The following is a 144,179-nucleotide window of genomic DNA, read 5'->3' on the forward strand; positions in this document are numbered from 1 at the left end:
TGTAAAATGTGAACTTCTTGTCATCGACCAGCTGTTCGCACCAAGACCACTCTGCTGTCCCCTGCCAATGCAGAGTTCTGGTCGAAGTGGAACATTTCCGCAAACCACCATCAATGAGCCCCTCTACGGATCCAGCCTGCAGCAGTTTGAACTCAGGCAAGGTTTTCTTTCTCTTCACTTCTCTTAGATGTTTTGGGTAAGTGAGTAAACCACCAGCCACACTGAAAAACATCTTTGCTGCTGTACAGCATGGCTACAGAACCAACAGGCGAGACCTATTGGCTTTGCAAGTGCTTGTTTTTCTTGTTCATTATTTCAGCCCACTGAAGTGACCTAGTCTACTTATAACAGCATCTGAAAGACCTAAATTAAAAAAACAATTATAAATGTAGTCCAGGAATACCATACAAACTTACTCCCAAAGAAGGTTTCACTACCAAATCTTGTTTGTTGTTATATAGCCCATGAATCTAACATAATATAATAGATGGGGTTCTGCAATCTCTGTATAAATGACCAGCTATAATTTCTTTTTAATCAACGACTTGTGATGCTCCTGGTCACTGATTATACAGAAAAGATGTCACAACTCAACTTAATATAGTTTAGTTACAACGTCACAATGCCTGCTGCCAGACAAGCAGTGAGGTGAATGGCAGGTCAGGTCATGGAGCATAATTAAAGCAGCTGTTTAAGGCATGGAAAATGAAACTTTGCTTTTCTTTCTCCTGCTCTGTTTTTCTAGCTTACAGTGACAAGAACAGGTTCATTTTGTGCACTCCGTACATAATTATAGAAAGGTTAGAATCCTGCTGCAAGTTGCTACATATTTTGAGCTATTGCAGCTTTTTTTTAAAGTGACATGTATTGAACTGATTCAAATATGTTTATGTAACAAACATCTATTTTTGATGTGTTTAATCTTGAATTAGAGGTTCTATTTTTATCCTCATGTTTGTAAACATGCCCTCACTTTTATATGAGAACGGTGCGCACCAAGGGCCTTATTTATTTAGTATTTGTGTCACTTTCACACCATGGAAAGAGGTGCAAGCATGACACAACTACTAAATGTGATTTATCAAGCCACGCAAGGCCACCTCGCATGGCTGAGTGGCTTGATAAATTCAGAGTAATGCAATGCAGTTCAAATCAGTGTGTTGTGGTACTCTGCCCCAGGGAGGCATTCCATGGGTTGTGTGTGGGACTTCACAATGTATTTGACACACTGCAGATTTATCATAAGTGGTAGACCTGGGAATGTGACAAAACTGCTACACCTCCCCAGGTGAACACATAACGAGGAGAAATGTGATTATTTATCCTAATTTTTTCCTCGTTCTTTGTGTGCTGAGGAAAATGCCTCTGTGAATAGTTTTTATGCTGATAGGTGCTTCTTCCTGCATAAAAACACTCCTGCTCACAACACAGGCACCCTTGTACTATGGTGCAAGGTTACCTGCCTCAGAGCTGGACATCATATTGTGTGCCAGCGCTGAGAACAGGCAGAAATGCACCGCATTATTTGAATATAGAACATTCCTGTCCTTTCACTGTCACGCAAGGTGGCTTGTTGTGCTCTGCTATAGTGACCATTTCATAAATAGGCCAATAAGGATTTAAGTCATTTGTGGTGCTGGAATGATCAGCTATTATTTAGGATGAAGTACCCCCTACTATAAATGATAGGGATATTGCAAGTCACCTAGGAGTTCCATAACCTTATAATGGAACTCGGCCTTTCGCCATGTTACTCTATATGGCTATGGATTTCCTCTGGGACTTACAGTATCCTTATAGTGTACAGCAGGGGGGGAGCAGTGGCATAACAAAACTTAAGTGCCCCCCCTTGCAAAGTACATGCAAAGGACATGGAGGGCCCCCCTCCCCACCCAGTCAGATGCTCTCAGGGCAGGTGCCCATCACCTGTGCACAGTGTACTGTGCTGAGGGGGCTCCTGGAGCTCAGGGCCACCTCGCACCGTGGGGACTACAGGGGCTATTGTTACACCAGTGGGGGAGGGTTACGTGATTCCTCATATAATAAACCACTTCCCAGTAAAAATAAATTCTTACAATATAGGGCAAGTAGTATGTGTAATACTCTCCTAAACTAAGATATGTTTGTTTCCCCTTTTTTTGGCTGTATTTTTTTGATGTTGCTTGAATCTGGGGTCCTTATCATGCAAGTTAAACTCTTCCTGCTTTAGTGATGTGCATGTGCTATGGACAAGGCCACAGGAATACTATAATTTTGAGACAGTGACATTTTCCGTATAATTATAGATTTTCTGCATTTGCCACATAATAAATCATCTGCTACATATTCTGCAGCTTTTTGCAAAAAAAAATTGATTCTAACTGAAATGCATCGAAATTATTATTAAAACATGATAGCAGATGTCATGCAATGGAAGGCTCTTGAGAAAGTTTGAATGGTTACCTTTCTGTTGCTTCTTGCTGTATTTGAGTGTCATAGTGGATGTAATGAGGTGGAATCTTTGCTCACTTAGAGTTAACATGGTTAAAAATTTCAAAATCATTTGGTAACACTCTTACTAATTGTGCCACTTTATGCCACATAACCAGCCATTTCTTGGTCCATAAATTTAGTCACCCCTTTTTCATAATTTTGTCCTCCCCTCCCACCTAATTTCAGTGGTCCAGCCTGTAGTGCAAAACAGCCCAGATAATTGTCTGGCCTGCTATGAGATGTGGAATGGGTAGTCTTAGCAGATTTACCAGGCACTTTCCAAAGGACCCCAATGTATTGCTACAGATTAGTAGCTGCCGCAGCATCCTGTGTATTCCATATTTAAAGTTCTTACATGTTGAACATGTATTAAATGCAGTAAAGCGATGTGCAAGTGTTTTTAAAAAAAGTAAACCTCTTTGGCACCCCGATTTATACTTGCCTCTTTGTTCTGCTAGTGAATCACACGCTATTCCCGCATGTAACATTTCATATGGGTGAATGTATGTCTGTGCCTAGTGTTTATAGAAATCTGCAACTTTTAAGTAATGAGGTTTCTTGTGGTAGAAGTGACTGCGCATCTATGCCCACTTCATTGCTACCAGCACTTGTGGCATGAGCCACTCATTGCTCATACTTCTGCTCTCAATTTAAATGGCATTTCAGGGGGTCATTACGAGTTTGGCTGGCTGAATCATCGGACCGCCAAACTCCTGATGAGGAGACCGCCACTGTGCTGGAGCTCTCCCTACCAGCCACCACACAGCTTTCCCACTGGATTGAAGGGTGGGAACCAAGGTTCCCACCCATCAGCCCAGGGGGAAAGGTGCAGCAGCATTGGTCCCAGCTCATAATTGAGCCAGCAGCAATGCTGCGCATGCAGGGTGCACTAGCATCCCTGAAATGAGTACAGTCTGCAGGGCATGGGCAGTGCAGGGTCCCCCCGTGGCCCTGTTCTCCTGTTCTCTGCGAGTCTTTTCATGGTGGTCAGACTGTCATGAAAAGGCTGGTAGAGAACAAGGTTATAATCAGCAGGGCAGTGCTGACTTCATTGCTGCGCTGGCTGTTCACAACCAAGACTGCCATCATCCCGTCAGGATCAGACATCCAGGGTCGTAATGTGGTGGTCAGACTGCCACAGCCACAGTGGAAGTCTTGAGACCACCAGACTCACACTCAGGCCCTACATCTTTTAACACAGAACAGAAATATTGTATTTAAAAATGAATTATATTTCATGTTTATAATTTAGAAAAAATGTCAGCTTGTTCTGATGGGGATTCAAAACCTGAATTTTTAAATCTACGTCTGACTTCTAACATGCAGAGCCATTGGTTTTACACTTTTCTTTTGCCACGTTTATGTTTATTGTAAAATATTGCCACTCTTTTCTGGCTGTCGCCTACACAAGTATCCCAACATGGAAGAAAGAAATGTGGCTGGCCACCCACAAAGGAAACTGCTGTGAAACCATTAATGCTCACTGGTTCACAGAATTGTGGCACTTTCATATTTAAACATTTAACTTGCACTTAATTGAACCTCAGGGGTCATACAGCTGTTCCACTCCTGTCCCCTAAAAAAAGGTGAATTTAAATAGACGTTCTGCCCCAACATAAGAAAAAAACAAGCATTTACAAATCCAAAAGGTCAGGCTTGTAAGATGTACTCTTTTACTTTTTCATTGTAAGTTGTTGGGTCTGAAAATTCCTTCTTATGGTAATAGGCATACACCCTGCACTAAGTGCTCTAACTGTAGTAATGTCTGGATACCTAATTCTGATTTTGTTTTCATTTGCAAGCATGAATCATGGTTGTGTGCCATGACATAGCCTTGTTTTCACAGATAGTGGTGAAAGGCTGCTGCCATTAACAGAAAATAAGCAGGTGTGGGTAAGTCTGAATTGGCCAAGTCTGCCCCAGGGGAACTTGCTTGCTAGATAGCGCTGTGGCTCTGGAACACTTTTGGCTTTACCACAGCATTGTGAGGAAAACTCCATTTGCTGGGGGGATGTTTTGAAGATATCTGCTGTGCCATTCCGGTCAGTTCCTATCTATAGCAGAGGTGGGTGACCCCGTATGTCAGAGGGGTTCTATCAGAACAAACAAGAAGTGCAACCTGACCAGGACCATCTATGGAGGTAGCGAGGCCCTCATGCATACATTGTGCCACTTTGAAACCCTCTGTGATACATTATGCCTGTGCCAGGCATATTGTATGTAAATGGGGCATTCCCCTGTTAGGGGGGCCGAAACAAATGGTGCAAAGAAATCTAAGAGATTTCTTTGCTTCATTTTTTTACTGCACAGAGCAGGTGTTAAAAGGAGGCTCCCACTGGTTTCAATGGGCCTTTGGGTACTTTGCAGGATTAGCATCAGAATTTTTGATGCTGATCCTACAAAGCATCGAACAAGCGTCACAAATTCACGCGAGTTCCCTCACTACCACCATGGTGTGCTGTATACTAAACATGGTGCACACATTGTGGCGCTAGGGGGCGCTAAAAGGTGCAAAAATCTGCTCCCACAGTCTATCAAAGGTGTTAGTGCAGAAGACCGGAGCACCAGTGGATCATTTTTAGCACATTTTTATTGATTTTCATAACCATCTTCTCGATCAACATTACAGTTATAATGATGCAGCAAAGGTTTCTATTTAGGTGCATTATTATGGTAAAATGTTTCAAGGCAGCTTCATGCCACTGTGCATGTGACACAGTGGAACCTAAACAATCATGAGCAACTAATATCAATGAATGATACTGACTGACACAGTATGGATATTAAAAGCTGCATAGTGACATATTACAAAAGAAACGGTGCGCTGCATGACCTTGAGGGTAAATTCTTTATGTTCAGGTTCACTGTGTGGTAATACGTGTAAAGTGTACTGCATATGAGTGGCACTAAATGAACACCTTTTCCAGCTACTACATGAGCAACCTTCCTGTACTACCTCTTTATACGTAGCATCTTTTAGCAATCAAGTAAAGAATTCATAGACACAGGCAGTATGTTCGTTCATGTCCATATACTTCCCATATCATACCTGACAAACTCCCTCCCGTTTTTTTCTCCCTGCTATGACCTGCGCTTCGGATAGAGCCCATTTTTTAAAGGTGCTTGACAAGGTCTTCAGATTCGTGGACGTTGCTGCCTTCCAAGACATGGCTATCCTGCACTTGAACGTTATCCGTACTTGATCAATAAATTTACACATGTTCTTGTCACCCACTGAGAATGTCATCCACTCCAAGTGGCAGAATTCTGGTGTTGGCGTAAGATTTCATTTTGTGATCTAGGATATATGTGCATCATCTCACCCCATGGTTCCTGTAACACTGGACATTTCCAAAACAATGTGGTGAAAACTGGAATTCTGTTGGCACATATGGAAAGTAGCCCCCTTTGCATGTGATGTAAATGCCGTTTTGTGAGGTATGTCTGGTGTAAACAGATACATTGGGTAAAGCCAAACCTGGGCTGTTTTTACATATTCTCCTGGCCCACCCATATTTTTGCCTGAGATATTCACACCCATATCCCACTCCCACTTAAGTTTAACACCTAGGTGGTCTTTGCAACCCTGGCGGTCGGTGTTAAAGCGGCGGTAAGACAGCCAACAGGCCGGCGGTAATAAAATTGCAATTACGATGTGGCGGAAACCGCCAACACAGACAGCCACTTTAACACTCCGACCGCCACAGCGGTACAAACAAACTACGCAGCAGTCACTGCCAACAGACAGGCGGAGGACAATGTACCGCCCACACTATTATGACAGGCCAATCCGCCACCTTTTCTGGGGCGGATTCAACACAGATAAAAACACAGCGGAAACAGGAATTTCGAAGGGAAACCGCTCACCTCTACACACCCCACGAGGAACGAGGACACCATGGACCCGGAACTCCAAATTCTTCCTGCGATAGTCTTCCTGCTCCTCTACCAGGAGCACGAACGCCGACGGTGAGTACTGCGCCTACAACACAGGGGAGGGGGGAGGCAAAAAAACAGGCACATACACACACAGCACCCCCACCCCACCCACTACAAGACACACAAAAGCATATCAATACATCACAGTTACACCCCTCAAATCCCCGGGAATGCAAAGACAATAGAAAATTAGTGTAACCATTGTAATTTATTAAAAAACAAGTAGGCAGAAATATATATATACACCATGTACAAAATATATACCAAGCATACTAGTCCAGGTAGTGCACTAAGCAAGTCCGTGGAACACTGGGACCACACGGTATGGGCGAGGCCCACACAAGATCCCCGACCATGACGGAGAGAACACTGCAGGGGCATCAGATACCAATAAAACAGGGACCTCAGGGGGATGGAGAGGGGGGCACCCCAGCCGCTAGAGTGCAGGACGCCAAATCCACGAGGGGGTCACATGCCCACTGTTCCATCCTGGGGAGTGCAAAGCCACAGTCTCTCAAGTCTCACAAGTGGGTGGGTTGCACACTGTTCCATCCTGGGAAGTGCAAAGCCACAGTCTCTCAAGTCTCTACAGTGTGTGGGTTGCCCACTGTTCCATCCTGGGGAGTGCAAAGCCACAGTCTCTCAAGTCTCTACAGTGGGTGGCTTGCCCATTGTTCCATCCTGGGGAGTGCAAAGCCACAGTCTCTCAAGTCTCTACAGTGGGTGGCTTGCCCACTGTTCAATCCTGGGGAGTGCAAAGCCACAATCTCACAAGTGGATGACAGTCTCCACTGGTTCTGGAGGGGGCATGGTGCCCAGAGTGCTTCATCCTGTTAAGGACAGAGGTAGTGGATGACAGTCTCCACTGGTTCTGGAGGGGGCATGGTGCCCAGAGTGCTTCATCCTGTTAAGGACAGAGGTGGTTGGATGACAGTCCTGGTCAGCGGTGCTTGAGATGGCGATCTCCATTGCAGGGTCTCAGCTGCTGGCGGTCCTTCATGGCCTAGCGGGGCTGGTGCTGGCGGTCCTTCATGGCCCAGCGGGGCTAGTGCTGGCGGTCCTTCATGGCCCAGCGGGCCTTTTGCTGGTGGTCCTTCATGGCCCAGCGAGCCTTTTGCTGGCGGTCATTCATGGGCCAGCGGGCCTTTTGCTGGCGGTCCTCCATGGCCCAGCGGCCTTTTGCTGGCGGTCCTTCATGGCCCAGCGGGCCTTTTGCTGGCGGTCCTTCATGGCCCAGCGGGCCTTTTGCTGGTGGTCCTTCATGGCCCAGCGGGGCTGGTGCTGGCGGTGGCCTCCTGGGCAGCTGGGCTGGTGCTGGAGGTGGCCTCCTGGGCAGCTGGGCTGGTGCTGGCGGTGGCCTCCTGGGCAGCTGGGCTGGTGCTGGCCTGCTGGGCAGCTGGGCTGATCCTGGCGGTGGCCTCCTGGGCAGCTGGGCTGATGCTCGCGGTGGCCTCCTGGGCAGCTGGGCTGGTGCTGGCTATGGCATCCTGGGCAGCTGGGCTGGTGCTGGTGGTGGCCTCCTGGCCAGCTGGGCTGGTGCTGGCGGTGGCCTCCTGGGCAGCTGGGCTGATGGTGGTCTTCTCCGCTGTGCTGCCCTTCCCAGACTTGCCGGGTTTCTTGTGTCCCTTCCCCACCTTGGAAGGTGTCACAGCTGACTCCACACTCCCAACGGGACCCCTGGGAGCAGCTTTGGTGGCTGGAGTCTTCCCCCTCTCCCGCCGGGCACTGGCCAACTTCTGATGCTTCACAGGTGGGGGACTGTCTGTGCTGTGGCTCCTTGCCACACTGGCTGCCCTGGTGGCCGGTGCACTCCAGATTCCGGTGACTACAGGCACCACTGGTCCCGGAGATGTTGTGGCTGAGGTGCTAGTTCGGGACCTATGAGACGGACAGGGTGGGGGAGGTGTGGGAAAGAGGTCAAGGTTGGACAGGAAAAGTTTTTTGGGACACACTGGGACGGGTAGCTGGAGGGGGTTTGGGAGTGGAGGAAGGGGTGGTGATTGTAGGAGGTGTACGTTTGGTGACTTTGGGTGAAGGTGCATGCGCTGGAGGCTGTTGTGAGGTGGATGACTGTTGGGTGGGTGTGTGCCTGCGTTTGTGTATCTTGGAAGGGGGCGTCACAGACACACTGGGAGAGGACACAGGGGACGTGTGAATGGTAGTGGGGGTGGTGACTGCACGTGAGCGGGGTGTGGTGGTGGGTGTGCTGGAGAGGGACGTAGTGGCTGTAGAGGTAGTGCATGCAGGTGTGAGTGTAGACGAGACTGGGAGGGAGGAGGGAGGCGAGGAGGAGGGGGACACAGTGGAGGCAGTGGATGTTGGTGTGTCTGCATGTGTGTGATGCTTGCGTGAGTGCCTGTGGGATGTGCGGTGCTTATGTTTGCCTGAGCTTTCCTTGGGTGTTGAGGTGTGTGCATGTTGGTCTGTAGGTGTGCTTGGGATAGGCTGAGGTACAGGGGATTGGGTCGGGGTGGAGGAAGTTGGAGGGGGGGGGCTAGAGACGGGGACAATGGCTGCCATCAGTGCTGAGGCCAGAGTCTGAAAAGATCGCTGAAGGGCCGCCTGACCAGAATGAATGCCCTCCAGGAATGCATTAGTTTGTTGCAACTGCCTCTCTACACCCTGGATGGCATTCAAAATGGTAGACTGCCCAACATTGAGGGACCTGAGGAGGTCAATGGCCTCCTCACTGAGGGCAGCAGGGGTGACTGGGGCAGGGCCTGAGGTGCCTGGGGCGAAGGTGATGCCCACCCTCCTGGGTGAGAGGGCACGGGGCAAAGGCTGAGGGGCTGCTGGGAGGGTGGTGCTGGTTGGGGGTGGCGGGTGTACCTGTAGATGCAGGGGGCACAGATGTTGCTGCAACCACAAGGGAGCTCCCATCAGAGGACGAGTCTGTGTCGCTGGTCTCAGCTCCTGTTCCCGCTGGGGAGCTCCCCTCGCCCTCCGTCCCACTGGTGAATTCAGACTCCGTAGTGTCACCCTCCAGGGCCATGTGGGATGCAGCTCCCTCGTGCTCCGGTGCCACTGCTCCTCCGCCTGATGATGCTAATGGCACATATGGAAAGTAGCCCCCTTTGCATGTGATGTAAATGCCGTTTTGTGAGGTATGTCTGGTGTAAACAGATACATTGGGTAAAGCCAAACCTGGGCTGTTTTTACATATTCTCCTGGCCCACCCATATTTTTGCCTGAGATATTCACACCCATATCCCACTCCCACTTAAGTTTAACACCTAGGTGGTCTTTGCAACCCTGGCGGTCGGTGTTAAAGCGGCGGTAAGACAGCCAACAGGCCGGCGGTAATAAAATTGCAATTACGATGTGGCGGAAACCGCCAACACAGACAGCCACTTTAACACTCCGACCGCCACAGCGGTACAAACAAACTACGCAGCAGTCACTGCCAACAGACAGGCGGAGGACAATGTACCGCCCACACTATTATGACAGGCCAATCCGCCACCTTTTCTGGGGCGGATTCAACACAGATAAAAACACAGCGGAAACAGGAATTTCGAAGGGAAACCGCTCACCTCTACACACCCAACGAGGAACGAGGACACCATGGACCCGGAACTCCAAATTCTTCCTGCGATAGTCTTCCTGCTCCTCTACCAGGAGCACGAACGCCGACGGTGAGTACTGCGCCTACAACACAGGGGATGGGGGAGGCAAAAAAACAGGGACATACACACACAGCACCCCCACCCCACCCACTACAAGACACACAAAAGCATATCAACACATCACAGTTACACCCCTCAAATCCCCGGGAATGCAAAGACAATAGAAAATTAGTGTAACCATTGTAATATATTAAAAAACAAGTAGGCAGAAATATATATATACACCATGTACAAAATATATACCAAGCATACTAGTCCAGGTAGTGCACTAAGCAAGTCCGTGGAACACTGGGACCACACGGTATGGGCGAGGCCCACACAAGATCCCCGACCATGACGGAGAGAACACTGCAGGGGCATCAGATACCAATAAAACAGGGACCTCAGGGGGATGGAGAGGGGGGCACCCCAGCCGCTAGAGTGCAGGACGCCAAATCCACGAGGGGGTCACATGCCCACTGTTCCATCCTGGGGAGTGCAAAGCCACAGTCTCTCAAGTCTCACAAGTGGGTGGGTTGCCCACTGTTCCATCCTGGGAAGTGCAAAGCCACAGTCTCTCAAGTCTCTACAGTGGGTGGGTTGCCCACTGTTCCATCCTGGGGAGTGCAAAGCCACAGTCTCTCAAGTCTCTACAGTGGGTGGCTTGCCCATTGTTCCATCCTGGGGAGTGCAAAGCCACAGTCTCTCAAGTCTCTACAGTGGGTGGCTTGCCCACTGTTCAATCCTGGGGAGTGCAAAGCCACAATCTCACAAGTGGATGACAGTCTCCACTGGTTCTGGAGGGGGCATGGTGCCCAGAGTGCTTCATCCTGTTAAGGACAGAGGTAGTGGATGACAGTCTCCACTGGTTCTGGAGGGGGCATGGTGCCCAGAGTGCTTCATCCTGTTAAGGACAGAGGTAGTGGATGACAGTCCTGGTCAGCGGTGCTTGAGATGGTGATCTCCATTGCAGGGTCTCAGCTGCTGGCGGTCCTTCATGGCCTAGCGGGGCTGGTGCTGGCGGTCCTTCATGGCCCAGCGGGGCTAGTGCTGGCGGTCCTTCATGGCCCAGCGGGCCTTTTGCTGGTGGTCCTTCATGGCCCAGCGAGCCTTTTGCTGGCGGTCATTCATGGGCCAGCGGGCCTTTTGCTGGCGGTCCTCCATGGCCCAGCGGCCTTTTGCTGGCGGTCCTTCATGGCCCAGCGGGCCTTTTGCTGGCGGTCCTTCATGGCCCAGCGGGCCTTTTGCTGGTGGTCCTTCATGGCCCAGCGGGGCTGGTGCTGGCGGTGGCCTCCTGGGCAGCTGGGCTGGTGCTGGAGGTGGCCTCCTGGGCAGCTGGGCTGGTGCTGGCGGTGGCCTCCTGGGCAGCTGGGCTGGTGCTGGCCTCCTGGGCAGCTGGGCTGATCCTGGCGGTGGCCTCCTGGGCAGCTGGGCTGATGCTCGCGGTGGCCTCCTGGGCAGCTGGGCTGGTGCTGGCTATGGCATCCTGGGCAGCTGGGCTGGACTGGTGGTGGCCTCCTGGCCAGCTGGGCTGGTGCTGGCGGTGGCCTCCTGGGCAGCTGGGCTGATGGTGGTCTTCTCCGCTGTGCTGCCCTTCCCAGACTTGCCGGGTTTCTTGTGTCCCTTCCCCACCTTGGAAGGTGTCACAGCTGACTCCACACTCCCAACGGGATCCCTGGGAGCAGCTTTGGTGGCTGGAGTCTTCCCCCTCTCCCGCCGGGCACTGGCCAACTTCTGATGCTTCACAGGTGGGGGACTGTCTGTGCTGTGGCTCCTTGCCACACTGGCTGCCCTGGTGGCCGGTGCACTCCAGATTCCGGTGACTACAGGCACCACTGGTCCCGGAGATGTTGTGGCTGAGGTGCTAGTTCGGGACCTATGAGACGGACAGGGTGGGGGAGGTGTGGGAAAGAGGTCAAGGTTGGACAGGAAAAGTTTTTTGGGACACACTGGGACGGGTAGCTGGAGGGGGTTTGGGAGTGGAGGAAGGGGTGGTGATTGTAGGAGGTGTACGTTTGGTGACTTTGGGTGAAGGTGCATGCGCTGGAGGCTGTTGTGAGGTGGATGACTGTTGGGTGGGTGTGTGCCTGCGTTTGTGTATCTTGGAAGGGGGCGTCACAGACACACTGGGAGAGGACACAGGGGACGTGTGAATGGTAGTGGGGGTGGTGACTGCACGTGAGCGGGGTGTGGTGGTGGGTGTGCTGGAGAGGGACGTAGAGGCTGTAGAGGTAGTGCATGCAGGTGTGAGTGTAGACGAGACTGGGAGGGAGGAGGGAGGCGAGGAGGAGGGGGACACAGTGGAGGCAGTGGATGTTGGTGTGTCTGCATGTGTGTGATGCTTGCGTGAGTGCCTGTGGGATGTGCGGTGCTTATGTTTGCCTGAGCTTTCCTTGGGTGTTGAGGTGTGTGCATGTTGGTCTGTAGGTGTGCTTGGGATAGGCTGAGGTACAGGGGATTGGGTCGGGGTGGAGGAAGTTGGAGGGGGGGGGCTAGAGACGGGGACAATGGCTGCCATCAGTGCTGAGGCCAGAGTCTGAAAAGCTCGCTGAAGGGCCGCCTGACCAGAATGAATGCCCTCCAGGAATGCATTAGTTTGTTGCAACTGCCTCTCTACACCCTGGATGGCATTCAAAATGGTAGACTGCCCAACATTGAGGGACCTGAGGAGGTCAATGGCCTCCTCACTGAGGGCAGCAGGGGTGACTGGGGCAGGGCCTGAGGTGCCTGGGGCGAAGGTGATGCCCACCCTCCTGGGTGAGAGGGCACGGGGCAAAGGCTGAGGGGCTGCTGGGAGGGTGGTGCTGGTTGGGGGTGGCAGGTGTACCTGTAGATGCAGGGGGCACAGATGTTGCTGCAACCACAAGGGAGCTCCCATCAGAGGACGAGTCTGTGTCGCTGGTCTCAGCTCCTGTTCCCGCTGGGGAGCTCCCCTCGCCCTCCGTCCCACTGGTGAATTCAGACTCCGTAGTGTCACCCTCCAGGGCCATGTGGGATGCAGCTCCCTCGTGCTCCGGTGCCACTGCTCCTCCGCCTGATGATGCTAATGCACACAAGAACAGGGAGACCACAAAAAGGGGGGGGAAGACAGAAGAAAGACATGTTGAGTGCATGCATTACCGCTACCGTTGGCGGACACGACAGACACAGAAGCCCCCTGCACTATGCCGCGCTGTTGGGCTCCACTGTTCAATCCCTGGGAAATGGCCTACTAGGCTATGGACGACATCTGCACACATAGATGACACAGGGGCATGACTAGGTGTACTTGGCACTCTACAGAGGTGGGCTGGGGTGCCACATGGCCTGCCTTACTGAGGGGCCTTGCCTACGGAACTTGCCCTGGCATAGGGAAACCCACAGCCCAGCTCCCCCACCCAGACCCCTCCACTGCGCGCAAAGTCAGCAGAATGAGAGTGTACTCACTCCCTTGTGGCTGCTGTGATGCCCTCAAGCGCCCATCCAACTCCAGGTAGGCCACCGCCAGGATCCTGATCATCAGGGGGGTCATGGTGCGACGGGCACCCCTCCCACGTTGGGAGGCCATCCCCAGCTGAGCCTCTGCCGTCTTCTTGCTCCAGCGGCGAATGTCCTCCCATCTTTTCTGGCAGTGGCTGCTCCGTCTGTGGTAGACCCCCAGGGTCCGGACGTCCTTGGTGATGGCACGCCAAATATCTTTCTTCTGTTGGGCGCTGACCTACATGAAATGTACAGGGGAAAAAGGGAAGTTATTACCAACTGCACCATCAAAGTGATTGGCCCCCATCCTTACCCTTGCCATGTGGCACATGCATGCACCGTCTTTCATGCACGCCGCACTCTCCCCCCTTCCTTCTTACATCCAGCCCTCTCCACACAGGCATAGCCCATACAACATGCTCCCTGTGTACTTACCTGTTTGTCCGGAGGACCGTAGAGTAGCGTGTACTGGGGGAGGACCCCATCCACGAGCTTCTCCAACTCCTGCGATGTGAAGGCAGGGGCCCTTTCCCCAGACACTCGAGCCATTGTCTCTTCCAGACCGAGGTCACAGCGGCACTTGCAGTGTAGGTCCTCTCCTGTCGAAGATCAGGTATCGAGTGATTGAACAGACAGAAAATGGCGGTCACGTCCGCGGCGGTGCGTACCGTCACCGCCGGCGTACATCGCCATTGGCTCCTGGGACCCATAGGGTCCAATGTTAACCAATGCAGCATTGCGCCGCGGTCTTCGACCGCCTACCGCGACGGTGTACAACGACAGCGCAGTTACCTCACATCCCATTGTCCCACTTTACAGGTCAGGCAGCCGCCATTTCCGGGGCCCACATGGCTTCATTTCCAACTGCATCACACATACCTAGGCCTAGACTCAACACACATACAGGCCACCTTTTGTGGATGATTGGTGTTCTGTGTAAGCTGTAGGTACGTACCTCTGAGTTGTTTGACTCTGTGCTCGCTGTTGTCCTTCATAGGCACCGTCCGCTGGGACATGTGAGGAGATGGCGGCATCCTCCGGTGTACCGACCGTTGGTGGACCTGTCGACAATGGAGTAGCGACATTTGCTTATCACATACAGGCTTGACTGTGCCACAATCCAGGAACTGTGTACCCAGTTGGAGCCAGACCTGATGTCAGCAAACCGCCATCCCACAGGAATCCCCCCTCAAGTGCAGGTGCTGTCAGTGCTTCATTTCCTTGCAAGTGGGTCATTTCAAACAACAGTGGCCATAGCATCAGGGATGTCCCAGCCAATGTTTTCAAACGTATCGTCCAGAGTGTTGTCCGCCCTTCTGAAACACATGCGGAGCTACATCGTTTTCCCTCAGGTGGAGGATTTGCCTACAGTGAAAGAGGATTTCTATGGCCGGGGACACATCCCCAACATCATAGGTGCCATTGATGGGACACATGTGGCTTTGGTACCCCCCCACAGGAGTGAACAGGTATACTGAAACCGGAAGAGTTATCATTCTATGAATGAACAGATGTTATGTTTGGGAAACCAGTACATCTCCCATGTGAATGCCAAGTTCCCTGGCTCAGTGCATGATGCCTACATCCTGCGGAATAGCAGCATCCCTTATGTGATGGGTCAACTCCAGAGGCACAGTGTGTGGCTATTAGGTGAGCACCTGGAAGCAAGTCAGTGGGAATGGTTGTCTGGGTCTGGGGATATCCTTCCAGGTTAGTTCGTGTCTAACAGTTGTTCCTCACCATTTGCAGGTGACTCTGGTTACCCCAAACTGTCATGGCTACTAACCCCAGTGAGGAATCCCAGGACAAGGGCAGAGGAACGCTACAATGAGGCCCATGGGTGAACTAGGAGGGTGATCGAGCGGACCTTCGGCCTCCTGAAGGCTAGGTTCAGGTGCCTCCATATGACAGGTGGATCCCTATTCTACTCACCAAAGAAGGTGTGCCAGATCATCGTGGCCTGCTGTATGCTTCATAACTTGGCTTTGCAACGACAGGTGCCTCTTCTGCAGGAGGATGGTCCAGATGGCGGTGTTGTTGCAGCTGTGGAGCCTGTGGACAGTGAAGACGAGGAAGCAAAGGAAGAAGACATGCACAACAGGGACTCAGTGATTCAGCAATATTTCCAGTGAGACACAGGTAAGAGTACAGACCTGCCTACTATATGTACTTTAACACTACTACCTCTCTACTGTGTGTCTTTTTTACCCAGTGTATGGTCACTGAGTTGTCACTTTCCCTTACGATTTCACAGATGTGGGTCCCACTGTGTGACATCTGCTTAGATTCCTCATGGACTAGAGCTGTGTGACATAGGTATGTTGACATTAAACTTGAAAGACCATTTTGTCACTGTAATTGCTAATACACTATTTCGAAATCACAGACAGACTCCAGATTGTTATGTGCTTTAAGGGTGTTTATTTAAGTGCTCCATATTGGAGGGGGTAGTGAAATGGTGAGCGGTGATGGTGGAGGAATGTCCATGGCAGAGTCCAGTCTATTAGTCTCACAGGTGCATTGCCCAAATGGGCATAGGAAGTGGAGCTGGGGCAGTTTAAGTATGGACAGGGTGATAAAGTGGGACAGTAGGATGACAATCAGGGCAGTCTAATTTCTTGGCGGGGGTCTTGGCATCGTGCTCTGTCTTTGTCCTGGATCTCAGGGACCGTTTGCGGGGTGGTTCTCTCTCTGCAGGGAGTGGGGTGCTGGTGTGCTGGTCTTGTGGCGGGGCATCCTGTCCACTAGCACCGGCGGAGGTGGTGGGCAGTTCATCGTCCATGCTAGTGTCATGGGCCCCTTGTAGTGCCACAGTGTCCCTCCTGGTGTTCACGAGTTCCTTCAGCATGCCTACGATGGTGCCCAGGGTGGAGCTGATGGTTCTGAGTTCCTCCCTGAAGCCCATATACTGTTCCTCCTGCATGCACTGGGTCTCCTGAAACTTGGCCAGTACCGTTGCCATCGTCTCCTGGGAGTGGTGGTATGCTCCCATGATGGAGGAGAGGGCCTTGTGGAGAGTGGGTTCCCTTGGCCTGTCCACCCCCTGTCACACCGCAGCCCTCCCAGTTCCCCTGTGTTCCTGGGCCTCCGTCCCCTGGACTGTGTGCCCACTACCACTGCCCCCAAGTCCCTGTTGTTTTTGGGGTGGTGGGTTATCCTGGGTTCCCTGTAGTGGTGGACACACTGCTGATTGACGTGTCCTGGGGACGGAGGTATGGGCCTGTGGGTGGGTGCTGTGCTGGTGTTTCCAGAGGGTGGAAGCTCTGTAGTGGCCTGTGACTGTGGATTGAGAACCAACTGCCCCGAGGTCCCCGATGGGCCGGGCTAGTCATCTAGATCCAGTTGGACAGAGGTGCTGCCATCACTGTGGGCCTCCTGTCCGGTGACGTTGGGTAGGGATCCTGCAGGGGTATAAAAGGATGTTTAATACATCTGTGTGTGCCATGGTGTGCAATGGGTGGGTGACCGTGTACCCCAGTGCTTGCATTCCTGTGTGCGACCTTGTGTGATGATGGTTTAGGGGGGTGTATGGGTATGTGCAGTGGGCATGCTTTAGTTTTGGGTGTCCATGCTTTGTTGTTGCATGCAGGGCTTGGTGTTAGGATGTGTGGTTTGTGATGTTGGGACATTTGTGAGGAGTTAGAGTGATGGGGTGAGGGTGAGGGTGAGGGAGGGGGTATGTGCTGGCAAGCAGGTAGGGTGGGGGATGTAATAGTTAAGATTTGCCTTACCAGAGTCCATTCCTCCACCAACTCCTGCGAGGCCCTCAGGATGCAGAATTGCCAAGACCTGCTCCTCCCATGTTGTTAGTTGTGGGGGAGGAGGTGGGGATCCTCCGCCAGTCCGCTGAACCGCAAGGTGGTGTCTTGAGACCACGGAACCCACCTTCCCCCATAGGTCGTTCACCTATTCCTGTTGTCCTCCCGATTTCTTGGATGCTGTCCCACTGCGTTGACCCTGTCCACTATTCTTCGCCATAGCTCCATCTTCCTTGCAATTGAGGTGTGCTGCACCTGTGATCCGAATAGCTATGGCTCTACCCGGACGATTTCCTCCACCATGACCCTGAGCTCCTCCTCCGAGAACCTGGGGTGTCTTTGCCGTGCCATGGGGTGGTGTGGGTGATGTGTGGGGTGGTGTGTGTGGTGATAAGTGTGCTGATATGTAGTGGGGTGTTGTGTGAGGTGCGTGGAAGTTATGAGGTGATGGTGTTGTGTGCCTGTGGATGCTAGTATTGTTGATGGTGGTGTCTCTCTCTGTGCTTCTGTCGCAATTGTGGTTGTAGGGGTATGTGGGTGATGTGGGTGTGTGTTTTATATTGTATTGGGTGTGTTGGAGTGGTGTGTGTATGTGTATCAGGTGTGTGTATTTCGAATTGTCCAATGTGGTGGTGTTTTGTACGAGTGTGTGTATTTTGAGCGCGGCGGTGTGTACCGCCAATGGAATACCACAGTTGAAAGACCACCACGTGGATTTGTGTGTCGTGATAGTGTGGGCGTATTTCTGTTGGCGTGACGGTGGAGGTTTTGTTATCTCCAGTTTATCACTGACCTTTGGTGTGGCGGACTTGTGTGGGTGTCTGACTTTTGGCAGATTCCGTGCTGTGGGTCATAATAGCTGTGGCGGTTTTCCACGGCCACGGCGGTGTGTTGGCAGTCTTCTGCACGGCGGTAAGCGGCTTTTACCGCCAATGTTGTAATGACCACCACAATGTTTTATTTGTATTCACCATTAAACCTGCTAGAAGGGTTGGGGAATGGAGAGCTTTGCTCTGTGAGCCTGCTTCATTCTATTTTTCAGATTGGGTGATTGTGAAATCAAACCCACCCTTTAGCCCAATGGCAATATCTAAATTATCATTTAATGAGAAGCAAAGTTGCATTCAGCAGATGTTCATAGGACATTGGTAATTTCTTTTTAGGGTGAATGGCTTTCTTTTTATTTGTCTAACTCTTTTCTGGTTTGTTTTGTTACTTTGGCTAAGTCCTTCTTTGGCTTCTTTAGGTAAGTAGCTGTGTTTGGCAATTTTTAAGTCATTTTTGGCCAAACGATTGTGTTACTTGAAAATATTCAAGGTCATTCTACTAGGGCAGTAGCTGCTTCATGGGCTAAGGCGAGAAAACGTTTGCTAAGCTTTGCTAAGACATGCTTACTTGGTGGGTCCATGATCTACTCCTCCTACTTTTCTTATTCATTATTGTTTGCAAATTGGCGAAGGTGCCTCTGTATCATTTGGAAGGGTGTCCTATCAGCATTGTAAATTGAATTCTGTGTCTGAATCAAATATGTTACACCTGAACCTTTGTTGGTACTTGTTATTGAGGTTGAAACTACTTGTTATTCCTCAATGAGCAAGACTGTGAAGAAACAAGGGGATGAGAAAGTTAATGTTTTAATTACTTGCTGTTAATCTTCATTACTATGAGTCTTAGCCTTTCTCTTCATAATCATGAGTTTCCTTCAATCCATATATTTATAGCCAAGTGGCACAGTGGAGTCACCTTAGTGCACAGCATCACAGGGAAAGGACAGGAGTGCACTATGTGTATCGCAATATGGTGCATTCATGTCCTTTCCCCATCACTGGCACACAGTGGTCTGCCTAGAGCCAACACAGGCACCCATGCACCATGGTGCAGTGGTGTCTTCATTGCATGTAGAAGAAAGGGGCACCTTCCTGCACTGTGTTGACCTGATCAAAAGCTGATAACAAATCTATGAAGGCTAAATATATACGCTCAGATTTAGCCTCAATATATTTCCTTATGATCAAATGTAAGTTCAGACACTGGTCCATCGTTCCCATACCCTGCCTAAACCCATACAGAAAGGTAGAAACCACCTTCTTACTTTCTAGCCAATCCATTAACCTGGCCAAAATAACCCTACCCAGAATCTTCACAGTGGAATCAATAACTGAGAATGGCCTATAACAACTTGGCTCTGATCTCTCCCCCTTTTTAAATACTGGGACAATGACCAATCATTTCCAAGAAGGAAGTGGACCTGACCTCCAGGCTGCTTTAAAAAACTCCTGCCAATATTTTAGATCAAATCCCAATGTTGGTTTGAAACAAATCAGCTGGGACTCCGTCAGGGCAAGGTGCCCTATCCTTGGACATAGCAAGGATAGCTACTCCTATCTTTGGTTCAGTGAAATATGCTTCCTCTGCCCTTTCAGGGACCTCGACTAGATTCCCACTACCCTCAGTAGATTCATACATGATGGGAAAATGCCTTACCCACCATTCTGCTTGGATGACACAGTCAGTATGCTTGTTATTTACCTCTAAAAAACGGGGCCGATTGATGATTTCCCCAAATTTGGCACTATTTCCTAGATTCCCTGGATTAGTTAAGTGATCCCACGCTTGTTCCCTGACCGCCTTTTTATGTGCTTGCACTTTGTCCTTATAATCCCTGCGGCTCTGTGTAATTTTATTAACATCTCTAGGGGCCTCTTTAAGGGCAGCATTTATACAATGGAGTGCCTTTGTGCAAGTGAAATCGAAACAGCTCTCCCACCTAGGCTCTCCAAGACTATCTTTAATCTTAAAATTGTTACTAATCGGTTTGCAGATATTTCCAAATACCTCCTTAATCCTTATCTCATTACCTGGGTCCTGCAAACAGGGCTCAAGATCAGTTGCACAGCTGGTTGTCAGAGCTTCCAGAAAAAACCCCTGTGGAACCTTTTTACATTTAAATTTTCATCCCTTCTTGGGAGGTTAGCTCCATGTTTGTCAGGCCCTTCTCGCTAGTCTCCTGACTCTTTACGGACCAATTCATAGCAGGTTATGACCGTTATAAGCCGAATTCCTGTCCTCAAATGTATACCAAAAATTGGGACAAAGGTGGTGAGAGAAATATATAATTAATCACTGTACTTGCACCCCTGCCCGTAAAAGTCGGAACCACCTGCCCAGCCGTACCCTCTTGTGTATTAACCAAATTGAACTCCATTAAAAGTTCCCTCCATCAAATGTACAAAATGAGAGCCCCTCACCAGTCCCCCGTTTAATGAGTCCTTGATGTCATAAAAGTTTAAGGGGCAAAATACATATTAAAATCCTCCATTAAGATGGCAAATATGGGGTTTTATGTTTCTTTTTAAATGTTTGCAAAGCAGAACGTAAACTAAGTAAGTGTTCAATGGGGGAGGCCTTCTCCCTTGAGTTGTAAAATTTAGTAACAATACAGAGGGGCTACCCCCAAAGCTTAGGTTCACTCCTAATATATTTTACTTTCTTACTGTAACTGGGACAAGGAACCCCACAAACTTAAAGAAATTAATAACTTTAAGCCACCTTTCGCTCTACCTACTAAGGAAGGATCGGCTGGGACAAAGTTGGAGCTATAACCATCTACGTAAAAAAGATTCTTTGTTTCCCATGTTTCCTGTATCCCCACAATATTAAAATGCCTAATTTCCCAGAGCAAGGTGTGATCTTCTCACCTGGTGCTGAGCCCTGCCACATTCCAACTACATTCTTTAAGGGCGGAAGATTGCAAGTGCTTCTCTGGTCCCAGCTGTTTTTCTGCCCTCTGTATGGGATCAATCAGCCCGACTGCAGCAGAACATGATGGCGGGGTCTGGACCATACCCCGAATATCTCTGTCATCTCCACCATATACCTCCTTAGCAAAATATTTCTCTGGCCTACATAAAGTCACTCATTACATTCCAAATCCCTCAATACCTGAAATCTATTTCTAAGCTCTAATGGGGGTTGAAAGACCTCCATCTGAGGGGGACCAGCTCTCATTCCCCGATATCACCCCTCCATCCCTATCCTTGACCTTTGTTCCCAAAAAGGGGGTAAAAGCACCCTAGTTGGAGGGTGGTGATACCTGGCCCTTTCTGTCATCCTACTAACAAATGTCTTGCAAAAAATGTGTGCCTAAAATTCAAGACAACACAATCTCCCACCCAAGAATTCTCCCCCAACCACATCCAACCCACACGTTGGCAATAATAATATTCTCACATTCACCGACCCCCCCCCCTTTGTGGAACACCAGTGCACAGCTTTGCAGATTAGTTAACATATAGACTCTTGCTCCTCACTGGGCAAAGAGGGAATGTTAGTCAAGACCACCATATAAGGAGTAGAGTCAGGAGGGAGATGGAGTCTGGAGACTACAGGGCTAGATTGGGTGTCAGTCAATAGATGTAACATTCCTTTTTCCCACCCCTGACTGCTGGGCCCACCGACCTAGTTTAAAGCCACTAGGGACTTGTTCTCACCCTGTGTGGATTTTTGGTGTATCTCACCCTGAGTAGGGCCAAAAAATAATACCATCAGCACCAGCACCAGCCTTTGTCATTGGGTGTGATCTCTCCCACAACAAGGTTTAACCCCAGCTCCAGGGTCCTTAACTGTCCCCCAGAACTCATTGAGAAGCCAATGCAAGGGAGTGCAAGTAAAGAGATTGGGGCTACAATGATCTCCCCTGCCTTTGCCAATCTGATTTACCCACCAGCTCCAACATGACTCAACACAACTCAATTTGTCTTTAATAGGGTCAAAAAGAGCCTTAATTATCAGTTCAAGGTACCTAATCAGGTCTTCTGAATCCCACATTTACAGTGGTTTGGTGACAATTAAGCTTCTCTGGCCATTTGTCCCAACCTTGCCTCTTATGTTTGGATGTCAGCTCAGGGGGAGATACACCAACTATTTCTACAGTACCCTGCAGGTCTAAGTATAAAGAGCTAATTTTATTCAGTGTGGCGGCACCCCCAAGGAGTGTTGGCTCTTCTTTTCTTCTACTGGAAGCATTTCCTATTAGGGATCTTATGCTTGTCGCACTTTCCCCCACCTCAGGCATTGTTTGTGCCAAGGATATAGTTCCCTCACCCAGACTGTCCATGGGGCCCACCAACAACCTTTGTTCTACCAGTTCCATCTCGTTTGCCACAACACCAATGGCTCTCTGCAGCATAGAGTCAATACTGGGGGTTTGCGCTTGACCACAGGACCTCACACCACCTTTCGTATGCTCATGCTGAGACTGAGTTCTGGAATAAAAGGACTTACTGAATCCACAGCTCTCACTCTCAGGATCAAAAAGTGAATGTTAGGGGGGTGGCCAAGCCCATCTTTATCCATGCACAGACAGGCAGAGATGGGCTTGCTCTTGGATTGGAATTCGCCTGGGCACGCACGTGGGCGTGTCATGTGCGCATCCCACACCACAGGCGTGGACCATTTTGCAGAACCTCCAGGGTTCAGCTGGCGTCAGTGACCTCCAGGTGCTGATGGGGGGTGGAGTCCCTCTCCTCCCCTGCTGAAAAGTAACATCACACACTGTGGGCAAGTGAAGCTGATTTTATAGCGCCTTTAGGTGCCCAGCTGGCATCAACAGCCTCCAGGGGCTGATAGGGGTTGGAGTCCTCTTCTCCACTGCTAAATGGAAACGTTCCGTGCTGTGCGTAAGTGCAGCCAATTTTACAGCGCCTCTGGGCTCTCAGCTGGCATCAGCAGCCTCCAGGGACTGATGGGGTTGAAGTCCCTCTCCTCCCTTAAATATGGTAATGTCCAGCCGACTTGGCAATAGTGGACTACGTCCTTCAGGGAGAATCGATTTACAGGAGATTTCTCTCCGCACTTTGAAAAGCTTTGTTCAGACAGTCCTCTCTTCTTCCAAACTCTTTAGGTCAGTAAGTTACTTCATCTTCAATAGCTGGAATTTCTTCAAAAGACTTTCCAGGCTCTGCTTAGCAGGATTCAATCCCACCCCCAGTGCGGACCGAAAGATACTATTAGTAAATGCTCTTTGTGAATTTACAAAGTGTAAACTTGAAAGTTTGATCTAAGTTTGAACCAAAAGTCTAAGTTCACCTTTGTGAATCGGGACCCTGGTTTGTAGGCTCGCCTTGGCTCCACGGCAGCCTCCACGTTGAAAGCTCTTCATTGGCTACCTGCGAGAAAACAATCCTTGTTCAATCTTCTCTGTCTCATTCACAATTCCTTAGTTGGCAAGGTCCCGGCATATCTATGGGTGAAGCTTACTCAGCATTGCCCTAGCAGAAATCATAGATCTAAGGACAAACTGTTGCTATGTCCCTGCCATATTTGTACTTCAAGCTCTCCTCCATATTCATTACTGTTCAGATTTTGATAGGTTAAAAAAAATCTGTAAAACCTAGCTATTTTGAATAGTCGTTTTATCTTGATTTGGTGGAGTCTCGGTATACACCTTCGGGAGTGGGTCATTTGCACTATACTAACTTTTAGTAAACTAACATAAGTAAAACGACCAATAAAAGCAATCTCAAAAGTAACACATTTACAATAGGTAACACATATATTTACAGCTTAAAATTGATGACCAACATTACATGTAGGTTGTGATGTAAACATTTACCAAATCTAGACCTTGATTAACAGTGATGTTCCACTTATTTGAGTGGGGCATTGTTCTTCAAAACAGCTGTCAGAATTTGGCAAGATTTTAAGGATTTTTTCTGAAATAAAGCTGATGCAATACGGCAGGTTTTCACATAGCATTGTCACCTTAAAAGGTGACAGTTTTGAATCAAGGTGGCATAGGTCTCTGTGACAACCTAGTGCCTTGATACAGTTCTACTGTAGTAAAATCTTTATAGAAAAGACAAAATAAAACTATGTTACCGAGCATGTGGGGGTATATCCTGTTTAAGAAGACTTATCCCACGTCAGTAATCGTTCATTCATACTTCCAAATGGCAAAACAGCATATGCACAACAAAAGCAAATAGATTTCCTCACACCATAGAATGCAACATCTGGTAATATCCATAAAGAATGGTGTGCCAATCTTCCTCCCTCTTAGAGGACAAACTAGAGACGTACTCTCATTTATTTGAAAAATGAAAAGAATCAGGGGCATATTTATACTCCGTTTGCGCCGAATTAGCGTCGTTTTTTTCGACGCAAATTCGGCGCAAAACTAACGCCATATTTATACTTTGGCGTTAGACGCGTCTAGCGCCAAAGTATGAGGAAAGAGTGTCATTTTTTTGCGTGAACGCCTTCCTTGCGTTAATGAGATGCAAGGTAGGCGTTCCCGTCTAAAAAAATGACTGCGACGCAAATGCGTCGTATTTATACTCCCGGGCAAAAATGACGCCCGGGAGTGGGCGGGGCAAAAAACCCGCATTTGCGCCGGATTTTAGCGCCTGGGTCAGGGCAGGCGTTAAGGGACCTGTGGGCTCAAAATGAGCCCACAGCTGCCCTCCCATTCCCCCAGGGACCCCCCCTGCCACCCTTGCCCACCCCAGGAGGACACCCAAGGATGGAGGGACCCACCCCAGCGACATTCAGGTAAGTTCAGGTAAGTATAATTTTTTTTTTTTTATACTTTTTTTTGGCATAGGGGGGCCTGATTTGTGCCCCCCTACATGCCTCAATGCCCAATGACCATGCCCAGGGGACATAAGTCCCCTGGGCATGGCCATTGGGCAAGGGGGCATGACTCCTGTCTTTACTAAGACAGGAGTCATGTAAATGGCGTCTGGGCGTCGTTAAAAATGGCGCAAATCGGGTGGAGGCGATTTTTTGCGTCAACCTGACTTGCACCATTTTTAAGATGCCCTAGCGCCATTTTTCCCAACGCCGGCGCTGCCTGGTGTACGTGGTTTTTTTCCACGCACACCAGGCAGCGCCGGTCTGCTTGCGCCGGCTAACGCCATTCAATTAATACGGCGACCGCATGGCGCTTCAGAATGCCGTTAGCCGGCGCAAAACTTTTTGACGCTAAACTGCGTTAGCGCAGTTTAGCGTCAAAAAGTATAAATACGGGCCTCAGTCTTTGTTTCTTTAAGGATCCCTTCATTTTAAGAAATGTCCTTCTACACTGACTCATTCCACTTTTAAGAATACAGCATATACACACTTTCTGCAATGAAAAGCTTAATTCCTCTCTGCTAGGTAAAAATCATGAACAACTTATAAGATGAAATCGTAGCAACTCATTTCTAGAGACACAGCTTATCGCCTCGGTTACTTTTCTTCCAACCGATTTTCTTTATTTCCTATCCTTCCGCACAAACCCCACTTTTTGTTCCTTTGAAAAGCTACATTTTTCCGATGCCGCATTCATATTCTGTATTAAATTTTTGCTCAAGGTAAAGTTGCCGATTTACTTTCTTACCTGATTTCATCCATTCATTTGGTAGGTTGGCAATGGGTAGAACGTATTAAGAGAAATGTAAGAACCTCGACGTGAATCTGTTACTCCGTTGGTTTTTTGCTACATTGAACACTGTTCCTGATGCAGGATGTCTAGCCCTTCAACATGCATCACTGGCAAATGTCCCCTTGACTCACAATCTTTATTATTTTGGTTACAAAAAAAGAAAGTTTTTCTTTAATGGGTGAGCAGTAGACTCAGAAAGGATCTTCTTTGGAAGTCTTAACAGATGTCAAGATAGGCTAAGAAATTAAATTCCCTTCAGCACCTGACCTGAGCAGACAATAAGGTAGCCATTTTCAAAATAGTTACACACAGCTTTAGATTTCGAGTCTAGGATTTGTCTCAGCAGGTTTCATTTTTTGAGGGCGTTGGGTGAGGCATTACACAGCAAGTGGTATATGCCCCAGTGTACTCAAAACAGCATGAACATCGAATATGTGCCATGATTCTTTTTTGAAATAGTGCCATTTTGCATTTACAAAGGAGCTTAGCAAGGAAGTACTGTTTCTAGAAGCTGGTATCGAAAGCCTTGACATGCATACCTTTGAGGACGAAGAGGTGTTCACACTGTCTTTTGTTTGTACGACTGAAAAGTCAGAGACTCCGCCTAACCATTGCAAAAAGCAAATGCAGTCACACGCATCATTTTCCCCCGTCTGGCTAAGGTTGGACAATGTAAAATAACAGCTTGGCCACATAGTTACCTTCATGCTGATTTACTGTTCTGCCAGAAAAATATTCGTGTAACGGTCCACCTTAAGGGTTGGTCTCACTCTCAGTCAAGACAAATTACACGATTCCCTTTGAGTGAATATGCATACAGAGCAGATCTTTGTTTGTGACAGAAAACCCTTTTTAAACTGTGTGGTAACGCCTTTTTAAGAGTCAGTATATTTGCATCGAATTTTAAAATGGTTTGGGGCCTCCATAACGAATCGCTATGATTTGGAATGCCTTGTAAATAGCATTTTGTTATGAGAAATCAATATTTTGCGACTTGCAAATTATTGAAAAATTGCTGACTCTTCAGTTTCGGTGGTAATGTATTTTGAAATCCGCTTTGTACATATAATAAAATGCTTGTGAGGAGTAGGAACTGGTCCAGAGGAATTTTTTGTTAAGTACATTACTGTTTCCTTTATGGGAAAGATGATTCTTTGTAAAAGAAAAATATATTTTAATAAAAGGTGATCAAATACATAGTAGTATGCTGATCCCTAGCAGCAGGCCACCAGCCCTTTGATGACCATCAGTTTGAGTGAGCCACAATTTGCAACCTGCCTCATTAATATTTCTGAGATAGATCAGATTATGACCCAACAAAACTGGAATACTGGTCACAAATTGTTACCAGGTTCTTGTGACCAGTAGTTGGTATATTAAGATCCAAAGTCTGTTTTTTTGAAGTCTTGGTGAGCTGGGTAATATTGTAAATTCTTCATGTCCCCTGGTTTCATAATCAATAGGAACACCTGTCGCCTCCACAGTGCTCAATGAGTGTCAGGAATGCATATTGTGGGGAAACCTCATGGGACCAGAGGATCGGGGAACAAGAAATAAAGGGGGGTAAGCTGTGTTTCCTGCAGTCTAAGGACCCCAGCTTGTTTGAGCCGGGCAGCACTTGACTCTGGGTTATTTGACATATTTTCATATTGCCGAATAAAAGAAAAATGTCAATGTGTTTTGGCTCAATAGTTCGTTTTGCAATGGCATCAGAATAATTTTTCATTTTTATTTGAAAGCTGTTTTTTCACATGATATCAGCAACCAACGTACACCTCATATGTTCAGTTTTCAAAAGATGTATCAGTAGGACTGTGTCCACACAAGCCTAGTACCACATGGCTAAACATTTTAGAAATCCTTGGCCACCTTAGCCTAGGTAAAAATTCCAGTGGCCATACTGTGAACCACTTGACACTTCACAAGAGACTCACCTGTAGTTTTTAACCTTTCATTTGAACTAACTTTGACTCCCATGGATTTCGAGTTTTTTTGGGAATCTGTGAATCCTATTGTTCTAAAGGGATAAGACTTACTTCTTTTTCACTGCATTTCTTTCTTGTGTTATTGTGATCGGAGATCCACAATGATGATACGTCATTCATCTCCAGCCGTCAGCAATGCTGGCTATTTCAAGTGCCAGCAGAGAAGCACTCACAAAAATCTCTATTTAGAGAAGGTTTACAAACATCAAAGCAACATATTCTCCTTCAAAAAAGAACTACATCATTATATAATCTCTTGCTAAAGCTTTGAACTCCTCCATTGTGGATGGCAAATACAAGGCTGCAATTGCTATGCAGGTTTCTGATCGGTGATCACATTATCATGTTGGAGTAACTGCAGTTCAAAACACCCCTCTTTTGTCCTTAGTCCTTGAGCCTCAGATCCCTTGACTTTCAAAACATCTGCATACATGCCAGCTCCACCTAGAAATGGTCTAATATATTTTGAGTAAAGTTTGTGAGTTTGTGAGATGACGCACTCCGTCACTTTCAGGGTCTGATTCACAAAAGTAAACTTACACGTCTGTGTATGTTTACAATTGTTTGCTATTCATAAAGCTATTTTAAGAGTAGTCTCTTTATGACTGCAGAGTCTCTGCACATAAAAAGATAGGACATCTTTTTTGTGTGTTGAGACTCTGCAGTCACAAAGATATTATTAGTAAAATAGCTTTGTGAACAGCAAACAATCATAACCTTACACAAAAGTGTAAGTTTGCCTTTGTGAATCAGGCCTTCTCTTTTCCCAAGATATAGAGATCATGGTATTTGGAGCGCTTGTGATTTTCTGGCAGTCCACAGGCAAAAGTGACATTGGGAATTCACAAACTTGATGGGAACACCACCTCTGCACTCCACACTCCAATGCCTCTAAATAGGAAGGCAGGTTCTAGCTGTTGTTTGGAGTTTTGTGTGAAAAGGCAGTATGTAAGCCTCTTCCTCAAAATGCCAAATTATGCCACTCAACGCAATTGCAGGTTAGGTGTATATTCAAAGCTAGCATAGGTTGAAAATCACTGAAAGTATTTTGTGTATTACAAAACACCCACTTATGGAATATGCAATACAAATGTCTATACCAAATTAGGGGTTGAGCAATTAGATAGCTGCTAACACAATTTATTTAAACCATTGCATGTACAATAGGATTTGTTAGTACCTCATAACTGTGAAGTGCTTTTAACAGAGTTATAGGTGATGTATTACCTAAACTACAGTAAACCTGTGTATTTGTGTCAACAATTGTACCCAGTTTTTCCTGCTATACTTTCTTGGTACAGGTAGTTATTTAGGAATATCCATACCCTTGTTCAAGCAGCCTTTTGCATGAAGATTTGTAGGAGGCTGGACTGGCTCCTTGCTCCTTTCCAGCTAAGGTGGTCATATGCAAGTTTGGACAGATCAACATTTTGGCCTGTGCCAGACATTTTTAGAAAGAGTTTAAGTGATAGAAAAAGAGAAAAAAGTTTTCAGAACTTTTAGAAAGACAGAAAAAAACTTTTTAAACTTTTAAGAAAGATTAGAGGTACTTTTCAGCACTTAGAGAAGAGTGAAAAGAGGAAGTACAAAACTTTTTGGTTAGGTGTACATACACTGAACTTGTTTTGTATATTTTTCTCTTATGAAAAGTACAATGACAAGAGTGGTAAGTAGTCTCAAAGCACTTATCCCACCGCTGCACAACCAATGTAGGAGGCTGGACTGGCTTGTAGTGAGTACCTAGGGGTACTTACACATTGCACCAGGCCCAGTTATCCCTTATTAGTGTATAGGGTGTCTAGCAGCTTAGGCTGAACTAGGAGACGAGTGAAGCTCCTACAGTACCACTAGTGTCATATGCACAATATCATAAGAAAACACAATACACAGATATACTAAAAATAAAGGTACTTTATTTTTATGACAATATGCCAAAAGTATCTCAGTGAGTACCCTCAGTATGAGGATAGCAAATATACACAAGATATATGTACGCAATACCAAAATATGCAGTAATAGTATTAGAAAACAGTGCAAACAATGTATAGTTACAATAGGATGCAATGGGGACACATAGGGATAGGGGCAACACAAACCATATACTCCAAAAGTGGAATGCGAACCACGAATGGACCCCAAACCTATGTGACCTTGTAGAGGGTCGCTGGGACTATTAGAAAATAGTAAGGGTTAGAAAAATAGCCCACCCCAAGACCCTGAAAAGTGAGTGCAAAGTGCACTAAAGTTCCCCAAAGGACATAGAAGTCGGAGATGGGCAGATGCCCAGGAAATGCCAGCTGTGGGTGCAAAGGAGCTGCTACTAGACAGTAGAAGCTTAGGTTTCTGCAGGAAAGACAAAGGCTAGAGACTTTCCCTTTGGAGGACGGATCCCTCACGCCGTGGAGAGTTGTGCAGAAGCATTTTTCCGCCGAAAGACCGCCAACAAGCCTTGCTAGCTGCAAATCGTGCGGTTAGTGTTTTTGGATGCTGCTGTGGCCCAGGAGGGACCAGGATGTCGCCAATTGCGTCAGGGGACAGAGGGGGCGTCGAGCAAGACAAGGAGCCCTCTCAGCAGCAGACAGCACCCGCAGAAGTGCCAGAAACAGGCACTACGAGGATGCATGAAACGGTGCTCACCCGAAGTCGCACAAAGGAGTCCCACGTCGCCGGAGAACAACTTAGAAGGTCGTGCAATGCAGGTTAGAGTGCCGTGGACCCAGGCTGGACTGTGCACAAAGGATTTTCACCGAAAGTGCACGGAGGCCGGAGTAGCTGCAAAAGTCGCGGTTCCCAGCAATGCAGTCTGGCGTGGGGATGCAAGGACTTACCTCCACCAAACTTGGACTGAAGAGTCACTGGACTGTGGGAGTCACTTGGACAGAGTTGCTGGATTCAAGGGACCTCGCTCGTCATGCTGAGAGGAGACCCAAGGTTCCGGTGATGCAGTTCTTTGGTGCCTGCGGTTGCAGGGGGATGATTCCGTCGACCCACAGGAGATTTCTTCGGAGCTTCTAGTGCAGAGAGGAGGCAGACTACCCCCACAGCATGCACCACCAGGAAAACAGTCGAGAAGGCGGCAGGATCAGCGTTACAGAGTTGCAGTAGTCATCTTCGCTACTATGTTGCAGTTTTGCAGGCTTCCAGCGCGGTCAGCAGTCGATTCCTTGGCAGAAGGTGAAGAGAGAGATGCAGAGGAACTCGGATGAGCTCTTGCATTCGTTATCTAAAGAATCCCCAAAGACATAGACCCTAAATAGCCAGAAAAGAGGGTTTGGCTACTTAGGAGAGAAGATAGGCTAGCAACACCTGAAGGAGCCTATCAGAAGGAGTCTCTGATGTCACCTGCTGGCACTGGCCACTCAAAGCAGTCCAGTGTGCCAGCAGCACCTCTGTTTCCAAGATGGCAGAGGTCTGGAGCACACTGGAGGAGCTCTGGGCACCTCCCAGGGGAGGTACAGGTCAGGGGAGTGGTCACTCCCCTTTCCTTTGTCCAGTTTCACGCCAGAGCAGGGCTAAGGGGTCCCTGAACCTGTGTAGACTGGCTTATGCAGAAATGGGCACCATGTGTGCCCATGAAAGCATTTCCAGAGGCTGGGGGAGGCTACTCCTCCCCTGCCTTCACACCATTTTCCAAAGGGAGAGGGTGTAACACCCTCTCTCAGAGGAAGTCCTTTGTTCTGCCATCCTGGGCCAGGCCTGGCTGGACTCCAGGAGGGCAGAAGCCTGTCTGAGGGGTTGGCAACAGCAGCAGCTGCAGTGAAACCCCGGGAAAGGCAGTTTGGCAGTACCAGGGTCTGTGCTACAGACCACTGGGATCATGGGATTGTGCCAACTATGCCAGGATGGCATAGAGGGGGCAATTCCATGGTCATAGACATATTACATGGCCATATTCGGAGTTACCATTGTGAAGCTACATATAGGTAGTGACCTATATGTAGTGCACGCGTGTAATGGTGTCCCCGCACTCACAAAGTCCGGGGAATTGGCCCTGAACAATGTGGGGGCACCTTGGCTAGTGCCAGGGTGCCCTCACACTAAGTAACTTAGCACCCAACCTTTAACAGGTAAAGGTTAGACATATAGGTGACTTATAAGTTACTTAAGTGCAGTGTAAAATGGCTGTGAAATAACGTGGACGTTATTTCACTCAGGCTGCAGTGGCAGGGCTGTGTAAGAATTGTCAGAGCTCCCTATGGGTGGCAAAAGAAATGCTGCAGCCCATAGGGATCTCCTGGAACCCCAATACCCTGGGTACCTCAGTACCATATACTAGGGAATTATAAGGGTGTTCCAGTAAGCCAATGTAAATTGGTGAAATTGGTCACTAGCCTGTTAGTGACAATTTGAAAGAAATGAGAGAGCATAACCACTGAGGTTCTGATTAGCAGAGCCTCAGTGAGACAGTTAGTCATAACACAGGTAACACATTCAGGCACACTTATGATCACTGGGACCCTGACTAGCAGGGTCCCAGTGACACATACAACTAAAACAACATATATACAGTGAAAAATGGGGGTAACATGCCAGGCAAGATGGTACTTTCCTACAAGATTCAAATAGCAGTAACAGTGAGAAGGAAATGCAATTTTTGCATTTTGGAAGCAAAGAAGAACAAACTGACTTTTAAGGGATTTACCTACATAATACAGACTAAGGTGTTAATTATTTTAGTAATGTCAATATCTAAACATAACCACTTTTTAAATAACCTTCAAACTTGTTACATTGCATAGGTGCAGTTTTACTGATTTTCGATATTAACAAAAAAAAACCTTTTCACCTGGCTATAGATATTTCTTCCTGCAGTATATGTGTTGCTCAATTAGGTATGAGGAATCGCCATCATGTTTCAGGAATGACAAATTTCATTTTTTGTTATAGTGTATTTTCTCCACAGGAAAACACTTCTCCCAAAGAAAAACCTTTGTTTACACCCACCATGATTTATGTTTATTATTTTTTTCATACAGAAGAATGTAGCTATTGTATTTTATATTTCACATCAAAATGTTTTGAAGAGACAGACGCACCTCTAAGTACTTATGTATATCTAATAAAATGTATGGATTTGAAATACACATACTATGAACTGTGGTGCAAGTGAGGGAGAATCAACAACCTAACTTCATCTATGCAAAGAGTCTGGTCAGGCCCTTCACCCAACTCCAAGTGGGCCCTCACCCCTCCACTGTGTATAGCATTCAACAATGCCCAGTGTGAGGTTAGCCACAGTATGATGTCATCAGTGATGTCATCAATGGTATAATTTGAGATGCCAACAGTGTTGTCATCAACAATGTAATTTCACAAGTCGTGAGTGATGTGAGGTCAAAACCAGTACATAATGGGGACATAAGTTATGGTTAGCTCACTGAAATATAACAGTAGAATTCCAGTATTGTTTTTGTTTTTAAACATTAGTTTTTAACTAATTTCAACACCTAATTTTAACTAGAGTAACTATAGACACTGTAAGGGGCACTAGGCTGGTTACATGTGGAAACGTGTGCACATGTGTGGGGGCTGAAAGTGAGAGACTTCAGTCATGTGCAGCCTAGTTGCTGTACATCGGTAACCCGTCTGTACCTGTTTGAAACTGCAAATTTGACATGTCTTAACCTTCCTTTTACATGTTAATAAATTATCCATGTGTAGACCGTATTGCCCATAAAGGCAGGCTGCATTGTATTTAAAAGTAGAACATGCAAAAGTTAATATTGAGTATGTTGTTACAATGAAATATTCACAAAAAGGATTTTTACTGCAGAATGGGTGGCTTCTGCTATAGGGAGCGATTCACATTTTAAATTATTATTTAGAAAATGCCACTTTTAGAAATTTGGCATTTCCCTGCTCAAAGTTTCTGGGGCCTTTCTGTGAATGGCCAGCTACCTGGACTGGTAATGGCCCTCCCATTGGGCAATGTGCATCCTGGTCAAATGGGAAACAAAGGGGCCTTGATGTATAGGGGAGTTGGCCTTCCGGACAGGATGGCTAGGAGCCATACAAAGGAATCAATCAATCAATCAATCAAAAAATTTATAGATTGCGCTACTCACCTGTGAGGGTCTCAAGGTACTGGGGAGGGGAATCAAGGGGGGGGCAGGGAGGGTCACTGTTCGAACAACCATGTCTTGAGGTTCTTTCTGAAGAGCAGGAGGTCTTTGGTTTTGCGAAGGTTGGTGGGGAGGGAGTTCCAGGTTTTGGGGGCGAGGTAGGAGAAGGACCTATCTCCTGTGGTGGTGCGTTGGATGCGGAGGACTGTGGCTAGGGTGAGGTCGGCTGATCGGAGGTTGCGTGTGGGAGTGTGGAAGTTCACTCTTTCATTGAGGTAGGTTGGGCCGGAGTTGTGGAGGGATTTGTGTGCGACACCAAGCCTGCCGCTGTCTTTGTTTCACTAGCCAGGCTGGAGCTAAACATAGAGGAACTGAAGGAACTGACCAGAACCAGTTTTATGTTTAGAAAAAGGGGTGTCCACCACCTTCAGGCTGTCACTGGTTATGAAAGTGGCATCCAAAGTATCTGGAGTGCAACAAGACCCTGTACCTGGACCAAAATGTCATCAAATACCATGGACAGCTGAAAGGCTAAAGACTCTGGCCCTCATTCTGACCTTGGCGGGCGGCGGAGGCCGCCCGCCAAAGTCCCGCCGTCAGGTTACCGTTCCGCGGTCGAAAGACCGCGGCGGTAATTCTGACTTTCCCGCTGGGCTGGCGGGCGGTCTCCTTCAGACCGCCAGCCAGCCCAGCGGGAAAGAGGCTTCCACGATGAAGCCGGCTCGGAATCGAGCCGGCGGAGTGGAAGCTGTGCGACGGGTGCAGTTGCACCCGTCGCGTATTTCACTGTCTGCGCAGCAGACAGTGAAATACATGTAGGGGCCCTCTTACGGGGGCCCCTGCAATGCCCATGCCAGTGGCATGGGCACTGCAGGGGCCCCCAGGGGCCCCGCGACCCCCCCTACTGCCATCCGGATCTCGGCGGTCCGACCGCCGGGATCTGGATGGCGGTAGGGGGGGTCAGAATCCCCGCGGCGGTGCAGCAAGCTGCGCCGCCGCGGAGGATTCAATGGGGCCGCGGTACACTGGCGGGACCCCGCCAGTGGTGCCGGTCCGACCGCGGCTTTACCGCCGCGGTCGGAATCCCCATTGAAGCACCGCCGGCTTGTCGGCGGTGCTCCCGCGGTCCTCCGCCCTGGCGGTCAAAGACCGCCAGGGTCAGAATGAGGGCCTCTGTCTGCAGCACTCCCAGGACTAGATGCGTCTCTCCATGCCCAGTGATGTTGTCTCCTTTACACTGAGAACCAGCTGAGTTAAGACCTGGAGTTCTGTGACCCAGCAGAAAGAGAGGAACACCAGGAGCCAAGCAAGCCAGAAAAGCTGGAACAGGGAGCCAGTGAACCCAGCTTCCCACAGTTTGTGCCCTTTTTGTGGCCAGGAGGCCTGTTGAAATTGTGCTTAGAGATCCAGGCCCAAAATGAGCCCAGGATCAATAAAACCCACCCAATAGGGACCAAGTTATGCACCTTTTAAGATGCCCATTTAAACATGCCTAAAGATGAATTCGGGACATAGAGGTCTGCTTCTATTTCTGGCCCACTCAGGGAGTGCCCTGGGACCTCATCCCCAAGGCCATAAATAACAAGCAATGCTTGAGAGTAGGTGGGCAGGAGAGTGCATCTGTGCAGGCAATTTCTTCCAGGTTGGGAGCTGACCAGGTTTTGTTGAAATGGGTTGAGGGACTGCGTATGTCCTAGGTGGGACCCACCCACAATAAAAACAAAATGAAGGAAAGAGAGACATGCAGAGTGAGGTACAAAGTAGTTGGAACCACTAATGAAAAATGCCCAATTCCCAGCTTTGAGCACCTCATAATGCCCTGCAGGATTTAATTTGCATTGGACATGGCCTTTGGACATGCAATCAGCCGCAGATCTGCAATGCAGTGCAGACCGACAGCAGCCTACTGCCCAGGTCTCTGTTGGGATCTCAAGGCCCTTCTTGCTGGAGTGAGTGCGGCCAATCTTCTTCACTCTCCCTCCTTTCCTGTGGACACAGACAGTGCTGAGCTGGGCCAGGAGGCCTATAACTGAGCCACATACAGAGGGCCCCCATCAGTGACTGGAGATGCTGCCAAGAGGTACGATGTGCCTGGGGGTGGGGAATATAGCCATGTGATGGTTAATGTGCGACTGCTTCTCCCCCTCTCCCTTCCTCTTCTTAAATACTATGGCAGCTCTGACTGAGGGCCTGAAGCCTGCTCTGGCACTACCCAGGCCCTCTTATATTGCATGACAGAGAGGGGGGATGCAGATTAACAGACCACGGCTCCTGCCCCCTCCTGTTTGATCATGCACTTCTTAAATCCCTCTCATTAGCCCCTGATTCATCTGGAAGGACAAGGTGCGAGACTCATAAGAGGCCATAAAGGTGCCAGGACTACTGAATGACTATGACTGGTGGTGTGTGCTCAATACCAGGAACCACAGCTAATCACAACTGCACAGGATAAAGTACTTTGGTTGTAGACAACGAACAGAGTAGCTGTAGAGCTGAGGCACATCGAGTTAGCCATACTACGTGCTTGGAAGAGGTTGTGACGCCATGTAAGGGACTGATGCCTGGAACTGCTTGTGCCCCTTTGGGGAAGAAACTAGGGGGGAGGTGTGTCCTAGAGCATATTCCACCCGGGCAATGCACACAGTTCTTAACCAAGGTAACTTCTGACCCAGCTCGTGGTTTTCGAATTTGCGTGGATTAAGAAGGCCCCCCTAGCTGCTCCTACCTTCCAGTTGGCTATTGCTTGTGCCACCCTGATTTCAATGGAGCAGGGCTTGGTGGGTACTCACATCCTACAACACCATTCAATACTCCTCACCTAGCATGACCTTGAAAGCCCTGACTCCAAGAATCAGCTTGCATCATGGGACAGAAAGGGGTCACCGGGCCTACTTGCTCCCAGGACAGACATGAAAATGATCCCGGGGCTCAGCAGCAACATTCACTTCTATTACACACATAATTGAGCCTGCCACAGACCTCAAACTGGGCAAAATCCTGGGTGCCATAGCCGAAAGTCAGCAAGATCTATGCAATAGAGTAGTAGCAGTGGAGATAGAGGTGTGGCTAGTTCTGGAAGACCAACGTAAACTAACTGAATGTTTCACCCACGCTGAGTGGGAGCTGGCATAAATGCTCCTGTCCATGAAAGAATTAATAGGACAAGCCTACTCCCTCAACAGAAAGATACAAGAATTAGAGACCCAGGCTGAGGATTCAGAGGACCATTCCAAATGCAATAATATCCACATAGTGGGTCTTCTGGAGGGAGTGGAAGATCCTGATCCTCTACAACTTTTTTGAACACTGGCTTCACAAAAAGTCACACCGGGCTACCTTTCTGCAAACTCCCTGATTGAACACGCTTATAGGGTCTCGGCATGACTCACCCAGTGGGGGCACCCCCGTGGCCTATAATGGCCAGGATTCTGAAATATAGAGATAAGGAAGCAATTCTTCAAGCAACCAGAGAGCACTCACCTCTGCAACATGAAAACGCAAAGGTCTTCATATTTCCTGATTGTACCCCATTGGTGTAACACCAGGGGTAAAATGCAGATTGCATCAGGCTGGTCTTCACTGTTTATTTCTTTTCCCTGCCAAACTAAAAATAATGGTGGGACAGCAAAGTTATCTTTTCACTGAGCCTGGCGATTCCTGTGGCTGGGTGGAACATAGATGATATGAGACCTCTGCACCTCCCTCGCCTACAACCCACACTCAGTCACCACATTCTTCCAACCAGAAGAAGCGAAATACACACACCAAGAGAAATGTGCCAACTTGCGGAGCCCCTAATACCAGAGCAGGACAAAGAAGAACAAGCACAGGCCCTAAATGTCAAGATGAACCTATGAGCTGAGTGCATATCGCCCTCAATCACGACTTCAAACAATGGAAATTCTAACCAGGCTCCCCCCACTCTACCTGAACCATGGACTCGATAATCCTGCCAGTTGTTACACCCCAGATAGCAGAAGAAATTATGTGAATGCACTGGACTCAGTATGAGGTGAATACACCCGACAGACTTACTGTAATTTAATAGTTGACAACTATGGAAACAAAATAATGCATAACTAGGCAGGTCTTGCGGTGAGGAAGAGTCAATATTTCTTGGCTTCAAGAGCCGGTCTTCAATCATGATGGTGTGGCTTCACTGGCCCCCCTCGCCTTACTCCTGGGTGTTATACATGTGTGAGCCTGCACACGTAGAAGTACCCCATTCATGGAGACTAATGTTGACTGTTTGAATGACCTTGTGTTTGATGATCACTTTGGGTGGGGGGATCCAGGTTTTTGTCACAAAATGTGGTGTGTTGTCCTATAGCCTTCATAACACTCATGCATGCCTATCAAATGTAGTGGGACTGGCGCATGTGATTCTACCCCCAGGACATAGAATTCAAGAGATATTTTTAGGATGACTAAAGTAGGAATTATCACTTGGAACATCCTTTGTATGGGCATGGTGCATAGGTGACATACAGTACAACAGTACCTTAGGAGGAGGGGTACACAAAAGCCCTACTAGAGGAGGCACATATAGCAAAGGGTGAGGAGGTCAAACTATAGTGGCGTTACTTGGAAGCACATATAGTCCCAATGTGGGACAAGAGGTTTTCTTAGCAAAACTGTCAGCTATCCTAAGCAAATGGGTGCATATGCTTTGGCTGTTAAGAGGGGCCTTCAAATATGTTTTCGACCCAAAATTAGAATCGCTCACACTCACCACTTCAGACCTCCCTGACAGTCCTGACTGCAATGCATTTGTAGCATTGGCTCCAGCACTGGTTCCTGTTGGATTGTTGGGGGTCTCTCTACCCAGACTCCAGGGAATTCTCTTATTACTCAGTTCCACATGATTTACATGTTAGGCTATATTACATACTCTGTGACCCTGACACCAGACTCCTATCAATAAGAGCAGAGTATCTACGAAAGACCTTCTCTGATCATAATTGCCTGCAGCTACAACTGAAGTGGGAAATGCCTACACCTTCAGTCCTGACATGGCAACTGTAGTCCTCTATGTTAGGGGACCCAGTGTTCCATGACACGACCGCTGAAAAACAAACCCAATGTCTGACAGTTAACTAGGGAACTTCTTCCTCAACACTGATAGATTGGGAAGCAACAAAGGTGGTAATGCGAGGGCACTGCATACGTGCAGTGGTGGGTGGGTGCATTAACTATACAGAAATACCTGTTACAGGTTAAGGAGTCACTCAGTGGTTTGGAGACAGCAGCTTTGACTGACTGAGAGAATGTACAAGCACTTACTGAAGCCCTAGAACACCCTACTCATTGAGCAATTGTGATGTGTAGATTTTTGCTCCTATCAGGTAAAAATGCACACCAAAGGGAATAAATCTGGTTGCCTCTTAGCATCGCTGCTACGTAGCGCTACCCCCATTACACCCATTACAATGATTAGGAATGCAGATGGCAGAACTGTAATGCAACAAGCAGAGATACATGATGCATTCACCAAACATTATCAAACACTATATGACCCACCTCAAGTTAACAGAAGATACGCTATAGACCATTTCCTAGGAATGGTGAATCTCCCCAAGAACTACTCCTTGAAGGGTAACAAAATGAATGCACCACTTACCATACAAGAAGTATGAGGAGCCGTTAGAGGGGCAGCAATGTGTGCAACACCAGTCCTTGATGTCTTTCCCATAGAGTTTTATAAGGCCCATAAAATACAGCTTGCTCCCAAGTTGCTAGAAATATTCCAATTCGCCCTAGATGAGGGACGTCTCCCTCCCACGATGAGGGAATAATTGCTGGTCTCTTTATTAAAGAGGGGGAGAGAATTGCTGGAACTCACCTCATACCGCTTATTGTCCATGCTACGTTCAGACTACAAGGTTCTGAGTAAGACAATTGCAAGTAGACTATGCAAACATCTACCACACTTGGTGCACAAGGATCAGAATGGGTTTGTGCTAGGATGCTCCACTACCCTAAACATTCACCAATTATACCGTGTAATGGTACTATCACGGACCCAGTGGCCCTATGCTGCCTGGTTGGTCTTGGACCTGTAGAAGGTGATTCACACAGTGAACTGGGAGTATTTATTTTCCACCATGGTCGAGGGTATCAAAGGATAGTTGCTGAGTCTTGTTCACCTCCTCTACGCTGGAGCCTATACACAATATAAAATTGATAAATGTATTTCACGTTAGTTTTTGGTGAGTAGAGCGATGAGATAGGGCTGTCCCCTTTCCTCACTTCTATTTTCCCTAGTTGTAGAAACATTAGCCCAATGACTAAGACAACAGGTACAGGCTTGGGGTAGCCCCCTTCAAAGCAAGACCCACATTAACTCTCTTTTATGCTAAAGATTTGTTAATATATTTAAAGGACTTTCAAGAGGGCCTCATTCATATTCAGACAGTGCTACAAGAATTTAAGGAAACATCAGGATTGGCAGTAAATTGGGCTAGGTCCTGCATAATATCCCTATGCCCGGACTGCCCACAGCAACTATCCATAGTAGATGCCTGCCAGATAAATTGGAAAGCTCACTCATTCGGTTACTTGTGAATAAATATATACCACAAAAAACAGGATGTTATAGATGGCAATCCCACTAGAGCAATAGCCTCTCCACTGCGTCAAAGAGCTTTCTGGAGCACAATAGCCCTAACTGTGCAAGGCAGAATTGCATTAGCAAAAATGGTGGTGTACCAAGACTTTTGTATTTCTATCATAATCCCCCAGTCCATATCCCCAAGTTCACCTTCTGAATGATACATGCTGATCTTAGTAGCTTTATTTGGAAGAAAGGAAGGAAGCGGGTGGCACTGCACTATTTCCAATTGTCCACAGAGAAGGGTAGGTTTGGAGTCCCTAATTTTGAACGGTACTATTTAGTGGCAGAATTACAGTGGCCACCTTGCTGGCTGCCAGGTCAACACATAGAGGAGCTGGGTGTTCCTGACGATACTCAAGCTTGAATGTTGATATGCTATATCTTCCTCCTGGGAGGCCAGTTACCTCAGAGAGCAAACAATCTCCTCCATATCACTTTCCTTAGGTTTTAGTGCACTATACGTATCATGCCATGTATCCCCAGGTACTCCCCAGCAATTCCATTAACCACCCTGTGAAAATGTTAGGAAGGGTGGGAATAGAGACCTGGGAGGCAGCAGGGATACACAATTTAGGGGACCTGTTCACAGGGGGCACTTTTCAGTCATATGAAAAACTCCAAGAAGGTGGTGACCTCCTGTCAGGACATTTTCTAGCGTATGGCAATCTCCAGGCAATGCTAGAGTGAACCTGGGATATCAGGGACACTGACCCTTACAACACCCATTAATACAAACACTCAACACTATGGGATGCGGAAGAAAACTAGTCACATGGCTGGTCGCACGCTGGCCTATGCTAACTGAGGCACAATGGCAACAACCAGGGACAGCTAGGAAGCAGATATGGGCAGGGATTTTACACAGAAGGATTAGGAAACAACCAAAAAAAGGAAGGGTGTCAACACAATTCATAGATTTTGCATTACTGATAGCACACTGACTTATTACAATCCATTGGAAAGCAGAGACCCTATCCGAGTTGATACACTGGTGTTAGGCGACACTCAAATGAGGTCGAGCAGAGGTGACAACACTTAGACAAGAAGAAATATGAGGCTTGAGCAAATACCTGGTTGCAGCAGGCTGGGAAGCACTTCTATCAGACCTACATATGTACTGCGAAAGTCTTCCTACATAGTGTCACTGAACTTAATAAAAGTTATGCATTGTGTCAAATCTGCCAGATCGGGCTCCTTACTCCCATACATATTGACCTCTCACAGTATACCAACACCATAGTCAGACCACCGTTAATAAAGGCTCCCTTGTTTCGCTTATATGAATGAGGGGTGGGGGTTCTCACATACCACTCAGCCAGGTTTGTGCATCCTGGTGCGGCTAAAATAGTCCACAATGCAGAACCATCCTAGACCTCCACTGACATGCTGTGGCAAGGGTGTCCAACAACAAAATATGGCTTGTAATGAAAGATAGGATGTTACCGCTGCATCTGAACTGCTAAAAATTATTTGAGGGTCGTTTATAGATTTTATTGCATTTCTACTATCTGTTACACTCCCAACTGCCTCACTTTAAAAAAAAATCTGTTTTATTAATTTCAAACATGTAACAATTAGAGAAATGGGTATGGTATGCAATACAGTGCAAAAGCATTGTCCAAAGAACTTCGCACGTGACAGTTGAATATGGTGTGGGGATAGGTATGTCTGGTGAACAAAATTGAACTGTGTATGACAGAATCTGGGGTTACGGGCCACCCTCTTTACCTGTTGTAGAGCTCCCGCCCATGTTTTGGGTATCAAGGGCTGTGGGAGAATTGCGTTCCATCTGTGGAGTGCGGCCTCTGACTGTGTAATATTATTTCCTGATAATGGTCTACAAAATCGTTATTACCTGTCAGTAATGTGTGAAGGGCAGGAGAGTGCGAGGGTTCCCTATCCCCCACCCCCAGGCTGCTCTGATTAATCAGCAAATAGCATGGTATGTCAGGAAATGTCCTGGTCCCAGGGAAGTAAGCTCCCTGATGGCTTCAAACGACATTAGGATTCCATCATCTAAGTAGTCACCTACAGGTTCCATCCTCACCTCTGTCCAAAAAGTGATATAATGAAACTTGACCAAATACGTACCACCCAGCATCTGTCCAATCAGGAATAGGGGTGAGTATAGAGGAAAGGAGGTTCTGCCCTGTGTGTATCGCTGCCAACATGTATGGGCAGCTTTCAATAGGATATTTTCCTCCGTTCGTATTTGTGTGCATTCTGAGAACCAGCTACATAGAGGGGTAGCTCCCGGATGTGTCCTCACCAATTCCGCATCCACATTTCTCATGGGTGCTTAGCCAACAGAAGGGCCACTGTATTTGCGCTACAGCATAGTAAAGTTCAAAGCTCGGCGTGCCTAAGCCACCACCCTGAAGTAGGCGCTGCAGGGTTGTGAGTGCTGCTTGATGTCTGTCCCGACCCCATATGAGTCCTAGTAGTAAACTATTTAGTTCCCAAAAGAAGCTATTCGGGAACATTTTGGGCAATGCTGTGAAAAAGTATAGTAACCACTCTGCTCAGGGGTGCAAGCGGTAGAGAGCTCCAAAAGTGGAGTGACCCTCTCATTGAGTGAAGCGACCAAATTACCATCTCTTAGGGCATCCATCGTATAGAGTTGAATGCCCAAGTATATAAAGGAGTCAAATCACCAAGATAGTCAGTAGGTCGGAAGTGCGTCCCAAAGTGGAGCTGATAACTTTGTTAGGGGGAAAAGACAAGATTTGGACCAATTTACCCAGAGGCCCGATACTGTCTCAAAGGTATCCAGCAATTACATCATGTCCGGCAATGACGCCCTGCCATTCTCTAGATAAATCAATGCGTCATCAGCATAGAGCAAAATAATATTATTGACTCCCATCGTCTGGGTCTCTCATTGCGATGCTCGCTGGTGAAGGTGAACAGCGAGAGGTTCCATCATGGTTTGGCGTATAAGGTCTGTACCCATCTCACAAATCCCATATGTCATAGCATAGCAAATAAGAATTCCCAGCTTAGAGGGTCAAATGCCTTTTCTATATCAAGGGACATGGCTACACTGTTGTATGCTGTGGTTGGAGTGTCACAGAGAATGCATAAAAGTCTCCTTATTTTAATAAAGGGCTATGGCCCGGTATGAATCCGTTTTGGTCTTCATGAACCAAGTTATGGGCTAGGAGGGCATGTCTGTTTGCAAGAACCTTGCCTAGTATCTTACAGTCAGGGTTAAGGAGAGATAATGGCCTGTAGGATCGCACATCTGTGGGGTCACAGACAGGTTTGGGCAGCACTACTATCAGTGGCTTGCGTTGCGAGCCTGGAAGTCCCCTCAAGTCCACGCCTTCTCAAACACTTTCAGCAAGGGTTAGGTAAGATGTGCTGAATATGTGGCATAATACTCTATAGGCAGGGCGTCCGTGCCAGGTGTTTTATTGTAAGCATTGTGGGAGATAGCCAAATGTATTTCCTCCTGCTGTAGGGGTTCCTTGAGGGCCTCCCTTTGGGGGGAGTTTTGCAGGGGAGCACTATATTTAGGAACAATTCCAGTTGCTCGGGAGCGTGCGCCAAGTCTGTCTGGTATAGAGTAGTGTAATAATCTCTGAAGGCGTCATTAATGGCAGCCTGGGAGGAAACCATTGTGCCATTGTGCCATCAGCTAACTTGATTGATTCTATCGGAGTATGCTGTTGATCTTTATGGACTAGCCACGCCAGAAGTCTGCCCGAGTGCTCAGCTTCCATACATAATAAAGTTAGGTAGTATTGATAGTCATGTTGAGGTAGGCGCAGGTTGCATCATGGTATAGTTTCTGCACATTTTGAAGGCACACAGGTGGCACCATACGATTTGTGATTTCTATTTCCAGTGGCCGCATATCCTTTTCTAATGTAGTGACTTCTCTTTGCAGTGTAGGCCGGACCCCCCATGTGGCCGGGAGGCAGTGGCCCCTTACTACTACCTTGTGAGTGTCCCATTCAGTGGCCCGCAAGGCAGTAGAGCCATTATTTTGCCTCAAGTAATGTGTTATGCAAACGGATAGTTCCTCCCTAAAATGGGTGTCAGATAGTGCTTTCTTTTGCAATCGCCACCTGGGTGAAGTGGAGCACAATTTACCCCCTTGTATAGTAAGCAACAATGGGGAGTGGCCAAAAATTGTGTGTGCGAGGTATTCCAAGTGTACTATTGTGTGGCCGAATGAGGTGGATCCCCGTAATAAATCTATCCTGGTGTGAACCTCATGTATTGCAGAGTAGAAGGAGTATTCCCTTTGTGTCGGTAGCCAATATGTCATGTAGCCCATTATCCTTAGCCCAGGATTCCAAGCAGTTAGAGGTTCACCTCCCCATAGGCAAGGAGCCAGCGGGTCACTGAGAATGGCAGGAGTGAGAGTGTTGAAAAATTCACCCTGGGTGTAGTTGGATATATATACACCCACAACCGACAATGGCCTACCATCCAACAAACCCTCCAACACACCATATCGCCCCCTATGTCCACCCTCTGGGCCCGCTGAACGTATGGAACCCCCATTACTATCCATATCATAACCCCCCTGGCAAATGCTGAAGAGGAGATACCATATATTTGTCCTCCCCATCTCTTCCTCATTTTCTGCAGTTCACTCTCCAGTAAGTGTGCTTTCTGTAAAAAATTAATGTGTGTATTTTGGCGTTCGAGGAATGAATGAATTCGGTATCTCTTAGCTGATGTGGCCATGCCACGCACATTCCATGATAAAACATTATAGTGCTGGGCAGTATTTGCAGTGTGGGTACCCATGATATAAGAAGGCCTTTAACTTTATGTAATTTGGGGCCAGATGTGGCAAACATTTTTGCGATCGCAAACAGCACAACGATTGCAAAAATGCATTTTGATATGTCACAAGTTCAATTTGCAATTCGGTAACTTGTTACTGAATCGGAAATTGGATTTGCGCCTAAATACTGATCCGGTATTAGGAAGGGGCGTGTCAAGGGCGTCCCTTCCTAATACCGAATCGCAGAGGTATGTATGATTGTTTTGTGACCGTGAATGCGGTCGCAAAACAGTTGCAGTTACCACCTACTTCAAGTAGGTGGTAACCCATTCGCAAAGGTGAAGGGGTCCCTAAGGGACCCCTTCCCCTATGTAAATGTATGCAAAAACGTTTTTTAAGAGCAGGCAGTGGTTCCACGAATGACTGCCTACACTAAAAAAATTTAAAGAAAACTTTTAAGTTAACATTTTTAAACGCATCTCGTTTTCCTTTAAGGTAAACGTGCTGCATTTAAAAAAAAAAAGGTTGCTTTATTGAAAAGCAATCGCAGACATGGTGGTCCCAGCAGGCCACCATCCCTGTGATGGTAGCCATTCGCAAGGGCTCGCAAACTGCGACCTACCTCATGAATATTGATGATATAGGTCAATTTGCGAGCCATTGCGAATCGCAGTATGAAACTCCTGGAGTTTCACACATTCCAATAGCAATTACTTAATTGTAATTTGCTAAAAATCACAATTAGGTAATCGCTATTGTGAATAATGATACTTCTGGGCCTTGGTGTGTTCCCACCAATGAAGCTATGTGTCTTCATAACTGTGTGGTGTGCATGTATGGTCATTATAATTGCCTGAAATGCAACCAGTTTAAGCGTACCCTGTGCTAGCCCCACCTCCACAACATCATCTTAAATAGAACTTGTAGAACCATCCTTTACATTGAGCCCCAGAGATGGTGCCACACGGGCACACCTTTAATTACCGCCAATACTGATAGGAGAAAAAACATACAACTGTCGGGATGAGAACTTTCCATGGGGAAACCATCTGGGGAGGTGTGGCAACTTTCTACAATGGCCCCAGCCTCGGCCCTATAAGAGGAGAAATGTTAGCCAAGACAAAGCCATCCCAGCCTCTTCCACCCATGGAGATACATACAGTCTGGGCATGGGTGTCCCTCCTTTACTATTGTAGCACTCCATCCTGCTACCAGCTCAGAGTGTGGGGAGCTGCAGTTACACCAATAAAGACCTCCAACATCTGGAAGAAACTCAATTAAGCACCCTTGGCACATGCACCCACATCACGTGGGTGGGAGGCAGGCACACCTTCCTTAGTAAGAGTTAATTTTGGACAGTCTAGGTACTTAATTGTTAATTATCCGCTGTCTGGGGGATGACTTCCTGGCCTTTAATCAAATCCAGTAGTGTTGATCGTGAGCTCCCCATATCTGAATCTGGATACATCTGTGGGCTATCTTCCAATGGTGCAATGGTGCAAAAGCGTTTCCTGTGTGAAGAGCTGTTTCTCACAGCACCTTGATGTGTTCTACCACTGCTTGTGATTTGGTAGGTTTAGCTTGAGATCTGTTCGTGGTGTCAGCAGGTTGGAGGTGTCAGCCACTCCCCTTGTTCCTATTCTCCCAATTAAGTTTGGGCGATACCTTTCGCATGCAACCATGTCTAGGCATCCACAGGCGTGGAAAAGATGTGGGTCCTGTCATCAGCAATCACTCAGAGTTTGGTAGGAAACATCAAAGCATATTTGATGTTATGTTCACGAAGGTGCTGTTTGATTTTAATGCAGGACTTTCATTGACGCTGCCCCTCCGCCGTGAAATCTGGATAGGCCGTGATGGGAGCCCCCTCGCAGCATTCAGGACCTTAGTTCTGAAAACATTGCAGTATCATTTCTCTACCTCTATAAAGAAATCGTGCTATGAGCGAGAGGGGAGGTGCCCCCGCAGGCGTCGGTCTGCCGGGAATCTATGAAGAACAATTTTGGTTCTTTCCCCTTCAATAGTGTATTCGTGAGCCAGTGTTCTAGGAAAAGTTCTGCACTCTGGCCTTCCACCTTCTCTGGGAACCCTTTGAAATGCACATTGTTACGGCTAGATCGCTCTTCAGGACCTCCGAGTCTAGTCTCTTCACATGCTCCTGCAATTGGGATCCATGGTGCATATGGTTGATTCTGCTTCCATTTCCCTATCAAAACATTTATGGTGGTTGGCTCTGAGTAGATTAACATCTTGGGAGCCAGACAGAATCTATTCTATTCTCTAATGACAATTTGGTGTCCAGTATGGCGTGCCCTATTTTCTCAAATTTACATGAGTGCGATTGTTGGGTGGCTTCCAGGTGCTGTAAGGTCAGTGGGACCACAGTCATTGCTGGTAGTACCGGAAGTCCCTCCTGATCACCCTGTGACAATGATCTGATGGTCTTAGTCTTCCCCATCATGCCTTTGTATCCCCTCTCACTCGCAGTGTCAGCACAAGCCTCTGAGATCCTCCCCGTCTATATGCCTGGTTCTCTGAGGCATCCCCCCAACAGATTACAGGAAGCCCCTCCAGTAAGCCCCACAGGCCAGGGTTCAGAATCAGTGGTGCTCCCCGAGTGATGTCCTTTTCTATGCAGTTAGGTGGGCCAGGATGAGCAACCATTCCAACTCCATTCTTTAGGTTTTCCCATATCCACCAGCACCCCTACACGTCCATGGGCACCTTCAGGCCATGAGAGAAAGACTGTGGCATTGCAAGGCGCATGTTTCTAAGATGGGGCATGCCCTGTCTTGAGTTATTATGGATGGGGGCAGTGGTATCCCCTGCAGTAGCTCAGCGTGCACAAGGATAGGCATGCTGGGATGGGACCGATTTCCTGTGTCCGGTGCTGAGCCCTGTCACCTCCCCTCAGATTTAAATGGGGGCCATTGGTAATCCAGCCTCTTCGTAATCCTAGCCGTGCCATGTGTCCTCCTTACCTATAGTGCCGGCCATCACGCAGCTCTCCCCTGTCCAGTCTCAGAGTGGCTCCCATAATGGCTGGCAAGATTCACTGCTGGAGGGTGCAGGCCTCAGGCCAGCAACAGGGTCCGGTGCATGGCTCTGCAGCAGTCGGTTGCACATCACAAGCGGGTGCCAGGCCGGTTTCCGTCATATCCCGGTCAGTCGCGCATTGTCACCCCCAGCCCAGGCTGCGTCCTCTAGCCCACACCGTGGTCTTCACAATGGCTGCTATTGCCAATGGTCACGATGTCGGGACAGACAAACTTTCGCCCAGTCCCAGACTGCTTTCTCTCTCATCCACTGGTGTGTGGATATTTGCAGCGGTCAGGTGGGCAATGTCTGGTAGGATTTTTCTTGGGCCTGAGGAGGAGCTGTACTTTAAGCATCCGTCTGGGCTGCCATCTTGGCCACGCCCCCTCCCAACTGCATTACTTCATCAAAAAGCTCCCATTGTTAATGTTTTTATGTCATATTTGATGTCACAAATATGACTGATACACTGTCTGCATGTCATTTTACACCTGAGAATAGACTGGTACACTGCCTATGATGATGTTGGTAAAAATGTTAATAAAAATGGTTACAAAATAAAAGTCACAACACAACCTAAATGCTCCTGTGCTCAGCTTCTGGTAGCTTGGCACAGAGCAGGCAGGCTTAACTTAAAAGGCAATGTGTAAAGTATTTGTGCAATAACTCATACAGTAATACAGTGAAAACACCTGAAAAAGTACTCCACACCAGTTTAGGAAAATAGACACTTATCTGACTAAAATAAGACCAAAATGACAAAAATCCAACATGCACGAGTCAAGACATAATTTTTTTAAGGTTTAGACGAGTCTCAATCCCTAAGAATCAGTGTTTGTACCGTTTCAACACACATTATCTGGAATGTGTCAAAAATAATGATACAGATGGTCATTATAAAAAGTAAAGTGATGCGTCTATTTTTCTGGTGAGGCGCAATGGGTGGTTTTGTTCCATGCTGCAAGGCAATGTGTTGTTTTCCGGGAGTTCGGCCTAGGTTCCTCATTCTGATGCGGATATATTTTGACACATAGGGATGATGTATTGAAAATCCAGAATGGGATGATAAGAGGCAAAATGCGCTGCGTCGATCCGGCAGGTGATGCAGTGATTTTTCAGCCACGAGGCAGGCGCTGCTATGATCTGACAGGTGTTGCGTTAAGTTTTGCAGAACTTGACTCCATTTTCTGACTCCCAGGGTTTTCTCCTCTTTGGTGAAGTATTTGATGGCCCTGAGATCTATAAATTTAGCAAAAACAATCTTTTTGTGCGTAACTATGCACCTTAGGAATCAATGAGAGGAAAATTTTAAAAATGCATATAAAATCAGGCGATGGTTTTACAAATGTCACCTTCTAGTTTAAGGTTGCGGTCATCAAAATATCCTGTGGGCCAGTTGGAGAAGTTTGAGCGGTTCCCAGTTTGAGCGGGAGCAGCAGCTGAAAGTTGTTGAGCTGTGTCAGGCTAGCAGTGCCATAGCCAGGGGTACTAGAACCCTAACATCAGACACCCAGAAGAAAGTTCACTTGAAACTCTCAGATTACCAAAAGAAAGCACCAGTTGAAGGACTTCAGGTCACCCAATAACCACCCCGAGAGTGGCCCTGCTGGCCTGCAATCCACCCTCCAAGTGACTTGCTAGCTGGTTCCAAAGGCTCCTTTGCACAGAGCTTTTGGCTGACCTATCTGCTCTGCAGCTGACCTTCATTTCAAATGCATCAGAGAATCAGCTGTGCTCTAGGAGTCACTTGACCTCTTGCAACCTCTACACTCCAAGGTGACCCACCGGACTCACCTTTATGTTCCCCTGTGCAGTGCATTTCCAAGTGGTACCCCTCAACTGTCCTGCACCAGCTCCATGACTTTCAGTAGCTGCTCCTGTTTGAACCAGGAACTGCCTGAACTTCTCCATCTAGCCCACAGATGATCTCAATAACCTGAACCTAAAACCAAAGGTGGCATATTTGAAAGCATTGTATGATTGTATATGCATTTTTAAAGTTTCCTCAAGGGAAAGGTTGTCTACTTTGGGCCAACTGGTAGGTGGAGATCAAGTCCAACCCCACCAACCCAAAATTCAGACCATTGTGGCTTGAGAAGTTCCCAAGATCTAGACCCAGGTCAGGGAATTCCGTGGCTTGACTGGGTACTATAGGAGATTTGTGAAGGATTTTTGCACCATCATGACCCCCTTCACAGAAGTGGACAGTGAGTTGTCAACGAGTCTGTGACATTCTGAACAATGCAATATGGTCTGCTCCAGTCCTACTACTCCAGGCAGGTTATTATCCAAAGGTATGCCTCAAACTGGGGTTAGGAGAGGTTCTAGCCCAGAAACATGATGAGGGACATGATCAGTATGTTGCTTTTATAAGCAGAAGACTACTCCCTGGGGAACAGAGATGGAGTGCCATAGAGAGGGAAGCCTTTTCTGTGGTCTGGGTGTTGAAGAAGCTTAGGCCATACCTGTTTGGCTCTCACTTCATAGTTCAGACAGACCACAGGGTTTGGGGGGGTAGTGTGAGAAAGTTCCTCCTTTTGACATGGTTAGCCCCCCACTTTTTGCCTGGCATATAATGTGGTTTCAAAGTTGCAAGTGCCCTGGACTCCTGCTAAACAGGTTTCCAGGACCAGTATCTTTCCCAAAACTGTTGTGATGCATTGGCAAAATTGGCAACACCTTAAGGGACCACTGTAAGTCCCCAATAAATGGTACTTAGGTACCCAGGGCATAGGGGAGTAAGGGTAGGCCCCTGAGGGCAGTAGCACATATTGTGCCACCCACAGGTACACTGCATCCAAGTGCACTCAGTCCTGCCATAGCAGGCCAAGTACCCTGGTACAATAACTAAAATGCAAACATTACATCCCATACAGCCTGTGTGACCTTTCCACTAGATACTGCATAAAATATAGGTACGCCACCCCTCTGACTGGGCTTACAGCCTAAGTCAGGGTACACTATGTTGTATTTGTGGGGATAGGTTCATGAACAATATGCCCCTGCTGTGTCCTTGCCAAACCTGGGACATAGTAAGTGTACAGAGTGGCCATTATAAATGCATGTGCTGGACACAAGTCAGAATGAGTTTCCCAGCTACATGAAGGCCACTCTGAACCCTGGGTTGTTTGGTATCAAACAAATCAGAACAACCAATCCAAACTGGTACCACTATCGTAGTTATTACAAAAGGTACTGAGGTGAAACCTTAGAGGTGTCCCCTGCAAATCTAACTAGCCCTGGCAAGGTTGCTGGCTGGTCCCAACCAGCCTGCCACCATCAGACATGATTCTGGAACCCTGGGGTGAGGGCCTTTACTCTCTGGGACCAGAGTACAAGGCCCTTCCTGGGAAAAGGTGTTACTCCTCCTCCTCCAGAAATATGCACTGCCCTGCCTGTGAGCTTCAAAGGGCTTTCCACCACTGAAGCTTTAAACCCAGCCCTGCTGCTGACAGCAGATGGCTGCCTCGGTTGCAAACCCCAGTTTTGGTGGGAACAACGGTGGGAAAATGTACAAAGACCAGGAGATGTGGCCACCCTCAGCCTGCACCACCCCTCAGGTGTAACATGTGAGGTGAGCTCTCCATTTAATTTTCCTCCATCTTGCATGGTAGGAACCTAGCCAGTCATGGTTAGGGATGTGATCTCTCCCTTCAGGAAGTGGTCACATAGTGGGTGTAGCCACCCTAAGGTAGGTGGCCCATTGGCAACCAACAGGTACCCTCCTAAAGGCCCCCTAAGTGCAGTATTCAGTGGCCATTCCTAGACCTGGAGATCAGATTTGATGGGAACAAGGAGGCCAGCAACAAAGAAGACCCAAGGCTTAGACAGAACTTCTTCCGAAAGATGAAAATGGTGCAAAACCATGCCTATTACACCCAGGAAAAGACAATCACCGCTGAGGGGTCAATTGGACATCGAAAAAACTTTTAAAAACCTCTAACCTACTAAAAAGGCATCACCCCCTGCAACCAGCAAGCAAGATCCAGTGAAGTCCAGTTCACTGACTGGGAGATGATCAAGGAACCAAACAAAGCAGTCACACCACATTGTATCTGATGGGCCCAGAAGGCAAACCCTGAAAGTGTACCAAGTTTTGTGGCACTGCAACCTCCAGTGACTGAACAGTGCAATAGCCAGGGGTACTGGACCCCCAATGTCAGACGCTCAGATGAATAGTCCACTCCAGACTCTTCAAGAACCAGATGCAAGCACCTGTCAAGGACTTCTGGGCACTCAAGAACCATACCGCAGAGTGGCCCTGCTGACCTGCAATCTACCCTCAAAGTGAGTGACCGGCACCATGGTCCCAAATGCTCCTTTGCACACAGCTCTTAGCTGTCCTATCTGCTTTTCACCTGGCCTCCTTGACCCTTGCATTGGAGAACCAGTTGTGATCTAGGGGTTCCCAACCTCTTGCAATGCCTTCATTCCAAGGAGACCCACATGGCTCACCTTTAAGTCTGGCTATGGAGTGCATTTCCAAGGGGTCCCCCTTGCCTGTCCTGCACCAGCTCCAAGACTTTCAGCCGCTGCTCCAATTTAAACCAGGAATCACCCAAACTTGTCCAGCTGCCCCATAGGAAATCTTGATGACCTCCACCTAAAACGAGAAGGTGACAGCCTAACCACTCGATCAAGCTACCGCAAAAAATAGAGCATTAGGTGTTCTAGCTTTTACCCATGTAAGCCATTGTGGGGTTGCTCAGACTCCCTGCACAGTGCACATTGTTTTGTACACTATATAGAGAACCAAACTCCTACACCCATCAGAAACTGTATGTTTGCTGCCAACATCCCTGCTGGAATTTGTCTGCCTGGCTTTAAGTTCCAGCTCTTTCAGGCTCGGTTTATGAGCCAGAAGTAATTTATTTCCTACTAAGGCTCTTTCTGACACTCTTTTAGCACTTTTCAGCTTGCTTGGCTTCCCTCCTAGCCTCTATTTTTATTTTTGCCAACTGCAGCTGGAATTCTCTCTCTTCTCTCCTTGCCTCCACAGTCAAGCCGTGACTTGAGACACTGCTCCCAATCCTCTCACGTAGCACAAATCCAGGTGTGTCCCCATCAAATGCTGCAGGTAGCTCCTCAGAAGATCCGTTCACAGGCTCCCTTAACTCATCCCCTTGAGTACAGGCCACTGCCTAGGCCCTCAGTGCCATTTGAAACTCCACCTTCTTGGTGGCTGCTCAGCAGGTACTCCCATCCCTTTGCAGAAGCTTTTCAATTGGCTGACTGTGTAATCCTCTAGCTTAGCCAGCTCAACTCCATGGCTCACCTTGTAGAACAAGCCAGAGACTTGATGTATAGGATGTATTAAAAACGTAAAGCAGTGAAAAATTGCAGAAGAAGAAATAAAATGTAAATGATCTTTAAATTTGGGTAGGTAGTGTACATGTAGCTATTGTATGGCACTGCACAAACACAAGTCCTATCCTCACCGCTGATCACCAATGTTAGAAATTAGGTCTCTAGTTGACAGAGGTATGCACCCTGTCCAAGTAGAGACCACAATCCTAGCCAGGGTAAGTCACAACACAACCGAAATTACCATTTGCTCACACTCTGGTAGCTTGCCACAGAACAGGCAAGCTTAACTTAGAAGGCAATGTGTCAAATATGTGTGCAATAACTCATACAGTAACACAGTAAAAACACCACAAAAAGTGATCCACACCAGTTTATGGAAATAGATAATATTTGTCCGAATAAAATAAGACCAAAATGACAAAAATCTAATATGCGCAAGCTAAGATATCACTTTTTAAATGTTTAGATGAGTCTCATTCTTTAAGAATCCGTGTTTGTACACATTTAACACACAGTTCCTGGGATGTGTCAATAATAACGATGCAGAGGGCAAGAGGGGAAGAGATGTGTCACAAAGTAAAGCGATGTGTTGATTTTTCCATCTCGGCAAAGGTGATGCATCGGTTTCTGAAAGTGAAGCCTTGGTTCCTCACTTCAATGCGGGGATATTTGGACGCCCAGGGACAATGCATGGAAAATCCAGAATGCATTGAGAAGAGGCAACAGGCACTGCAGTGATCCAGCAGGCGATGCAGTGATTTTTCAGACATGAGGCAGGTGCTGCTTTGATTGGGAAGGTGTTGCATCGAATTTTGTAGGTGTTGCATAGATGTTCTGACGTGCTGGATTTTCTCCTCTGTGGTGAACGCTTTGCAAGCCCTGATACCTCAGAGCAGGAGGCAAGCTCTTGTGGAAAGAGGCAGAGGCCTTCCACCAGAGTCAGGGTCAGCAGGCAGCATGGCAACAAGCAGGACAGCAGTCCTTCCATCAAAGCAGTCCAGATTAGTCCTTTGGACAGCCAAGCAGTCCCTCTGCCAGTACAGTTGTAGGTCCCAAGTGTCTAATTTGGTGGGGTCATACACCCAGTATATATACCCACAAATTCCCTTGAAGTGGAGGAAATTTCAAAGAGTTGTTTTGATGTGCACATGTTGCTGTTTCAACCCAGCCCTATCTTCCATGAACCCTGTGGGCAGTTATTAGTCCTTTGTGTGAGGGCAGGACACTGGCCTTTGAAGTGTAAGTGAGAGCCTCTCCACCCTTCCTCCCCAGGAAGCCCCATCAGGATGCAGATGAATGCAGATGCAGCTGAGTGCTGTGTATTTATGGATGTCCAGCCGGAAGGCACAAGGGGAGCTGTCAACCAGAACAGACCAGATGTGGTTTGGAGACAGGCTGTAAGGCAAAGAGAGTAGTAAGTGCAGAGAAATATGTACTTTCTAAAAGTGGCATTTCTGATATAGTAATGTAGAATCCAACTTCACTAGTAAGTAGGATTTCTTAATATAATTCAAACCATACCAAACATGACAAGTCTACTACTCTCAGATCAAAACTTACCACTTAAAAGCATTTAAGGGAATTTCTAATGATGCCCTATGTACGAGAGGAGCAGGCTTCACAGTAATGAAAAAATGACTTTGGGTGTTTTTCACTATCAGGACATGTAAAACTTATAATTATGTGCCCTGCCTTTTACTTACATAGCTATGGGTTACATAGGGCCTACCTTAGGAGTGTTATATTTTTAACAAAGTGGAATGTAAGGCTTTACAAGTAGTTTTAAATGAAATGCCTAGTCAAAGTGGCAATGAAACTACACACACTAGCCTGGCAATTACAGACCTCAGACATGATTAAGGAGCTACTTATGTGGGTGTCACAATTAGTGCCGCAGACCCACTAGTCACATTTGATTTACAGGCCCTGGCCACATCTAGTGCACTTAACTAGGGACTTATATATAAATTAAATTAAATATGCCAACTGGGCATGAGCCAATGTTACCATGTTTAGTGGAGAGAGCACTGGCACTTTAGCACTGGTCAGCAGTGGTAAAGTCCACAGAGGACTAAACCAGTAAACATTTGTTGAGAAAATGGAAAAGGTAGGCACAAAGTTGGGGGAAGACTACCCGAAAGCTCTCAGGTCTAACACCTTGTCAATAGGCCCAATGCATTTTGATTTCAGGAGCTATTTCTTGAAAATATGCATTTTAAAAAGGGTGTGGGAAATTTAAGATTTACTCCTTGAGGTTGTGCTAAATTTGTAAAAGGATGAGTGCCAGTGCCCGAAGCTCTGTCCGACTACTATTTGTTGATTTTGCAAAGTTTAGAAAATTTGCAACGATTGTTAAGCATAAAAGTATTTTATTATATTATTGTGAAATACAATTTATAATTTTGTACACGTTTTTAGCTGAGTGATGAAAGGAGATGGAGAGAAAGTGAGGAATCAAGGCTGATTTTTTTGGTCATGTAGTGTTGTAATCTTGCCCTCGTCTATGATTAAAGTATTGTTTTCATGCACATTCTAAAACAAAGAAGTTAAATGAATGTACATAACTGACTGTAGTTATTGCAGGCATCTATAAAAAATAGGATACAAATGCAAACATCTGATATATAGACAAAAATGACAGCTTATTTTCTATCTAACTGAGATACATAATATGGCACACCCTAAAACTAACACACACACAATAACAGCATCCATTGATCTAGCATCCAGGATGTCTCACTGCACCAGGGAAACAGGGCAGAACCCAGGGTATGGGTTCTATTTATAAACTTCCAATAGTGATGCTTGCCAGTTGTTTAGAATTTTCTTCAGGTGATTTCTGTTTTCCTGTTCTTTTCAATGTGTAGTCTGCATCAGGACCAGCTTTAGAGCTGGTGGCGCTCAATGCAACAATCTTTTTTGCGCCCCCACTTGTCCTCATCCTTGGATTACCTACCCTCCATAGCCTCTCTCTCACATATATTTCATTTCTTTTAAAGCTCTGGTAAAGGCTGGCTTTACTAATCACTGAGCTATCCACATAAAATACAGACCTGTTATTTGCAGCAGGCATGTTAAACCTCTGTGCTACTTTATGGAGAGTGAAAACTGCCACTAGACAAAATTCCAATCTCTCTCTCTCTAGCATGAACATTAATCACAAGAGTGATCTTGACATTTATATTGCTGCCTGAATTCTGAGCCAGAAGGAACTCTGTCGCAGGTGCTTTTAAATGTATGTTATTGTTAAAGACAGCGCCGCCCCCCTGGGGTCAGAGACCTCTCTCCTGGTCAGCGCCCTGGGCGGTCGTACCACCCTAAAGCCTGCCCTGGTTTGCATGGTGTAAATATTGCAGACTTAGCACTAATATGTGCCCATAAAGTAACTAGCAGTACATTTTCAACATTGTTTTGAGATTTATCTGTCCCCACGGCATATAAAGTGATGGGTGTGCCTACTCCTACTAATATGCATACATCTTTTTCTGGAGTTGCAGAATTGCAATCAGGTAGACTTTTGCAGCTAGGCACCGACGTCACTCAATCTATGCGGACATTTCAATTGTTGAGTTTGTTTGCAGCAATTTTCTAAAAAAATCCCTGACGACAGATCCGGAATATATACTATACCTTGAAAACAATTACACAAAAGCATAAACTGTTAGTGGAGGGAATCATTTGTCGAAAGATGCCATTTCACGTCAATCAATCCCTTTTTAGTAGTGAGTATTCAAAATGCATTTTAGAACAACAGAGGTATAACTAGCTGATATGTCATTATTTCACTCATTTGTCATGAATGTACTCATCAGTCTTCAAAAGTGTGAACAGGATGCGCACATGTTGCCATCTACATTACTGCGCCTACTGAGTTTAAGTTCTTTGTTGCAATCACACATAGCGTTCGCCAGTTTCTGGGGTTAGGTCGGTTATATGCAGCTGCCTACAGGTATTCATGAAACTTAAAACAAATACACATACTTCCAAAAGAACACAGATAAGTTAGATAGTTATCGTCATGCTCACAAACACAGTTGTCACCCTGGCAAGCTGTGTATCAACAGCGAACAGAACACATTAGACAGAATTCCGAACACACATCCATCATCATGGCACAGACATGGCATTTAGTTAGCACAGAACCTAACAACATTTGTAATTCCACTCAACAAGGCCCCCTACACTACCCATTTCAAATCACAGGTATAGTTTGCATCACGTGAACAAAACATACTAGACAGATCACTTTATAACCTCAGAGCATGACACTAAAATAACCCAAGTGGTTAAATATTGTTGACTCAATATCACTCACTGTACCATGTAAACATGTAACTTAGAGTCAATCAAATGACGCTGGCATAAACATAACATATACTCACATACACGCCATTGCATCATAGCTACTTACCTGGCTAGTGATATTGTTTAAAAGCAGTCTGTGTAGAACTGGCAATTATCAATTAACCACAAAGCATAACTGGAACAGGAAATTCCATTGTACATCCAAAGACGTAGAGCACTACAATGATCTTTAGCAGGCTGAAACCCATTTCACGTTCCCATCAACCACCATGAACCACCACTGAGGTGAAACCTTACACATCTCTATTCACCATACACAATCCTGCACAAATAGTCATCCATAAACGATTGATGGACACCACGAAATTGTACCAAAAGTGTGGGATTAAGAAAGAACTACGGGCCACAATAAACTTAGAATGCCACTATACAAATGCTGCTAAGATGACGAGTAAAAATTGATATGAATTTCCGAGACAAATGCAACATGTTGAATAGGTTGGTGGATACTGTTGTGTTGCATGCATCACTCAGTAAATGAGAATGTGATGACGTGACGAGTTTGGCTGTTGGATGGGTAGGAGAGAACAGACAAGTTTATTGGCAGTGGGTCTGTGGGGGTATTTTGGCAAATAAAGTCCTGCTTCCCCTATACATCTGCGTGAATACACTGATACAGGTAGAAGCAGTGGCACAACGAAACTGGAGAGCCCCCGTCCCCTGCACAGAGCATGATCAGCCCACATCCGCACTCACTCATGAGCTGTCTGGCCAGGGTGCTGTGCTGAGGGGGGCCCTGGAGCTCGTTCTCCACCCCGCACCTCGGGGGCTGAGGAGGCCTTTGTAACACCACTGGTTACAAATAGTAATCTCACCAAAAAAACTGCCAAGCGAAAATATAGAAACTGCACTATATCGAGCAATATTGCTTGCTGCAAACGCTTGCAGACATTTTTACTCAAGTTTGAATCTCTGATTCGATGTTAAAAATGTATATCTGGCACACCAATGCTGCCAAATAGGAGGTGTTTGTACGACATGCTCGCGAATAATTCTATGAGCTCTACTAATGATGTTACTCACAGTGGTTAGCATGATATGAAATGTCTTTTGTGTCAAACTGCATCACTTCCTCGTTGGCTGACATATCATCTTAAAATCTTACTCGGCTCGTTTACAGAAAACAACCCCCCCCCCCCGTTTACTTTACCTCTGTTGTGCTCGCCAGTTGCACTAAAAGCATCTGTTACCAGATGCAAGGCTTCGCTTTGCCTGTGGCTTCACATCTGACTGCCGCCGCTAACACTCGAGTTCAATCTGTGTGTTAGTAATGCTGTCTTCGAAATGCACCTCGCCAATATGTCATGGCAGCTTGAAGATGTAAAACCATCTAGGCTCATTTAACTTTGAAATAAACATGAAGTGTACAAGTGTACTTTTAAAGGTAGGTAATCAAACTCAATGACCTGCAAAACGCATGATTTAGAGAGTAGGCACAAAAGGGTGTGATACATTTTGCGTGGAGCAGATACTTAATATTTCATGAGAATATCTATAAGCCTTTTTGTTTTCATTTTTATTTGCAGCAGTTGAGCACGACATAAAGCCTTTTTGGATTCAGGTATTTTCTTAAAGTCAGCGTACACAATCTGCACATGTTCCATGTAACACAAGGAAATCTTAAGGAATGATTTCGTTCTTTATATTGGTTTTCCTAAATTTTACACATGTTCCGTGCAATACACCCATTACATCATGATAACACGTTCACAGTACTGAGAGAAAGAGAGGCGTTTCCTTCTGACACAGGCAATCCCTTTTTCAATGTACACTAATAAACACGACTCTCCAGGGAGGGGGTTTGGTGGGATTTAGACAAATTGAGGGCCTGGGGGGCAGTAAGGGGGAGAGTTCTCATATTTCTCAACTATAAAAGGCGTGATGACCAAGGTTTGGAATGGACTTTTCTCATGAAGAACAGTGTCGGTACTGATTTGCATTAGATGGGCCAGTGTCTATAGTGGGGCAGTAGGTGGGGCAGTGGGTAAAACAATTGGGTTGGAATTCCACCTTGAGTGACTGCCAGTGGTCTTATAAATTGCAGGCATTTTTCCGATCACCCTTTGGTGTTTGTTTTCCAGTAGAGTGCCTGGAAACCTGTGAATGACATAGCTCTCTGGACATGGTCCTGCGAATTTCTGTGAATTGAAAAAGTAGTAAATATGCAACCATTCAAGGAATATATGTATGGATGCCCTTAATTTTCAGCTTCACTAAGGGTGCTCAAAACCCTTATGAGTTTCTATGGAGGCCACAGTTGGCTTTATTTAGATCAAGTGCTGATGCTCAACTGACAGCCTTCTGTATGATAAACCAGTGAAGAAAAGCACACAAAGTAGATGATCTTTTAATTATATGGCCAGCAGGTCTCACATATACAGTCCCTCTGATTCTCCTCCTCCTAAAGGTGCTCAAGAAGATTAAGGGTGAGAAACATAACACTGCATGTGTTTGTAAAGTGCACATTCACCTTGAATATTATTGTGGCACTAAAATAAGAGAAGTTTATCTTTATTCAACAGAATAGTACATACTTTATTAATTTCTGAGAGATGAAAGGCTGAGAAGACCTGCCTGGATTCAAGCCTGTGACCTTGAGGTCAAGCAGAATTCTGCAGTGGATATGTTAGCCTATTGAGCGACCATACCACAAACCCTTCTAGTAGCACCATTCTGTCCATAGAAGCCATGGTTCCCCTGTTTCAAAGAATGTCAAATGGCTATTTTTTGGGGTCGTGGTTGGGGTTTGGGTATTTTTTAGTGTTTAGGGTGGGGGAGGGATAGTTTATGTTTTTGGGGTGGGGTGGGGTGGGGAAGGTATAAGGAGAGGCGGGAGGATGAGGAGAGAAGAGGAGGAAGGATCGGAGAGGATGTTTTGAGGTAAGTGGGGTTGGGGCAGGGTTGGTGGGTAGTTTTTAGCAGTGGGTGGATTTAGGGTTTAGGGTGGGTGGGGGGTCGAGGTAGTTTAGTTATTATGGGAGAGGTTTCTTGGGTCAGCGCGGGTGGGGAGTGTCAGGGTAGTTTAGTTTCTAAAGACACTGTAGTTTTTTTTAGCGCTCAGGGCAGGTGGGGGGTCGGAGTTGTTTAGTTTTTAGGGGTAGGGTGGGGGTTGGGCTAAGTTTTTTTAGGGCTTAGGGTAGGTGGGGGGGTCAAGGTAGTTTAGTTATAAGGGGTGGAGGAAGGTTTTAGGGCTCAGGGTGGGTGCAGGGTGTTGGGGTAGTCTGGTTTTTAGGGGTAGAGGTGGGGTGTCGGGTCGTTTTTTTCGGGCTCAGGGCAGATGGGGGCTCTGGGTTTAGTTTTTTGGGGCAGGGGTCCGGGGTAGTTTTTCTAGGGCTTAGGATTGGTGGGGGGGTCAGGATAGTTTAGTTATTAGAGATGGGCAAAGGTTTTAGGGCTCATGGCAGGTGAAGGGGTTGTATGACAGAACTACACATGCCATTAACACATATGCCCTCACTAAGCATGCTTTTACAACAAAATCTGTTGTAAAAACATGAGTGGTAAAGGCATACGTAGAAAAGATGCAACCGTGGTTCTGACTGTGATGTTAAGGCGTGCGTTGTTCTTGCATGCGTGTTTCTGTCATGCAACCCTGTGAAACAACAGCAATCTCACACCTAGAAAAATTCAAACAAAAGGTAAGTATATTAAAAAAAGTACTAAATACCAACTCACTCAAAAATAGTAAAAAATAAAATTTAACTCCCTCTGCCCCCACTAACTACCAACAAACAAACATTTAAAATACAACTAAAACATTTTTTTCCCAACAGAAAAAGGGGCTACCTGACGCACATTACAACACCACCAATGGAAAATCTGAAAATAAAGGATGCAATTACCAACAAGACAACAAATGTAACTATAAAATTGGAAACAAGTATCTTAATGTTGTATGCCATAAATGTATTTACTTCTTTGTATTTTTACACTATTTTCAGACAAAATGACAGAAAGAGCAATATATATCACATAACAGAAAGGGAAATGATAACTCTCTCACATGGGCTACATTTATAGCCAGAAAAATATAAGCATAGAAACTATCAGTTGGAATGTACAAAAAATACTCTAATGCTTGCTATGGAAGGGTCACTACAAAAGATGGTGTTAATAATAATGTAAGGGACTACAACCACCTCCCCCAAATTTCACTGAAATTGAATTAAAGCATACTACAAGATTCCAGAAAGGAAAGCACTAGCTCCCAAAAGCTCACAACTAATACTCCACAAAGTCCCCAAACACATCACAGGCCAGCTATATCAATCTTAAAGCACTTGATAGGACCAACTAAAAAAGTTACAAATGACACACCTCCTGTCCCTAGAAGATACCAAGATATCTAACTTCCTGAACACTTAACCATGACACATAAAGAGGAACCTTTTCTCTTACATGATAACCCTAGCAATGATAAATGAATCATAACATTTTCTACCACAGATAATTTATTAAAACTAAGCCAAAGTCAAACTTGGATGAGGGATGGGACATTCAAAATGTGCCCCAAACCACTCACTCAGATAGATGCCACACATGGTGAATTGTAAAGCACTAATATAACCATTAATATGCACCCTTATACCTAACAAATAAAGAAGCTCTTACAATGGAGAACTAAATCTTATTAAAATTAAAACAAAGAACCTCTTTCCACATAAAATAATAGAGTTTTGAGCAAGCTAGGATTCAAACTATTCTTACACTTTACCCACACATAACCATCCAAGGTTGTTAACATCATTTTAACCAAAACATTTGAAGACACCACAAAAATCAGCACAGAATATCAACAAACAGCAAACGTGCCTTTGAAATGAAAAAATATTGTTTTAGCCAATGGTCTAGTCACAGAGGTAGCTAACCACTACAACTTACTTATAGAAAGTCTTTTTACCAACAAAAAAACACAAACTAAGGGCCTGTTTATGGGTTTGCCGATCCATTGACCACCATGGCAGCAGAAGCAGTCGTAGTGTTGGGGGTTCGACCGCCATATTACAATACATGCGGTTACATAGATGAAAGACTACCATGGTCCTGCCAACACTGCCAGAAAATCTAGACCACCACGTTGATGAGATATTCCAATGCATCTATCAGAGGGTAGGCAACTAGTCCAACTGCTGTCCCAATCATGATGTTGCTTTCCGCTGACGTGACTGGCAGTCCAACCCCCACACTTGAGCAGATGGAATCAGAGGGATATCAGGCAGAAACTCACATGTAGCAGTGTCACATATCCGGTGCCACCATGGAGCCAATACTACAGGTCCTGCTGCTGCTTGTGCTGCTCAAAGGTGCACAAAATTAACGTTGTTGTGGACGCAGCTGACGGTAAGCCAAACACCCACATGTTTCCTACAACTCCACAGTAAATCTATGGGCTGCCATTGACCTGCTATGTGGGCTGTGTTCTGTGGCCCAAATATATGTCATGTGTGACTGTTCGGAGTTGGACACAATGTATGTCCCAATCACAGCCCCATGGCACTCCCTTTGCCCAGGGCACTGACACTGCACCACTACACTCTACAAAACTTGATATGTGTGCACATCTCAGTATCAGGGATAGTGATGTGTTTATAACAGTTGTCACACAACAGCAAATCCTCATCAACATCACACCAACATATTGAAGTGACTCCCTCACATTGTTCCCCCTCCCCCCAAAGGTGCCTGCTTATTTGCCAACTGATGCCCCTACAATGTTATCTCCGTATTTGTGCAGGGAACGAGTGGGGCCTTGGACTTTGCCCTGTGGCCATGTGGCCCCTGTGAACTGAGGACTAGGCAGTTTCCCTTTTTTGTACATTTGTACATATCTGTTGCATTGCCAAATTGAATCATTAATTTTTATATTTATCTTATTACAATCACTTTAGTCAATTCCTGTTGTCCTTGCATTATTCATCCGATTTACGGGGATAAATTGCTTTCTTCATGCAGCTGGTTGTGTGTATGGTGTGTCAGTCTGGGGAGTGTATGGTGTGTGTGTGGCACTCTCGTCCCCCCCTTGTGTGCTAGGTGGCTGTACTGACCGTCATCGTCTTCACTGGCATTGGTGTTCGTGGTGGACCATAACGTAGAAGATCATGGGAAAGACTTGCAGTTCTGCTTCCTCGGCGGCATGGTTCTTCCCTGTGTTTCCAATGGTGAGTCCTTTCACTTCTGTGCTCAGTTTCCGCCAGCCTTTTGATGGCATTGGTACCACCCCGCAAAAGGTGGCTATTTGGCTTGTCATAATATGGTGGGCGATACTTTGTCTTCCACCTGGCTGTAGGCGGCTACCACCATGGTGACTGTTGTTTCCGCCCTGGCGCTTGGTGTGGTACTTTGGCTGTCTTTCAGAGATATCACCGCCATGGTCATAATTTGGCGGTAGTTACTACCAGCCTGTTGGTGGTATTACCGCCAGGCTCCTAATGAGGGCCTTAGTCCCTTTATGCTCGAAATTAGGTCACTAGCTGGCAGAGGTGTGCACCCTGTCTAAGTAGGGACCAAAATCTTAGTCAGGGTAAGTCACAACACAACCTAAATTATACTGTGTTCACCCTCAGGTAGCTTATCACAGAGCAGGCAGGTTTAATTTACAAGGCAATGTGTAAAATATTTGTGCACTAACACATACAGTAACAGAGTAAAAACACCACAAACATACTCAGAAGTTTAGACAAATAGATAATATTTATCTTAATAAAATAAGACCAAAGCTACAAAAATCCAATATACACAAGTCAAGATATTATTTTTTAGAGGTTTAGATAAGTCTCAATCCTTAAGAATCAGCGGTTATATCCGTTTTACCACACAGTACCTGGGATACATAAAAAATAAATCAAGCAGACTGCTGTGTGTCAGAAAGTAATGTGGTGTGTCATATTTTTTGGACACAGTGAAGGTATTGTGTCTTTTGTTTCCACGCAGCAAGGTGATGTGTTCATTTCTGGGAGAGCAGCCTTGGTTCCTCACTGTGATGAGGGGATATTTTGACATCCAGGGACAATGTATGGAAAATCCAAAATGCGTTGTGAAGAGGCAATGGGGCTGCATCGATCCGGTAGGTAAAACAGTGATTTTTCATCAGCAAGACAGATGATGTGTCAATTCTGCAGGCATTGCGTCAAATTTTGCAGGTGTTGCATTGGTTTTCCGAGCACAGTGGATTTTCTCCTTCAGATGAAGTCTTTGATGGCTCTGAGACTTCAGAACAGGGGGCTAGCTTAGTCTGAGCCCTTGGAGAGCACTTGTGTGGGAAGGTAGAGTCCTTCCAGATTATTTTCTACCTAACTCAGATACATAATATGGCACACCCTAAAACTAACACACACACAAACAGCTAATATCTGGCATCCAAAATGTCTCACTGCTCCAGGGAAACAGGGCAGACCAAAATGACAAAAATCCAATGTACACAAGTCAAGTTATGAATTTTAAAAATAAAAGAGTCTTAAATCCTTTTGTAAACAGTAAAAAACACTGTCAGTGTTGAAAAGTACCTAGGTAGCGTCAAAATAACATGCACAGGTGAGTGTGTGTCGAAAAAGGTTAGCGATGCGTCAATTTTTCTCACCCGCAAGCAAGACCGTGGGTCGTTTGTCCTTCTCGGGTTGGTTCTGCATGCGTCATTTTTCCTCTCTGCAGGAGTGCAATGCGTAGATCCAGGCAAGCACTCTGGTCCGGGCAGGAGTTGCGTCATTTTCACATGCCTAGCAAGGTTTGCACCGAAAATCCAGCTGAACGGTATCAGCAAAACTGTGTAGTGTGGGTTGCGATGTTACCAGCCTCCATTAGCAGTGTTGCGCATCGTTTCTCCAGCCACGTGCATCGATATTCCAGCCACGCTGCAGGCGGAGTGCTGATTACAGCATTGTGTTTTCAGCCACGTCTCAGAGGTTGTATCGGAAATTTCCCTCACAGCGGTCTGTGCGTGGATTTTCAATCTTGGTCTGCCAGCCTCACCTGTCAAGGCCCATGGAACTGGATAGGGCACTACATGGAAGGGCAGGGGTCTCAGCAGAGAGTCCAAGTGCTGGCAGGGGAAGTCGTTGATAGCCCTGAGACTTAACAACAGGAGGCAAGCTCAGGACAAGCCCTTGGAGATTTCTTCACAAGCAGGAATGCACAACAAAATCCAGTCTTTGTCCCCTTTCATAAGGCAGAAGCAGCAGCTGTAGGATAGCTCCACAAAGCACAGGCTGGGCAGCACTTCTCCTCAGCTCTTCAGCTCTTCTCCAGTCAGAGGTTCCTCTTGATTTCCAGAAGTGATCTGAAGTCTGTGGTTTTGGGTGCTCTTCTTATACCCATTTTGGCCTTTTAAGTAGGCTTACTTCAAAGGAAAGTCTTTCTTGCTTGTGAAATTCTGCCTTGCCCACGTAAGGCCCCGGACACACACCAGTTGGTTGAAGACTGCATTGTGTAAGGGCAGGAACAGCCCTTTCAGGTGTGAGTGACCAATCCTCCACTCCCTCCTAGCACTATTGGCTCATCAGGATATGCAGGTTACACCCCAGCTCCCTTTGTGTCACTGTGTAGAGAGAGGTGCAAACAGCCCAACTGTCAAACTGACCTAGACAGGGAATCCAAAAACAGGCAGAGTCACAGAATGGTTTAAGCAAGAAAATGTCAACTTTCTAAAAGTAGCATTTTCAAACACACAATCTTAAAACCAACTTTACTAAAAGATGTATTTTAAAAATGTGTGTTCAGAGACCCCAAACTCCACATGTCAATCCACACCCAAAGGAATCCCCGCTTTAGTCATATTTAAAGGCAGCCCCCATGTTAACCTACGAGAGGGATAGGCCTTGCAACAGTGGAAACCAAATTTGGCCGTATTTCACTGTTAGGACATATAAAACACATTAGCATATGTCCTATCTTAACCATACACTGCACCTTGCCCATGGGGCTACCTAGGGCCTAACTTAGGGGTGTCTTACATGTAAGAAAAAGGAAGGTTTAGACCTGGCAAGTGGGTACACTCGAATTAGCAGTTTAAAACTGCATACACAGACACTGCAGTGGCAGGTCTGAGACATGATTGCAGGGCTACTCATGTGGGTGGCACAACCAGTGCTACAGGCCCACTAGTGCCATTTGACTTACAGGCCCTTGGCACCTCTAGTGCACTGTATTAGGGACTTACCAGTAAATCAAATATGCCAGTCATAGAAATCCAATCAACAATACAATTTAAACAGAGAGCATATGCACTTTAGCACTGATTAGCAGTGCTCAGAGTTCTAAAGCCAACAAAAACAGGTCAGAATAAATAGGAGGAAGGAGGCAAAAAGATTGGGGATGACACTGCAAAAAGGGCCAGTTCCAACAATCTCTTTTTCTGTCTTTCATTGTGCATTTTCTATTTCACCCCTTCATTGTCTACAATGATTCTGAGTCATCATCAACCATAGGCTATAGCTCCTCCCTCGATTGTGCAAAACATTTGGGCCCGTATTTATACTCCGTTTGCGCCGAATTTGCGTCGTTTTTTTCGACGCAAATTCGGCGCAAAACTAACGCCATATTTATACTTTGGCGTTAGACGCGTCTAGCGACAAAGTATTGGCAAATAGCGTCATTTTTTTGCGTGAACGCCTTCCTTGCGTTAATGAGATGCAAGGAAGGCGTTCCCGTCTAAAAAAATGACGGCGATGCAAATGCGTCGTATTTATACTCCCGGGCAAAAATCACGCCCGGGAGTTGGCGGGTCAAAAAAACCCGCATTTGCGCCACTATTTAACGCCTGGGTCAGGGTAGGCGTTAAGGGGCCTGTGGGCTCAAAATGAGCCCACAGGTGCCCTCCCCTGCCCCCAGGGACCCCCCCTGCCACCCCTGCCCACCCCAGGAGGACACCCAAGGATGGAGGGACCCACCCCAGGGACATTCAGGTAAGTTCAGGTAAGTATTATTTTTTATATTTTTTTACTTTTTTTTGGGTGGCATAGGGGGGCCTTATTTGTGCCCCCCTACATGCCACTATGCCCAATGACCATGCCCAGGGGACACAAGTCCCCTGGGCATGGCCATTGGGCAAGGGGGCATGACTCCTGTCTTTACTAAGACAGGAGTCATGAAATGGCGTCTGGGCGTCGTAAAAAAATGGCGCAAATCGGGTTGAGGCGATTTTTTTGCCTCAACCCGACTTGCCCCATTTTAAGACGCCCTAACGTCATTTTTTCCCAACGCCGGCGCTGCCTGGTCTACGTGTTTTTTTTCCACGCAAACCAGGCAGCGCCGGTCTGCTTGCGCCGGCTAACGCCATTCCATAAATACGGCGCCCGCATGGCGCTTCAGAATGGCGTTAGACGGCGCTAAATTTTTTGACGCTAAACTGCGTTAGCGCAGTTTAGCGTCAGAAAGTATAAATATGGGCCTTGGTTGGCTTGACTACCTGGCTTTTCTAACATTCCTACAAAATACCCAAAGTGATATTTTTGATAGAAGATACTGCAGTGCTAACCAAACTTTAAAGATGTATTGCAATTTCATTTGTTTTTATTAAAAAATGTAAAAAGGGGAGGTGTATGCTATATACTGTTTTTTTTCCAGTCACACGGACCAGTGTTACCCATTACTGCAGGAGCAGATGGAGCAGAGGTAGACACAATGGCAGGGCCGGGTGATGATTAATCACATTGCTTGCTTATTGACAATTGCTATTACTTACTAGCTACAAGGACTTTGTCATGATTGGATTTGTGAACCCCTCCATATTACAGCTACAGCAGTGGTTGGGATACTTATGGCCTCTTCCATCTGCAACTCAGCAAAAGCACTCAAAATGTATGCTAAAAATGATGGATTGATGGAAACATGAAAGAACCGAAGATTAAAAGAAAGATATGCGAAAAGAGTGAAAGGAAATGATGTGTGAGTAGATGAAAATTGATGCATGGGTGAGTATTGGGTAAATGGATGGATGGATAAATGGTTGATTGAAATACAGGGTAGATAGTGGGTAGTGAATGGATGGAAACGGATTGTGAATTTGTGTAAAAGACCAGATGATAGAAAGTAATACTTAAATCATGGTGGCTATGGATGAATATAGTAGGAAGATTGAAAGGATTAATGTATATTTGCTTTGGTGAATAAAGAAGGGAGCTCTTCTGTAGAGGGACATGCTTAGTTATAATCTACATTTTTTAATTTTTGTTTTTTATCATTTATGGTTATCAAAGTGGGGGTATTATTAATTTGTGTTCCAATCCCATGACTCACTGTATTTGTTAAATGAGGCAGATATGTATCCCATCATTCTTCATCAACCCCCTCCCTGCCCATGGTATTTCTCCACCCTGAATTGATGATCAGTGACACCCTGCTATTCTTCTATGGCTTCCTTTGCCTACTTTGCAGGAGATAAAGTCAAGTTTCTTTCCTTTCCTTATTGCCCAGCGAATGAATTTGTTGGAAATAATCTGTGATGGTGGGCGAGGCCAGTGAGACACATTTAGTATAAAAAATGAATTACCTCTTGTTTATGATGAGCAAGGCAGTAAGTGTCCAATTTGAATTTAAGTTTGGCATAGGGTATACTCTGTGATGAACGTGCCAAATACAATCTACATAGCCCATTTCTTTCCCTGTATTCCAGTACATTGTTTTCCCCACCCTCTTCTTATGACAGGCAGGAGAAATATATCTCCATTATATACATGATGTGTGTGACGTATCTTAGTGCCTCTTTGTAGTCAGGGTAGAAAGTGAAAGTCATTTGGGAAAGAGCAAGGCCATTGGAATTAAAGATAGATAATTGTCAACTACAGCTGCCCGAGATGCAGACAGTAGCAAAGTCCTCGAAGTGCTGGGTAAAATGCACCCAATTATTAGGCACAACAACTTGTACTCCACAGTACATAATGCTTTACCCATCATAAATGAAAGTTAATTCATTTTTATTTTTTCCACTAAATGTGTCTGTTGAGTTACTAGAAAAGCCTTTAAAAGAAAAAAAATGAAATCACTGTTTTTGTAATCTGGTCTTATTCTGCCTCAATTCTTTTCTATCAGACAGTCAGTGCTTTTATAGGAAGCATTATTTATAATTTGTCTTTTTTATTCTTCTTTTTCTCAATATAGCTACTCCTGCTCGATGACCACCACCAACAAGGCAGCAGATAATGGCTTGTCTGTGTCAGCAGAGGTTGGGAAACATCCAGGCCTTATATCAGCTTCTGGTGATCCTGGAGCAGGAATGGTCAGAAACAGCTGCCTTGGACCCAGCAGGGCAACCCCCAGCCTCCTAGACAGTATATTGCCTGCATCTGCTGCTGCACCTTCACACCCAACAGTGCATTTCTGCGCTGCATCCTATAGCAGGTGGACCTCATGGCGAGACGGCTCACCAGCATTGAACAGAGCCTGGACCAGCTCCTGGCCCATATTAACAGTGCCCTCATTTTAAACCACTTTTTAAATTATTTATTTTGGTGGGAGGGACTTGTTGTGGGCGGAGGGGGTAGAGATGGGTTAGGGAAGGATTTGGGATAAACTTTGGATTTTTTGTTGGACTTTTGTTCGGTAATAAGCATGGGACTGTTGTGGGTGGAGAGGGAGAGTTTACTATTTATAAATAATTCAAGGGGATTTTTTTTTTCTTCACTTGCACTGCAAATCATTATTTTTGTGTTTCAGACTTGCAGGTTTCACTGCTGTCTTTTAGTGTAGCCTGTTTTTTTAATCTGCGAAAAAAGTGTATGTTGTTTACTTATACCCTTGCTCTGTTGCCCTCTGCATTTATATATTGACCACTAGGGGATAATTACCCTTGACTATTTTGCCTGGAACACACAGACCACATCTTCCTCAGTAGGAGTTAATTACTAACTACAGAAGTTCACTTCAATCCATAGTTTGGCTCTTAACTAAATAGATGAAGTGAGGTGGTCTTCTTACCACAGGGTTTTTCCTTAGGTGGCATTTGAAGGGTGTGGTAGTGCTAGTATTAGTCGAAGGCTAGCACACTAACAGAGAACACAGAAGGTGCCACTTCCATTATGCAAACTCCAACTGAAGGATTAATTAAAGGGTTAGCCATCACTGTCAACTACACTGAAAGAAAATATCAAGTTAGTGAGTCATATATCAAAACTTTAGGATGGCTGAAACCAGACTACCACAATTACAGCACTAGACACACAACAAAGACTACCATATGGTAATAAAATCCAGCAATATCAATTTCTTTTGTGCAGTTGTGGAGAGGTATAAAACTAAACTTAGAAAATGAAATCATGGAGTCAGGAGAAATGGGATCAAACCCAAGAGTGATTGCACCAGGTTAAGCCTTTAGGGAACACACACACCAGGCATGAATGATGATGTTGATGGGACCGGTGTGAAATATTGCTCAGGTAATAGAAGGCCATACAGTGAGTTGATGTTGCTTTCACCACATCCACCCCAGCAAGTGCATGATTCATTTATGACGTAAAATTAGGTCAGACCTCGATAAATTACACAACCCAGGGTAAGAAGGTTAGGAGCTCGATACATGGATGGGAAAGGGGATTTGGGGAAAGGTGTGACAAAGACAAACACTACACAAAAGAAACCACAATAATATTTGTTGGGGCACTGAGCAGCACACCACCATCAATCTGTTGTGGAAGGAAACAACACAGTTCAGTTAAATGCATTGCAAAAAGTCTGTCTGCCCCAGAGAGACCCCATTTAGTATATCCAAAGGGTATGCCTTCTAGTTTTGAAATACGGAAGACTGAATTTAACCGACCCAGTTCTAAAAATGATGATTGTTAAGAGGAAAATGATACTGTGTTGCCTATTTGGGCAATGCATCTCCATTCTTCTTCGAATGTTTGTCACTTTTGGGTGCCTGTCTGAACCTGTCCAGTAGGTAAGTTGGAGCCTTGAGCTTTCCCCAAGTTTTCTTCATACAGGAGAGGACTAGAAGAAGGCCTGCATATTGGAAAAAACAGTAGCTGTATTAAATAGTAATGGAGAAGCACTAAAGGAAGCAAGGTAAGCTTCATGTGGAGTAAGGAGCGTACCAAGAAGATTGAGAGGCAGAGCAAGAACTTAAGAATATTTTCAAGGTTGAGCCAGTAATGCATCAAACACATACTGAGAAGCATTTAATAATTGGTGCACCTCTCTCCAGTTCAAAGAGGTGAGTGAGCACTAGGCCACAGAGCCCATGTATCATCATGGGTTCTCTTTGAAGGTGATACCTTTCTCCTTCTAGCTGTTGAGGTAGTCCCCCTCGGAGTCCTTCCATCTTCCTCTTCCAAATTCTGAGTAACTCCTTCCCAGTCCAAAACCGAGCAAGGTAGACATGTAAAGTGCAATGCTGTTGAAGAACAAATAGAAAAACAGAACTGGAGTATTTTGTGTAGGGTTTTGTTTGGTAACTAATATGGCTAGTCTATTCTGAGTAAACAGAAGAAAAGAGAACACCCTGGAAGTAAATGTCAATAAGTTTGAAAGGCTAATCACTTTCAGGAAAAAGTGATCACACATCAGCCCCCAAACATTGCAAATCACCTGAAACAAGTTTACAAATGTGTTGATCTCCCTCACTCATTGTCAGCCACCACAGACATCAGCCATGACTCACAAATTCATAATCATTCAATACATGACCACTCATATCACCACTCATTGGTGCAATAGATACTTAGTAGTCACATCTTCCAAGCCAACCACGGTGGTTGAACAAAATATCTCCTCTATGGTGGTATTAACACATTGGAATTTGGCATTGGCACTGGCAGTCTTTTAATCAATGATCTTCTAGAGACGCCCTGCTAGGTAATGTAAAAGAATAACATAGGCAATGGCATGTGAGTGAGACAGGCATCATCTCTAATGTCCTTAACGATATGTGGAGCTTCTTCACTGCACATGGTTCCAACTCCAATCTAGGCTTATATGTGAGTATAAAATGGTGGAGCAGCATAAATACAGCACAAACAAAGGGCGTCATGAAGAGTTTCGTGGGGATGATGCCACCACCATGGCAGTGGCATCCCCCTGCTCTTTTACAATGTTCCCACCAGTCTTACTAGTGGGAATATTGCAATAGAGCGTTCTTGACAGTTTGACAGGCAGCAACAGTGCTACGAGATAGCACTCGGCTCCCTTAAAGGAGCCGAGTGCTATCTCGTACCACAAAGGGGGCTGGCCAGCGCCATTGGAATGTGCATTGTCTTCAGACAGTGCACATTCTGATGGTGCTGGGCAGATGGGGGCCCAAACACACCCTTACCGCCAGCCATTCAGTGCAGTTCACATCACCATGGAAAGGCTGGCAGTGGGGGGACTCGCAATCAGCCAGGTGGCACTGAGTTCAGTGCCGCCCTGGCTAAATACAACTATGACCACTGTCGTGCCATTGGGAACCATGTTCCCGACGAGGACGGCAGTCCCCTGGCAGGTCTGCCCGCCAGGGTTGTAATTGGGTGGTTGGACCACCTATAGTGCTGCGGTCTGACCGCCAACATGAGTGTGGCATTCCTCAGCCAGCTACACTCACAATGAGGGCTATATGTTCCACTAGCCTTTTTTGTTTACAAAGGAAGAAAGAAAAAAAGAAGTTCAACAAGAAATAATTTAAGGTTTCTAAGGTGGCAATGGCATATTCAGTCTGGGAGGTAGACTTTGTCCTTAAACTCTGGAGGTTCTCCCAGAAGTTGGTCAGCTAATACGCTAGAATCTGACCAATCATCCTCTTCCTCCTCCTGTGGTGTTTCCAGAATGGTGTAATCTGGTGGTATAAAATGCTGGTTCATTTTGATAATGGCCAGTCTCTCTAAGTTTTGAGGCAAGAGACTGGTCCTTCTCACTGTAACAACTGAACCAGCTGCACTGAACACACACTCAGCAGATACACTGGCTACAGGACAAGCCAGAATCTTTATTGCAATTGGTGCATCTTCCCATACCAATGAACCAACAGGTTAGAATCCAGGTACACCTCTTTAGAGTCATCCAGATACTCCTAAAACACCCTCTGAATGGTCATTTGTGCTGCCACTTGCTTAACCGCTTTTTCCTTCACCTCTGTATTGGACTTAAGACCTGCCAATTGAAACCAAGCCAATGCAGAGGTTGGGTCTGATTCTTCTGTTGCTGTTGTCACCATTTTTCTAGTTGGTGAGGTTGGCAGATGCGAAACAAGACTGCCCTCTCTTGAAGTTGAAGGCAGAACCCCAGAACTGCAGAGTGGGACTCTAAGTTCCAGCCATTCTTCCTCCAGTTCTCCTTCTTGCTCAAGAATTCATTTCTTGTATTGTGAAACACCCCCTTCAGAAAAAGGAATAACATTGGAAATAATTATTTTTGTAGTGTTGATCAAGTAGGGTTGTACAGATGTACTCTTTGGAGGAGATAATGTAATTTTGAAGCCTTGCATTACAAGTCAAGCAATAACCTAGGCTCTTAACCAAGGCATGAACTTCTAGGTTTTTGTTCGCTTCCCCCAATGTATTGTCCTCCTTGTTAACATCCCACTTGAAAACCTTAAAAGGGAGCAGCATCCGTGTGAGGCATTTGGCTAGGACCCATTTGTCCGCATTCATTGTCACAGCATTCCCATTTGCATCAGTGCTCTTTGAATGACATAGTCATTGATCTGTTTGTACTACTCAAAATGAGGTTGAAACATATACATTAGGTTGAGTTTAAATTTGTTGGCACCTCTTGTATCAGGGCCTTAACTGGTACTCTGTTACCACACTGAGTAATCCACAACTGTTTCAGGGATTTAAAAGAATGGCTGAAATGAGCATATGTGTCTGCAGATGGTCAGTATGTTGCTGACTATGTCTTCTTTTTTAAGAAAGTCTTTCACAAACAGGTTGAAGCAGTGCGCGAATCACAGGACATTGAAATAGCCACTGTATGCCATGACCCTGACTATGATACTGCCATTGTTTGTGGCAACAAATACAATTGAAAACCTCTGGGTCACAGCCATTCCGACACCTTGCTATTAAATTCCTCCAAGATGTTTGCAGCTGTAAGTGAATTATCCATGGCAAACATGGCTACTGTTGCATGCCGCCAAACACTCTTAAAAATGTCTTAGGGCCGAGACCTGTATACATCTTTTGCTTTACTCCCAGAAAAGAGATCCAGTGTGCAGTGATGCACATGTAATCTTTTGCCTGACAACTGGTCCACATTGGGTGAATATTGTGGACAACAGTTTGCTTCATAGCTTGTCCAAACAATTGCAGCACATTGTGATGCAGCTCGAGAACAGCAACTCTGGTAAAATCGGTCTTACTTGGAACCTTCCATTTGGGGCATAAGGCTGCCATAAACTCTAAGAATCCTACGCGTTCCACAAAAGAAAAAGGGAGGATGTCCAGTGCTAACATTTTTGCCAATTTCCCATTGTACAAACATGCCATTGGGGTTTGTGGTTGTAGGACCCCTCCTGCCTAAACATGCCCATAATTGTAACATGTATTTTCTTGTTTTGTGGGGCCACTGATGCAGGTGGCTTTTAAGATGTAGGTGGTGGTAAACTCAACGCGCATTGTGGAGCAGTCTACATATGCTGTAGTGTCTCTATCTGACTCTGAGTCTTTCTGTGCCATTGTGGAGTCACCAAGGCAGGTGATTCTGACATACTACTGTGGACAAGGCTGCTTTGTGTGAGGATGACACCCTATTCTTCCTCACCTTCTACTGAGATTTGACCAATTTTAGCTGCCACATAGTCAAACAACAACAGCAAGGAGCAAGGAGTCATGGGAAACAAAGAACACATGCAAGCCTATGGCCAACGACACTGGCTGAATGGACAAAATGGCTGCCAGCCAGCCACAGGGGCAAACAACAACAAGGAGCAAGGAGGCATGGCAAACAAAGAACACATGCAAACCTATGGCAAAGGGACACTGGCTGAATGGGCAAAATGACTGCCAGCCAGCCACATGGTCAAACAATAACAACAAGGAGGAAGGAGGTCTAGCAAACAAAGGACACATGCAAGCCTATGGTATCGGACGCTGGCTGCATGAAAAAAATGGCTGCCAGCCAGTTACATAATCAAACAACAACATGGAGCAAGGAGGCATGGCTAACAAAGGACACATACATGCCTATGTCAAGGGGCACTGGCTAAATGACAAAATGGCTGCCAGCCAGCCACATGGTCAAACAACAAGGAGCAAGGAGAACAGAGAAGAACACATGCAAGCCTATGGAAAAGGGATACTGACTGGATAGACAAAATGGCCGCCAGCCACATGGAAAAACAACAACTGCGAACCAGGAGGCATGGGGAACAATAAACAGATGCAAGTCTATGGGAAATGGACACTGTCTGGATGGACAACCTGGCTGCCAGCCAGTTACATAGTCAAACAACCAACAACAACAAGCAGCAAGGAAGCATGGCAAAGAAATGACACATGCAAGCCTATGGCAAGGGACACTGGCTGCATGCACAAAATTGCTGCCAGCCAGTTACATAGTCAAACAACAACAACAAGCAGCAAGGCGGATTGGCAAACAATGCAAGCCTATGGCAATGGACACTGGCCGGATGGACAAAATGGCCACCAGCCACATGGTCAAACAACAACTGTAAACAAGAAGGCATGTGTAACAAAGAACACATATAAGCCTATGGCAAAGGGACACCGGATGGATGGACAAAATGTCTGCCAGCCACATGGTCAAACAACATCTGCGAACAAGGAGAAATGGAGAGCAAAGAACACATGCAAGTCTATGGACAGAAAATGGCCCCTGGGCACACTGCATGGACAACAAAGAGAAATGGTGAATGATGACAAACACACACACACGCACTGACCATAAGTAGGCATGGTGGTGGCAACACTGAAGAAAAGTGGCCAACATTAATTCGGCAATGCAAAACAATAGAAAATTAACTGAGCTACAAAAACATTTCACAGCAACACACATCCTCCTTTACCATCAAATATTAACCCACAACATATACAAAAAACTATGACATGCAAACAGTAGCCAACATTTTTAATTAATCCAACTGCATCCCTGCCCTAAATAAAGTTTTAAAAACAGATACCACTGAAACATTTATTTCATATGCTGATGAATACTAGTGATGGCTCCTACTGGCTAGGTGGCCCTTTGGAAATCTAGGCCACATATTAAAATAATATTGCAAATGTTACAAACCTGTTGAAAAGTTACGGAGCTGTGCAGCAATTTCCTTTAGAAATGCAAAATAAATTATAGCTAGGCCTATACTAAAACTACAGGCCATCCACCTCTATGAAATTTACAAATCTAATTAAAGTACAAAGAAACACTGGTGCATGCCCAAGCAAGCAAAAAGCACCCTCATACAATAGTTTTTTTTTAAATTACTTTTGTGACTCAACAATACAAAGTCCAAAAATTCAAAGGTATATCCAGGAGACAAAGAGAGTGATCCTTCCACCTCAAAAAAAGTTAAAAGTGACAAGGAGATTGACAAAGCATTGGGAGGAGCTTGCTGGGCAGGAACAGGAAGGTGGAGTCTCTGACCTACTTCCTTCCTGGTTGAAAAAAGGGCTTCTCAATCTGAAAAAGAATTCCAGGGTGCATTGGACAAGCAATTCTAGTCAAAAATCTCGTATTTGACTAGATTAGGTGGCATCTGGAGTTGAACATCTACTACAGAAATGAGTTTGCGATGTACACTGTTGTGCTGCTGGCGTGGCTGGTAGCAGTGCGAATGAACGCAAAGTCTTGTGTGTGCTCGCTAGTGGCCTGAGAGTTGTAGGAGGCTGGCCTGGCTTATAGTGGGTACCTGATGGTACTTACACCTTGTGCCAGGTCCACTTATCCCTTATTAGTAGATTAGTAGTGTTCTAGCAGCTTAGGCTGATAGAGGTAGCTATAGCAGAGCAGCTTAGACTGAACTAGGAGAAATACGAAGCTCCTACTATACCACTTATATCATATAGCACTATATCATAAGAAACACAATACTCAGAGTTACTAAAAATAAAGGTACTTTATTTTAGTGACAATATGCCAAAAGTATCTCAGAGGATATACTACCTTAGAAGGTAAGTAATATACACAAAATATACACACAAACCAAAATCAGGTAAGTAAACAGTTAGAAAAGTAGTGCAAACACTGTAGAACACAATAGAATGCAGTAGGAAACAATAGGCCTAGGGGCAACACAAAACATATACTCCAAAAGTTGAATGCGAACCACGAATGGACCCCAGGCCTAGTGTAGTGTGTAGAGGATCACTGGGAGTGTAAGAAAACACTAGGGGTGTCCAAGATACCCCACCCCAAGACCCTGAAAAGTAGGAGTAAAGTTACCCTACTACCCCAGAAAGACAGTAAAGTTGAGATAGGGGATCCTGCAAAGACAACAACTGACTGCAAAGCACTAAAGATAGATTTCTGGACCTGAGGACCTGCAAAGAAAGGGGACCAAGTCCAAGAGTCACGCAAGTGTCCAGGGGGGCAGGAGCCCACTAAACCCCGGATGAAGGTGCAAAAGGGCTGCCTCTTGGTAGAAGAAGCCAAAGATTCTGCAACAACGGAAGGTGCCAGGAACTTCTCCTTTGGTCAGAATATGTCCCTTGCCGTGTTGTAGGATGCAGAGTTGCTTCCATGCAGAAAGGCCACAAATAAGCCTTGCTAGCTGCAGGAGTTATGGTTGAAGATTATGGGTGCTATCCGGGCCCAGGAAGGATCAGGAGGTTGCCCCTTGGAAGAGGAGACCGAAGGGGTGCTCAGCAACAGAGAGAGCCCAGACAGAAGCAGGAAACACCCGCAGAAGTACTTGAACAGGTACTCAAGAAATCTGAGCATGGCAGTCATCTCAACACAACAAAAGAGGGTCCTATGAAGTTGGTGCCCAACTCAGCGAGTTGATGAATGCAGGACGGAGTGCTGGGGACCTGGGCTGTGCTGTGCATGAAGGAATCCTTGCAAAAGTGTACAGAAGCCCTAGCAGCTGCAGATCCCTCAGTACACAGGATTACTTTCTGGCATGGGGAGGCAGGGACTTACCTCCACCAAATTTGGGCATAATGACCACTGGACTGTCTGGGTCACTTGGATCCAGCTCCTGTGTTCCAGGAACCATGCTCGTCAAGATGAGAGGGGACCCAGAGGACTGGTGATGCAGAAGTTTGGTGCCTGTGTTAGCAGGGGTAAGATTCTGTCGACCCAAGGGAGATTTTGTCTTGACTTCCAGTGCTGGTTGAAGGCAGACAGCCCTCGGAGCATGCACCACCAGGAAACAGTTGAGAAAGCCAGGGGGATTAGGCGCTACAATGTTGCTGGTCGTCATCTTGCTACTTTGTTGCGGTTTTGCAGGTGTCCTGGAGCAGTCAGCAGTCGATCCTTGGCAGAAGTCGAAGAGGGAGATGCAGAGGAACTCTGGTGAGTTCTTGCATTCGTTATCTGAAAAGGAACCCACAGGAGAGACCATAAATAGCCCTCAGAGGAGGATTGGCTACCTAACCAGGTAGGAGTCTATCAGGAGGGGTCTCTGACGTCACTTGCTGGCATTGGCCACTCAGAGATCTCCATTGTGCCCTTACACCTCTGCTTTCAAGATGGCAGAGGTCTGGGTCACACCCTCTCTCAGAGGAAAGCCATTGTTCTGCCTTCCTGGGACTGGGCTGCCCAGACCCCTGGAGGGCAGAAACCTGTCTGCGGGTTGGCAGCAGCGGTAGCTGCAGAGAAAACCCTAGAGAGCTAGTTTGGCAGTACCCAGGGTCCATGCTGGAGCCCCGAGGATGCATGGGATTGGCACCCCAATACCAAATTTGGCTTGGGGGGTCAATTCCATGATCTTAGACATGTTACATGGCCATGTTCAGAGTTACCATTGTGAAGCTACATATAGGTATTGACCTATATGTAGTGCATGCGTGTAATGGTGTCCCCCCACTCACAAAGTCTGGGGAAATTGCCCTAAACAATGTGGGAGCACCTTGGGTAGTGCAAGGGTGCCCTCCCACTGAGTATCTTTGCACCTAACCTTCACTAAGTGAGGGTTAGACATATGGGTGACTTATAAGTTACTTAAGTGCAGTGTGACATGGCTGTGAAATAACGTGGACGTTAGTTCACTCAGGCTGCAGTGGCAGTCCTGTGTAAGAATTGTCTGAGCTCCCTATGGGTGGCAAAAGAAATGCTGCAGCCCATAGGGATCTCCTGGAACCCCAATACCCTGGGTACCTAGGTACCATATACTAGGGAATTATAAAGGTGTTCCAGTGTGCCAATTAGAATTGGTGAAAATAGTCACTAGCCTGCAGTGACAACTTTAAAAGCAGAGAGAGCATAAACACTGAGGTTCTGGTTAGCAGAGACTCAGTGATACAGTTAGGCACCACACAGGGAACACATATAGGCCACAAACTATGAGCACTGGCTAGCAGGATCCCAGTGACACAGGCAAAAACAAACTGACACACAAGTAAAAATGGGGGTAACATGCCAGGCAAGATGATACTTTCCTACAAGAGTATTGTGGTGCTCGCCATTCTTGCGAGCACAAATGAACTTTTCTCCATGCTCTGCGCTACTCAGCGTAGTGTGAAGTGCACAAATTCCACAAACTCTGCCAGTGGAGTGGAGTTCTTCAACCAGGCCTAGGGAAAAATCAGCCTTGTGACTAACTACATCAAAAATCCCAATGACCTTAAGTGACCAGCAATGTACTTTCACTGTGCCACTATATAAACATGTTTCCACATAGCATTGCTCTCAAAGTATCTTTTTAAGATGTTTTTCTTTCTTGATATAGATACTCCTTCTATTTCACCTCTATCTTGGAAGGAGACAGAAACCCATCTGCAGTGACACTGAATGGAGCACATGGAGACAGAATATCATCAGCTGATGGCTCTGTAGGAGGGGGAGGCTGAGGCATTAGTCCCTGCCCCAGTCTCTCCAGCCAGGTGCCTGTGCCTTTGCTCCTGGCCACAACATTGGCAATACTGCCGTCAGCTGGGATCCTCTTAATCCACCACTGCTGCCACCCCCTCTCCTATCCAGACAACTTCCAACACTATATGCTTCATGAGCTGCCATTGCTTCGCCAGGAGGTGGCAAGCTTTTGCACCCACATTGAGGATGCCCTCTGATGCTCTTTTTTTTGCTTTGAGGGACTTTTGTTGTGGGTGGAGAGGATGAGAATTGGGAAGGGAATAGGGAGTCGGACATTGTTTTAGTTTGAATATTCTTTTGGACATTAGTTGGGGACATTTGTTTGGGGAGTTGGTTGGCTCTGTTGTGGGTAGAGTGAGTGGATTATTATTGTTAATATAAATTAAAGGGAACCTATTCTGTTACTTTACACATAAAATCTTTATTTGTCATTTAGTTTGCACTGCTGCCTTTAAATGCAGCCTGTGTGTTTAATCCTCTTATCAACTAGTATACCAGTTAGTTTTAATACACTTGTCCTATAACTGTGTTTACAATTATGTCTAGGGGATATGCCATTGCCTATGTCTATATTGCCTACCACAACCTACATAAACAACATCTTAATCTTCAGTAGGAGTTAGTTACTAAGTAAACTAGTTCATTTCACTCCATAGTTCTCTTACCTGGATAGATGAAGTGATGGCTGCTACCTCTCTCAATCTTCCAACACCTGACTACAGGGTTTCCAAAGGTGCCTTCTTAATGGTGGTGGTAATAGCAGACTAGCAGACTAACAGGTAAGACATCAAAAGTGAGGTCTCACTCACACCTAGATTAACTCAACTGTAGCATTAATCAGAAGGATTATCCATCACAGGTAACTAAATTAAAAAAACATAGGGTTAGCGGGTTATATAGTTATATCATAACATTACAAACACTGAGCCAGACTACCACCTCGACATAAATCCCTAATATTATAACAAAAGTGACAATAGCAACTTTCACTGAGCAGGGGGTGCTAGTATTTAATTAAACTTATGAATTCCTTGAGTCAGAAGAGGTGGACTCAGGAGTGGACAATGTCAAGCATTTATGCAATATAATTCCTGAATGGTGATGTTGACAAATAATATTATATATCTAAATGATGGACTGCTTTTTTGTGTGGGTGGGTAAGTGGGGTCGGTGTGGGCTATTTCTCCAGTACTAGAAGAACCCGCAGTGAGTTGGTGTTGCTTTCACCTCATCAACCTCATCAACCCTACCAAGTGTGTGATACATTTATGGTGTACATTAAATCACATCTCAATAAATCACACAACCTGGGGGAAGAGTGTTAAGAGTTTGATTATTAGATGACAAATGGGAGTTAGAGAAAGGTATGACAAATACAAACACTACACAACAACAATATTCATCAGGATGATGAGCACAGATCGTCATCATCAAGGGGGTCATTACAACCCTGGCGGATGGTGTTAAAGCTGCAGTAATACCGCAAACAGGCCGGCGGACAAAAAAAAAGGGAATTATGACCGTGGCGGAAACCGCCAACATAGACAGCCACTTTAACACTCCGACCGCCACGGCGGTACAAACAAGCAGCGCGGCGGACACCGCCAACAGACAGGCAGGAGACAATGTACAGCCCACAGTATCACAACCCGCCAATCCGCCACCTTTTCTGGGGCGGATTCACCGTGGATAAAAACACAGCCATTTCAATGGGAAAACGCTCACCTTAACACACTCCACGAGGAAGGAGGCCACCAAGGAGCCCGAACTACAAATACTGCCTGCGCTTGTCTTTCTGCTCCTCTACGATCACCATCTACGTAGGCGCCGAAGACAAAGGTGAGTACTGCACCTACGACATAGGGGATGGGGGAGGCAAAAGTCAGGGGGACACACACGCAACACCCCCACCCCCAACCCGACCCTCACCCACTACAACACATACACCAATGCATGTCCAAACAGCACAGTAACAACCCACAACACCCCCGGAAGAATGCAAAGACAAAAGGAAATCAGGTCAACCATTGTAATGTATCAAAATAAAGTAACCAAAAATATACAGATATTTATACACATTCCAGAATTAATACATCACGATTAGTAGTGCAGGTATGCACCATTCAATGTCCGTGCACCACTGGGCCCAAAATGCATGGGCGAGGCCCACACTAGATACCTGTCCACAAACGGAGAGAACACTGCAGGGGCATCAGATAGAAATACAACAGGCACCTCAGGGGGAAGGGAAGGGGGGGCACCTCAGCCGGATTACAGCACCACGCCAGATCCACGACGGGGCTCCATGCCCATTGATGTATCCTGGGGAGTGCAAAGCCACAGTCTCTCAAGTCTCTACAGTGGGTGGTTTGCCCACTGCTTTATCCTAGGGAGTGCAAAACCACAGTCTCGCAAGTCTCTACAGTGGTTGGTTTGCCCACTGTACCATCCTGGGGAGTGCAAAGACACAGTCTCTCAAGTTTCTACAGTGGGTGGTTTGCCCACTGGACCATCCTGGGGAGTGCAAAGCCACAGTCTCTCAAGTCTCTACAGTGGTTGGTTTGCCCACTGTACCATCCTGGGGAGTGCAAAGCCACAGTCTCTCAAGTCTCTACAGTGGGTGGTTTGCCCACTGTACCATCCTGGGGAGTGCAAAGCCACAGTCTCTCAAGTGGATAACAGTCTCCACTGGTTCTGGAGGGGGACTGGTGCCCAGAGTGCTTCATCCTGTGAAGGATTCAGGGAGTGGATGCAGGTCTCCACTGGTTCTGGAGGGGGACTGGTGCCCAGTGTGCTTCATCCTGTGAAGGATTCAGGTAGTGGATGCAGTTCTCCACTGGTTCTCGAGGGGGACTCGTGCCCAGAGTGCTTCATCCTGTGAAGGATTCAGGTAGTGGATGCTGTTCTCCACTGGTTCTGGAGGAGGACTGGTGGCCAGAGTGCATCACGCTCCCCGTGACGGTTCCTGTTCCGTCACTGTCCCAGCTGCATATGGGCTAACGATGCTTGATTTGGCGGTCTTTTCCCTGTTCAGCGGTGCTTTGCCATGTCGGTCTTTGCCCTGTTCAGCGGTGCTTTGCCCTGTTCAGCGGTCTTCACCATGGCGGTCTTTTCCCTGTTCAGCGGTGCTTTGCCATGTTCAGCGGTCTTCACCATGGCGGTCTTTTCCCTGTTCAGTGGTGCTTTGGCATGTCGATCTTTGCCCTGTTCAGTGGTGCTTTGCCCTGTTCAGCGGTCTTCACCATGGCAGTCTTTTCCCTGTTCAGCGGTACTTTGCCATGTTCAGCGGTCTTCACCATGGTGGTTTTTTACCTGTTCAGCGGTGCTTTGCCATGTCGGTCTTTGCCCTGTTCAGCGGTGCTTTGCCCTGTTCAGCGGTCTTCACCATGGCGGTCTTTGCCCTGTTCAGCAGTGCTTTGCCCTGTTCAGAGGTCTTCACCATGGCGGTCTTTTCCCTGTTCAGCGGTGCTTTGCCATGTTCAGCGGTCTTCACCATGGCGGTCTTTTCCCTGTTCAGCGGTGCTTTGCCATGTCGGTCTTTGCCCTGTTCAGCGGTGCTTTGCCCTGTTCAGCGGTCTTCACCATGGCGGTCTTTTCCCTGTTCAGCGTTGCTTTGCCATGTCGGTCTTTGCCCTGTTCAGCGGTGCTTTGCCATGGCGGTCTTTGCCCTGTTTAGCGGTGCTTGCCTTTGCTGTCTCTGACCTGTGCATTGGTGTGTGGCATGACGGTCCCTCATTGCCCAGCGGGGCTGTGGCTGCCGGGGCCCTCCAGGGCACTGACGCGGGCGGTGGTCTCCGGACCAGTGACGATACTGCTGCCCTCCAGGGCACTGACTCTGGCGGTGGTCTCCGGACCAGTGACAATACTGCTGCCCTCCAGGGCACTGACTCTGGCGGTGGTCTCCGGACCAGTGACTACAGTGCTGCCCTCCAGGGCACTGACTCTGGTGGTGGTCTCCAGACCAGTGACGATACTGCTGCCCTCCAGGGCACTGACTCTGGTGGTGGTCTCAGGACCAGTGACTACAGTGCTGCCCTCCAGGGCACTGACTCTGGCGGTGGTCTCCGGACCAGTGATGATACTGCTGCCCTCCAGGGCACTGCCTCTGGCGGTGGTCTCCGGACCAGTGACGATACTGCTGCCCTCCAGGGCATTGACTCTGGCGGTGGTCTCCGGACCAGTGACTACAGTGCTGCCCTCCAGGGCACTGACTCTGGCGGTGGTCTCCGGACCAGTGACTACAGTGCTGCCCTCCAGGGCACTGACTCTGGCGGTGGTCTCCGGACCAGTGACTACAGTGCTGCCCTCCTGGGAACTGACTCTGGCGGTGGTCTCCGGACCAGTGACTACAGTGCTGCCCTCCAGGGCACCGACTCTGGCGGTGGTCTCCGGACCAGTGACGACAGTGCTGTCGGTGGCGTCCCGGCCGCCGGGGAGGATGGCGCTCTTCTTCGCCGTGCTGCTTTTACCAGACTTTGGAGACTTCTTCTGGCCGTTCACCACCTTTGGAGGAGTCACAGCTGACTCGGCACTCCCCCCCGGGACCCTTGTGAGCAGTTTTGCCGCCAGGAGTCTTCACCCTGTCCCGTTGGCCACTCTCCAACTTAAGGTGCTTTTCAGGGGTGGACTGGCAGTGCTTTGGCTCCGTGTCACACTGGCTGCCCTGGTGGCTGGTGCACTCCACACACCTTTAACACGCACCACTGGTACTGCACTTGTTTTGGCTGAGGTGCTACTACGGGACCTATGAATTGGAGGGGTGGGGGTGGGGGTGGTGGCAAAGAGGTCAACGTTGGTGAGGGAGAGTTGTGACGAAGACTGGGATGGGTAGCTGGAGGGGGTCTGGGAGTGGAGGAAGATGAGGTGGTTGTAGGAGGTGTAACTTTAGGTGACTTGGGTGCAGGTGCAGGTACTGGTGGCTGTCGTGAGGTGGATGGATGTTGGGTGTGTGGGTGCCCGCGTTTGTGTACTTTGGGAGGGGGCGTCACAGACACTCTGGGAGTGGACACAGGGGACGTGTAAATGGTAGTGGGGTGGTGAGTGCAGGTGAGCGGGTGTGGTGCTGGGTGTTCTGGTGCGAGTCATAGTGCCTGTAGATGTAGTGCATGCAGGTGAGAGTGAAGACGACACTGGGAGGGATGAGGGAAAAGACGAGGAGGGGTACACAGTGGAGGCAGTGGATGTTGCTGTGTCTGTATGTGGGTGATGCTTGTGTGAGTGCCTGTGGGTTGTGTGGTGCTTATGATTGCCTGAGCTACTTTTGTGTGTTGAGGTGTGCGCATGCTTTTCTGATGGTGTGCTTGGGATAGGCTGGGGTACAGGGGACTGGGTCTGGGTGGAGGAAGTTGGAGGGGGGAGGCTAGACACAGGGACAATGGCTGCCATCAGTGCTGAGGCCAGAGATTTCAGGGTTCGATGAAGGGCAGCCTGACCAGAATGAATGCCCTCCAGGAATGCATTACCGTGTTGCAACTCCCTTTCCACACCCTGGATGGCATTCACAATGGTAGACTGCCCAACAGTGAGGGACCTGAGGAGGTCAATGGCGTCCTCACTGAGGGCAGCAGGGGTGACTGGGGCAGGGGCTGAGGTGCCTGGGGTGAAGGTGATGCCCACCCTCCTGAGTGAGCGGGCACGGGGCGCAGGCTGAGGGGCTGCTGGGAGGGCGGTGTTGGTAGGGGAGGTGGCAGCTGTACCTGTAGAAGTGGGGGGCACAGATGGTGCCGCCACCACAAGGGAGCTCCCATCGACGGACGAGTCTGTGTCGCTGTTTGGTGATCCGGTGACCGACGTGAAGCTCCCCTCGCCCTCCGTCCCACTGGTGTATTCAGAGTCTGTGGTGTGGCCCTCCATGGCCATGAGGGATGCAGCTCCCTCGTGCTCCGGTGCCACTGTACCTCAGCCTGATGATGTTGATGCACACAAGAACAGGGAGAGCACAAAAAGGTGGGGGGGCGACAGAAGAAAGACAGGTTGAGTGCATGGCTTACCGCTACTGTTGGCGGACAATACAGACACAGCAGCCCCCTGCACTACGCCGTGCTCTTGGCCTCTACAGATGCAATTCCTGGGATCTGGCCTACATGGCTATGGTGGTAATCTGCACACATAGATGACACAGGGGCATGTATACCTGTACTTGCCACTCTAGAGAGGTGGGGTGGAGTGCCACATGGCCTGCATTCCCGAGGGGCCTAGCCTACGTAAGTCGCCCTGGCCTAGGGAAACCCACATCCCTCCTCCCCCACCAAGACCCCTCCACTGCGCGCAAAGTCCACAGAATGAGAGTGTACTCACCCCCTTGTGTCTGCTGTGATGACCTCAAGCACCCATCCAACTCAGGGTAGGCCACCGCCAGGATCCTGAACATCAGGAGGGTCATGGTGCGATGGGCACCCGTCCCATGTTGGGAGGCCATCCCCAGCTGAGCCTCCGCCGTCTTCTTGCTCCAGCGGCGAATGTCCTCCCATCTTTTCCGGCAGTGGGTGCCCCGTCTCTGGTGGACCCCCAGGGTCCGGACGTCCTTGGCGATGGCACGCCAAATGTCCTTCTTCTGGTGGGCGCTGACCTACATGACATGTACAGGGGAAGAAGAGAAGTCATTAACAACAGCACAGTCAAAGTGAGTGGCCCCCATCCCTACCCTTGCCATGTGGCACATGCATTCACAGTCCTTCATGTTCCCTGAACTCTTCCCCCTTCCTACTGACATCCAGCCCTCTCCACCCAGCATAGCCCATACAACGTGCTCTCAGAGTACTTACCTGTTGGTCTGGAGGACCGTAGAGTAGCGTGTACTGGGAGAGGACCCCGTCCACTAGCTTCTCCAACTCCTGTGCAGTGAAGGCAGGGGCCCTTTCCCCAGACGCAGCAGCCATTGTCTCTTCCATACCGAGGTCACAGCAGCACTTGCAGTGTAGGTCCTCTCCTGTCAAAGATCAGGTATCCATTGATTGAACAGATAGAAAATGGCGGTCACGTCCGCGGCGGTGACGTCCTCGGCGGTGCGTTTCATCACCACCGGCGCACTTCATCATTGGCTCCTGAGACCCATAGGGTCCAATGTTAACCAATGCAGCATTGCGCCGCGGTCTACGACCGCCTACCGCGACGGTGTACAACGCCAGCGCAGATACCTCACATCCCATTGTCCTAGTTTAGAGGTCTGGGAGCTGCCATTTCAGGGGCCCACATGGCTTCATTTACTACTGCGTCACACATACCTAGGCCTACACTCAACACACATACAGGAAGAGTTTTGTATTTGGTGTCGTGTTCTGTGTAGCTGTGGGTACATACCTGGGAATTTGTTGACTCTGTGGTCGCTGTTGTCATTCTTAGGCACCGTCAGCTGGGACATTTGAGGAGATGGCGGAATCCTCCGGTGTACCGACCGCTGGTGGACCTGTTAACAATGGAGGGGTGACATTTGATCATCACCTTCAGGTTTGACCGTGCCACAATCCAGGAACTGTGTACCCAGTTGGAGCCAGACCTGATCTCAGCAATCCGCCATCCCACAGGAATACCCCCTGAAGTGCAGGTGCTGTCAGTGCTCCATTTCCTTGCAAGTGGATCTTTTCAAACAACAGTGGCCATGGCATCAGGGATGTCCCAGCCTATGTTTTCAAACGTGTTGTCCAGAGTGTTGTCTGCCCTGCTGAAATACGTAAGGAGCTACATCGTTTTCCCTCAGGTGGAGGATTTGGCTACAGTAAAAGGTGACTTCTATGCCCTTGGACATATCCCCAACATCATAGGTGCTATTGATGGCACCCATGTAGCTCTGCCCCCCCCCCCCACAGGAGTGAACAGGTGTACAGGAACCGGAAGAGTTATCATTCGATGAATGTACAGATGGTATGTTTGGCAGACCAGTACATCGCGCAGGTAATTGCTATGTTCCCTGGCTCAGTGCATGACGCCTACATCCTGCGGAATAGCAGCATCCCTTAAATGGTGGGTCATCTCCAGAGGCACCGTGTGTGGCTATTAGGGGACTCTGGTTACCCCAACCTGTCATGACTTTTGACCCCAGTGAGGAATCCCAGGACTAGGGCAGAGGAACGCTACAATGAGGCCCATGGGCGGACTAGGAGGGTGATCGAACGCACCTTCGGCCTCCTGAAGGCCAGGTTCAGGTGCCTCCATATGACAGGTGGTTCCCTATTCTACTCACCAAGTAAGGTGTGCCAGATCATCATCGCCTGCTCGATGCTTCACAATCTTGCTTTGCGACGCCAGGTGCCTTTTCTGCAGGAGGATGGTCCAGATGACGGTGTTGTGGCAGCTGTGGAGCCTGTGGACAGTGATAAGGAGGAAGCTGAGGAAGAAGACATAGACAACAGGGAGTCAGTCATACAGCAATATTTCCAGTGACACACAGGTGAGAACAATTTTTTTACTATTACATTCACTTTCATACTTCTACCTCTATCCTGTCTGTCAATTAGTAGCAGTATTTGGTAACTGAGTTGTCCCTTTCCATTACGGTTTCACAGGTGTGGTTACCAACGTGTGTCATCTGCTTGCATCCTTCATGGACTTGTGATGTGTGACATAGGTATGTTGGCATTACAATTGAAAATGCATTTTGACACTGTCATTGCTAATACAAAATTTCTAAATCACAGACTGACTCCAGATTGTTTTGTGGTTCAAGGGTGTTTATTGAAGTGCTAATTATTGGAGGGGGTGGCAAAATGGTGATGGGTGATGGTGGAGGAATGTCCATGGCAGAGTCCAGTCTATTAGTCACACAGGTTCACTGCCCATATGGGCATAGGAAGTGGAGCTGGGGCAGTTCCAATCTGGACAGGGTAACAAAGTGGGACAGTGGGATGACAATCAGGGTGGTCTCATTTCCTGGTGGGGGTCTTGCCATCTTGCTCTGTCCTGTTCCTGGATCTCAGGGACTGCTTGCGGGGTGGTTGTCCGTCTTCAGGGGGTGGGGTGCTGGTGTGGTGGTCCTGTGGGGGGCGTCCTGTCCACTAGCACCGGCGGAGGTGGTGGGCAGTTCATCGTCCATGCTAGTGTCAGGGGCCCCTTGGAGTGCCACGGTGTCCCTCATGGTCTTTTGTATGTCCTTCAGCACCCCTACGATGGTGCCCAGGGCGGAGATGATGGTTCTGAGCTCCTCCCTGAACCCCAAATACTGTTCCTCCTGCAGGCGCTGGGTCTCCTGAAACTTGGCCAGGACCGTCGCAATCGTCTCCTGGGATTGGTGGTATGCTCCCATGGTGGAGGAGAGGGCCTTGTGGAGAGTGGGTTCCCTTGGCCTGTCCGCCCCCTGTCGCACTGCAGCCCTCCCAGTTCCCCTGTGTTCCTGTGCCTCCGTCCCCTGGACCGTGTGCCCACTACCACTGCCCCCAGGTCCCGGTTGTTGTTGGGGTGGTAGGTTAGCCTGGGTTCCCTGTAGTGGTGGACACACCGCTGATTGACGTATCCTGGGTGCGGAGGTATTTGCACGCTGGGTGGGTGCTGTGCTGGTGTTACCAGAGGGTGGAAGGTCAGTGTTAGGCTGTGCCTGTGCGAGGGGAATTAACTGTCCTGAGGCCCACGATGGTCCGGGCTGGTCATCAGGATCCAGTTGGCCAGAGCTGCTGTCGTCACTGTGGGCCTCTTCTGTGGGTGGAGTGGAGATGTCTGGACCCTCCTGTGTGGTGATGTTCAGTAGTGGTCCTGCAGGGGTATAAGAGCATGATAATTGCATGTGTGTGTGTCATGGTGTGCAATGGGTGGATGTGCGTGTACCCCAGTGCAAGCATTCCTGTGTGGGGGCTTGTGTGATGATGGTTAGGGAGTTGTTATGGGTATGCTTTAGTGAGGGTTGACCATGCTTAGTTGTGTCATGCAGGGCTTGGTGTTGGGATGTGTGGTTAGTGTTATTAGTACATCAGTGAGGAGTTGGAGTGATAGGAGAGGGGGTGAGGGTGGGGGTGTGTGGGTGTGTGATAGCATGCAGGTAGGGTGGGGGATATGATAGTTAAGATTTGACTTACCAGTGTCCATTCCTCCACCGACTCCTCTCAGGCTCTCTGGATGCATGATGGTCAAGACTTGCTCCTCCCATGTTGTTAGTTGTGGGGGAGGAGGTGGGGGTCCGCCGCCAGTCCGCTGAATCACGATGTTGTCCCTAGAGACCACAGAATGTACCTTCCCCCGTAGGTCATTCCACCTCTTCCTGATGTCCTCCCGATTTCTTGGATGCTGTCCCACATTCTGTGCCATAGCTCCATCTTCCTGGCTATGGAGGTGTGCTGCACCTGTGAGCCAAATAGCTGTGGCTCTACCCGGAGGATTTCCTCCACCATGACCCTGAGCTCCTCCTCGGAAAACCTGGGGTGTCTTTGGCGTGACATGGGGTGGTGTGGGTGATGTGTGGGGTGGTGTATGGGTTGATGAGTGTGGTGATGTGTAGTGGTGTGTGGTGTTTTGTGCGTGGAATGTTGTATCGGTGATGGTGTTGTGTGCCTCTGTGTGGTGGGGTTCTCAATTGCTGTGCTCTCTGTCTCTCGGCTTCCTCAAAATTTCTGGTCGTAGGGGTTTGTGGGTGATGTGGGTGTGTGTTTTATATTGTATTGATTGTGTGGGAGTGGTGTTTGTATGTGTTTCAGGTGTGTATATTTTGAATTGCCCAATGTGGCGGTGTTTTGGAGATGTGTGTGTATTTTGAGCGCGGCGGTGTGTGCCGCCAATGGAATACCGCGGTTGAAAGACCGCCGCGTGGATTCGTGGGTCGTGATAGCATGGGCGTGTTTCTGTTGGTGTGACGGCGGAGGTTTTGTTTTCGCCAGTTTAACACTGACCTTTGGTGTGGCGGACTTGTGTGGGTGTCTGAATTTCGGCGGTTTACGGTATGGATGTCATAATAGCTGTGGCGGAATTCCGCGGCCGCGGCGGTGTATTGGCGGACTTCTGCACGGCGGTAATCAGCTTTTACCGCCAATGTTGTAATGACCCCCCAAATCTGTAATGAAAGAAGCTGAAGGAATAACAGTCCAATTAAATGCATTACAAACAACCCCCAGAGACCCATGTTATTATCATATTGTATTGTATTGTATTGTAATGTAATAGTATTCATATAGCGCTTACTACCCCTGACGATGCGTCAAAGCGCTTTTCGGTGAGTGGATTAGTATCGGGAAATATGAGTACAGTTTTAGTATTATTATGAGTTAATTTGAGCCGCGGATATGAGAGTTTGTTAGTTAGATTGTTTGGAGTAATGGAGGGGTGGAGGAGGAAAGAAATCCAGAAGTGTTAATTGGGAGTATATCATTCATTTACTCAACCCAAAGGCTTGGGATGAGTAAAGGGGGATGGAGGAGGGAAGAGTCTGTGGAAGGATGAGGGAGAACATAGTAACAAAGTGAGATAAATTAGGGAGAATTTAGTAGGGTTGTGTGGGAGGTCATGGTACTAGTGTGAGGTTTGGGTGAGTTAGATGTGGAAGTGGAGGGAAGAGCTTAGGCAGAGGTATTTAGGAGATGAAAGTAGTAGAAAGGATTTGGGATGAGTCAGAGTGGGATTGGAGGATAGTTTGATAGAGACATGACATATGATGATGGGTAGATAAGTGTGATAAGATGAGAGCAGAAATTCATAGATATCTAGTATAACACCCCCCAGCAGCCATGCAATGACCCACGAACATGCCAAGCACGGAAACAACATATACACATACATAAATAAATATATATATATATACATACACACCTACACACACACATACAAACACACATGAATACACACACATATGCACATATAATACATAATTAGAACCATGGGTAAATATACTTAGTCAGACATGTTTAAAGAGTATGTGTGTATTTTATTGTTATGACATAGTAGCAATACTTATTTTCTAAAGAACTATACATAACTAGAAATATACACGTAATCAAAAAAAAATTTTTTGCAACATAGCCATATGCAGTCCATAGATGTTTGAATATGGTGGTTATGAAGGAAAGAGCCAACTCTTGAGTAGTTTTCTGAAGACAAGAAAGTTATCTGTGACTCTTATAGTTGGGGGTAATGAATTCCATAGTTTGGCTGCTTGAGCCGAGAAGGATGTACCACCTATAGTCTTTTCCTTGTATGGTGGTGTTCTAAGGCAGGGTGCCAATTAGGAGCGGAGGATTGTTTGTTGGATGTATTTGGTTATTTTGTTTCTGATAAAAAGCGTTCCTGTTCCATGTATAGCTTTGTGGGTGATGCAAAGCAGCTTGAAAGTACATCTTCTGGCAATGGGTAACCAGTATAGTGCTCTCAATGCAGGGGAGATGTGGGCTTGCGGCTTTACATGTAATAGTAGCCTGGCTGTGGAATTCTGGTTACGTTGTAGTTTTTTCATTATAGATAGAGATGATCCATGGTAGAGGTCATTGGCATAATCCAGTTTGGATAATACAAGCGAGATAGTAGCTTGCACCTTGTGTGGAAATCCGAGGTGGGGGAAGATGCGTCGTAAAGTCTTCAAGGTGATGAAGCTTGTTCGTGCTAATTTGTCCACTTGGGCATTCATAGTTAACTCGGAATCCATGGTGATTCCAAGGTTTTTAACTTCCTTGGATAATTGAGGAGGTGGTCCGAGATCATCAGGCCAGATGCACAGAGGGTCATAACTTTTCCAGTCACCACATATGAGTATTTCTGTTTTGGAGGTATTTAGTTTGAGATGGCTCCAGGTCATCTACTGAATAACGGCTCTGAGGCAACTGAAGATTTGTGGGTTTTCAATGTTTTTGGGGCATTCTAATTTAAGTAGCATTTGTGTGTCATCTGCATAGTTGTAGCATGTGAAATGGAAATCATTGATCAGTTCTGGTAAAGATATCATGTAGATGTTAAAAAGCAAAGGTGAGATGATTGATCCTTGGGGGACCCCTGCTTTTGTGAGGTAGGGTTTGGACGAGAAGGGGGGTGAGTGGATGATATTAGATTTTTTTTTAAGATAGGAAGTAATCCAGTCGAGAGCAATCCCTTGTATGCTGGCTTCGTGGAGTCTTTGAATTAGGGTGTCATGGTCAACCATATCAAGGCAGCTGAGAGGTCCAAGAGAAGTAGTGCAGCAACTCCATTGCGGTCGACTGTGTTTTTAAGATCATCCCAAATTGCTATGAGTACCGATTCAGTGCTTCTTCCTGGGCGGAATCCATTCTGAAAGTCTGAAAGTATAGAATTGTCTTCAATGTATTGTGACATCTAGGCAAATGCTGCTCTTTCTATCAATTTGCCCAAGAAAGGTCCATTTGTGATTGGTCTGTAGTTGTTGGGGTCTAGGTTTGTTTTCTTTAACAATGGTCGTATGTATGCCTTTTTCAGGTCTACAGGAAAAGATCCTGTAATTAAAGAGTTGTTGATGATTCTTCTTACAGGTGTGGCAGCAGAATAGATAGAAGAATGTTCTTCAAGATTTGTGGTGGGCAAGGGTCAGAAGGGCAACCGGAAGGTCTGCTTGCTTTGACCAAATCCATAAATTCACCATGGGATATATGTTTGAAGGACTGTAGAGGTTGGGTTGGTTTATTCTTAGAGGGTATTTTAGGAAAGGGGTTGGTGCTGATGGTTTTCTTCTGTTTTAAATAGGAGTCCAATGTGTCTGCCTTGGTTATGTAGTGAGTTTCCAATTTGTTTGTGAAATCTTGAGTAGTGGGATGACTTCCTTCCATTCATGTAGGTTTTCGAAATTCATTGAGAATTTTATAAAATTCCTTGGTTGTAGATTGATCATTTGGAATTCTGTCTGAGTAGTTCCTTTTTTTAGCTTTTTTGATTGTATATTCTGTTAAGTTTGTGTAGCTGCAGTTTGTCTTGACTGTTGTTTGTTTTGAGCCAGGTCGGCTGCAACTTTCTGATTTGTTGCTTTATCTCTTTAAGTTCTGTGTTTCTCCAAGGTGTTGGTTTTCTTTTGTCGTGTTTAGTTTTTCTGAGTGGTATTAGGATGTCAAAAGCTTCCTGTAGCCACTCATAAAGTTTTGGCACATAATTAATTGTATCTAGATCTGTGTTGGCTGATAGTTGTGTTTCTAAGTCATCCAAATTGAGTTTGCTCCATGGTTGATAGGTGCATGTATGTAAGTAGTTGTGGAGTGTGTTGATTTGTGGAGTTGTATGTCGGAAAGTTATCAAATGGTGGTCTGACCAAGTGATTGGCGTGATGCTATGAATAGTAACTAGTTCAGGCTTGGCAAAAATGACATTTAGGATGTGTCCAGTGATGTGTGTGGGATTGTGTACAATCTGATGTAGATTCAATGCGACTAGGCCAGTGGTGATAGCTTTTGGATGGGGCATATTGGGTTTGTCAAACCAGATGTTTAGATCCCCAAGAATGCATAGGTTGGAGTATAGTGTAATAAGGTTTGAGACTGTGTCTAGAAAAGCATCTGGGAATGTAGAGTTGTTAGGTGGAGGTCTGTAAAGGAGGAGAAAGTTATAGGAGGACGTTGGAGTAGGGTGGCATCTGGTAAGGAGGGCTTCACAACCTTGTATGGAGATGTTGTCTGTTTTACTGAGGTTGAATGCCTGTTTGAATATAATAGCTAGTCCACCTCCTCTCTTGCCTATATGGTTTTGTGTGATGGTTTGATAGCCTGGAGGAATGGCTTTGTGCAACACTGGGGCCATGTCATCTCTCAACCTGGATTCCGTTATGAATAGTAAGTCGGGTTGTGTGTCTAGATGTGGTGCTTGTTTTTTGAGAGTGATCGATCATTTATGAGCTGGCAGTTTAGAAAAGCTGTGTTAGTGGTAGTGTTGTTTTGTTTAGGAGAAGGGTAAGTAGTATAATATGAGCTTGAAGCAGGAGTTTTGCTAGTTGTGATAACTGTTTGAGGTTCAGAGTAGTCTTGAATTTCAATATAGTGTTCCTCTTTCAGCAGGTTAAGGAGGCATTTAGTTGGGTCTGTGTGTGTGGCTGGTGGACTTGATGGCTGAGAGAGCCATGAAGAGTGTACTGTTTTTTGTAAGGTAGTCTTATTAAGTAATAGACAAGGGGATGCGAGGTTGCTAAGAGTGGCATGTTTTTATTTTGTTTGCGTTTGTTTAGTGTGGATGGAGTATGGGTTAGGGGTGGTGGAGGAGCATGTGGATCATGATGTAAGGCTCTAAATTGTGCAATGGAGGAGAGGCGAGTGAATGAAAGTTGCTGGGTTGGGGTGCTTGTGGTAGGTGTTTGTGAAGAGTGAGAAAGTAGGGATGAAGATAGGATGGAATTTGTATTCTTTGTGTAGTCTTGAGGGTGAGAGTGGGTATGACGATAAGTGTGATGTAAGTTTGTGTTGATTTGATGTGCAGATGTTTGTGGTCTGTATTGTTTTTGTGGAATAGTGAGAGGGGATATTGGTGTAGTTGTTTTTGTTGATGAATTTGTATGTGAATTAGTGCTGGTGAGTGGAATTTGAGTGTTAGATGGGGTGTTGATGTGTTTTGGAGATGAATGTATGAGGTGTGTAAGAGGTGATGGATGTGTGTCAAGGGAGTTAGTGTTAGTTGGGATGACTGGAAGAGGTAATATGTGTGGTGGAGTGAAATGTGGGGATTGTATGGTTGTGTGTAATTGGTGAAGAGAGGGGAAGAGTGTTTGTAGATGGTGTGTTTGAAGGTAGGGTTTGGGCATTGTTATGATGACAGGTGGTCTGTGTGGAGCAAACAGCGGATAGGGTTGTTGGTTAGTATGAGCAGAGAGTGTGTATCTGGAAGGCTGAGACTGAGAGAAATGCATACTGTAGTTTTGTGTTGTGTGGGTGATGGCAGGTTGTGTTAGTGGGAGTGGACAGAGTAGTGTTTGCTGTGAGAAAGAAGGTGTTTGACTGTTGTAGATGTGGAGGATATGTGTATATGTGTTGTATGAAGGATATTGTGTTGGGTGATAGGATATTGCAATCTGTCTGTGGTCAGTTTGTAATGCATGAGTTGGATGTCCTTGTAGATAATGTGTTTGTATGTTGAGGGATGTGTAGGGGCTGAAACCATTACTGGTCAATTGAGAATTGGGCACCATTTCTTGCCTTAGTCCCTACCTGTCCTGAACAGGCCCAAACAGGCAACTACCCTTGTCCTCTCCGCCCTTAGCCTCGACGCCCGGGCTGAGACGCCCTGAGTCCTAGGCTTAAGTGTCCCCACAGGCCAATAACAAGCTGGTCCTAACCCTAGCCAATCAAATTTCAAGCCCTGATTCAAACAACTAATGGGAGACCCAGCCCTAATCACCAATCATAGCCCTATTCCTGAACACCAATCACAGCTCCAGCCCTAAAACCAGCAACCAATCAGAATCTCAGCCCTATCCACCAATCACAGCCCTAGAATCAACAGCCAATCAGAATCTGAGCCCTATCCACCAATCACAGCCCTAGAGCCAACATCCAATCAGAATCTCAGCTCTATCCACCAATCACAGCCCTAGAACCAACAGCCAATCAGAGTCACAGCCCTATCCACCAATCACAGCCCTAGAACCAACAGCCAAACAGATTCTCAGCCCTACCCACCAATCACAGCCCTAGAACCAACAGCCAATCAGACACAGCCCTAGAACCAACAGCCAATCAGATTCTCAACCCTATCCACCAATCATAACCCAAGCCCTGGAGCCAGCAACCAATGGAAAGACCACCTCTCAACAACCTATCACAACAGCATATGCAACAACCAATAGGAACTTATATAAGGAGCAAGTTAACTGAAGTCCAGTCCCTGTGGGCAGGCAGAAAGGCAGCTGCTGCTCTATTCAGAATCTCCTTGGATACAGACAGGCTGAATCCACACTTCCAAGCTAGCAGAGTCTACTTTCCAGGTAAGGGAGAGATTGTTTAAAAAACAAACACTGGAATACTGCTGGGCGCGCACTCTGAAATCTGGCTTTTTTAAAGGCAAAAAACAGGGGGGCTGACAGTTTTTAAACACAATTTAAATCACAGAAACAGATTAAAACAGTCTCCTAAAAACACACTCTGCAAGATGTATGTAGCCTTTTTACTTAGAAGAAAAGGGGGGGGAGGTTATGTGCCACAAACTAGCAAGGCAATTCACAAAGTCACGGAAAAAACATTTTTTAGAAAAAACACCACTTTAAAAGAGGCCAGGCTGCCTGAAACACAGAGAGTCCACAGTAAAACAGACACAGGTAGCTGAAATAAACACTTTTGAACAAATAACACACTATTTACCCAGAAAAATCTCAGGGCTCCTTACCTAGGTCTTTTTGCAATCCTTGAACACTGGCCTGTATCAGGACACAGGGAAGATGCTGAGGCTCACAAAATGGAGGTGGCTGTCTTGGGCTTCCCTCCACAAGCTTAAGGGGCCAGAGCAGGTGTTGGGGGGGGAGGGCTCAGGTGCAACAGGGACTCAGAGAGCCAATCAGCTAAGTCCAGTCCCTGTGGTCAGGCAGAAAGGCATCTGCTGCTCTATTCAGAATCTCCTTGGATACAGATAGGCTGAATCCACACTTCCAAGCTAGCAGAGTCTACTTTCCAGGTAAGGGAGAGATTTTTTAAAAACAAACACTGGAATACTGCTGGGCGCGCTCTCTGAAATTGGGCTTTTTAAAGGCAAAAAACAGGGGGCAGACAGTTTTGAAACACAATTTAAATCACAGAAACGGATTAAAACAGTTTACTAAAAATAAACTCTGCAAGATGTATGTAGCCTTTTTACTTAGAAGAAAAAAGGGGCAGGCGTTATGTGCCACAAACTAGCAAGGCAATTCACACAGTCACGGCAAAAGCAATTTTTAGAAAAAACACCACTTTAAAAGAGGCCAGGCTGCCTGAAACACAGACAGTCCACAGTAAAACAGACACAGGTAGCTGAAATAAACACTTTTGAACAAATAACAATATTTACCTGTGTTAGAAATGGGGTCGTTGGTTGACAGTCAGGTTCCCCCCTGTTCAAGCAAGGACACTCACTCAGGGTAAAGGAGAATCACCCTCAGCTAACCCCTACTTACCTCCTTTGTAGCTTGGCAGAGCAGTAGGCTTAACTTCAGAGCACTAGGTGTAAAGTATTTGTACCAACACACACAGTAACTCAATGAAAACACTACAAAATGACACAACACCAGTTTAGAAAAATAGGAAATATTTATCTAAACAAAACAAGACCAAAACGACAAACATCCGACATACACAAGTCAAGTTATGAATTTTTAGAGGTTAAACTCCAAAATAGCGTTTAGAAACAAAAATGCTTCGATGAGATGTTAACACGGCATCGTGACGCAGTCGTTCCCAACAAGTCCACACCAGCGGCGCCGGACACAGAGTCGTGTAGACCCCCAAGTACAGTACCTTTAGGTGAAGAGTGAAAACAAGCCGATGCGCGAAGTCAGGGATCGCGGCGTCTGTGCGAAACGTTGAATCCGTGCACTTCGAGCTGCATCGGTCACAACGTGGTGCGGCGACTTCCACGGAGTCGCAGACTTCAGCGGGGCTGCAGCGGCGTCGGGCCTGCGAAGAGCGTCGCGTTCCAGCGAAGGTCACGCCGTTGGATGCAGGCGACGTCACCGGATTCAGCAGCGGCGTCGCTCCGGAGTCGTCCGAAGTAGATTTCCTTGGATTTCCACCAGCTTTCTTTTCAAGGGCCCAGGGACTGGATAGGGCACCACTTGTCAGAGCAGGAGTCTCTCCAGAGACTCCAGGTGCTGGCAGAGAGAAGTCTTTGCTGTCCCTGAGGCTTCAAACAACAGGAGGCAATCTCTAACTCAAGCCCTTGGAGATTTATTCACAAGATGGAAGGCACACAAAGTCCATTCTTTGCCCTCTTACTCTGGCCGAAGCAGCACTGCAGGAAAGCTCCACAAAGCACAGTCACAGGCAGGGCAGCACTTCTTCCTCAGCTATCAGCTCTTCTCCAGGCAGAGGTTCCTCTTGGCTCCAGAAGTGTTTCTAAAGTCTGTAGATTTGGGTGCCCTTCTTATACCCATTTTAGTCTTTGAAGTCACCTTTCTTCAAAGGGGACTCACACCTAATCGTGAAATCCTGCCTTGCCCAGGCAAGGCCTCAGACACACAGTAGGGGGTTGGAGCCGGCATTGTCAGAGGCAGGCACAGTCCTTTCAGATGAGAGTGACCACTCCACCCCTCCCTCCTAGCAGAGATGGCTAATCAGGAAATGCAGGTTACACCCCAGCCCCCTTTGTGTCACTGTCTAGTGCGAGGTGAAAAACAACACAACTGTCAAACTGACCCAGACAGGGAATCCACAAACAAGGCAGAGTCACAGAATGGTTTAAGAAAGAAAATGCTCACTTTCTAAAAGTGGCATTTTCAAACGCACAATCTTAAAATCAACTTTACTAAAAGATGTATTTTTTAATTGTGAGTTCAGGGACCCCAAACTCCACATGTCCATCTACTCTCTTGGGGAATCTACACTTTAATCATATTTAAAGGTAGCCCCCATATTATCCTATGAGAGAGACAGGCGTTGCAACAGTGAAAAACGAAATTGGCAGTATTTCACTGTCAGGACATATAAACCACATTACTATGGCACTCATTCCAATTCTGGCGGGCGGCGGAGGCCGCCCGCCAGAATTCAGCCCTCCATAATACCGCTCCGCCGTCAAAAGACCGCGGAGGGTATTATGAGTTTTTCCCTGGGCTGGCGGGCGGTCTCCAAAAGACCGCCCGCCAGCCCAGGGAAAAACTCCCTTCCCACGAGGATGCCGGCTCGTAATCGAGCCGGCGGAGTGGGAAGGTGCGACGGGTGCTGTTGCACCCATCGCGTATTTCACTGTCTGCCAAGCAGACAGTGAAATACTTGTAGGGGCCCTCTTACGGGGGCCCCTGCAGTGCCCATGCCATTGGCATGGGCACTGCAGGGGCCCCCAGGGGCCCCGCGACTCCCCCTCCCGCCATCCGGTTCCCGGCGGGAGAACCGCCAGGAACTGGATGGCGGGAGGGGGAGTCGGAATCCCCAAGCCGGCGCAGCAAGCTGCGCCGGCTTGGAGGATTCCTGGGGGCAGTGGAAAACCGGCGGGAGACCGCCGGTTTTCCCGTTCTGACCGCGGCCAAAGCGCCGCGGTCAGAATGACCAAGGGAGCACCGCCGGCCTGTCGGCGGTGCTCCCGCCCCCGTTGGCCCTGGCGGATTGTATCCGCCAGGGTCAGAATGAGGGCCTATATGTCCTACCTTATCCATACATTGCACCCTGCCCTTGGGGCTACCTAGGGCCTACCTTAGGGGTGCCTTACATGTAAGAAAAGGGAAGGTTTAGGCCTGGCAAGTGGGTACACTTGCCAAGTCGAATTTACAGTGTAAAAATAAACACACAGACACTGCAGTGGCAGGTCTGAGACATGATTACAGAGCTACTTATGTGGGTGGCACAACCAGTGCTGTAGGCCCACTAGTAGCATTTGATTTACAGGCCCTGGCACCTCTAGTGCACCTTACTAGGGTCTTACTAGTAAATCAAATATGCCAATCATGGATAAACCAATTATATACAATTTACACGGAGAGCATATGCACTTTAGCACTGGTTAGCAGTGGTAAAGTGCTCAGAGTTGAAAAGCCAACAGCAACAGGTCAGAAAAAAATAGGAGGCAGGAGGCAAAAAGACTGGGGATGACCCTGCATAAGCAAAAGTCCAACACAACCCCCTACCAGCCTAAAGCCAGGGGAGAACAATCAATACCTTGATGTACTTCCCTGATTGGGGCGATAGAACAGGGACCCAGGCCCACAACAGCAGGGGCATGTTCCAGTTCTACGCCTTCCTGACTCCAGTTGGATCCCTCTGTCCATACTCTCAGGGCCCACTAAGCTAACCCATGGGGAACCCTTCTCCACATCTGCAGACACCATCTGTGCAGCACCTAACTTTACTTTGCTCACAGATGTATTGCAATGGGCAGATAGTACACGAGGGCCAACACAGTGGTGTTGCCCACTCCACACCTGGGGTGTGACTCTCGTCCCACCCCCAGGGGCAACTCTGTCCACCAGGACAGCAAGCTACAGTGACCCCTGATGACTGTCAGGGATGAGAGCCTGACCTCAGGCCTCTCCACCCACTGTGACTGTGGAGAGTGGGGGGCGGTAGCCCCAGGTGCCTGACACCCTTTGACCACTCTCCCTTCCACCAGGTCAGAGAAGATAACCTGACCCTGGTCCTCCTCTGTGGGGCTCTGTACCCTCCCTCCAGGAGTGGCACCCCCAGAGTAAAAAATTGTCAGGGTGCTTGTAGAAGCAGTCCTGCACAATTCTTCCACCAGTGCAGGGATGTTAACCTGCAACGGATCCTTCAACCTGGGGTCTGTACTTTCAGGTTGGACCAGGGCCAGGGGTGAGGCTTCCCTCCCCCTGCCCTCTCTTCTGGGGTCCTGAACCACCCAACTAGGAGTGGCCCCCCCAGAAGGCAACATGGTAGGGGCACTGTTAGCAGTAACCCCTTCCTCCAGGTCAGGGGGGACACCCTGAACCTGGCCTTCCAATCCAGGGTCTGTACCCTTAGATTGCTCTGGGGTCAGAGGTGAGTCTTTCTCTCCCCTTCCCCTACTCGCAGGGTTCTGCACCCACCCCTCAGGGAGAGTACCCCTTGAAATCACACCAGGGGGGGTGATTGGGCAAACCGCTCCCCCCTTCAGGTCAGGGTTTATCCCCTGCACCTGATCCTCCAGTCCAGGGTCTGTACCCACAGACTGGACCACTGCCTGGCAACCCAGGAATTCCTGGGGGGGATACCTACCCCCCACCAGGTCAGAGTTTACCCTCTGAACCTGGTCATCCAACCCAGGGTCACCACCCTGCGGTAGAACCACTGCCTGGCGCACCAGGACTTCCTTGGGAGCACACTTACCCCCCACCAGGTCAGAGTTTACCTCCTGAACCTGATCATTCAAACCAGAGTCACCACCCTGCGGTTGAACCACTGCCTGACACACCAGGACTTCCAGGGGGGCACACTTAACCCCCTCAAGGGACACACTGTCCCCAAGGGCCACACAAGAGTCTGGCTGGCGCAGGTCTCCGGACCTCTGCCCATCTGACAGAGTCTGGATTCCCCCTAACCCAGAAATGGTCTCACCAAGGTCATTCCTTGGGGGGCTCTGCTCTCAGAGCTGACCCCTGACCCTCCAGGTTCTCCACTGGGGTCCGCAACCCCCTCTCAACCCTCTGTCTGGACTTCTGCACCCCCTCACTAAGAGTGGTACTGCCAGATATCAGAACTGGTGGGACCCTGGCTACAGCCGCCCCCCCAAGTTCTCCTGACACTGTGGGATCTCCCTCAACAGATGGCCCTATGGTACAGGCTAGGCTCCCCTCCTGGTGTTCCCTCATGGAACCCTCCAGGACCTGGGCCCGGATCTCGGGCACCTTGGACCTCAGCCCATCCCCATTCCCTCGCCTCAGAGACTGGACATGGGGTCCCTCACCCATCCCACTACACTGGGACCTACCTGGGACATTACAATCCTTCCCTACCTCACCTGGTTGGGAAATACATAGACCACTCCTCTCAGGAGCCCCCCCAAATGCTTCTTCAGACTCTCTGGTACTCACCAAGAGGTCTGTCTCAATTGTAAGCTCCCTGGGGTCAGAGAACTCACACTCCACCTGGTGTTGGCGTAGCTCTGGAAAATAAGGACTAGACATATGATCTCCAGCAATTACATCACTCAGCCCCTTACATGAATTAACCAAAGTACCCTTCACCCAACCATCCAGTGACTCTGCTTTGAAAAAGCACCCCACATCACCCTCCTGAGACTGGTGAGACAGTACCTGACTGACCCTGACACTCAACCCACACTCTTCTGGGAAGTCTTCACACTCCATAACCAGGACTTCTACCTGGGGGGAACCCCTCTCCCTGTCACTCTCACCTAGAGTCAGTAGAGTGTCCCTCCCACCAGTAGGAATATGACTCCCCATGCCAGTTCCCCAATCCACCTCAGGGACCCTGTGCATCACTGGAGCTACCTCATACCCCTGAACCTCCTGGCGTGTGTTAACTCCCTCCTTCAAGTAGGGCACCACATCTCTGGGCATGTGCACTTCTTCAGCAGTACTGGATACAAGATTTTTGCTGCCACCATCTGAACTGGACTCAGCCCTCATGGCCTCCAGCTTCAGCTCTTCACAGCTCAGCTCTTGAGCTGTAATCCTTTCTTTTTCCAGGACTAAGGCTCTCTTCTCCTCAGCCCTCTCAAGCTCTGCATCTAGCTCTTCCAGACTCTGGATTCGAGCTAGGAGCCAATCACCTCTTTCTTTTCCCTCCTCAGGGCCACTGCCCTCCTCCTCAGAGTAGTTATCCTCCTCATACTAATTTGGTGGTGTTGCCTGACAACGTTTCAATTCATACTGAAACAGGGCTGACTCAAGATCCTCCCTTCTGGATTTCTTGTTCACAGCCCTTTCCATGCAGAATGCTTTAAGTTGCCACTTTTTATACATAAATAGATGCCAGAAATTGACTTCCATTCTGCAAAGGCTTCACAACCAAAAACCAAAGTCCAAAAATATTAGCAATACTTCCAGGAGGACATCAGAGAACAAAAAGCAGAATCACAAGACAAGTAGTATGTGGTCACGTAGTGGTCTGAACTCAAAACAGTAGTGTACACTTAATCACTGTATGTCGAGTACAAATACAAGTCCAAATCCCAACCGCTGATCACCAATGTTAGAAATGGGGTCTTTGGTTGACAGTCAGGTTACCCCCTGTTCAGGCAAGGACCCTCACTCTAGTCAGGGTAAAGGAGAATCACCCTCAGCTAACCCCTGCTTACCCCCTTGGTAGCTTGGCAGAGCAGTAGGCTTAACTTCAGAGCGCTAGGTGTAAAGTATTTGTACCAACACACACAGTAACTCAATGAAAACACTACAAAATGACACAACACCGGTTTAGAAGAATAGGAAATATTTATTTAAACAAAACAAGACCAAAACAACAAAAATCCGACATACACAAGTCAAGTTATGAATTTTTAGAGGTTAAACTCAAAAATAGCGTTTAGAAACAAAAATGCTTCGATGAGATGTTAACACAGCGTTGTGACGGAGTCGTTCCCAACAAGTCGACACCAGCGGCGCCGGACACGGAGTCGTGTTGACCCCCAAGTACAGTACCTTTGGTGAAGAGTGAAAACAAGCCGATGCGCGAAGTCGGGTATCGCAGCGTCTGTGCGAAACGTTGAATCCGTGCACTTCGAGCAGCGTCGGTCACGACGTGGTGTGGCGACTTCCACGGAGTTGCAGACTTCAGCGGTGCTGCAGTGGCGTCGGGCCTGCGAAGAGCGTCGCGTTCCAGCGAAGGTCACGTCGTCGGTTGCAGGCGACGTCACCGGATTCAGCAGCGGCGTCACTCCGGAGTCGTCCGAAGTCGATTTCCTTGGATTTCCACCAGCTTTCTTTTCAAGGGCCCAGGGGCAGGATAGGGCACCACTTGTCAGAGCAGGAGTCTCTCCAGAGATTCCAGATACTGGCAGTGAGAAGTCTTTGCTGTCCCTGAGACTTCAAACAACAGGAGGCATGCTCTAAATTAAGCCCTTGGAGATTTCTTCACAAGATGGAAGGCACACAAAGTCCAGTCTTTGCCCTCTTACTCTGGCAGAAGCAGCACTGCAGGAAAGCTCCACAAAGCACAGTCACAGGCAGGGCAGCACTTCTTCCTCAGCTATCAGCTCTTCTCCAGGCAGAGGTTCATCTTGGTTCCAGAAGTGTTTCTAAAGTCTGTAGATTTGGGTGCCCTTCTTATACCCATTTTAGTCTTTGAAGTCACCTTTCTTCAAAGGGGACTCACACCTACTTGTGAAATCCTGCCTTGCCCAGGCAAGACCTCAGACACACAGCAGGGGTTTGGAGCCGGCATTGTCAGAGGCAGGCACAGTCCTTTCAGATGAGAGTGAGCACTCCACCCCTCCCTCCTAGCAGAGATGGCTAATCAGGAAATGCAGGTTACACCCCAGCCCCCTTTGTGTCACTTCTAGTGCGAGGTGAAAAACAACCCAACTGTCAAACTGACCCAGACAGGGAATCCACAAACAAGGCAGAGTCACAGAATGGTTTAAGCAAGAAAATGTTCACTTTCTAAAAGTAGCATTTTCAAACGCACAATCTTAAAATCAACTTTACTAAAAGATGTATTTTTTAATTGTGAGTTCAGGGACCCCAAACTCCACATGTCCATCTACTCTCTAGGGGAATCTACACTTTAATCATATTTAAAGGTATCCCCCATATTATCCTATGAGAGAGACAGGCGTTGCAACAGTGAAAAACTAAATTAGCAGTATTTCACTGTCAGGACATATAAACCACATTACTATATGTCCTACCTTATCCATACACTGCACCCTGCCCTTGGGGCTACCTAGGGCCTACCTTAGGGGTGCCTTACATGTAAGAAAAGGGAAGGTTTAGGTCTGGCAAGTGGTTACACTTGCCAAGTCTAATTTGCAGTGTAAAAATACACACACAGACACTGCAGTGGCAGGTCTGAGACATGATTACAGAGCTACTTATGTGGGTGGCACAACCAGTGCTGTAGGCCCACTAGTAGCATTTGATTTACAGGCCCTGGCACCTCTAGTGCACCTTACTAGGGACTTACTAGTAAATCAAATATGCCAATCATGGATAAACCAATTATATACAATTTCGACAGAGAGTATATGCACTTTAGCACTGGTTAGCAGTGGTAAAGTGCTCAGAGTTGAAAAGCCAACAGCAACAGGTCAGAAAAAAATAGGAGGCAGGAGGCATAAAAGACTGGGGATAACCCTGCATAAGCAAAAGTCCAACAACCTGGAAAAATCTCAAGGCTCCTTACCTAGATCTTTTTGCAATCCATGAACACTGGCCTGTATCAGGACACAGGGGAGATGCTGAGGCTCACAAAATGGAGGTGGCTGTCTTGGGCTTCCCTCCACAAACTTAAGGGGCCAGAGCAGGTGTTGGGGGGGAGGGCTCAGGTGCAACAGGGACTCAGAGAGCCAATCAGCTAAGTCCAGTCCATGTGGGCAGGCAAAAAGGCATCTGCTGCTCTATTCAGAATCTCCTTGGATACAGACAGGCTGAATCCACACTATGATGTAAATATTCTGTAATCTAGGTTTAGGAAACCCACACAGGTCTACAAATTATGACAGTTAAACGTAAAATGATACTATATATAAATGTCAAATTGAGTGGTGCATCTGCATTCTTCTTGGAATGTCTGTATTCAGTGCCTGGTTGAACCGGTCTGGTAAGGTATGATGGAGTGTTGTGGAGCTTTCACCTGTCGTGCAGGAGAAGAGAAGGCCTGTGAATTGTAAAGCAGTAACTAAATTGTAGAGTCAAGGAGAAGGACAGAAGGTAAGCTTCATGAGAAGTGGACCAAAAGGGAGAGCAAGGACAAAGACTGCTGCATTATGTGGTGCTGATGATGTGACATGATCACATGTGTATCCCCAGTAACAGCCCCTACAACCATATAATAGAGGAGTTTGATTTGAGCCAGCACACTACTCAGCATTTCCCAATTTGCTGCACCTCTCTCCAGTCCAAAGGGCTGAGTAGCCCTCTTAGAGTCATCATCATGTGGTTTCTATTTGAAATAGATACCTTCCTTCTCCTGGTTGTTGAAGTATGCCCACTCTAAGTCCTGACTCTGAGTAACAAATCAGTCTGACTCCATCCCAAACCAAATGAGATTGAAAGTGATATACCTGTAGTGCACTGCAAATGATTAACAAGAATAGCAAATTAATTAAAGCATTTTGTGCAGATTTGTATTGGTTAACTAAACAAACGTGTCTGATCACTGAAGAACCAGAAAAAAAACACCCTGTCTCAATGTCTGCCACCACATGAATCATAAATCATCCTTCACAGTCACAAATAATATATCACTCATTGGTGCAATAGTTACCTGTTCCGATCCAAGCATTACACCATTGTATCTCCTCATTTGATGGAAGCAACACATTGGCAATTTGGCAATCTTGTAAATCTAATGATCTTTAATGGGGCAGCCCTGCTAGGAAATTGAATAAAAAAGAAGGCTTGAAATTAGTTTGAAAACTTCTTCACTGCACATTGGTTTAGCTCCAATACAGACATTCACATGCCTAAAATAGTGGGGATGCATAAGCCAGACACAAACAAAATATATGTTGTTTCTCTCTATCTCTCTCTCTCTCTCTCTCTATATATATATATATATATATATATATATATATATATATATATATATATATATATATACATTTTTTGACAAAACAGTTTGACAATAATCTGAAAGTTCTATGGTGGCCTACTTAGTCAGGGAAGTAGAGTTCATCCTCAAAGGCATTGGTGCTGCCACTTGCTTGACTTATTTTGCCTTCACCTCTGCACTTGACTTAAGCTCTGCCACTTGAATCAAGGCCATTACAGAGGTTGGGTCCAATTCTTCTGTTACTGTTGTTGCTGGTTTTGTCTGCTGTGAGATAACAGCACCGCCCTCTCTGGAGTTTGAAGGCTGTACTCTTGAGCTTCTGCCCTGGACTCTAACTTTCAGGTGTTCTTCTTTAAAGACTCTTGCTTACTCAACAATTCACATCTGGTATAATGAAGCATCCCCTTCTGGAAAAGGAAGGAAAGTGGCCAATATTTGTTTGCACCAGAGATCAAGTATTGCAGTACAGCTGAACTCTTTAGATAACACAATGTTAATTTGCAGCCTTGGATTAACAGCCAAGTGAAGGATGAAGCTCTCAACCAACTCGTGCTTCAGCCAACCTTTGTGACACCTCATTTAACTGGTCCTGTAGCAGATGCAACAATGGGATAACTTGCCTCATTGAAGTGTCCTCCTTGCAAACTTTCTGTATGAAAACCTCAAAAGGAAGTAGCATCTGTGTCAGGCATTTGAATAGGCCCCATTTCTCAACCTCTATGGTCATGCTTTTCCCAATTGCATCTCCTGTTTTTTGAATTGGCATAGTCTTTGATCAGTTTGTACTGCTCAAACAGATGCCCTAACATGTAATAGGCTGAGCTACAATGTGTTGGTACCTCCTGTATGAGGGCTTTAACTAGTACTCTATCAGCACACTTAATGATCCTGAACTGATTCTAGACTTTAAAAGAATGGCTGAAATGAGTTCAGAATCTTCTGCAGGTGGTCAGTTTATTGCTGAGCATGTCTTCTTTTTTTAGAAAGTTCTGCACAATCAGCTCTAGGACTTATCAAGTATCAAATACTTTTGTGCAAGGAACTCACAAACAACAGGTGCCAGTGTAGGAAAGTACCGTCTTTTTGCCATGGTTACCCCAATTTTCTGGCTGATGTATGTGTGTTTGACTGTGTTCACTGGGATCCTGCTATCTATGACCCCAGTGATTATGCTCTCTCTCCTCTAAAGTTTGTCACTGCATACTGGTAACCCAGTATTTCACCCAGCATTGGCACACTGGTGTCCCCCTATACGTCCCTAGTATATGGTACCTAGATACCCAGGGCATTAGGGTTCCAGGGGACCCCCATGGGCTGCAACATTTATTTTGCCACCCATATGGAGCCCATGCAAAGATGTCTGCAGGACTGCCATTGCAGCCTGCCTGAAAAGGTGCATGCACCATTCCTTAGAATGTTAGCTGTTTTAGTATAAAACACTCCTTCGGCCCAGACAGGTTAGAGGGAGAATCCAGCCAGATGACCACAACTGTATGTTGATCACTGCAAGCTTCACTACAGCTACTTGCTTAGACAACCCCTGATCCAGATGGTAACGGTGTCCTTTTAGACTTCAGGCCTCTTGTCCAGGTATGAGAGATAATGTTCTCCCAGGGGGAAACCCTAAAGGCAGATTAGGCTTACTATGCTGTGCTCATACTTCGCATAGGTGAGGGCTTATAGATGCACTCCCCTCTATAGACAGCATGGTAGGACTGTTTTTGTGTTTTACACTTTTAGTCACATGCCTGCTCCTATTGCTTTTAATCATCCTCGTTATTGCTATGCACCTGCTTATATCCAAGATGCAGGTATTTTAATAAATGCTTATAAATGCATATTGAAATATATTCTGCCTCTGTTGTCTTTGCCTGAGTGAGATCTTGGCACTAGAGAAAAGGATGAGATCTGATGTACCATGATTCCCTGGGGAGTCTATCTTGCCATAAGCCTGTTTGCCACATTCATCTCGTTTAGAGATGGGGTGCTGCTAGTTAGCCGGAAACCCCGGAATAGGCCGACAGGTGTCACCTGGTGTGGAATTGTACTGAGTACCCACAACCCAGGGAATCCTATCACCCAAATCCAGTAGCCTCATTACCCTAGTGAGAACCTACGTGACATGACGTCACCAAAGTTTGGTCAGGCGCAAATAATCGGATCCACCTGAGTATCTCTGTCTCTCTGAAGGCTAAAGACACCTTGATACTATAAACGGAGACATCTGTGGTATTGAGGGTTTCCTCCTCAGATAGGTAGGTGAGACCTATCCTGAGCTATAGGTTGTTCAAGCTTGAACCATAAAAGGATTGATCCCCAGTTGGTATCCTTACCTATGATTGCCTATAACAAGTAATATGGCAAACCCTCAACGGGTAGCAATAGCAGTAAATATGAGGGCCCCCCTTTACTGCACATTTATTGGCAAACGGCCTAACGGCCAATGGAGGTCCAGTTACATTTGTTGTAGAAGCCCATGCAGCCTACAGAACAGAAATGTTTTATTCTTTCCAACAGTAGATGGGAACACAATTACATCTTATAACTATACACTGGTAAATCCACCTGCACAATATAGAGCATATGCAGATTTAGAAATACCTTTATCTTATCAAGACCACAATAACTGGTTTGATGGCGCCCTACCCCATACAATTTTACCTGTTAGGTTAGGTCCATTGAGTAACGCTGGCCAGACTTGCCCTTTATTGGCCACATATACACCACATCCTGACGCAGCAGGCTTGATGGTAGCTGAGGTCTGCTGCTTATATATAGAAATCATAACAATATATAGATTGTTAATACAATTTGTGGTGCAAACATTTAACACAAACCCAGCATGGGATGCTCCAGCACAAGCACATGCAGCAATGCCAGGCATTAATCCAGCAACTGTACATTCGATCATGGGTAAAGGACCTGACAAATGGGAGGAGATTCCGTTTCGGTTAGCTCAAAAAATAAATGTGCTGGAAGCAATCTTTCCCCATACTGGACCTCAGGATAAAACTAGAATTTTGACAATGGGCTTGCCTTTCGGGATGGTTCCCACAGTTGAAAACTGCAATACACGGGGCATGGTATTTGTCGCGTTCTACACAACCGCACAAGGTACACCAACACTTGCCAATCATCTGGAGGTGTTGAAACAAATTCAAGATGAATATGGGGCAGCCCCTGCCGTAGATTTGGAGATGCAATTAATACGTAATTTTTCTGCTGTGTCTTCAATCATATTAAGTAACATTAAAGGGGAAGCAGTTGCACTGACAGTGTGCATGCTGCTCCGTGATTTTCCAGTACAGGGTCAAGAAAGCATGCTGCCAAAAATTATTGCTGAAACATACTCTAGTATAAGTCCAGATATTTTGGGAGCCAGACTGACTAAGCCACAAGTAAAAGGAAGATCTGATAAGGATGCTGCCAAACAAACACCTGAGGGTTCTAAAAAACCCTGAGATAAAAAACAACAAACACCTAAAAAGGAAACAGGAGAATCTCCGCATTTGGAGACCCCACAAAATAGATACAACCTGAGAAATAGGGATAATATAAAAACGCCTGAGAGATATCAGAGCACTGACACACGCCAATCTTGTTCATTTCAGGACTCACCGGAAAAACGCAATGAGAGAGGTAGACAGTCAGATCAGTGGACCGAGTACGTAAAACCGAGAAAGAACTCACAATGCTCATCAGAAGTTTCTTTAAAAAAAGAAGAGAAACTTCCACAACAGAAACCACAATTTAAAAAGAAAAAACAGTTGCAATATGACATGCCACTCAAGAAGAAGGCTCTACTAAAGAACAAAAAGTGGGCACTGGCACTGCTAGATAGTGCAGCAGAAGTCACAATACAATGCCGGGATCTCTAGAGCTTCTGGAGGTGAAAGCAACTGATGAATATCTACAAGTAGAGATTGAGTCAATGAGTGTCTCAACACCAAGCAGAGTGTATAAACTAACTATTCAGTTAGAATGGGACATTGAACGCATAATAGACACCATCTTTTGGGACTGTGTCATCTCTATTTATGATATTTTGCTGGTCGAAAAAAGATTGCCACCTGTATTTGTCCGTGATCTCCAATCAATGTTGGGCTTTCTAAATTTTGGCAAAACTTACATTTCAGTCTATGCGCAACGCATTAAGACATTATGGGCCAGATGTATCAAAGCTTTTTGTATTCGCAAACGGGGCGAATGCCCGTTTGCGAATGCAAAAAGCCATTTCAGAATGTATCAAAGGCATTCTGAATGCAATTTTAAGGAATCGCTAAAATAGCTATTCCTTAAAATTGCAACCCTGTTTAGAGAGTCGCAAATTGCGACTCTCTAAAGAAGAAACCGCAAATAAGGAATCCTTATCTGCGATTTCTAAAGCACATGTGACAAGCAATTCCTTAAACCGAATTGGGCATTAAGGAATCGTTATTTACCACCAAGTTGAACTTGGTGGTAACCATGTGCAAATTTTTAAATTGCATTTAAAATGCATTTTTAAAATTTACATGTAAAGCACACATGCCCTTTTGGCATGTGTGCACCTTACATGTTGTAAAAAAATATTTTGGGATGCAGCAGAGGGGGCCTAAGGCCCCCAGCACCCTGGACTTTCCATTTCCAAAAATTGCAAATTCCAGTTAGGAATTCGCAATTTTGGAAATGCAAAATATTTGCAAATATGTGCCTACAGGCCCATAGGTGCGAATCGGGGGCCGGTATCGCAATTTGCGATTCGTTAATAGCATTTGGGATTTTTAAGAAATCGCTATTAACGAATCGCAAATGTGATACATTGCATTTTGCAAATCAGAAATAGCGATTTCTTAAAAATCGCTATTTCCCATTCGCAAAAGGCCTTTTTCATACATCTGGCCCTAAATGACCTAATACATCCTGACTTTACCTGCAAATTCTGGACAGTCGAATACAAATGCATTCTCAAAGCATTACAAAAAGACATGCTTGAAGCAAACCATCTACACACAAGGGACAACAAAAAAAATGTGGTCATCAAAGTAATCGCTGGTGCCATTGGTTTCACCTATGTGACTTTCAATGAGGGTGAGACCATCCCAATTGCGTACAAATTTCGATTATATTCCACAGCCGAACAACGCTTTGCTCCCACTGAGAAAATTCTCACTGCTGTTCAGATGGCAGTCCTTAAAGTGAGACCTCTGGCCCAAGGAAAACGTATTATTGTCGTATCCTTAGTACCAGCCCTTGAGGCTGTTACCAAAGCAAGCGTTACAAATGCTAAAGCATTACATCCACGTTGGATTCAATGGGCAACGTCTCTGACGGCCACTGATGTTGATTATGTGTTTGATTCTAAATTACAGACCCAATAATTCCTACAATACGAACTTGAATATCCAGTCCCAGGAAATACACTACCTATTGAACACTACAAAACAGTATTGTATAACAATGGTTCAGTACAACCTGCTGTAGGCACCAAACACCAATACTCGGCTGCTTGGGCAGTTGTGAGTGGGTATATGAAACATGGCAAGTTCCATCCAGAAAAAACATACACACAGACTCTTGGGGACTGTACAGCACAATTTTCAGAGCTCAGGGATCTGCTGATGGCACTGGAACATAACGATCCAGAACAGATGACTCTAACTGCCTGTGATTCATACTACTGTGTCCAGTACTTCAATGAATACCTGCATTACTGGCGACATAATGGGTTCAGAGATTCAAAAGGAAAGCAGATCTGAAGGAAAAACTACCTAATATCCATGTTGTACATACACTAGGACACCAACGTGTTGGAATACACATTCAAGACAACACTTTGGCGGATGAAGCTTCAAAGTCAGTAGTAGCAATGGCTTTGGTCGCAAAAGTAACACGCTCTAGAAAAAGAGTGAATGATGAAACATAGGCAGTTATAGGAGCAATGGCAGAGGCACACCCATGGGAAAGGCATACCCACTAAATATTCCTACCGGATGGGAGGCATGTTTGATGCAGAAGTAAAGATTCCAGGCATGAGGGTCCAGGTGACTCCCAACAAAGACCTAATACCAGAGTTAGTAAAAGCAGAGAATGAGGGAGTTGCATCAGCACATGCCAGGGCAGCCTTCTTCAACATTGTATCTTCAGCTGCTGCCAGCAACTGCAACTGATTCCCAGTCATGCATCCTCTGAAAACATCCTGTTTTCAGCCTGCACCAGACGAACGAAGGAATCTCCCTTGGAGTGAAGGAGTCACTCCCCTGCTTCAGCAGGCACCTCTCTGAAAGGATGACTGGTTTTGTGGGACCCTCTCCTGATGAGCTGTGTGGATCTAGAATCACAGGTGGTGGATTGAAGTGGTCCCGACAGTCCCGACATCCAACTGTCCAACTTTGGTGGAGGTAAGAGCTTGCCTCCCCACGCAACACAGCACCCCCGTGCACCTCGTGATTTGCAGTTGCTAAGGCTTGATGGCATCCTTTCACGTAGTTCATCATGCACCATGGGTCTCCTTTTGCACCTTCTTTATCCCGTGCAGTCCCCGTAACAGTGTTTCCATCCGCTGACCCAGTGGAAAAGTCACATCAACATTGCAGCTGGCTGGTAATAGAGCCGGTGGCAATGTTGATATGCAGCGGGTGCAGCTGCACCCGTCGTGCATTTCACTGCCTGAAATTTGGGCAGTGAAATGCGCGATGGGGCTGTGCCTGGGGGCCCCCGAGCCCCCCCTACCACCAGCCTCTCTATGGCAGTGTTTACCGCCGTGGACAGGCTGGCGGTTGGGGATTATGACCGCCAGGCGGAAGCCTGGCAGTATGTTGGAGGGGCCGGCAGTATGGCAGCCTGTTGGTGGTGTTACCGCCAGCTTACCGCCAGCTTCCAGGGTCGTAATGAGGCCCTTTGTGTATTACTTACCTCCTAAGGGAGTATGGGGCCAGATGTATCATGACAGGGCCTTGCGAATCACAAATAGCGATTTTTAAGAAATCGCTATTTCCGAGTCTCAATAGGCCATGTATCACTATTGCGAATCAGAATTAGCGATTTCTTAAAAATCGCTATTTGTGGATTGTGAGGCCCAAATACCGAATCGCAATTTGCGCGAACGCAAATTGCGATTCGTTAATTGAAAATCGCAAATTGCGAGAACGCACACCTGGAGGAGCCTGATGACATCACAAGCAGGAAGTGCATCATCCCAGGCAGTTTGCAGGTGCCACACCCAAAGTAGCACTCAGAGAGAGACAGCCCAGCCGCAGTGAGCAACTCTGTGAAGAAGGCAGGACTGCAGAACCACCATGGACACCTCTGCACAGGGAAAGGAGAAGGGAGAAAGGAAAAGCAAACTAAAGTTTAGTGAGCAAGAGCTGGAGGTGCTCACAGAGGAGGTTGTGAGGAGCCATGACCATTTGTTTGAGAAAAGCTCACTCTAGGTGCCTGAGAGTGAAAAGCGCAGACTCTGGGCAGATATTCAGACCAAAATCTGCGCTGTTGGGGTAGCGCAGCGCTCTGTGGAGGAAATAAAGAAGAGGAGGTACAACCTGCGGTCCCGTGCCAAGGAGAGGGTGGCAGGAGGACTGCAGGAGGCCAGGAGCACAGGAGGCGGCCCACCCACAGAGACACCCTCCACCCCGATGGAAGACCAAGTGGAGTAGACACTCCTACCAGAAGCAGTCAGTGGGGTCACTGACATCGACACGTCCGGCACACCAAGTACCAGTAAAGGTAAGTGCAATATTGAAATGTAACCCCATATGTGTATGTACAAAAGCCCCTTTGAAATTACCAAGTAGGGCAAAGCATTGTGATAAGTAGTCCATTCCACATCTTAGAAGCAGCACTACAATGCCTTATGGGAGTGGTAGTCCACAAGCCAGAGCAGAAAGTAGCACATAGAATGTAATTAGGCAGAGCGACACCCAGAAGAACACAACACCCACAACATTGTGATGAGAAGTAACTGTACATTTATTACCATTGTGTGACCTTTGGTGCTACATACATTACTGACATGCTGCATATTGTCGTTGCAGGTGGCCCATTCCCAGCAGCTTCTGCAAGTGCCATTGAGGGGATACAGAAACCCACCCTGCATCTGACTCTCACACCAGCGAGTCACAGAATATAGCGCCCATCCAACACAGGGCTAGGGCAGTACCACTACCCGAACTTAGCCAGGACTCCGATGACCTGCAGGATGACTCACACACACCTTCCCCAAGTGGTAGATGCACTGCTATGCAGGAGACCCGGCCACAGCGTAGCACAACACCCCGCAGGATGCCTACGTATGCAGGCGCACAGGCTTTTGAAGCAGGTGAGGGACCATCAGTGTTCGGTGGCCTGGAATCTGCTATGTTAAAGCAGCAGCGCCTGCAATACGAAAAAATCTCTGCTTTACAAAGGCAGATTCAGGCACACAATACAAACATGGAGGGGGCTGCATCGGCAGCTGGAGTGTCTCAATGAGAACCTCAATAAGCTGCATGAGGGACAGATCCAAGCATGGGAGAACACCAGGGAGCAGACTAGTGCAGTGAGAGAACTGTGTCATGAGCTGCACCACGACAGAGTTAGCCACCGCAGACAGGAGAGACGTTTTAAGGGGATGTTTGGTGGATTTTGTCGCTCTATCAATCGGCTGGCAAATTCAATAGCCCTCATATCATGGCATGCTGTGGCCACACAGGTGGAGGCAGTGCACAGCAGTAGGGATATGGCACAAGGACTGGTGCAGATCACAAATGTGATAGACAATATGATGGGTAACTGCTCTGCCACACCAAGTGAACTGGGACTGGGGGACACTGAGGACACATCTAGCCTCAGCAGCTTAGCTGTGCCCACAACTGATGCTATACGTCGCAGTGCCAGGCACAGCACTGTCACTAAGGCAGAAAACAGAGGTGCCAGTGAGACAACTGCTCACTCGAGTGGCTTGCGTGGCCGGAGGAAATGAGAGTATTGGCCACAGGGGACTGTTAATGTTTGTGCCATACAGGAAACTATGAAGGAATAGTGAAAATCTGTTATCTGCTTTTGTTTATTGTTTCATTTACTTATTGTTGTTACCAGTAAAACTGATATTAAATTTACTTACTACCAGTACAATTGTCAGTGGATTTGTGTTATTCATACTTACATCTGAAATAGTTGTGGCAGATGTCAGCACACCTTTGCCTGCCCTCTGCTGCACTGGTCCTGTCTGCTGGCTGTAGGGATGGTATGGGATCATCATCCTCATCAGATTCAGAATCACATATTTCCACAGGTATGCCACTGGTGGTCGCTATATTGTGCAAGATTGCACAAGTAGCCACTATTCTACATGTTGTCTCTGGGCTGTACTGTAGTGCCCCTCCACTTTTGTGGAGGCACGGGAAGTGACTCTTCAGCAGCCCAAAGGTGCTCTCCACCACATTGCGGGTTGCCCTGTTTGCTGCATTGTATCTCCGTTCAGCAGGTGTTGTAGGATTGAGGTAGGGCGTCATCATGTAGGTGTGCACTGCGTAGGCACTGTCTCCTGGAAGGAACAGAGGGTATATTGAGTAACTGAGCCATCTGACATCAGCACGCCATCAATGCACCAGTGTACAGAGGGTCAATACCTAGTAGATATCCTTCAAACTCTCCAGCTAGCAGTCGTGTGTGAATCCCGCTGTGGCGAAGATGTACGAATCATGTGTGCTCCCTGGGTACCTGGCCACAAGATCAGTTATGATACAGGAGGCATTGCATATCACAAGTATGTTCATGGAATGTTGGTATTTACGGTTGCGGTACACATACTCTGTGGCAGATGGTGGACATATTGCAACATGTGTCCCATCTATGGCACATAGGACGTGGGGGAACTGTGCAATCTGGTAGAACTCAATTTTTGTCTGCTGTATTTCCTGTGGGGTGTAGGGGAATCAGATGTACTGGTGTATTCTGCTCAGTATGGCGTTGATAAATGCATTGAAAAATCTGGAGAGGGTACTAAGTGATACCCCTCAAGCTGCTGCTATGACCCCTTGATAGCTCCCTGAGGCAAGTAGGTACAGGGAGCATAATACCTGCACATGGGTGGGTATGCTATGAGTCCTATGTGTTGGGTGCTGCAGTATGGGTTGTAGCTCAGCTATCAGGTCAAGTCTCATGGCTGAGTTCAACCTGTACTTCTCAAATATTTCCTCCTCAGTCTGGTAAAAAAGTGTGATGCGCACTCTGAAAATGCGCTCCTGTCTCCTCCTCCCTCTCCTCAAACCTGCCAAGATCCTCATTCTCCTCGCCATAATGTAGTGTGCAGCCATTGTGGAAAAGGGTCTGAGGCATTCGGGACCTCTTTATATAGGTTGCACCTGGTTATCACCTGTTTTCACTTAATGGTATTTTGCATGTGCAAAATGCTATTCTGCAAAAAATCGCAATTTGTGATTTTTTGGTGCATCGAATTGCGACTTGGTTTTGCGAGTTGCATTTTGCGTCTCGCAATTTCCTGCTTGAAATACTGAATCGCTAATTGCAATTTGGTATTTCATGTCGCAAATGGCGAGATGCAAAATGCGACTCGCAAAACCAAGTCGCAACGCAAAAAATCGCTATTTTTGCGATTTCGGATTCTTGGTCTGCGAATGCCTTTCATGCATCGCAGACCACGTTTTTGCATTCGCAAACGGCCAAATTTTGCGATTCGCACCGTTTGCGAATGCAAAAACGTTTGATACATCTGGCCCATGGTCTCTATGGTATTTTGGGCATTTGTGCCACCAAAATAAAGTATCTTTATTCTTGTAACACTGAGTATTTTCTTTCATATGTGTGAGTACTGTGTGACTTCAGTGGTATTGCATAAGCTTTGCATGTCTCCTAGATAAGCCTTGGCTGCTCAGCTGCAGCTACCCCTAGAAAGCCTGGCTTCTAGATACTGCCTACATTTCACTAATAAGGGATAACTGGACCTGGTATAAGGTGTAAGAACCTGGGGTACCCACAACAAACCAGGCCAGTATCCTACAGCGAGCAACTATGCCAACTGCGGCAATGGAGAAGATATTACAAGGCTAGAATTGTCCTTGATCAATTCTAAATTGATGAAGGGCAATTTACCTATTGCCATAAGAAAAAAAGAACCAGGAGGCACAACAGTGGATTGTGCAATTTCATCTCAAGTGTGAGCAGTGACCCTCCTACAGACAAATTCCTTAAGAAATGTCATTGGGGATGACATCAATATTGTCACATAACGTGTCATGGGTGATGCAATGTGTGCGGTCTTAGGCAGTGCATGGCTGAGTTGAAGTTGTAGTTAGCTTAATAAACTATAACGGGTGAATTTCAGAGATTGTTTTATTTTTAAATGATTTTTTCTTTATGTTGACATCTAACTAATACACCACTTTAACCTTTGTTTTTTTCAATGAATTTCTAGTTTTTTTTTAATGTAAACTAAGATCTTCTGTGCATAGACAATATGCATTTTCACCTGAAGTCATTGCACAAGTAATTTAAGTGGAAATTGCTGTGTGCAAATAGATAAGAAGCTGATGTTTCCCATCGCCCGGTCCACGTTTCTCCGGCCCCACGAAGCAGCACTACTCCTCCACAGAACTCCATGCCCTCAACCCAGGCCAGCACCCCGCCTGCGCCCAGGCCAACCCCAAACACACACATGGACCATTCACATGCCACTCATGCCATTTTTCCTGCACCCAAACTAACACCAGCAACACCAACACGCACTGCAATAACACAAAACCCCGCAACCACCTTAACTGCATCCTCCTTAACACCTGCTCCGTCCACAAGCACGCCATCGATTATTGGGACCTGCTCACAACATACTCTCCTGACATCGCCTTCCTCACTGAAACATGAATGAACCCCTCATCAGAACCCGACATCGCCATAGCCATCCCAGAAGATTACAAAATCACCCATAGAGACCGCATAAACAAATCAGGAAGAGGTATCGCCATAATACACAAAAACACCATCAAAATCTCCACCAACGATACCCTAGACAACGCAGAACACCGACACTTTCTAATACACATCAACGCCAACACCACCCTTAGAGGAACCCTTATTTACAGACCACCAGGACCCCGCCCCCCATTCTGCGACGCCATTGCAGATACCATAGGCTCCCACGTCCTCACCTCCACAGACTACATACTCCTTGGTGACCTCAACTTTCTCCTGGAAAGCACCCACGACTGCAACTCCACAGCCCTGCTGAACAACCTCACAAACCTCGGCCTCAAGCAACTAGTCACCTTACCCACTCACTCAGCGGGACACACGCTTGATGCCATCTTCACCTCCAGCAGCCACATCACCTTCACTCACACCACCGAGTTCCACTGGACTGACCACCACTGCATCCACTTCTCCTTCATGAAACCCCCCCGCCCACCACCAACAACACACTACACCCTACCGCAAATGGAACAAGATCTCCAAAGAACACCTGATCGCCAATCTCACACAAGCTCCACGTCCCATCACCAACGACCCCAACACCACCACCCACAACCTCACACAATGGCCAACAACCTGTACAGACTCTCTCGCCTCATTGAAAACAAACAACAACACCCGCACCGTCAAGACCGCCCCCTGGTTCACCACAGAACTCCAGGCTTCCAAACGAGAATGCCATAAAATTGACAAAGCCTGGTGCCAAGAACCCTCAATAAGCAACTTCTCCTCCCTCAAAACAGCCATGCGCAAACACCACCAACTCATCCGGACCACCAAACGGTCCTCTACAAAGAACGCATAGGCAACAACACACATAACAGCATGGAACTCTTTCCCATCGTCAAAGAACTCACCAAACTCAAATCCAGCACCATTGACCCTCCACACTCCCAAAACCTCTGTAACTCCCTCTCCAACTACTTTCACTGCAAAATCACAGACATACACAACAGCTTCACCTCATCAGCACCCACCATCACCACCACCGACACAACCAACAGCACAACACCCTCCTTCACTAACCAACTACACACCTGGACCCCCAAGAATGACGAAGAAATCGGCAAAACCATGAACTCCATCCATTCAGGCTCCCCAACAGACCCTTGCCCCCACCACATTTTCAACAAGGCCAGCCAAATCATCCTTCCCCAGCTCTGCGCCATCATCAACAGTTCCTTCGACACCGCAACCTTCCCAGACTTTTGGAAGCACACCAAAGTCAACGCTCTTCTCAAAAAACCAAAGCAGACCCGGAAGACCTCACACTCTACCGTCCCATCTCTCTTCTCCCCTTCCCCGCAAAGGTCTCTGAGAAGATAGTTAACGCTCATCTGTCTCACTTCTTAGAAGAAAACAACATACTCGATGCCTCCCAGTCTGGATTCCACAAGAACCACAGCACTGAGACCGCCCTCATCGCCTGCACAGACAACATCAGGACCAGAGTGGACAAGGGCGAGACCGTCGCCCTCATCCTCCTAGACCTCTCTGCAGCATTGGACACTGTAAACCCTCTGCGCATGCCTTTTTGATGCCGGAATTCGACACAAGGCCCTGGACTGGCTCACCTCCTTCCTCACTGAAAGAAACCAAAGAGTTCGCCTCCCTCCTTTCCGGTCTCCAGCCACCAAGATCATCTGCGGGGTCCCCCAAGGATCCTCCCTCAGCCCCACACTCTTCAACATCTACATGGCCCCTCTCGCCAACATCCTCTGCCCCCACGGAATCACCATCATCTCATATGCAGACGACACCCAGCTCATCATCTCCCTCACCAGGAACTCAGCCACCGCCAAGATAAACCTGCACGCTGGACTCCTCGACATCACCAAATGGATGCTAGCAAGCCACCTCAAACTAAACTCAAACAAAACGGAAATCATCATCTTCGGCCCCAACAAGACGGCATTGAACGACTCCTGGTGGCCCAGCACCCTCCGACCACCCTCAACCTCCCACGCATGCAACCTTGGCATCGTTCTAGACTCATCTCTTTCCATGACCCAGCAAATCAACACCATATCATCCTCCTGCTTCAACACCCTTCGCATGCTACGCTAGACTTTCAAATGGATTCCTATAGAAACAAGAAGAACATTCACCCGTGCCCTCATCAGCAGTAGACTGGACTACGGCAACACCCTCTACGCAGGGACCACAGCCAAGCTTCAAAGAAAACTCCAGCGAATTCAGAACGCAGCCGCATGTCTCGTTCTCAACCTCCCTCGACATAAACACATATCCACCCACCTCAGATCCCTACACTGGCAGCCCATCAACAAAAGGATAATCTTCAAAGTCCTCGTCCATGCTCAAAATGTCCTGCACGACACGGGACCGGCCTACTTCAACGAACGAGTAAACTTCCACATACCAACCTGACAGCTCTGCCGACCTCGCCCTCGCTACAGTCCCCTGCATCCAACGCACCACCTCCAGTGGCAGATCCTTCTCCCACCTCGCCGCCAAGACCTGGAACTCCCTCCCCACCAACCTACACAAGACCCAAGACCTCCTAACCTTCAGAAAGCACCTTAAAACATTGCTTTTTGAACAGTAATTGGCAACCCCTCACCTCCCCACAGCGCATTGAGACCCTAACGGGTGAGTAGTGCACTTAAGAAATTATTAGATTGATTGAACAACATCCGTAAGAGGGGGTTGCCATCTACTTTTCTGGTTGTGGAGCTCTCCAGCTACCTCTCTGACCTCCTCAATGTCTTCTGGAGTGCCTCAGTTGGAACCCCATCTTTATGGACAAAGCTCATAGAGTGTGACTTCTCTCTTTAGCAGACAAGCACAGACCGGATGTCCTGGCCACATCCATCGCTTCACTGACAAGGAGTTGATCATGTCCAAAGAACCGCAGGAAGAATCTACCTCATTCAATGGTTCCCTGGTTCCTCCTCTTCCAGGATCTCCTACTAGCCACTTTGGCCTGGCGGCACACACTCAAACTCTCAAACCTGCTACTGATTTTCTTGTTGCCCATTACACCAAGTACTGCTGTGCCCAACCTTCCTGCCTCTTCTTCACCTGGAATGGCCAAGTGCATGCAAAGACCACCCTAGCAGATGCAAAGCTCGTCCCTGGGATACCACTGAGTCAATGGAGTCAGAGGCACCTGCATATGAGGCAATACCCGGGACATGAGCCTCTGGGTGGCAAATTGTCTCCAGATGGGGTGAGGACTTCAACTTAGTCCAACTGAAATATAATCCAGCAAATAACTGCTCCTGGAACACCTATGCAGCTCCACTGATGACACCCCTCAGTCCAGTGACTATGATTTTGCCCCCATTGAGCTAGATGGGCTGGTCAAGCCTATTCAGGGTAGTTCTATTTAATTACCCTGGTGCCGGGGGGGTGGAGACCTGGACATGGCTCTATGTCAACTCAGCCTCTGAACCCCTTTTCCTGTTCCACTCTTGACAGTGACACTGTCTGATGGACCTTCCCAGGACTGGATTTGCCCAATTTGTTGCTTTGTTCTTGATTCTGTTGCCTTTGGCATGTTTGTAGTTAGTGATTGATGTTTGAGAGGGAAAGTAAGCTTGGTTACACTGATGTCTCTTGCTGCCCCATAATTCACTTTAGTCCAACATAAGACCCCCACAGCATGCTCCCCTTATCCTCCTCAGCCACAATTATCTCCCTGCCCCCACTTTATGAGTAGTCACATATAGCATCTGGGGTCTTAATAGTCCCTCTAAAAGATTTGCCTTTTGGGGAGAGCTTCAGGCTGTTGGAGCGTCCATTAGCTTGCTTTAAGATACTCATCTTTCGCACACCACTATACAAAGACTCACCCAAATTCCTGAAGCTACACCATGCCTCCTCCAAGGCCAAAAAGGCAGGAGTTGCGATCCACATTTCCCAATCCCTACACTTCATGAAGCATGATCACAAATCTGACAAAGAGAGTAGGTGGTTAGCATTTAACAGTACCTGGGACATTCAACCCCTTTGAATCGCCTCTATATCACCTCTATATATGCCTCCAACACCAGGTTTACAACATGACAAATCATAACACCACCATGCGGGGACCCCTGTCCTGTCCTTAGAGGTCCATGCAGGCTGATGGACATTAGCATCCTCTATGGGGACACACATTCGTACCTGGGACTGTCAATGCCTTTGTGTTGCCTTTATATATGCCCCCAATGCCGGCCAAGAGGCCTTCCTCCAATCCATGCTGCAAACTGTCACTGCTTTTGCTTAGGGCCCCCTGACCTTTACCCTGGTCTTCAGTGCACAACAAGACAAATCATAACACCACTACTTAGGGACCACTGTCGGGAAACATCCTCAACAACTAGGTCTAAACCACTACGTGCCTGAACCACTACTGCTAAACAACTAAAAAGTCTCTACAACTAAGTACTGAACAACTACTGTCTAAACAACAATTAGGCCTGGATAACAATTACCTGAACAACTAATTTTAAGGTAAGGTTTTTATGGTTTATTAGTTGTTTAGAATATATATATATATTAGTTGTTCAGGCAATTGTTATTCAGACACAATAGTTGTTCAGACAGTAGTTGTTCAGTACTTAGTTGTAGAGACTTTTTAGTTGTTTAGCAGTAGTGGTTTAGGCTATAGTTGTTTAGGACCTAGTTGTTCTGTCACATATTCACCACTGTCCCTTCCTCAGAGGTCCATCCATGACTCATGAATATAGGTCTCCTCTATGGAAGCTCACACGTCACCCTCTATCAGCTGACTACTCCTGTTACTTCACATCCCACTGCACCTATGGTAGGATTGACTTCAAGCTCATTGACATGAGACACGAGGGCACCCTACTAGAGGCTCATCACTATTGGCCACTGTACCCCATAGGGCGCAATACTAACCAATGAGGAATTGCACGGCAGTTCCCTACCTCCAACCGCAACGGCACACAGGGCCAGCAGCATTACCTCACTTCCACCTATCCCTCCACACAGGACAGGTGGACGTCTTTTCAGGAGGTCAGGCCTATGGATTAATGCTGCATCACAGGAGAAATTGGCACATACTGGACAGATCTCACTGACCCATTTATGTATACAGATTGCAAACTACTGTTGTGGCTCCATTGTTCAGTTTTTAACAGGCTCCTCACTCGTTTGTCCCTTAGATTCCTACCTCTGCGAATAAATAGGAGTTGGAGACAAACCCCTGTGTACAGACACGTGGTGGACTGAGGAATAGCAGCATCCAAAATGTGATGGGCCAACTACAGAGGCTCAGGGTGTGGCTAATAGGTGAGCCCTGGTTCCCACCCAGTATATTTTGGTGTATGGGTATGGTGTGGGCCATATAGGATAGTGTGTGGCTACACTTTGTGGCTCAATATTTGCAGGTGACTCTGGCTACCCAAACCTATCATGGCTGCTGACCCCTGTGAGGAATGCCAGGACAAGGGCAGAATAACATTATAATGAGGCACATGGGTGAACCAGAAGGATAATTGAGAGAACCATTGGGCTACTGAAGGCCAGGTTCTGGTGCCTCCCTCTAACAGGTGGGTCCCTGTGCTACTCACCCAAGGTCTGCCAGATAGTAGTGGCATGCTGCATGTTGCACAACCTGGCCCTCAGATGCCATGTTCCTTTCCTGCAGGAGGAGGAGACCTGAGATGCCCCTGTGGCAGCAGTTGACCCTGTTGACAGTAAGGATGAGGAGGCAGAGGATGAGGACAACAGAACAACTGTAATCCATCAGTATTTCCAATAACACACAGATGAGACAGTATAACTTTACATTTCAATGACTTTGGTTGTATTCTGTGTGGCATTGGCATGCTGGTATTTCCCACTTCTATGCCCACTTACTGTTGCCTTTGACTATTCATTTTGCAGATGTTGGTGATTTGACAAATACTCCTGGTGTGATCACAACAGCCAGCTACAGGTCATTAATTCTATGGTCATTCTATGTGCAGCTCTTTTGCACTGTTTGCAGCTGTTTCAATGCATATTTGAAATACATGACATACTCAAAATCAATTTTTATCAAAAGGTGTTTATTGAATTGCTAACATATAGGGGGAAAGTGCAATGGGATGGGTTAATGATGGAGGAAAGTCCAGGGTGTTGTTCCAGTCTGTTTGTGGCACAGGTGCATTGTCCAAGGGGACATAGGAGGGGGAACAATGGCAGTTCAAGGTGGACAGGGTGACTGTGTGGGACACAAGGGGGACAATCAGGAGAGTCTCATTTCCTGGCATGGGTCTTGGCAAGTGTCTCTGGCTTCTGTCTGGATTGCAGGGAACGTTTGTCAGGTGGTTCACCTTCTGCAGGGGGAGTGGTGCTGGTGGCCTGTGAGTCCTGTGGCGGGGCCTCCTGGCCACTAGTGGCAGCGGAAGTTGATGGCTGTTCAGATCACTGGCTAGTGCCTCCATCATAATGTTGGCCATGTCTGCGAGCACCCCTGCTCTGGAGATCAGGGTGTTGTTGATGGCCTGCAAGTCCTCCCTGATCCCCTGGTACTATCCCTCCTGCAGCCGCCTGTTCTCCTGCACGTTGTCTAGGATCTGGCCCATTGTGTCCTGGGAATGTTGATAGGCTCCCAGGATCTTGGAGAGCGCCTCCTGGAGATTCGGTTCCCTGGGCCTGTCCTCCCCCGGCACACAACAATCCTCCAAGTGTCCCTGTTGGCCTGTGCCTCTGTCCCCTAAACTGTGTGCCCACTACCACTGACCCCAGTTACTATCATCACTGTGGGCCTCTTCTGTTGGGGGACTGGATAGTGCTGGCACCTCCTCTCCAGTCACAGTGGCTGGGGTACCTGTGGGGAAGTAAATGATGTGATATGGTTAATGTGTATGACATATTGTACATCCCTGGCTTCCACTCTATGGTTGGTGTTGCCCTGCCAGCTTTTACTTGTGTATGTTGGTGTATGGTGGGATTGTTAGTTCTCTCTGTTATGCATGCTTTAGTAATGAGTGTCCATGCAGGGCTGTGAGGGGTGTCCATGCATTTGTACAGCATGCAGGGCTTGGCATTGGGATTGAAGAGATGTGATTGTGGAGTGTGTGGGATGGAGTGGAGTGATGGGAGTGAGGGTGGGGTGTGTGATGGCATGCATGTACGGGAGGTGATAATTGTTGAAAGTTGACTTACCAGAGTCCAGTCCTCCTCTGACTCTGGCCAGGCCCCCAGGATGCAGTATTGCCAAGACTTGCTCCTCCCATGCTGTGAGTTGTGGAGGAGGAGGTGGAGGTTCACCGCCAGTCCCCTGAATAGCTAGCTGGTGTCTTGCTGCTATGGAACGTACCTTCCCCCGTGGGTCATTCCATTTCTTCCTAATGTCATCCCTTGTTCTGGGGTGCTGTCCCACCTCGTTGACACTGTCCACGATTCCCCGCCATAGCTCCATCTTCCTTGCAATGGATATCTGCTGAACCTGTGCTCCAAATAGCTGTTTCTCTACCCTGACAATTTCTTCCACCATGACCCTTATCTCCTCCTCTGTGAAACGGGGGTGCCTTTGTGGTGCCATGGGTGTTATGTGATGTGTGTTGGTGACGGTGTGTTGGGGTGTGTGGGTGTTAGAAATGGGGTTTTTGGTTGGCAGTCAGGTTACCCCCTGTCCAAGCAAAAGCCCTCACTCTAGTCAGGGTAAGTCACACACAATCCAAGATTATCCTGTGCCCACCCTCTGGTAGCTTGGCACGAGCAGTCAGGCTTAACTTAGAAGGCAATGTGTAAAGTATTTGTGCAATAAATCATACAATACCACCATATAGCACCACAAAAATACACCACACAGTGTTTAGAAAAATATATAATATTTATCAGGATAATTGTAGGTCAAAAAGAATAAAGTTGCAATGGAAAATTGTAGAAATATCACGGAAAAGTGATATAAAGTGTCTTAAAGTCTTTAGAATATAAACAAAGTCTCTTTCAAGCACAAGTATCTGGTTGGGAGTGGAAAAGTCTCCTCAGAGGGCCACAAGAGAAGAGGTGCGTGGAAAAAGGGTGTGTGCGTCGATTTCTCCCCAGCACACACGGACTTGCGTCGTTATTTTCCACGCGGGGAAGTCGGGCATCGTTTTCCGGTGCGCGGACAGTCTCTTTCTGTGGATCGCGGGATTGCCAGATGTCCCGGGTCTGTGCGTGGATTTTCCTGCTTGTTCTCCGGCTGCGCGTCGGTCTGCGGGGCTGCGCGTCGAAATTACGATCTCACGGCAGGCGTTGCGTCGATTTCTCCTCTAGACTTCGATCTGCGGGGCTGCGCGTTGAAATTACGATCTCACGGCAGGCGTCGCGTCGATTTCTCCTCTAGAGGTCGGGCGGCGTTGTCCTTGCGAGGCCGTGCGTCGGATCTTCGATCGTCCCAAGAGCGTCACGTCAATCAGCGTCGGAGTGCGGCGTTTTTCTCGCCGCGAAACAAGCTGTGCGTCGAAATTTTCGGCGCACGGAGCGTCCAAGTAAAAGAGAGAAGTCTTTTTGGTCCTGAGACTTCAAGGAACAGGAGGCAAGCTCTATCCAAGCCCTTGGAGAGCACTTTCACAGCCAGACAAGAGTTCAGCAAGGCAGCAGGGCAACAGCAAGGCAGCAGTCCTTTGTAGAAAGCAGGCAGGTGAGTCCTTTGAGCAGCCAGGCAGTTCGTCTTGGCAGGATGTAGTTTCTGGTTCAGGTTTCTTCTCCAGTAAGTGTCTGATGAGGTAGGGCAGAGGCCCTGTTTTATACCCAAATGTGCCTTTGAAGTGGGGGAGACTTCAAAGAGTGGCTAAGAAGTGCACCAGGTCCCCTTTCAGTTCAATCCTGTCTGCCAGGGTCCCAGTAGGGGGAGTGGCAGTCCTTTGTGTGAGGGCAGGCCCTCCACCCTCCCAGCCCAGGAAGACCCATTCAAAATGCAGATGTATGCAAGTGAGGCTGAGTACCCTGTGTTTGGGGTGTGTCTGAGTGAATGCACAAGGGGCTGTCAACCAAGCCCAGCCAGACGTGGATTGTAAGGCACAGAAGGATTTAAGTGCAAAGAAATGCTCACTTTCTAAAAGTGGCATTTCTAGAATAGTAATATTAAATCCGACTTCACCAGTCAGTAGGATTTTGTATTACCATTCTGGCCATACTAAATATGACCTTCCTGCTCCTTTCAGATCAGCAGCTGCCACTTCAACAGTGTATGAGGGCACCCCAATGTTAGCCTATGAAGGGAGCAGGCCTCACAATAGTGTGAAAACAAATTTAGGAGTTTTACACTACCAGGACATATAACTACACAGGTACATGTCCTGCCTTTTACCTACACAGCTCCCTGCCTTAGGGGTTACCTAGGGCATACCTTAAGGGTGACTTATATGTAGAAAAAGGGGAGTTCTAGGCTTGGCAACAACTTTTAAATGTCAAGTCGATGTGGCAGTGAAACTGCACACACAGGCCTTGCAATGGCAGGCCTGAGACAAGGAAAAGGGGCTACTTAAGTGGGTGGCACAACCAGTGCTGCTGGCCCACTAGTAGCATTTAATTTACCAGCCCTATGCACATAAAGTGCACCTTACTAGGGACTTATAAGTAAATTAATAGTCCAATCAGGTATGATTCCAGGTTACCATGTTTTAGGGGAGAGAGCATATGCACTTTAGCCCTGGTTAGCAGGGGTAAAGTGCGCAGAGTCTATAAACCAGCAAAAACAGTGTCCAAAAAGTAGAGGGAGGCAGGCAAAAAGTTAGGGGTGACTACCCTAAGGCTGTCAGGTCTAACATGTGTCCCCCCCAGCTGAAAGTGGGGAGAGCTACCCGACCTCCTGGGAGCTCTCATCGCTAAGGCGGAAGTACCTGGAGAGACCATCAGCATTGCCGTGGTCAACCCCTGGGCGATGTTCCATCGTAAAGTCTATCCCCTGTAGGGAAATGGACCACCTCAAGAGTTTTGGATTCTCACCCCTCATCTGCATGAGCCATCTGAGGGGCCTGTGGTCTGTCTGAACCCGGAAGTGAGTCCCAAACAGGTAGGGTCTTAGCTTCTTCAGTGCCCAGACCACAGCAAAAGCTTCTCTCTCAATAGCACTCCACCTCTGTTCCCGTGGTAATAGCCTTCTGCTAATAAAGACTACCGGTTGATCTCTGCCCTCCTCATTCAGCTGTGCTAGGACTGCCCCTATGCCATGCTCAGAAGCGTCTGTCTGCACGATAAATTCCTGGGAGTAGTCAGGGGCCATGAGCACGGGGGCCGTGCATATGGCTTCCTTCAGGGCGTCAAAGGCTTTCTGACAAGCCTCTGTCCAATTCACCAACCTAGGTTGTTTCTTGGAAGTGAGTTCTGTCAAGGGTGTTACAATGGTACCATAGCCCTTGACAAATCTGCGGTAGTATCCTGTGAGGCCTAGAAAGGCTCTCACCTCAGTCTGAGTTCGCGGTGGTTGCCAGGCCTTGATAGTTTCAATCTTGGCCTGGAGTGGCTGCACCTTGCCACCACCCACTAGGTGTCCCAAGTACACCACGGAACCCTGCCCAATCTGGCACTTACTAGCCTTGATGGTCAGGCCTGCCTGTTGCAGGGCCTGAAGCACCTCCTTGAGGTGAAGCAGGTGTTCCTCCCAGCTGGAACTGTAGACAGCTATGTCATCCAGGTAGGCTGCACGGAAGGCATCCTTGCCAGCTAGGACCCCATTAACCAACCGTTGGAAGGTAGCGGGGGCATTTTTCAACCCAAATGGCATCACCCGGAACTGGTAATGGCCATCAGGGGTTGAAAATGCGGATCTTTCCTTAGCCCCCTCAGTCAGGGCGATCTGCCAGTACCCTGAAGTAAGATCAAACGTACTCAGGAACTTGGCAGCGCCTAGCCTGTCCACGAGCTCATCAGCTCGGGGGATGGGGTGAGCATCAGTCCGTGTGACTGAGTTGAGACCCCGGTAGCCCACACAGAACCGGAGTTCTGGCTTCGCACCTGGGGCAGTAGCCTTAGGGACCAACACCACTGGGCTGGCCCAGGGACTACTGGATTTCTCGATAACCCCTAGAGTCAACATCTTGGAGACCTCCTCCTTGATGCTGGCCTTCACCTTATCCGACAACCTGTAAATTTTGTTCTTCACAGGGAGACTGTCACCAGTGTCAATATCATGAACACAGAGGTGGGTCAGTCCAGGAGTAAGGGAGAACAGGGGGGAGAACTGCTCCAACAGCTCATAGCAGTCTCCTTTCTGGTTTAGAGTCAGGGAGTCAGACAGAATGACCCCGCTTACTGACCCATCACCTTCTTGGGCAGAGAGGAGGTCGGGGAGAGGTTCACTCTCCTCTTCCATTCCTTCATCTGTGACCAGAAGCATGTTGATCTCCGACCTCTCAAAATGAGCTTTTAGTCGGTTCACATGGAGCACCCTTAGGGGATTCCTAGGGGTTTGGAGGTCCACTAGGTAAGTGGCCTCCCCTTTCTGCTCCTTTATTTCAAATGGGCCAGACCAGCGGTCCTGGAGAGCTCTGGGCTCTACTGGCTCCATTACCCACACGTTGTCTCCAGGTTGAAACTCTACCAGGGTGGCCTTCTGGTTATACCAGTGTTTCATTACCTCTTGACTGGCCTCAAGGTTACTTTGGGCCTCTTTCCAGAAGCGGGTCATCTGGTTGCGGAGGGCCAACATGTAGCTGACCACATCCTGAGGGGGTGTCTTTGGAGCTTTCTCCAATCCTTCTTGACAATGCTTAAGGGTCCCCTGACAGGGTACCCGTAGAGAAGCTCAAAGGGACTGAACCCTACCCCCCTCTGGGGGACCTCTCTGTAGGCAAAGAGAAGGCATGGTAAGAGGACGTCCCACCTATGCCTCATGGCCTCAGGGAGACCACCAATCATGCCTTTCAGGGTCTTGTTGAATCTCTCCACAAGACCATTAGACTGGGGGTGATAGGGTGTGGTGAACTTGTAGGTTACACCACACGCATCCCATAGAGACTTCATGTATGCAGACATGAAGTTAGTGCCTCTGTCAGACACTATCTCCTTGGGGAACCCCACACGGGTAAATATCCCCATCAGAGTTCTGGTCACCACCGGTGCGGTTACGGTCCTCAGAGGGATTGCCTATGGGTAACGGGTGGCATGGTCCACCAAAACCAGGATGAACCTGTTGCCTAAGGCAGTTTTGGGGTCCAAGGGACCAACAATGTCGATGCCCACCCTTTCAAAGGGGGTGCCAACGACAGGAAGTGGAATCAGGGGGGTTTTAACCCTTTTTCCTGCTTTACCACTGGCCTGGCAGGTAGGACAAGATCTGCAGAACTTATCTGACTGTGTCCTCATTTTGGGCCAATAAAAGTGGGTGACAAGCCTGTTAAAGGTCTTGCCCTGCCCCAAATGTCCTGCCAGGGGAATGTCGTGAGCCAGACCCAGTAGGAAGGTTCGGTAACATTGGGGGACCACCAGCATACGTGCTGCCCCAAAGGCCGGAACCTTAGGCTCACTGTAGAGGAGATCATTCTCCCAATATAGGTGGTGATTGCCAGAGGCGTCACCTGCTGCCTGGTTTGAGGCTTGTTTCCTCAAACCTTCCAGAGTGGGACATTCTTTCTGCGCCTTGCAGAATTACTCCCTGGTGGGTCCACCCTCAACTTGCCAGCCAGCAAGCTCAGGTAAGTCACCTAGGGTGGCAATGTCTTCCCCAGTTGGCTCGGGCGCCTCCTCCTCAGGAGCCTCGTCAGCCACTGCGGGAACTTCTGGGGCCGGTTTCCCGCGCCCCTGGTCCCTCCTCCTGGCAGCTCTCTGGGCCATCGTTCCAGGCTCCAGATGCCCTTGACTTCCCTCTCGGTCAGCCATGGACCGTGTGGTCATGCAGACCCACTCAGGTAACCCTAACATCTCCAGGTGAGACCTGAGCTCCACTTCTTTCCAAGCAGTGTGCTCAAGATCATTGCCTAACAGACAATCTACAGGCATGGCAGGACTCACAGCTACTTTCAGAGTACCAGAGACCCCCCCCCACTCAAAGGGAACCAGAGCCACCGGTAGGTGACTCGCGCGATTGTCAGCGACTATGACCTGGTGGAATGTATTAGGGACTATCTGCTCTGTTGACACCAGCTGACTCTTGATAATAGTCATACTGGCTCCTGTGTCACGCAGAGCCTCCACCTTCTGCCCAACAATGGTGACCCACTGCCGGTACTTGGAAGTATTTTTGGGCATGTGGGCCTTGGGCACCATTTCTCCTTCTCCCAGGGACACTAGGGAAATCTCTACCTGCTCCCCAAAGCTACTTGGGTCCATCTCCCCCCCCGAGCGCTACACTAGTCAACCCAGGTGCCTGTCCGGTAGTGGACGGTGCCCTCTTGGGGCACTGTGGATCACCTTTGTAGTGACCATACTGGTAACACTCCATGCATTTGGGGCTAGATTTCCCTGACTTGTCATATGTCCCTGGCTTTTTCCCAAATTTGGAAAAGGAAGGGTTGCCACCCCCTCCCTGGGAATTCTTTTGTGGGCCTTTGGAGAGTTCCTTATCTGCAAGTTTATCTCCCCCCTCTTTCTTCTGTTGGGAACCCTGACCACCTTTGTGGGAGTCCCCCCCAGGTACCTTCTTGGACACTCTGGTGCTAACCCAGAGGTCCGCCTCCTCAGCAAGCTTCCTGGGATCAGTCAGCTTACTATCCACTAGGTGCTGGCGCAACTCTGTATAAGTAGTATTAAGCATATGCTCTCTCAGAATCAAGTCATATAAACCTTTATAATCTGCTACTTTGTTGCCCCGCACCCATCCATTCAGTGCCTTACTGGAGAAATCAAAGAAATCTACCCATGTTTGTGTGGTTTGTTTGGTGCTGTCCCTGAACCTCTGACGGTATCCCTCAGGGGTCAGCCCAAACTTGGCAAGTAAAGTGGCTTTCTGAAGTGGGTATGTGTTTTGATCAGGTTGATCCAATGTGAGAAGTGTGTCCCTCCCCAATGGCGACACATAACCCCACATAGCTACCCCCCATTGCCCTTCAGGAACCTCATGAGCCCTTAGTGCAACTTCATAAGCAGCTAACCATTTATCTATGTCATCTCCCACCACAAAACTGGGCACCACATTTTTGGGTATACAAACCTTTTCTCCAGCAGGTCCTGTCTGTATGCTGCCACCATTATTGCTGGATTCAGACTGTCTTGCCTTGATCTCCAGCTCCTTGAGACTCAGTTCATGAGCCACTAATAGTTTCTTTTCAGCCAAAGCTCTTTCAGCTTCCACCTGTTTGGCTGCTCTTTCAGCTTCCGCTTGTTTGGCTGCCCTTTCAGCTTCTGCTTGAATCTGTTTGGCTGTTCTTTCAGCTTCAAATTTGTTTGGCTGCTCTTTCAGCCTCAGCTTGTTTGGCTTCTCTCTCTGCCCTCCTCTCCTCCTGTTGAGCCTCAATTTTCAGTTTTGCCATTTGCAATTGGAACTCCCTTTCCTCTCTCCTTTCCTCTGCGGTCAGTCTTTGCATAGAGACACTGCTCCCTGGTCTGGAAGGGGGCACAATTGCAGTGGTAACACCATCCACTGATAGTGAAAATTCCTCTGAGGGGCCATGTTCTGGCTCCTCTTCCTCATCATCCTCTAAATGGGCTTCTGCTCAGGCCCTCAGCGCCACTTGAAAGTCCTCCTTTCTGGAGGCCCCTTGGGTGGGTACCCTCAATGCCCTGCAGAATCCTCTTAGTTGTTTGACCGTATATGCATCCAACTGGACTAGGTCAAAGTCCCCTGTCTGAGACCCAGTCAGAGACATGTTGAGTGAGGATTTAGTTTTTGAAAATTGTCAGGAAAAAATTTGGGTTTTCAAAAAGAGATAAAAACCAAGTTGACCTTCAACTGTGGGTAGGTAGTGAAATACTTAGCTACTGTATGTCACTGCACAAATACAAGTCCTATCCTCACCGCTGATCACCAATGTTAGAAATGGGGTTTTTGGTTGGCAGTCAGGTTACCCCCTGTCCAAGCAAAAGCCCTCACTCTAGTCAGGGTAAGTCACACACAATCCAAGATTATCCTGTGCCCACCCTCTGGTAGCTTGGCACGAGCAGTCAGGCTTCACTTAGAAGGCAATGTGTAAAGTATTTGTGCAATAAATCATACAATACCACCATATAGCACCACAAAAATACACCACACAGTGTTTAGAAAAATATATAATATTTATCAGGATAATTGTAGGTCAAAAAGAATAAAGTTGCAATGGAAAATTGTAGAAATATCACGGAAAAGTGCTATAAAGTGTCTTAAAGTCTTTAGAATATAAACAAAGTCTCTTTCAAGCACAAGTACCTGGTTGGGAGTGGAAAAGTCTCCTCAGAGGGCCACAAGAGAAGAGGTGCGTGGAAAAAGGGTGTGTGCGTCGATTTCTCCCCAGCACACACGGACTTGCGTCGTTATTTTCCACGCGGGGAAGTCGGGCGTCGTTTTCCGGCACGCGGACAGTCTCTTTATGTGGATCGCGGGGATTACCAGATGTCCCAGGTCTGTGCGTAAATTTTCCTGCTTGTTCTCCGGCTGCGCGTCGGTCTGCGGGGCTGCGCGTCGAAATTACGATCTCACGGCAGGCGTTGTGTCGATTTCTCCTCTAGACTTCGATCTGCGGGGCTGCGCGTTGAAATTACGATCTCACAGCAGGCGTCGCGTCGATTTCTCCTCTAGAGGTCGGGCGGCGTTGTCCTTGTGAGACCGTGCGTCGGATCTTCGATCGTCCCAAGAGCGTCGCGTCAATCAGCGTCGGAGTGCGGTGTTTTTCTCGCCGCAAAACAACCTGTGCGTCGAAATTTTCGGCGCACGGAGCGTCCAAGTAAAAGAGAGAAGTCTTTTTGGTCCTGAGACTTCAAGGAACAGGAGGCAAGCACTATCCAAGCCCTTGGAGAGCACTTTCACAGCCAGACAAGAGTTCAGCAAGGCAGCAGGGCAACAGCAAGGCAGCAGTCCTTTGTAGAAAGCAGGCAGGTGAGTCCTTTGAGCAGCCAGGCAGTTCGTCTTGGCAGGATGTAGTTTCTGGTTCAGGTTTCTTCTCCAGCAAGTGTCTGATGAGGTAGGGCAGAGGCCCTGTTTTATACCCAAATGTGCCTTTGAAGTGGGGGAGACTTCAAAGAGTGGCTAAGAAGTGCACCAGGTCCCCTTTCAGTTCAATCCTGTCTGCCAGGGTCCCAGTAGGGGGTGTGTCAGTCCTTTGTGTGAGGGCAGGCCCTCCACCCTCCCAGCCCAGGAAGACCCATTCAAAATGCAGATGTATGCAAGTGAGGCAGAGTTCCCTGTGTTTGGGGTGTGTCTGAGTGAATGCACAAGGGGCTGTCAACCAAGCCCAGCCAGACGTGGATTGTAAGGCACAGAAGGATTTAAGTGCAAAGAAATGCTCACTTTCTAAAAGTGGCATTTCTAGAATAGTAATATTAAATCCGACTTCACCAGTCAGTAGGATTTTGTATTACCATTCTGGCCATACTAAATATGACCTTCCTGCTCCTTTCAGATCAGCAGCTGCCACTTCAACAGTGTATGAGGGCAGCCCCAATGTTAGCCTATGAAGGGAGCAGGCCTCACAATAGTGTGAAAACGAATTTAGGAGTTTTACACTACCAGGACATATAATTACACAGGTACATGTCCTGCCTTTTACCTACACAGCACCCTGCCTTAGGGGTTACCTAGGGCATACCTTAAGGGTGACTTATATGTAGAAAAAGGGGAGTTCTAGGCTTGGCAAGAACTTTTAAATGCCAAGTCGATGTGGCAGTGAAACTGCACACACAGGCCTTGCAATGGCAGTCCTGAGACAAGGAAAAGGGGCTACTTAAGTGGGTGGCACAACCAGTGCTGCTGGCCCACTAGTAGCATTTAATTTACCAGCCCTATGCACATAAAGTGCACCTTACTAGGGACTTATAAGTAAATTAATAGTCCAATCAGGTATGATTCCAGGTTACCATGTTTTAGGGGAGAGAGCATATGCACTTTAGCCCTGGTTAGCAGGGGTAAAGTGCGCAGAGTCTATAAACCAGCAAAAACAGTGTCCAAAAAGTGGAGGGAGGCAGGCAAAAAGTTAGGGGTGACTACCCTAAGGCTGTCAGGTCTAACAGTGGGTATATGTGGTGTGTGTATGTAGTTGTAGCAGTGGTCTTGGTGTCAGTCTCGTACCACTGAATTGCAGTCATAAAGGGTTGTGGGCAATGTGGGTGTGTGTTTTATAGTGGTGGGTTTGTGGGTGTGGTGTGTGTATGGGTGTCAGGTGTGTGTGGTCTGAATTGTCCAATGTGGTGTTGTTTTGTCTGTGGGTGTCCATTGTGAGCGCAGTTGTATGTACCACCAATGGTTTACCTCCGTTGAATGCCCGCTGTGGTGATTCGTGGGTCATAATGTGGTGGGCGTTATTCTGTTGGCGTAACGGTGGGTTTTGATACCACCAGTTTATCACTGACGTTTGGTCTGGCGGATTTGTGTCTGTATTTTGTCAGATTGGTGTGTGTGTGTCATAATATGGTGAATGGATATCTGCCCCCACGCAGTAAGTTGTCAGCCATCAGCGTGGCAGTAAGCGGGATTTACCGCCAATGTCATAATGAGGGCCTAAATGTATCTGCCTTCTTGGATGACCTCATTCAGACTCTTACAGAACCATAGAGCTTCCTTTCAGTTGTTGTCCTCTTCTCAATTAATTTTGAGTAGTGGCTGGCCTCCTGATCAATATGACCAAGTGTGAGGGTCTGTTTTTTGCAGACAGGAGGGCACTAATTGACACCCTCAACACTACCGCACCCTTCTGTTAGTCTATTGACTCTTCATTACCTGGGCATTCAGTTCACACCCAGCCATGCTAGCCACATTGGGAAACCACTCTCTCCTGGGTGGGACACATTGCTGCACCTAAAAATGACTCTTCTTTTGCAGATGAATTATTTTTTCTTGGCCATGCCACTTCACATCCCAAAAGACAATGGCCCAAATTATGATATTTGCAGTATAAACCGCCTACCGCCACGTTGACGACCACCAAAAGACTGTCACAGCGGCTACCATCCGTCTGTCAGATTATGACCACAGCCAGACTTCTGCCACAAGAAGGGCAGAAATCTGGCTGTGGTCATACTGGCGGATGGTCGTAAGTTGGCGCTGCTACCATCAGCACCGCCATGCCTGTAGACCACCGCCAGCCATATCATGACCTGTGATACGTCCTGGCGGTGTTCTGCTGGCGGGCGCTGCTTGCGGTAGCAGCGCCCCATCCCATTCTCTGACGGAAGACCGCCTGGATGAAGGTAAGTTGGGCTTCTGACAGGGGAGGGGGGTGTTGTGTGTGTGTGTGGGGTTGTGTGCATGAATGTTTGAGTGTGTGCATGAATGTGTCTGTGTGTGTAGTGTTGTTTGCCTGGGTGTATGCATGTGTGTGAATGTGTGTAAGAATGGATATGTGAATGCGTGTCTGCATGTCAGTCTGAATGTGTGTACAGATGTGTGCAAGCATGACTGGATGTATGCGTGTATGAATGCGTGTATGCCAGTGTGAGTTAGTGGGGGTATGCGTGGTGCGTGTCTACTGGTGTGTGCGTGTATGGGGGTTGGGGATTGTAAGGGGGGAGCGTGGATGGTGGGGTCTAGAGGGTGTCTAGTGGAGTGTTTGTTGGGGGAGGGTGAGCCTCCTACCAGTCTCCTGACACTGGTAGGACCTACCACCATGAAAACCATGGTGGAAGGTTCGCTCAAAATGCTGCCAGCGATTCTATAGCGCCCGCCGGGCTGGAGATTGATATCGCCTGCCCGGTGGCAGCTACCGCCATGGAGGTCTGAGTGGAGAAGTGGCGGGTTAGCTAAAGCCAACCCGCCATTCTAGTAATGTGGCAGTATGTACCGCAGCCTGTTGGCTGTATTGCCGCCACATTACAACTCACCGTCGCGGTCATAATGTCCCCCAATATATCCAACTTACAGACACTTTGAATGAAATACACCTGGGCAGGTAACCAATCCCGCCTTACAGCAAAGACTTGTATGATATGCCCTAGGGACAGTGAGCTGGGAGTCCCAAACCTTGTCCTACACTACCAAGCCTCGCAGCATCAGTATAATTAATTGGCTTAGGGGGATTCTGACAAGCAATTGTACCACATCGACCAGAACCTGGTGGCTCGGCCCTTGGGTGAAGTCTTGTGGGTTCACAGGGACATGAGGGGGAGGGTATTGTATGTTTTCCCTGTCATGTGCTCCACTCTCACTGTGTGGGATTTGATAACACTCCATAGGGGTCTTACCTTCTTCCTGTTCTCGCTTATGCCGATAGTAAATAACGTGGACTATGCCCAGGCACATCTTCAAAAGAATACGAGATATTGAGGTGCAAATGCTGTTTCTGCCTTTGGAACTTATTTCAGAGGGTACCCTGAGGTCCTTTGAGGACCTACAGGATGTCTACAGTATCCCAGAATCTGAGTGCTTCCATTATCTGCAAATTTGCGACTGGATTGCGCACTTCACTTTTTGGCACTACCACTAGGGCCTTGACACCATTTGAAAACTTCCTACAATGCCTGTCCACAACTAGACACCTGCTCTCACAGATATCCTCTATCTTCAACACATCACTCTCCACATGAAATCTACCCTTCCAACAGCAATTGAAGAAAGATCTGAACACCTCCCTTCTCTCTCAACAGTGGATGAAATTCATACTCTCATCACAAAGTTTGTCTGCCACACCTAGGGCAGAGAAATCTTATACAAATGACTGTGTTGCTGCCACTTGATGCCAGCCAGGCTCCATGCCATAGACCCTATGCCTCCTGATACCTGCTGGCGGGGGTATGGATAAAGAAGCTCCCTCCTCCACATTATGTGGTCGTGCCTTCATCTGTAGGACTTCTGGGACAAAGTCTTCCTTGCTATTTCTCAAATACAGAGTTGTCCCTTTTGGGCAGGCCATCAGAAGGTTTCCTCACACTCAGTTCTGCCTCCTAGGAAGTACATTTCTCACCTCCCACTGGTAGCCAACCACACTATCCTTTCCTTGTGGGGGTGAGGCTACTCCTCCAACATACAAGCCATGACTCCATAACCTCTGGAGCCCCTTGGGCATGAGACACTAGCCTATGACTTACCTGACTACTCTCTTCCTCAAACTGTGGAGTTCTGTTCTCTCCTACCTTAAAGAAGACTGATGTGCCCTCAAATGTATGCACTTTGGGCCTGGTTGCCCTCTCTATCACCCCAGGCTTTGGCTCCAGAGGCCTCAGAGGACTAATGGCACATACACTTTTACTGCCAACATGGCTGGCTCAGTGTGGGGGTGGGGAGGAGCTGAAGAGATTTTGGGAGGAGAGTTCATAGGTGGCTGTGTCCACTACCTAGTTCTGACAGTTCTTTTTCTCTGTGAAATTGCAAAACAAACTTATTGAAGTAATTAAATACACCTGTGCTTAACCCCCTTTTAGAACTCAGGCTTCCAAAAGAAACAATGTGTAAAGTATTTATGTAGTACTCAAGCAGTATTAAAGTAAAAAAGCAATTCAAGAAAAATTCCAAATCAGTTTGGAAAAATAAACTTCATTTCAATAATTAAAATGACACCAAAATGACAACAATCAAATCAGTAGAACTGGAGTTCTGAATGATTTAATTTTTAGGTTTAAAATAGTGCAATAATATGGTAAACGCTATCCATGGTCATAACAAAAGTTGGACTGCGATGAACAATGGGTTAGATACAGTGACCAGGTTTGTCCTTGTGAAAAGTTTCACTTTAAGACTTAGGACCTCATTAAAGATTAAACATCAGGGATACGAAGTAAACTACTTCGTCATACTGACACAGTAATCGCCTGCCAAACTAAGAAATTACCACTAAGCCGGTGGTCATTTCAAAACATTTGCCGGAACCATTGTCACAGCTGTTCCTTTCAATGCCTTTTTAAGTCTAATGCACAGCTCTGTCAGCATGATGGAGCTGTTCTTTAAACCTTTTTTTTATTTCAAAAAGAAAAACCCAAAGTGAGATTTTCTTTTTGGAAAAATGATACCACCTCACCATGGCAGTTGTCTTCCATGGCAGGTGAGGTATTAGGCAGTTGTCACCACCCCTTACTTCCAGGCTTTTCTTGGCAGTGACAGGCAGTGAAAACTGACCACTATGTCCACATCTGAATTAGATGTGTGGACAGAAAAGTCAATCCCTGATTTCCCTTTCTCTACTGACAGCTGTTCATGCTGTGGTTACACGAAGGTCTGCCCACATTTAAATAAGGCGGGTGGACCATTATGTTAAAGGTATGGATACTTTGTTACCTTACTACCAACATAAAAATTAGCCACTTAGGCCCATATTTCTGCTTTTTTTGCACCACATTTGCGAAATATTTTGACGCAAAAGTGGCGCAAACTTACAAAATACAGTCATATTTTGTAAGTTTTCACCACTTTTGCGTCAAAAAATTATGCAAATGCAGCACAGAAATAGTATAAATATGGGCCTTAGTCTCTGGAGTGGAAGTAAAAAATCCTCAGTGAGTCAAGGTAGTACGTTGTGGCAGAAGAGGGCTTCACGTCGGTAAAGCTGTTGACTTTTGGCAGAAAATCTCTGAGCAGGAGAAATCTGGATATTTCTCCCATTGAGGTTCCTTCTGCTGCTGGACACTTTTCACATATTCACCTGGTGAAGATTACTACCTTCTGACTTCTCGCTTTTTTGTACCTCAGGTTATTGTAGTGGGGCAAAGATGCAGGCTGTAGCCAAAGAAGGCTTCACACGGCTGGAAACCTTTTCCACAAGGCCCTGCTGGATCAGATATGCTGCTGTAGAAAAGATTGTAGTGAGAGAAACCTGGATATTTAGCAATGCACCATCGAATCAGCTTCACGGAATCAGTCCCCTAACAGTTCTTAGAGCAAAAAAGTTGACAAAGTGTTTCCCTTATTTACAAGTTCCAGGTTCCATGAAACCTCAGGAGGAATATACTTGGACACCAGCCAAGGATCCAGGACCTTTGAATGAGGCATTTGCAGGTGAAGACTCACACCAGCAGATCCCAGCAGCAGGACACTAGGTATACGCAGTTGGAAATGGACAGCTGAGAATGACAGGAAAAAACGTCTTGGAGGTTGTTGGGTCCCTGTAGCCAAAACAGGAGGTCAGCTTTCTGGCCCTTGGAGACCACTTCTTTGTCTTTGGTACAAGAAGATTAGTTGTGTGGTGGGCACTGATACAGGGGTATTTTGTGTAGCTGTGAAATGGTGGTGCAGAGCACAAATGAGTTATCATGATAACTACAGATAGATGTATATGAGGTATTGGTATGGAAGGATCATTTGCTGATGTACTGCTACAAGATGAATTGTCCATTCTCAAAATAAACAACCATGGAATCCCTTATAAGGGGAATTTGTATCTTAGTCATGTCGAAAGCCACGGGTGAGTAGGAAAGTACCCTTTTACTTGGCATGGTTACCTCCTTTTTCTGCCTGATGTCAGTGAGTTTGACTGTGTTCACTGGGATCCTGAAACTGGACCCCAGTGATTATGCTCTCTCTCTTAAAAGTCTGTATTTCACCCACAATTGGCACAGTGGTGCCCCATTATAAGTCCCTAGTATATGGTACCTATGTGCCCAGGGCATTAGGGTTCCAGGGGATCCCTATGGGCTACAGCATATATTTTGCCACCAATAGTGAACCCAAGCAAAGGGTTCTGCAGGACTACCATTGCAGCCTGCGTGAAAAGGTGCATGCACCCTTTCACTACCATTTTTCACTTCACCAGGTCACTTATAAGTCACCCCCTCCTGGGTCACAGCAGCATCCAAAAACCCTAACCGCGACCCTTGCAGGACTCTTCACGACGTGGGACATTCATCCTCCAAAGGGGAAGTTTCTAGGCCTTGTCGTTCGTGTAGAATCCTCAGCTTCTACCATCCGGTGGCAGCTTCTTTGCATCCACAGCTGGCATTTCCTGGGCATCTGCCCACTCCCGACTTGATCGTGACTTTTGGACTTGGTCCCCTTGTTCCACAGGTACCCTCATCTGGAAATCCATTGTTGTTGCATTGCTAGTGTTGGTCTTTCCTGCAGAATTCCCCTATCACGACTTCTGTGCTCTTTGGGGAAGTTAGGTGCACTTTGCACCCACTTTTCAGGGTCTTGGGGTGGGCTATTTTTCTAACCCTCACTGTTTTCTTACAGTCCCAGCGACCCTCTACGAGGTCACATAGGTTTGGGGTCCATTCGTGGTTCGCATTCCACTTCTAGAGTATATGGTTTGTGTTGCCCCTATCCCTATGTGCCCCCATTGCATTATATTGTGACTATACATTGTTTGCACTGTTTTCTATTGCTATTACTGCATATTTTGGTATTGTGTACATATATCTTGTGTATATTTGCTATCCTCATACTGAGGGTACTCACTGAGATACTTTGGCATATTGTCATCAAAATAAAGTACCTTTATTTTTTGTATATCTGTGTATTGTGTTTTCTTATGATATTGTGCATATGACACTAGTGGTACTGTAGGAGCTTCACTCGTCTCCTAGTTCAGCCTAAGATGCTCTGCTAAGCTACCTTTTCTATCAGCCTAAGCTGCTAGACACCCCTCTACACTAATAAGGGATACCTGGGCCTGGTGCAAGGTGTAAGTACCCCTTGGTACTCACTACAAGCCAGTCCAGCCTCCTACACTAGGGACTTACAAATAAATCAAATATGCCAGTTTAGGAATTAACCAGTGCTGCCATGTTTAAGGGAGACAGCATATGCACATTAGCACTGGTTCACAGTGATAAAGTGTTCAGAGTCCTAAAACCAGCAAAAACAGTATCAGAAAAGTGGAGAGAGGCAGGCAAAAACTTAGAGGATGACCACCCTAAGGCTGTCAGGTCTAACATCCGTCATAAACAGAAATGTTCAGCAAACATAAAATGGAGAATTAAACTATGGTGGATGTTCGCCTGTTCCTTATTCTAGTTTGTAGGCATTGTTTGAACTCCAGTGACTCAACAATCCTATTTAAAACCAGGTGATCACACTATGTTTGACAATGGCACTTTATTCATTGTAAAGTTCAACAGAATTGCTTTCATTCCATTTGCTCCCTCACTAACAGGGATACCATAGAGCTCAAGCTTTGCATTAATGTATTCTGGGATCTTGCTTCTGTGTGCACCTCTCTGCTGGAGTGAAATCAATCTTCCAATTATAAAGTTTCATCTTTCCATTTCAAAATTATTGACGGTAGCCTAGGTACTTATACCTTATACCAGGACCAGTAATCCCTCATTAGTAAAAATTAGTAGTGTTCTAGCAGCTTAGGCTGGCCACTCAGAGGCCTCCAGAGTGCCCCCTCACTTTCCAAAGCAAGATGGCTGAAGACTGGGACACACTGGAGGAGCTCTGGGCACCACCCCTAGGGTAGTGATGGACAGGGGAGTGGTCACTCCTCTTTCCTTTGTCCAGTTTCCTGGCAGAGCAGGGGAGAAGGGG

This window comes from Pleurodeles waltl, chromosome 3_1 (assembly GCF_031143425.1).
Source record: "Pleurodeles waltl isolate 20211129_DDA chromosome 3_1, aPleWal1.hap1.20221129, whole genome shotgun sequence".
Classification (NCBI taxonomy): domain Eukaryota; kingdom Metazoa; phylum Chordata; class Amphibia; order Caudata; family Salamandridae; genus Pleurodeles; species Pleurodeles waltl.